The sequence below is a fragment of the Plectropomus leopardus genome, chromosome 18, assembly GCF_026936395.1.
Source record: "Plectropomus leopardus strain MGB_pleo_1.0 chromosome 18, ASM2693639v1, whole genome shotgun sequence".
In the NCBI taxonomy this organism is placed as follows: Eukaryota; Metazoa; Chordata; class Actinopteri; order Perciformes; family Serranidae; genus Plectropomus; species Plectropomus leopardus.
Genome location: NC_142193.1, coordinates 14,170,607 through 14,314,785, shown reverse-complemented (window position 1 = coordinate 14,314,785; position 144,179 = coordinate 14,170,607). Strand labels below are relative to the sequence as shown.

Below are 144,179 nucleotides of genomic sequence, written 5' to 3'. Positions count from 1 at the left end.
AACCAGCATCACATCCACAGACCACATGTAGCCACACCAGCTCAGGACCTGCAAATCCAGTGTCTTCACCTGTAATATAGTCTGAGACTAGAAATCTATTGAGTTCATGTCTTAGATGTTCACTTAAAAATGAGAGCAAAAGCAAAAGTGTTGCATTATGTTACATTTTTGTTCAGTCTACAATCCTTGCTCCTCCTGTTCTTCTTTGCTTTGCAAGTAGCTATTACCTTAAATCTGTGACACCCCTCTGTGACCTCTCTCTCTGTAGCACAAAAAAGTTGTTCATGCTCACAAATATTTTTTAGACTATCCTTGACTGTAGGAAGGCCAAACAGTGTGTGTTTCATATTTGAACAGGCTGGTTTTAGCAAACAAAGCTTGTGATTGGTGTAATAGACCACCACAGAGGCATCAACCTTGGACAATGAGTCATGCCAAAAATCTGTTGAAATAAATCTTTTAAAGCTTTAGAAAAAGTGCCATCATTCATATTTTACCCTATTTAACCATGTACGTAGAGATTTTTTTGAGCATTGTTTCCTGCCCTTTTTCTGCTGAGATTCCTGCATCCGAGGCTATTTTTCAAAATATCACATTGAAAGGAACAAACATTTTCACATTTTGAAATAGGAAAGCAAAATGTTCAAAAAATGTTCCAAGACCACTCAGTTCTTTTGGCTGACAGTACCCTTAAATTAAACCTGTCAGTACACCTTTAACTACCCGCGGTTTTGTAATTCCACATCCAAAGCTAGAGCGGGTGATGTCCAAATAGTTAGACGTCAGTGTTTCAGTGTCCCCAAACCTTTAATTTTACCACACAACACTTCTCTCAGGTAAATGACATGCTGCTTTGTATGGCGGGGTGTAGAGGACGAGAGGAGATGGAGGGCAAAGGAGCAGGAGAAGGAGTTTGGAAGGCAGAGTGCGGGAGCAGAATCATAGACAGCTGAGAGTCAGTGGTGCTAATGTGGGGTCTGAGTGTGTAACCTCACTCTCAGTGCGCTCTGATTAAAGAATGATTTATAGGCCTGCTGGAGAGCCCTCTCAGCAATCCGTCTCCTCAATGAGATTTTTTTTCCCTTTCGAGAGGTTTGGTAAATCAAGCCATCTTGGAGAGGATCTCTGGTGGACAATGTCAGTGTGTTACGGAGAGGGGGCCATTAAACGCTATAATCATGAATGCATGGGGGGGTTCACAGGTGCATGACACTTATTTGCCACATACGGTGTTAGTTCTGACTCCTTCAGTGTAATAAATCAGTGTATGGAGACATTTACACATCTGTCATTCCCACAGACTGATTATCAGACTAATCTTAGTCTCTCAGCTTTAGTGTTCATTTGCATGTGGACATTATGTTTGATAATGAGCATGTTGGAGTATAATAGTTCTCTCTCCCTCCTCTTTATTCATGCTTTAATGTTGAGATTAAACACACTGATTATGCTCACTGATTGTACAGATGTAGGCTGGCAGGTGAACACTCTAAAAAAAAAAAAGAAAATCCATCTCATCAGTCATTTTTGTATATTGTTAAGATCTAACAGTCTTGTCAGACATGCTAGCAGCTAAATGCCAATGTTAGTAAGCTAATGTGCTCATAAAGACATTTTAATTATGAAAATATTAAGTTGTGTACCATGTGCAGCATCTTAGTGCATTGGCATGCTAACATTTGATTAATAGCACTGAATCAAAAGTACAGTTGACAATGATCTTTCATTAATTTTGCAAGTATTTTGTCATAAATCAATGTGACAAATGGAAATTTTGATCTTTGATCATTTAATGATGGTACAAGTTTAAATGTTAAATGATGTCAGACTTTTAAAAAAAAATTTTACAGTGACGTTGACATGCTAAAGTAAAAGCATAGGTGTATTTTTTAATTTTAATGGTGGGTGTTAGGGGAGACGCTGGCTGACATTGTGCATGCTGGCTCACTGAAACACTTCATGAAAATGAGCCACCTCGAAATACTTTTCGTTAGTCAGTAAATGAATCGTTTGTCATGAGGATGTTGTTCTCAAGTTTTGGGGTTTTACATTTTTCCTTGTAGGTCAGGTAATCATGTTTATTGTTTATTGTTTCCTGTTTTATTTTGTTGTACTTCACGTATCATGTTGTTTTACTTCTTTGTCTGCTTCCTGCCTGTCTCCTCACACAGCTGCTTTGCATCAGTTTCATTAGTCTCTCCCTGCTCCAGAGGTTTTCCTGAACACCTGCCTTGTGTTAGTCTTGTTTGCCCCACCCTAGTGTTACCAACCACACCCTCACTGACTCCATTGTTCCTCCTCTTGCCTGTCCCTGCCAACCCCAGCTGTGTCTTGTTCTTCTGATTAGTTCTTGGTGTATTTATACCTGTGTTTCCCTTTCTTCCTTGTTGTTCTGTCTCAGTCAGTCTCTGCATTTTTTTTAAATATCATTATGTCATTAAGTCTCACCTTTTGTTGCTTCAAACCCTACTACTTGGTGTGCTACATTTGAGTCCTCTTTAAACGTGGCACTATCTTGCCATGTTTATCAAAGTGAACGATAAATTGTGTACCTGGTGCATGAGTTGGATTTGCTCCAAAATTTAATACTTTACCACCAAGTTTTGTGAAAATCGAGCAAGTAGTCCTTCAGTCAGACAAAAAACCAAACTAAAAGCTAACTTCTTTGGTCGAGGTAATTATGATTTATCTTGATGGACATATCAGTGCTTTATCCAAATTGTGTTGCAATTTGTCCAATAGATCTTGATATTCAATCAAAACCAAACATGTAAGTCCCATAAAGCTGACAAGAAAACTTAGTGGACCACAAAAATGTGTACCGCTCATCCACTGGGAACCATGAATTTATAAAATAATCAAGTAGATATTTTAAAAGCCGAATAAAACACATTAAGCTCCTTGAAGCACTGTAGAAAAACTAAATCAGAATCTACAGATTCATCCTCTAGGACCATGGATGTCACTACAAAACATCTTGGTAATCCAATAATTGTTGAGACGTTTTAATCTGGACCAATGTGATGGACCAACATACTGACAGAAAGACAACCCTAAAGTCATGCTGCTCAAAGATATTAAAATCTAAAAATAAATTAATAAAACTAAATACAATAAAACTATTTTAAAAATTATATAAAATATATAAAAACACATTTCAAGAAAAATCAACAAAAAAATTTACTTCAAATAATACATTATAAATTGCCTGCAAAACAGCCATCCTGATTGACTCCAACACAACAATTTGGTTGGAACCACATTGAAACTCTCTCATTGCGATGTTTTTTTTTAAATAAGGACTCAATCATTTAAAACATTTTTTTTTTTGACAAGATGGATATTTCACTTCTGGTCTTAGGCTTCTGCACAGCAGCAGAACAATGGCAGTCTTTACGATGGGAAGTCACTGCAGAGCGTTCTGACACACCCATCAATCATTAACAAATCATCCGCAGACTGAATCCTATCTATCAAACGGTGTCATCATGCCATTTGTCCAAAGCGTGCCGCACGACACCGCGGTCTGAATCTCAAGTGCATTAGTTATCTCAACAATAAATAGCTTTTCATTTCCACATTATCTCCAAAGTGTAGTGTATGCTTAAATTTGGGTCACAATATGAAATTTAATGTACCTGGCTTATAATTATGCAGCATTTAGGTTTGCATTCCATGAATGTGACCTTTTTATTAACCAAAGCACACAACCGCTCTGTGTGCTGGTTCCCAATTATCTCCTCCTGTTTACCCAATTACATTAATTAGAATGCACTGTATTTACATAACCCAGAACAAATAAGCCATTGAGCTAAACCTATTATTAAGCTTCTGTGAAAATAATTACTCCACCTACTGTTGCTAGTGTTATAATGTAGCTACATTGAGGAACAAACTGTCACAGAAAAGCCTGCTCAATGACATACTTTTTTTTTTTTTTTTTTTTTTTACAAAAAGTGGTTTTCCTGTTTTTATTATTTGAGAAATACTGTCATAATTAAGGCTCATTGTGGAAAAATCACACACATAAAGTGAAAGAATGGTATTTATCAGTGACGGAGAAGTATTTGGATCTGTTATGAAAATAGAGGCAATATAACTATGTAAAAAATAAAATAAAAATGAAAACCTTTATTAAAAGAAAGTCCCTTATATAATAAGTCTCTTCAAAAATAAGGTATCAGAAAAAATGTTGCATTTTACTTCTGTAGCTGTCTGACATAGGTAGATTTTTTTTTTTCAAATAAAGTTTGGCTGCTTAGTCTGGTTGATTGGATTCTATAGGGTTCAGGCCCCCTCAAAAGATCACAAAACCTTGGAATCATGGTCAAAGTGAAGAAAAAAACTTTTTTTACAGCCTTTCTGTAAGTCACCGGCCAAAAGTTTGCCATTATTTTATGCATGTTTTAAAAATGTAAACTCTTAATCTGTAAAATTGCTTTTTACTACAAATGTCAAAATGTAACATATATGAAAAACAGCCTACAACATTTATCCCGTAATGTAGTGGAGTGGACATGTAAAGTAGTGTAAAACTGAAAAGGCTCTCCTCTACTCTTTCTAATATTTATGTCCCTAAAATGTCTGAACTTCACTAAAGTGATTTTTACCTGTGCAAAGTGTTCTCACAGTCCTCTGTTGAAGGGGCAATGTCTGCACTTCCCTAAAATCTGATATTCAAACATAAGGTGGGCAGTTTAGATTAGGTACATCAGGAATATGAAAGCCAATCGCTGTCTAACACAGGAAACACATATCAAGGGGGGAACAGACTTAGACACAACACTGGCAAAAAAACTCTGAAACCTCTAGCAAAGAGCAAATTTGTCAGAGAGTTAGCATTATATAGTGAAATTTTTGACAACAAAAATGGCAGTGTGCAGTTTTTGGATGTAAACCCTCAAGATCCTTCCACTATCCACCAAAAACCCCATCATAGCAGATATTATTGTGTGTTTCAAAAACACTGACGTGCTGTCAGCCACCCTTAGTTAGACAACAAATAAATAAAAGATGCTCACTACACTTACGATTTTGTGGAAAACGGAGATTGGAAAGTGAAGGCAAAATTTACAGCAAGCCGATTTTCAGTTTTTTTTTTTTTTTTTTTTTCAACTATTATGTGGGAAAGCCACTTTAAACGAAATATATGTATTGTGAAATGTGTCTGGGGAAGGACTGTGGGTACAATACTTGAGTAGATTTAGCCCACTTTTCTAGCTTCCACAGCTAGTAGTTATTCTGAGATAAATTCTACAGCTAAATACAATGTTAAATGATTAGGCTATACAACATAGTATGCCAGATTTTATTTCTAAGGATGGCAAAGGAATGACTTGCATGAGTCTCCCTCTAATTGGCTGGTACTTGATACCTTAGTTGGTTGGACTGGTTACATTTATGAGAAGTAAGGTTTGTTAGGGTAACCAATTCAGAGGCAGAATAAGAGAGTAGCCTTTTCCATCCTAAAAAAAAAAAAAAAATACTTGCCTACAGTGCATGTCCTTCAAGACATTTTACACTCTCTTTTTACTCTGTCACAAGTCTTTCACTCGTCTTGCAAAAATCACAAAACCCTTCCCAGCAGTGTGGCATTAATGCAGAACTTTCTGTCCTTCAGTTAAAAAAAAAACAACTCAGGCGCTCCGATGTGACAGTCTTTGATGCAGTCAATAAAAATGTAAACAAAGTCGGCACACGGCGCACAAAGATGTTTCCGCTATGTGCTTCACTCTATATTTTAGGATGTGGCCTTTAACAATGTAGCCCACGTACAAAGCTAACCTGCCTGAATAACAGTGATTAAATTTGGCAGACAGCTTGCTCATCATTATGGCACAAGGAGAGGGCAGTCAGAGAATACTTGAAGGTGCTTAACAGAGTCACAGAACACAACATTTTTCTCTGCTGATTAGCTCATATGGAGCAGAGGAGCACGGGTGATGATTATTCCTGAGGATGAAAAAGGCTACATGTTGGAGCTGTGCTGGCTCTATAAAATGTGGGACTAGGCATGGTAATTTGATGTTTTTAGCACCATGTCCCCTGTTGCATATTCCAGTTGCAGTGAATTCACATTTCAACCGAAAACATTCTACCCTTGACTATTATACGGAGAAAAAAAAAAAAAAGAAATAGAATTTGCAAAGGCACAAAGGCACCTCTCAGAATGCTAACGGACAAAAACACGTTAAACCGCATCTGCATTGCAATAGCTCATTCTGTTAGTCACATCACTGCGTTGTCTGTGTGATTAACCAGGTAGTCCATCTTGCATGGATATGACAGGCCTGCAAACATTACATCCTGAATATGTAATACATTTTTCTGGAGCAAGTGCGTGTATAGCTCCTTGCAACAGAGCTGTCTCCCTGGAAAAAGTGCCAATTATAATATTAAAGCTGTCTCTACCAGTGACCTTTTTGCATTTGCTCTGTATGCTATTACACTCAATCAAGAAAGGTCAGTGGTGGACGTGGATACCATGCAAAAACTATATTTTTTTTCATCTGCTGTTGGCAATGTACAATTGGATTTTTATCACTGACACAAACAAATGGAATATCATCCATGTGAATTCATATTAGATTTGGTGTTTGCATAAACCGACAGCAAGTGTTAATTGTGCAACTTGTTTTCTGTTTAAAGCTCTCTGAATAGAAGTAAAGTGTAACTTGCAGTTCATCGTATGTGCCATGTTTGGTAACTTGAGAAACAGTTACGTAAAAGATGATTACTTTGGAATAATTTATTTATTTCTTACAGTAGAAAACTTGCATTTTTACTAGTCAGTTTCATGGTATCCAAGAGTAATAAATATGCTTTTAATACATTTTTTTTTAAATTTGTTTTCTTAAGTGCTGTAATTGTTCTTCTAATAGACAGAAAAACACATATTGTTTGAGATATTTAGGACAACATGAAAAGTGTTTATTACTTCAGAAATCTACTTTTAAAAACCACAAACATATACTTAACATAAATAGAATTATTTTTGTTTTGATGTAATAAATCACAATTTTTTTTTTTTTTTTTGTCAGATCTGTATTTGACAAACTAATAATGATGGGCTTTCTATCACATGCAGCACACTCGACAGCTCCAGATCACTGCATCTGCTTTGCATAGTCATATCAGTGTTTGAGAAGGGAGCCCCTTTGTGGGCAAACTCTGAATTTCTCCTTTCAAATGAAATGAACAGCAGTACAAATGAGCAATACTTCTCACGCTCTTTTAGCTTTATAATAACTGTCAGACAGTACAAACATTCAAAGACAACATGTATTGATGCCACAGTATTCTGGGAAGAAAAAAAACAAAACAAAAAAAAGATGTTTTCACTTCACAACGGACACAACTGCAATTATTTCTAGTGTTTTTTGAGGCAATTATAAATGTGAAAAACCTTCAAATGACATGTCCCTACCAGCAAAACCTGACCCAATCAGGCATCCCCGCGGCCCTGCAGGGATCATTCCTGGTTTGGACAAATCTAACAGGCCAATTTTCCCAATTCTTGGTACTGTGGTAAAAATGTAACCTTACAAATGTAGCACTGATTGGCCATTTCCCAAAATGGAGAGAAATAGAACAGACCAATCACATGCTCTATTTTAGTTACACAGTGTGTGCAACTCATAATTCAAAACAACATGGTAATATGATAGAGGAGGACAAGGTACAGTTTTTTACTCAGTATCTTCTTGATTTGACAAATATGATGGTTCATGAAAGCAGGGATTGTTTGGTAGAAAATTCATCGCAGATGTAAGACTCTGACCAGAACACACCAGAAGTTAGTGTTGACTTTTCAAATGAGTCTTCAGTTTTCACTCCAGGGCCTTGCATCACCAAAAGTACAAATTTAAATTATTTAAAGGAAAAGCATGAAATGTTTTGCACAAAAAATAAATAAATAAAACAATCAATAAAGTAGTTGCCAATTATTTTCTAATCTCTCAGGCTAAAAATTTCAGCTGCACCTCTTTATTTTTGTATGTTTTTCACGTGTTTTTATTTTTGTATGCAAAACCCCCCAAAAAACTTTATTTGTAAAGTAATTAAAGTTATCAAAGAATTGTAGTGAATTAAAGGTCCAATATGGCTTCCTAAAGTATCAAGTAGAAGTAGAAAGAAGCAGCATGAGATTAAATTACTCAAGTAAAGTACCTCACATTTGTACTTAAGTGCCATACTTGAGTAAATGTACAGAGTTAATTCCATGACTGTTGTATACTTTGATAAATTCACAAGATAGTATCCCTTAAACCAAGGACAGAAAGTGTTCAAGTATTAGTATCTAAAATCTTAAGTATTAGTTCTGTTTCATGTGTAGAATACAACATAGTATCTATTTTTCATAAGTGTCAGGATATTTTTCCAACATGTATTTGTGTTAATGGCCATGGAGGATGTCTCTTTCCCACTGGAACTAATACATTCACTCTTTTTATTCAAATGGAGTCCTGTGTTTGGCAGTGGACAGTTCTCCGCCCACAGGAAATGATGAATCAAATTTGAACAGTCTCTGTCGACTCAGTAAGAGAGCGCTGTGCTAACAGAGAGCTGCACTCACCAACAAAATGTATTCTCCAAAGAGAGACTTATAACATAGCTGCGGGCGACACATGGAGGGGTTGAGCCCAAATGTTCACAGAAGAAAGTTTTTCAATCGAGGAGGAATATTCATTCAGGCACACTTACAGCAGCCAGCTCTGTGATAACAATAAAGTGAATGAAAAGTACGCACAGCGCCTGGGCCAGGAATCACATTCAGACTCTCATAGTGGGAGGAGGTAATATTACTCAGTGAGCTACAGTATCATGCCGCCCTCTTGACTTATTTTTTAACCGTTTGTGCAAAAAAAGTGTGTGGAACTTGACACGTCCTGCTGCTCAGTTTGGAATTTTTTTAAATGCTTGAAAGGGGTACTGTCATAAACATTTTTACAGTGTATGACGGTTTAAGTGCGCATACTGAAGTTAGTGCAATATCTACAGAAAATTTAACAATAATAATATTGTGTGGTTTGTCTCTTTTTTTTGGTAAATGAATTAATATCATCTACATAATATTGTGGCATGTTTATTATTAACACAACATCAATATAGCCCCTTTATACAAACACTCACCATGGTTTTGTTCATGTCAGCACTTGTCTCCATAAATAATTATTAGTGATACATAAATCAATTACCATTTAAACTGACTTGTTTTCTGCATGAGTACTTTTATTTTTTGTACTTAAATACATGTTTGAAGCTCAAAAATAGTTAATCATAAAATATTGATATACAGTTGTTATTCTTTTAATTACACAGAATTAAAAACCTCGCAAAATATCTGACTCATTTAGCATCGAGGTCTCTCAAGCTTGCAGCATTTTGCCTTTGAGGCAATCTTGACCACATACAAGTAAACACACAAACTTCCCTTTTTGCATGTGTGATTAAGGCATATACAGCTTTTTTTGCATAGATTTTTGAATAGATTTTTATTTCCTCTCAAATTAAGGGAGATCATTTATTTCACACTCACGCACTGACATGTACATTACACTCACATTAACTCACAGCCTACAGTGGGCCATTAAATGAAATAGTCATCCTTGATTAGATGAACTACACACATAAAACATGCCCTTTGAGGCACTTTGTGATAATGAACCATTATCAATGTTTCTACATTCTATTACTGGAGCTTTTTCCTTTTATATACATCAAACTGTTAATTACTTCCAGGCTGCCTATGTTCATTAGCTAACATTTCAAATATGCATATTCAATATACAACTCAATTCTGGCAACAATGCAATCATCATCATCAGATTGTAAAATGTTTGGAAGCAAATGTGCCTCAACATGTAATTTATACATTGCGTCTTGTTTTTAATTACAACCAAACCACATTTTGCATGTTAATGGAGGGAGGTTCCCGTATACTGAGTAAGGTCTATTGTTAGAAATGCGGGTGAGAGTGATGGGCTGGAAGTAGGAGCTCAATTGTCCTCGTGTTGATTTCAGTGACCTCTGCAGGGGTTCATTCACGTCTAATCAATTCGCCGATCAGTGCAAGCTGAGCTCAGAATAACCCCTGCAACCACATCCACACGCTGGTGTAATATATGCCAATAGAAATAAATGTTCACTGAGATCTCTCCACCCATCAGTGTATGAGACTGCTGCTTTCTTTAGTGTGCTGAAACGTTGTAGCTTCTTGAATGAGAAGTGCTCGTGGTACATATATGTGACAGCACATTAACATATAACCCAAAGCACTTCAATAAGGCAGATAAGACATGTCTCTGCTCTCCAAAAAACTTTATATCCTTATCAAAACCTTATAGTAGACTAAACATCAACATCAGGACTTAAAACACACCTCCCTGGTAGCAAATAAAATAATCTACATACACTACGCTCATAAATAATATATATATTCTGTGTGTGTGTGCGTGTGTGTGTACGTGTGTGTGTGTGTGTGTGCTGGTCACCTGTCACCAATGTGTGCAGGAAGGATTTCTCATCAGCTGTTGATGTAGTGCCACCCATTGACAGGTTAACAGATTACATCTTCAGTCTGTGTGTGGAGATGCAATCACATAGATTTCAAAACATACCAAAGTACTTAATTATTTTTGACTACTCTGAGACAATCATACATGAATTATTTGACAATGGGCACCAAGGCACCGCCATGCAAAAGGCCCCACCACTTCTCCTAAATAGGAGCGAGTCACACAGACTGTGGTGGTTTTGCAGCTTTTCATTGTTGTTGCTTTGCGTCTCTTTGTACTTGTCAGCATCTTTTTGTAGTTTCCTCTCTCTTGGTGTTTTTGTGCATCCTTGTGGTTGTGTTATTTTCATCTAATAATTTTGTGTCTCTTTGGTATGTATTTGTTTGTTTGTTTGTTTGTTTTTTTTGGTTGTTTTGTTTCTCTTTGTAGTTCCTTATGTTTTTGTGACGTTTTTGCTCTCTATAAATGTCATTTATCAGTATGTATGCACGTATGTATGCATGTATGTCACTGAGGTTTGTTGTTCATCTCTTTGTAGTTGTTTTGTGTCTCTTTATAGTTGTTTTGCATGTCTTTTTTTTCATTTTGTGTCTCTATAAACATTAGTTTTTGTTTCTTTAGGTATATTTGTGTCTCTGTGTAATTGTTTTGCATCTCTTTGTAGCTCATTTGCATGTTTTCAGTCTTTTGGGGGGGGGGCACATGGTCCTGTGCCCGTTCATTATCTGTCCATGTTAGTGTGCAAAAACACATCTCTCTACAGTTCAGCAGTACAATGGAATAATCTGCCAACAAATCTGTCATGGTTTATTTCACAGAGCACATTTAAAGTGGCCTTAAAGAAATGATTACAAAGTACCAAGTTGCATATCCAATTTCAAATATGAACTCTTTATAGCCATGAAAACAACACTATTCAGCCACCCTGCCATCTACAGCTTATATGTTGATTGTATTGTCTGCACTTGGTTACTTGTTGATGTGTTGCTTTATCTTGTGTTGTGTTCAGTGTTTACTAGAGGACCACAGTGGAAAAAAGCCTCTGTGTTTTATTATGTTTACATTGTGATTTGTAATCCATGCAATGACTTCAGTGCAGTAGGTTGGGAACATCCATGCTGTATAGTATAGCTCTGAAAGAATAACAGCAAATTGAGCTTGTGGATAGACAGTGTTTTATCTATCGGTGACGAAACAAATAAGCGGCTGGAGAATGCCTTTTAAGTTACACAATTTAAGACCCAAATTATGTTATGCAAATGTTTAGATATTAATTAGCCATGCTTGTAGAATACTAGAGAATAAAATGGTGTCAGATTACAGTAAAAGCTTCGGCAGTTTCTTCCTCCTGCCATTTCACAGGAGAGGTATGTTCAAAACACATCATGTTGAGTCAGAGGATAAAACCTGTTTTCCATGTATTGTATTGGACATACATGCCTAAACAAATGTCCACCAGGCAATATAGTTTCCTAAAAACATACATATTTATAGTCAATTTTCTGCACTCCCTGCATAGTGGCTGTGGATTGATCTGTTGCTGCAGTAATGGAGGGAGCATTCACTGTCAGCCTGCAGCCTGTCTGTGGGTTCCACCACATTGGTTTTGCTTGATGGTAGATGTCAGCGAGCCCATAGAACAAAATAGTTTTGAACGAATGCTGGCAAATTGAATTCCGTTCCCATTTGTTGGATGCCACTGTAAATGGATGCTTATTGACAACTGTACTGTGGCAGCCAAGATGACCAACCCTCCACATCACAGATCGATAATATTAACTGAGACGTCCCCGCAACGAGTGGATAAACAATAGGAAATATGAACAACAGATGATGTGTGATATGAGATGTGATTTTGCTGAGGAACAGGGCGATCTCCCAAACGGACTCCATTCACCAGTTGTTGTTCTGTCACCTTGTTTAATAAGTACTCTCACTTCACCTATTTGTCTTTGTCATCTCAGCGACATTGTCCATCGATCAATAACCGCGGAGCAAAGTAGTCAACATGAATAATGTGCTAAATTAGGATCTTTAGCAGTTATTGATTATGAATCTGCCCCTGCCCTTGAACTCCCTCACAGCACTTAACTGGTTTATATGCAAAGAGAGCTTTATGTCCTTTTATCACAACAGGAGAAACGTACAGTATAGGTCAGGCTCTACAGCGCTCCATCTATTTTCAGTATATTGCAGATTGCGTGCATGTCCTCGCAGTGAGGCATCCTTAAGCATTGCCCTTTAAAAACGGGGAGGCGAGTAAAGCATACAAAGCTGCAGTGATTATCTCCATCCTTTACCCTGGTGGTGAATGCGATACAGCGTGCCAAAGAGAAAAGGCCCGATCAGCCCAGAACATTTTGTAGAAAACCAGCTTTGCAGCAATGATGGCATGAAGCTCCGCCGAAATGTGGCCAGAGACATGCAGTCAGAAATTATGTCTCTGTCTCCCAGGGTAAACAAGCCAGCACACATTCATTAAAGAGCTCTCGACTGGACCTCAAATGTGTATTGACCAGCTGGGGACAAATGGGAACCATTTCCCTCTATGAATTGAAGCCATTTGTTACAGTTTAGGATTGATTCTTTGTCATGGCAACCACCAGAGTATGGTCATGAAATAAGGAATTGCATTATCTCAACCAAAATTGATTTAAGGGAAGAAAAAAAAAAAAGGTTGCATTTGACAGAGCAAATGGGCTCATAAAGATGTGACCCAGAATATATGAAGGTATGAGGCTGTAAGTAAATGTTGACATCATCACTCAATGCATTTCAAAGGTTTCATCATCTGTCCTGGACCTGCTATTCTTTCCTTGGTATTTCATTTTTATATCACATTTTGTATTTATCCTACAATTCAGAAATATTTTTGAACATTCCCAAAAATTACATATTTTTCTGAGGGCTTCATAACATCATCACAATTTGCAGCAGTTTGGGCCTCAGACACAATACTGTGATAACTTTACCTAATGGATTGTTGTAATCGCAGCATCGGTGTTGTTTTTTTATAGTACTGTTTGGTTATTTACATAAATGATAATATGGTTATTTTGATGCAATGTTACACAAAAAGTCTTACCTTAAATCTGTCAAGATCTAATGTTGATTACACAAAACTATGTGCATTTCTGATCTAAAACTGCAAAAGATGTCCGTAGAAACAATTCTTAATTGTTTGGTTGTGCTGTTAATGTGCTAAAAGGCTAAATCTGTGTACTGCCGGTTTTTCCTGTTTCCCTTTGTTAATGACTAATACAGACCAACGCTGCCTGCTGGAATGGTGAGATATTTCCTTTTATACATGCACAAATGAACACTCTAGTTGGCTGTCAGCTGAAGTCTTTACGATGTGTTCAAGTGCAGCTTTTTGGCTGAGACATGGGCAATGTAGGGTGACGCAAAAGTCAGCCTTCATTGCCCCCAGTTCTTTGATGTCGGTTTGGTGAGTCTAGGCCTTTAGATGGTTTTAAACTATGTGCACTGAGCAAAGTAAACCCAGTATTTTTCACTGTATTTACCCAAATTGGATCAAATGATTTTTTTTGTGTGTACGTTCTTCTGATAGTGAGGACAGATTCCTGCAAAAAATTCCTCACTGGAATTTTGAGAAATTAAGTCTATAAAAGCTGATTAAACTCAGTAAAATAGTACAAGATGCCATAAAAACTATAAATCAGCTATTAGTTCTCCTCGATATTTGCCAAGTGAGTGATTTAAAAAAAAAAAATAATAATGATTTAAGAATAAAAATTAGTTATTAATACCGGATATTATGTTTTGTTATGTTGTGTCATATCATATTAAATTATGTCATACAACATATCATATCATATCATATCATATCATATCATATCATATCATATCATATCATATCATATCATATCATATCATATCATATTGCAATACACTGGATGTTGTTCATTTTAAGAAGATAACTTACAATCAAGTACATCAGTACATCAAACCCAATTTCTGCTGAAGTGCACATATAAATGTGACAAGACCTCAATGTCAGATTAAAATACTTCCATCATATCACAGTATTTATAAATAAATGCATTAATAGAACCTACTGCAGATGTAAATACATAAATATGCATAAGATGTTCTACGTTTTTTGTGGCAAAAAAGAGATGTTCCCAGCCCAATTGCCATCTCAGTGGAACAGACCAAACACAAGGAGTCTAAATCCATGTTAAATTGCAGTAATAAGGGTGAGTGCTGTTTTTAGAGGGGATGTGTGGGATGTATTGGGTTGTTCCCCAGCATTAAAGACAAAACCTGTGCAACCCATCAGGAGAGGATGCTAGAGAAGACTTCTTACTGTATTTATAACAAGATGCCAAAAACCTAATCCCTGCAAAGCACAGTCTAAATATAAATAACCTTCTTTCAGACTGTTTGTTTTTCTTTTTGCATTTAAATTTATATTTGGATATTAATGTGACTGGAATTGAGCGTAGCTAAATTGTCTGACACATGAAATAATTTTCAGACTACAGACTGTTTCTTTTTTAAAAAAATTGAAGTGTTTATTTAACCTTTTGACAAAACATACCCATAGAATACAAAATGATATGTTGTGTTTTTTTTGTTTTTTAAATTTTATTTATTTATTGTTCTTTCATTAAAATGTATATCACAGCATTTTACTATATTTGGAATTAAATGCTATTATAGTGATCACTATCCTACTTACTTAGAAGTATGGGTAATATATTGATCTTGTTGATGATGCAGAAGTCTCAGAAACTCATGTATCAAACATGATACAAAATATTTAAAATTAATGGGATACTAAATCAATTTTGAACCAGCTTTGTAGCAATGTAGGTTGTATCTGCCCATGAAAAATGGAAAACTTCCCTTCAACTCACCCAGATCACCCTGCTCATCTCAGCTCCAATCCACTGGATGATAGATTTCTGCTGGCTCTAGGGCTGTTGCTCAAACTACAGATAGTACATATGCAGTTTCGTTTGCCCACCACCACAGACACAAAGAGTATAGAGGAGGATTGGGAGAGACAGCTGCCCCTCTCTCTCTCTGAAACTCAGACCAAACTTGCATAAACCTACAGCAGTATTTATCAAACATAAACTAAGATTCTGTAACATATTTATTGCCAAAAAAAGGTATATTAGATATATATTAGTGCACTGTTTGGCTGTTGATAGAAGAATCTGAAAACATGAGGTGGTTGCTATAGTATTTCCCTGTATTGCAAAACAAAGGCTGAAAAAACTGAGATCAAACAGTAAAACTAAGCAGTGCTGATCAATTATGAACCAAGATTATGTTACTGCATTACCTATTTCTTGCCTCAAATATTTTCACAAACATATTTTAGCTTACAGTTTAACTGTAATTCAAGATCATTTGTCACTAGCCTCAACAATAGAATTCAGTAGAAGAGTCAGAGTCAGTAGAAGCCATAGAAATATTTATGCTCTACACCTTTCTGTTGCTGGTGTGGTTCACAACTGAAACTGAAAGATCATTTTGCTGCCCCTGTGAACCCAGAATGGCGGCGATCTCAGCTGGAGCTTTGTGCAACATGTGCAATGGTGTCCTCCTTCGACACCCTGGACAGAGTTATCCAACAAAGCAACACTGACACAGAATCAGTATTACATTTAACTGTGGTTTGAGAAGCCATTACCTTGGCACAGACTAGACAGCTTTATTTAATCTACAAGCTGCCAGTTCTGTCCCCTTCCCAGACTGGCACAGCAGGTGCTTGTTCATTCAATCTGTAGGGGCTGGCATGAGTCGGGGAATTTGATTATATCTGGATGCCTGAAAAAGCTGGCAAGGAGCAAAGTTCAAACTGATGCCTATCTGCACAAGTACTGTGTAATCAGTATTTTGGTTCTCTAATGTGCTGCATAAATTACACTCTATGTGTACAAAATTTGTGGTAAAAGGTGACGCGTTAAAGCCTGGGAATATTCGAGGTTAATCTTTGTTTCAGGCAAGAAGCAAAGAAAAAGACATCCTCACAGTTCTTTTTCTTCTTCCTTTTTCTTTATTTATTCCCTCTGCACCCCCTCTCCCTATCAAGTCGTGCAGATGCCAGAAATATGTAGGTTATTCCGGTGTTGACAGGCCTCCACAGCCAATGAATAACATAGATCTTATCTCAGCAATCCACCAGTCACCATCTGACCGTTCACCTTGTGGATACAAGTGGCATTTTTATTTTAAGATTTAAACAAGTGTAAAATGTGAGAGATGTCAGAAAGCGCATGTACAGCATGTATGGCAGGTCAAAGGTCAGTGAGATGTGTGTGCTGTCTGGGATTTAGAGGATAAGGGAGCACATCCAGGCTTGAGGGTTTAAATCCCAACAGAAAGAGGTGCCAGAAATGCCGCGTTGGAGTCAGACAGCAAGCTGCACTACAGATTAAATGGGATTGTGGCAATGCTGATGCGTACACATACAAAGATTAAATCCTCACAGGCTTACGTACTGTACAGTAGGGGAGTTATCCTCTGATTTAAGTGATACTCAAAGGCACACAACTATTAAATATTTTAATGACCCATAATCCTCCTGAAAAATCTACTGTCCTATTTGTTTTCTAAACTCATTCATATTTTAAGTGCATCAAGGTTAAGGGTTTTGCGATTGTATTAACACCATCAAGCTGAGCGATCAAGGTCACTAAATAGTTGGCGTTCTGAGTGGGAGATTTGGCAATAAGCAGAGAATTTGCTCATTAGCTTGTGAGTTAGCGTTCCATTTAGCAACACACACACACACACACACACACACACACACACACAGACAAATACAAGGAATATTTTTAGACACTTTGGGTTTTATAGAGCCAGATATTCTGATTCATGTGTCCTCACAGCATTGCCACTGTGGGCCCATTTCTGTGATAGACAGAATATAAATTGAAAATTTATATTGTCTTCTCCTTTAGATCCTGATTTGTGAAAAGAGACATATCTTGTGAAAAAAAAGGAAGGAGAGGATGTGCTGGTGTCATTTGCTGTACGAGTTTTTGAATTTTTCCTCCTGAATAAACATCTTTAGTCCCCACTGCTCAGCATTTGCTCAAGGATTTTAGCAGGTGTAAGGCAGCAAAGTCGATGCCCAATGAGTTGCCCTTCTTATACTATTACAGGTCACGTCCCTTCTCATTCTGTTCACACTAACAAATTGCACCGGCCTGACACAGTAAATAGACATAATAAGGGCTGTTTGTTTCTCAGCGACCTCCTCTAGACAAAGTCACGGCTGCTAAATGTTTGTTGTAGCTATAAGGTATTTCTCTGCAGACTACGCCTGAGGTCTGCTTAGTTTGGGCTGTAATTACTCTGTTCTATATTTCATGCTTGTTGGTTCTGCATACAATAAAAGCTGATCACTGAGCCACTGCACATTTCCTGGAGCTGTAATTGAATAGTGAAAGGGAGGAAGTGGAGAGGCGGCTGTGACTGCAGCGTACTGCAGATGGCAGTAGTTGAACAGGCATATGCAGGTGAGCAGAGCTTTTTGTGTCTCCAAATGTTAACTCCTCCACAGGTGACAGATGAGAACATAGAGCTTCCCCAACAGTGTAGCAGTACTTTTAATCTAGTTCAGATTTATGATGTCAACAGAGGGAAAATTCTCCCCTGCTTCTTGTCTGAGATGAAATGGAATGTGTGCACAGACATTAAATAAAGAGGGGGGTGTTTTGGCGGGTGATAGAAAAAAAGAGGGTTTGCCTCATATTCAGCGAAGTGAATGCCCTGTGTGATTCATCCCACAACCTTTTAGAAGTCTGACTGAGGGAAGGCATGAGGTGAACTGATAACCAAGCACTACATCTGACAGGAATGAATTGAAAGACAAAGTGTAAATTGCGGCAACTCCAGGAGAGATGAAAGGCAGAGCTGAAGAAAGTTCAAATTGGAACTTAAAACAGGGCAGGGAGAGAGAAAAAAAAAAAAAAGATGATGAACAGCCAATATAGATTGACTCTATCCAGTGCCTCATTCAACATGTACACCCTGTGGCTGGCTTCCTCATTTCCATAAAAGTCTAGGCCTTCATCTGACAAGAGGGGAAAAAAAACACTTGCTGCTGCTTCAAGAGAACACAAAGCATGAAGAATATTGCATCATGCTCTTATCCTGCAGACACTCCTATGTGGTTACACATGACATATCCATTCACGCATTAATGTGCTGTATAAGGACAGTTCCATAAAACATCTAACCGCATGCAGTAAATCACGGCGCCGCTGCAGTGCAAGGCAAAGCCAATTAAGTGCATATTTCTAAGGAAGAAATGAGGAGCCAATCAGTCGAGTCAACGCTGGCCACAAATGACTGGTCAGCCTAAATAAAAAGACACGTTCTTAAAAGCGTTCGGGAAGACAGAGCATGAAAGATTTATTCGAGGGACTGAGACGAAGATTTACAGTCCCGTCTCGACTCAAAGTTTGTCCATCCTGTCAAATGCAGCACAGCTAAATCTGTCACAATGAAACATAGCCATATCACACTGCCAAGACCAATTGTTTGTTGCGTCTCGAAGATCAGAGCATGACCTTAATGATCTGTGCAACACTGAGTGTTGGATTACCAAGTTACTTGAGCCAGCCACTGAAAGGCATGCTGCATGTTATATTTTGATTGTGTGGGCAGGAGCTGATACCCCCTCTGCCCTCCCTTCGTGGAACCTGACGCCAGCAGCAGGACACTCTGGGGAGGCTTCAGCAGGGACGAGGCATTCAGCCAAATAGCAACGCACACACACACACAGCTCTGCAATTTGTCTTCCTCCTCCTCTGGACACACCTCATGAAAACAAATGAACTCTCACCTTTGTTGCTACAGCCAGGAAGCACGCAACGTTGTTCGAGGCAACAATTCATTGTAGGATGCCGAGGTTGTTATGGGTTCTTGAGCACCACTCCCTTAGGGGGGTGGATCTGGACTTCTGTGCACACGTGATTGGATTCCACGAAAATTGGCAGAGGTGAAGAAAAAAATGTGAATGATATTTAGTGACCTCTGATGTTAGCCCTGCAGGGTTTGTGGACTACATAAAAGACGGTAACAGAAAGCAAGTGTTGGAAATTCACTTGAGGGTCGGAGGCCAGATGCTGCATAAGCACTCCTGCTGCACAAAGACCATAAAGCACTGGGTGGCCTATTGATTTCAGGGCCTTTATCAGTGTTTCCATGTGGCCAGTGGCCGAAACACTGTGGGATGGACATGTCCGTCATCTTTATGTGTGCATTTACAGTGCCCAAGAGAAACAATGTGTGTTAGAGCCCCATCTATCTATTTCTGTTGACTGAGTAAAAATGTGTCATTTTTTTGTTTCTGTTTTCCTCATTTACAACAGTGATTTAGAAGAGCTTTCTCTCCATGTTCACCGGCAGCACAATATAGTGGAATCAATATAGTGCGGTTGAATAGCTGTAAATCAATTTCCAGCATATCGTACATGAGAACAAAGCATGAGTAATGTTACTAAAGCTTTTAACGGATAATCCCAGTTTGTTAACTGGGGTATTATTGCTGTTGCTGTGGTCATTGTTTCCGTCACTTATGATAATGTTGCACTCAACAAAGTGATTGCTGGCCGAATCTATGAAAGGCTGAAGCGGTAATGTACAAGAATTCTGCAACTATATTAATCTTTTTAGCATTTATGTAAAAGGAACAGTTTACCCTTAAAAATAATATATATATATATGAGAGAGAGAGAGAGAGAGAGAGAGAGAGATAGTACTATCTCTAAGTACTAAAAGGAATAATATGCATTTCCTTTTTTTAAATTTTGCACCAAACTGTACCTTTAAGCTAAAACAGATGCAAAATCTCATAATGTGTGACTTTTATCATATGGCTGACAATTTTGAAGTGTATGAAAGGTCAATGTGGGGCTAAGTGTGTCAATATTTCCATCCAGAGTTTAGATTAAATTTCATGACAGATCTCTATCAGCCAGACAGTTCACCGAGAAGCCTGGGCTTGTCTCAGTAATGTCTGAAGCTGAATGAGTTCAATCACCCCGCTTCATACTCAGGTTAATCATGTCTGCGTCTGTAAATAAATGCAGGTAGTGGCCTCTGTAACCTGCAGCTGCTACACCTACTCACCATGATTGACTTCCTCTGTAGGCTTTTGAGATTAGGTTGACCCGGGGGCTGAGTAGATCAGCTGTTTCTGTATACTTCAGTGGTGTAATTACGGGGAGGGAACATTGCAGCTCAATTTATTGAATACCTCAACGCTGTCATAATTTTATGCAGTGATTAAATGGCGTGACTTCTTTTGTCTCCGGCAGCCTTACAATCAAATCCTGTTTTGTGCTGCCAAATTACAATGTCATCGCCATTTTCTGCCCACCAACCACAACCATCGTCATAATTTCTATTCATCACAAGTCATCAGAGGTTGTGTCAATACAATACTATACACATGCCATTACAGTGGTAATGCTGAGACTAGCTGTGTAAACCCACTCGGAACAGAATTTGAATGCTTTAGAGAGAGCTTACTTCTTTTTTATATGAGACATCAAAACATTTCAAGTGATCAGACATCAGACAAGTGAAGTAGATACAGACAGATACAAACTGGCTTCATAATAAATCAGAATTACTTTGTATCTCACAGTGAATACAGTGAAGGTGATTTTCTGAGCAAAAGTGCACCTCGGCAAAATAATTTTGTGGTTTCTGTAGATTCATTACATAGATCTTTCTGATAGTTGTCTCCTTGACCCCTTTCGCAATTCTATATGAGTAATGGATATGCTCTCAATCCCATTAAGACGGTAGATAAGGTACTTAAAGGCCACTGAGTGTCGACTGCTATCAGATTTTAATCCTCTTCTCCGCTTATTGTAAGGTAGCTACACGCCTGGCTTACTAACAGGAGAGAAAGATTAAAAGAGTCAAAACCGACAGCATGTACGCCACACTTTGAATCTCTGATGTGTTTCTCTTCTTTTTTTTTTTTTTTTTTACCACTAAGCTATTTAATTTGAACAAATGTATTCCATTTCTTTGGTAAACTAAACAAATTCATGTATTTTATTGCATTGATTTTATAGATTTGAGGACTTGATGATTCACTAAGTAATTATGTTTTAGCTGATGGTAAGAGTTCAGAAAAACACCTAGCTGATGCTTTGTTTTTGAAAAAAGAGGAAAAAACACTTTGCTTTATCTCTTCTTATTATAGAAATGAAAAAGGCAGTTGGCGGCACTGTTAAAGCCCTTTTTTATGAATCCTAAAAAAGAGCCAGCAGGTGATTGTTTATTTTTCCTCTTTGAAACCTCTAAAATAGACTCACTTAGCAATGAGAAAGACTTTGCTCCACCAGTATCCTCAACAGTGTTGCCAATTTATTCAACTTCTTTTTTCAAATTTTCCAAAGACAGGTAAATTCTCAATATTGTAAAGTTATCTTTAATACATGCTATAGAGTCAGCCTCTGGTGTTATAGTATGGTGATGTATTTGCTGATGGAGGTGTCAACACAACCATAATTTCAGTTTCCTCGACACCAGAAACTTGAGGAAAAAGACATGGAAAAACAAAAGGCTCCCCTGAGCGTATAGTCGGTGTATAGCCTTGATTGTAGGAATATCTTGCGGTGTTCAGATGAATCAAGTATTTAACCCTGCGGTTTAATCAGCATATTGACTGAAAAAAATGTTATTTTAGTTTTGAAATCTACAAGTAAACATCACTCTGTAGTGAAAGTGCATTTTAAACAGCTCCTGACAAAAACAATAGAACAATTTTGTTTGAGAGAAAAATCTGGTTCTGCATGGCGTGAAAACAGCACCTATGGTAAACACATTCAAATATTTAGCTTCGCTCCATCTCGTTCCCCTCGCCTCAGATTTAGAATGAATGCGGAGGAGTGGAAGGTCAGTGGTAGTGAGTGTGCAGGTGTGCATGTGTCAGAAGTTAATAGAGGCAACGGTGGCTCTGTAACAGATTACAGCAGCTCTGTCAAAGGAAGACGGGAGGCAAGGCCTGCAGCCCATTCATCACCAGCCCTGTCTTCTCCTCAGCCTCAGTCTCCTTAAGCCATGTGATAAAGGTGCATGTCAGCTCCTCTCTGCTGCTCAACTGCATCCAGTCCCTGCAGAATCCATACACAGAGGATCAGGTGCCTTCACAGTTTGACACTGTAGCCACAGCAATACCAACATCTTTGCCTGCCTGCTAATATAATGTATATGTGGAATGGGACTGCTTCAAATATAGGATTTTAACTCTAAAGGTACTTATTTAAATACCTTGAAGTTCCTGCAGTAATCTCCAGACTTATTTATACAGTGTGTAACTCAGCAATCTTTATTTTACTATAGGAGATTATATATGCCTGACTATAAAGTATAGAAAATCCCCAATCAGCTTGACTGCTCAGGGGACTGTGGTATTAATCTCGCCTGAAATAGACAGACACTGTCTTACACTGTGGTGCTCTTATGGCATTAAAACCAGAACGATAACTTCATTCAGGCGAACAACCACTTGGAAGTCATTTCTGTTGACCTAGATTACAACATCAGGGGATATTTTTCCCCATTAGTGACACAGGCTTATGTTTGCTCTCGATTTTAATGTGTAGGTGGCTGTTGGTTGAGTCATTTTATGAAGGATAAGCCATTCAATCACACCGTGGTTCAGTATAAGGATTGCTCTTACACATATTAAGTAGAGGAGAAATCACAGAATCTGGATTCGAGAAAGAGTAAGTCATCCCTTTCAGCAACAAATCACATGTGTATACTGTAAATACACACTCTTCAAGAACATTTAAGCCTAATGCCTGAATGATGGTATTATTATTTTTTTTCTTTATAAAACTAGGCTATCTTTGCAGTAGAAAGACACAACTACTTTTGAAAATGGTGCTTGATGACCAAAGAAAACAAAGAAAAGGGGCTGTGCCATTCAACCTACTGCTGCTAGAATGCACTATGCTGCACCAAGAAACACTACCAGTAATGGTTGGTGTTATGCGAGCTTGTCCGTTTTAACACAGGATCCAATATGTCAATGATAGTTACAAAAAACCTTGAAATACAGTAAAATGGTAAGATAAAATATGTTTCTGAAAACATTTAAAGTGAGAAATAGGTAACAGTAACAGAAACTAGGTTTATATATTATCAGCCCTGATTGGTTTTACTGTTTTATCTCTGTTTTTTCAGCCGTTGTTTTTTTAAAATAGGAAATAATATGGTCCCCACTTGCCGTTTACAAACTCTTGTATTACAGCCGAACAATGCACTGAATTATGTCTATGAAGAAATTTTAAGTGAGAAATAGACAATACAGAAACACAGTCTTGGTTTATATTTGATAAGCGCTGCTGAGTTTTGCTCAGTCTCACTGTCTTGATCCACATATGCTCTTTGTATCTGTGGTGGTAGGCATATGAAAATGCTCAAACTACATTCTGTAGCTGGAGCAACAGCCCTACAGCCAGCAAAAACTGAGTTTGAAGATGAGCAGGGAGATGCTGCTTTGATGGTGGGAATTTTACCATAGTTCATTAACACATACTACCTATACTGTTATGATACAGAGCTGGCTACAATTTGACAAAGCATCCCTTTAGATAAATCAGCACTTTAGTACAAACTAGCTTTAGCTGTGTTTGTTCTGCACAAGAAAATTCCCTATGACAGAGCCTAGATTAATAATTTGATTTCACCATGTGCAGCGTGTGTGTCATGACCTCCCTGTGATCACTTGCAACCAAAGAGATGCTTGTTGCATTCAAACAGTGCTCATCCTTAAAAAAAAATCAAGTTAAAACACAAAAGCCTTTTTATGTTTCCTAATAAATAAACTGCCCAGGTGTCCAGTACAGATACAACTAAGAGGACAATTTCTGCAGAAGGTTAGTTACTGAACAAACATTAGATCAGTCTGGAGTTCAGGGTATTCATTGATGTGCAGTACTGATGGCTGATGGATGAAAGCCCTGCACAATAACTGTTCCTACAACTGTTTTATAACTTCACGTTCTCTCATTTGCAAAGGTCTTGGCAATAATCAGAGAGTTCAGGGTGTTTTGAGTGTTTAGCAGTGCATGATAATACTGAGAAAAAAATAAAAAACCTTGCTCAGTACAGTTGTCCTCATATTTTGTATGTGGCTGTTTCTTTGAACATAATTTCTGGGTACTCACAATGTTTTTCTTTCTACTCTATATTTTATTCTGTTTGACATTTTATACACAATATGTTATATTATTCTGTGCATCCAATATTAATTTAGAAACTCATTTTGTATTTCTGGTAAAAAAAAATGTATAGGATATATTTTGATTTTAACCAGTTTAATTAACTTTAACCATAACATAATAATTTGACTGCCATCTTGAATAATGGACTATTTTATTTATCTTAATTTTATACCTAAACTTCCACTCATTGTTAAGAAATAAATTAAAGTCTTAGAGCCCAGAACTAATTCATCACACAATAAATTGAACTATTAATGCATAAATATAAAATACCATCTAAAAATAACAAAAATATCGAGATTATAGGCAAAATGTGATACCTGCTTAATACTCAGCACTAAATTTTGTTTGTGCAGCTCCAATATTTACCCTCAGTGAGGGTAACTCACTGACAGGGACCCTAAAAAAATAGGCCTAGAACATTAAAAAATGATTAAGCCATCATTATAAACATGCGATTGTATTAAGAATTAGCTAACTAATGCTAAAGCTTCGTTTTTACAAAAAAGCTCAAGAGCCTCTGTATTGCCCCCCCATTTCTCATGAAATGGTTCAGTCCGCCCCTTTCCCTGGCGCAACGGCGCTTATTAGTAGAGTTGAACGAGGCGCGTCGGTGGAGGAGCTTGTGTTAGCATTTAAAGAAATGTCTGGCTACAAAAGAACAAGAAGAAAGAGTGGAGAGAGGACAGGGAAAGAGACAATGTGTCTCCCAGCTCCCAGTTCTTCACAAAGAAAGGTGGGTCGCTGTGAGAGGAGGAAATGAACCTGCTAAGTCCATAGTGAAACTTTTGCTCCCTAATGTCTTCACGGAACTCTCTGTATTTACTTTTTTTCTCCTCTTTAAGCTGTCATTAAATCAATACACAAACTTTTAGCAAGGCAGACATACTTAATCAGTTGTTCCTGTCCCTGTCTGGCACCAGGCCCAAGTACAGATATGCAGCTTCATCCTCAGCAGCTCTGTCTCCCTAAATCCTCCACCATTGAACCAACCCAGCTCTTAACTGAAGAAGCAGGTGAGCAGCATTTTGTCTAATGACATATCACATGACATGGTGATAACACCAGTGTTGGAGAAAGCACTCATATTTTTAATTTAGTAAACGTAGAGATACTACAGTCAAAAAAATACTCTATATTGCAAGGAGAAGTCCTGGATTCAAACATTACTTAAGTCTAACCTATGTTAAGAAGTGTTATCTGCAAAATGTACTTAAAGTAGCCTATCAGAAGTACCTTTTATGCAGAATGGCTCCTTTCAAAATATCATAACCTTAGAAATATTTCTAAGCTCATAGCTTCCTGGGTAATCATAGAATGTAAGGCTCTGTTTATATGTAAGCGTATTTTCATGTTGTACCTTTTCAATGTGGAGTCAATTAAAGATACTTTGTATACTACTGGGTAGTTTAGTTGTTGTGAAAAGTGCAATATTGCAAAGATAGTTATTTTAATTTTGAATAGGTCAATTGGGTTGTGAATGTGGTAACAGTAATTTACCAGGATTCGTATGACTTGTGGTGTTGGAGCCCACAATGATATTACCCATATAAATATAAGTTGCTGTGATACAGCTTGAGCGTGCATGCACTTTAGAAAAACACAAAATACTTATCTACTAACTACACTTAAGATTTCTTAGAATTTTATTATGCATACAAATTGAAATGTCATACTCTTTAAGGTGCTGCCTTTACATATGCTTTGAATGTGATTTCATGTATTATAATTCTGCTCTGACTTCATATTTTATCTTAATGGTGCAAACAGCATTTGTAGCAATCAAAAACAAATATTTTGGCACAGTCTGTTGCTCTGTCCCTTCTCTTAAGCCAAATTTCTTATTTACTGGGCCACCTGCTCCACCCATCTTCACACCTGTTTGCACTTCCCTCATTAATTCTCCTCCTCACCTGCATCTCATTCCCCCATCAGCTCATGAGTGACAGCGCCCTTACATCATATTTTATATCCAATGACATTCTGTGACCTTATGGGGAATTTCAACTGTATGTTCACTGCTGAAGTTTTGATAGCTGTTATCTAACAAAATGCCATCAAAGTATTATTTGTGCCACACATTTTAAAAACTGTGATTTGGGTATACTGACATTTGTGATGCGAAAGCATCAACCATACAAAAAAGACAAAAAGTTAACCAAATATTATCAGATGAGGGGTCACAGATATTATGGAACCCAGTGGTTCCCAATGATTTCCTTAAGGGACCCCCTTTCTATCACTGAGTAAACTGACGACCCATGAATTACATATTTTATTGATATTTCATATTATATACAATGCATGACAATAACAGCAAGTAGCAAGTGATAAACTGTACAATAAACTCAAATAGTGAACTAGGGGTGTGCCATATCATGATATTACTGGTATAATTTTGAATATGGTAAGAAAAAAATCATATCATGATAATGGCAATAGTCCGACTTGTTTACATAATGATGTTATATGCACGGCAACAACAACAAGTATGGCCGAAAGCGAAGTTGCTGCTGGCTCTGCACTGAAAATTTGATATAATTAATTAATTAATCAATCAATTAATTCTGACATTTAAATCTATAACAATATTTTTATTGCAATTCTGTTCTTTAAATTAGTAATGAAATATTTTTTAGGGATTTGTCGTATCATCAAGAATATTATTGCGAAAACACTCTGAAATATCGTGACATTATTTTAGAGCCATATTGCTCACCCCTATAGTTTACCTAATAACTGTAGAAAGTTTATTTAAAACAAGGAGGTTGAATGAATTTTGTAAATATCTCCTTTGAAAATTGCATCGGAGATTAGACTTCCACTTATTTGTTTTTATACAATTCCAGTTGTGTGATGTTATTGTTGTAGTTATGAGTTATTGTTGTTTTTAACTTATTTGAATGTTTAATAGGCTTTCTTTTTTATTTCTTTCTCCTTGGCTGTTGTTCTGTTAGCTCTTTGGCTGTTTTAACTGCATACTTTTGTAATGCAGGAGGAGTCTGTTTAACAGAGAGTGAGGGTTCTGTGAATATAGCTTGTGTTAGTCTTGGTCTCTGGAAAAAGTCACGCTGAGTGCCGGAGGACTGTTCATAAAGTCAGAGTGCTGTTGGAATGTGAGTGTTGGCTTATCCTGAACACCACAATCTCGGAGCGGCAGAGCACACTCTGGGAACTCTGTCTGGGGAGACAGAGCAGCAGAGCACCAAGCAGAGTGACTGTGTGATGAACTTCACCATTGTAGAAATAGAATGCTCTGTTGCTTCGAGCAGCTGCACTCTTATTTTAGTGTAGTGTCAGATTGGATTTATGTCCACACCCCTCGTCTTCACCATGCCCTTATCCTGTTTTTTTTTTTCTTGGCAAGTAAAGCTATTCTTACCCGACTGTACTGATTAGGAATCAAATGACTGCAAAAAACTGTTTGGGACTAGTAGTGAGTGTCTGTAAAGGGGAGAATGGTTACCCATAACACCCTTTTTCAAGCAGATATCTTGAGGTCAGAGGTTTTTCCATTGCCAAAATGTATTCTAAACTTGGAGCACTTTTTACCCAGTTGCAGAGAGGCTAGCATGATCTGGTTGATAACGCTGGATTCCTTTTGTCTTCTAGTTTCATGATACCAGGACCTCTGGGCAGGGAACAAACGGTGTTACCAGACCCTTTGTTCCTCTGTCAGTTTGTCAGAGTTGCAGTGTTGCCTGGTTGCATTTGTTCTTGCTTTTAAGCCTGTGATGAACTAAATGTAGCTGCAATAAACCCACGGTCATAAACAAGTAATGCTTTATTGGAATATGTAATATAAACAACTGAATAAAATTTAGCCACAAGAATATTAACAGCCATTGATTAGCACAAAGCTCCCTACTTACTATACCAGACCTCCCTAGCGATGCACATATAGGACATACTGCAATTACACACAGCAGTTTAAATGCCTTTGTGCTTTGATTAAGTGCATAGAACAACAATCAATATCGTCATGCTTTGCTGTTTTAAAAACAGAGATCACCCAATCGGACACATAATTTCCTTTTGTTCATAGATCTCAGGCTGAAATTATTGCCTGGTGACCAATATGCAGCAGATTTTATCCGGACTGATTTATAAATACACCTATTTGTTTTAATCCTCTATCACCACCCGAGCGTAACGCCTGAGAAACATGGACATTAAGCTTGCAAGAACATACGTGTGTCATGCCTTTACATAACTGCCATAAATAAATAGAGCTGGATTGATTACCATAAAATAATGAAGCTATCTGTCCAGCAGGCTAAAGAGATTGATTCACCAATAGAAACACAGAGACAGGAACGGAAGTACGATCCAGTATTCCTAAGCAACAACAGTTTTTGTATAAAGGCGGGTTGCAATTTGATGCTTACAGCTCATAATGAAACTTTACTTTTCATTCTACAGTCCATTTCATCTTCACTCCTCTTCTATGTCCCAGGTCCTTTAGGTGCGCTAGATGAAACATTCCCCCCAGAGTGAATAAATGTCGTGGAGAAACCTGGTTAGCTCTGCGTTCATTTTGCAGTCAGTTCCCTTCTGTGCCTCCAACACAAGAAGGATACTTCTGTTAACAACCCTGCCAGCAAAAATCTAATCCAGCTACTTGAAGTCAGCTCTGAAATGATATTCCCTCCTCCACCTAACAACACATGGTCTCAAAAATGCAGCACATATCAAAGTGGTGAGCGATAGAGACATTAGAGGAAAGGTGTACTGTCCTCCAGAGACAGCAGTTATTTGATTTATAAAATTATTTAATTTTGGGCTGAGGGGGATTAAGCTGGAGGAAACTATTGCTATGATGATGGGGATCAAACAGATCACATGAATTATTAATCATGAGCATTTTGTCCCTGATACCCTGAGGAAAAAGTGGCCACTGCTGGCACAATCCACATCATTTATTTTATGGAAAGTTATTAAAGTATATACTTAAACTCAAACTGTTGGTGTAGGGAGTCAAACATGAAAATAATGAATGTCACAGCCCCAGTATCAGAAAATACGTCATTCAATCAGAAAACAGATTTACTGCTAACCTATGGCTAAAATAAAGAAAAGTATATTTACCTATTTTACTTAGAAGTCTGTACAGAAAACAGTTTCATCCATACAGTGAGTTCATATGAGGACTTTTGGTCCATTCTTGAAATATACCACCGGCAGCACAGGCAACCATAGCACTAAATCCTCTATATTAAAACATGGGAATATGGATCTCCTGTCACAGATGCTCATGAAAACCTAGGGTCTACACCCCAGATAGCAGCTCTGGCTGTCTGTACTAAGGCACAGCAATAATTTAAGCTCAATGCTAAATACAGCATGCTAACGTACTGACGTTAAGCAGGTATAATGCAACCAGCAACATCCCAGGCTGACGAAGCCAATGCGGAGGTTCATCAAATGGCATGTAGAGGCTGGCTCCAAAGCAAAGTAAATCCCCATAGAACCGTATGTTAAAATGCCCAACTTTACAGCAGAAATTTACATGTTATGTGCTAAGTTGTAGGATGTAATACAAACAGTTGTATGAGGTTGTTTTGAGATATTTCAATTAAAAAACAAAAAGGTTGTCATTAAAGGGGAAGTCAGTAGGGTCCATCTTCTGCGGACCATTATTTTTGTATAAAATTTAATGTCAGTCCATCCTGCATGTGTTGAGATATTTCAGTTAAGACTAAAGTGGTGTTCTGACTGACAGACTTGTCTAGAGCCCTAACACCAGCGTACCAAACCACAGATATATTTACCTTTGTATATTTCACATGTTAAATTAGTTCCATATGCAGCAGATATGTTTAGACTTGATTTTTCATGTTTACATTTTCCGGTTGATGTTGTGACATTGCTGCGGTTGATGTGTGGTTAAGTTTAGCCACAAAAACTACTTGGGTAGGTTAAGGAAAAGATCACCTTTTAGTTTGAAATACCTGGTTTGGTCACCATAAACACGGCTGGAAATGAGTTATTTAATAAATAACCAATTTCATTGCAGTAAACACAGCTGAAAATGTCACCATATGTTGTTAAAACATCTGCTTTTGTTGTTGGTCGTTTTGAACGATGATCTGCTGCTTGGCAGCCGTCATTCATCCTCCTCCTAATGAGAAACTCAGCTCATATACATGTAATCTGAACTATGTCACTTTAGAACTGCTGATACGATTCTTGTGAAACATACAAATGTAACGTTGCCATGGTTTGCATAAATATACAATACCAACATTTAATTCTGGCAACCTCGCTGGGATTAACAGTGAGCAAATGAAATTAAACTTGAATAGGAACATGGTGATGAAGCAGATAACCTCAGACTCCTTAACTCAAAGCAGCATCTGATATTACAGGTGCTCAGAAAAACTCTTGAGAAATGCTGCTGTTCTCAATAATTTCACTGTTGCTGTTATTACTGCACTTTATCTAGATACACAACCTAAAGCATGTGAGTAAACCTTCACTGCATCATAGAGTGCAGCAGAACATCTCTGAAAACCATTAAATCAAATTGCTGCTGTCTCGCCGAATTATCATCACCCTGCATTAACTGTGTAGAACTACATATGGCCTGTGTTTTTCTTCCATATTCATTAATATAATAGCCTTGAGAGAAATATTAATGTGAACCAAACATCCAATCATAGCGGCCCAGCTTGCTCATGTTGATAAAAGCCTGTGCCGCATTACAGTGTGATGTAAACTCATTGCAATAAAAATTTGTTTTTCTATATCAACGCCGTAGGCACTTGGGGCCTAAATTTTGCCAAGGAAACATCACTACAATTCAAAGCTTTGCACTCCAGAGTATAGAGCTGTTTTCTGTCAGCCAGAGAGTTCGCTGCTCGCCTCTAGAGTGGATGTGGATGATGCCCTCAGCACTCGTCTGTGATGGGGAGAGCTGATGAAGAAGTACAATGCCATGGCCAGCGGTCAGCAGTGTTTATGAGGAGTGTCATCACGGCTGACAGCGTTCCCGCTTGATGATTTATACACTTCCAATCGCAACAGGCACCTGCCGAGAAGTAACAACTCGCCTGCGGAGGAGTGTGGAATTGTTTCAAGCGAGAGGTGTCCTTGATGCCAGCAGACGTAATGACACTGTTTGATGTCTGAAATTCAACAGCTGGAATACTGTGCAAACATTTGCTGGGGACACGTTTCGCACATGTCTATCATCTGATGGAAAAAAAAAGCTGTAAATCTAGTCAGTTTTTATTACAGCTACAGTGTCATCAGTTTCATGAAAACATTTTCCTTTATGTGACAGCAAAGCAAGCTGAATATTTGTAATAGTTCAGATGAACCTTGATGGTGGGCACAGTCTCGTGTGTTTCTGCTGTGGTTAAACTAAAAGGAAATCAGTCATAAATCCTCCTCTCTAAATTGTTGTGCTTCCCATTAGGGAGGTTGATTCATCTCAGTGTTTCACTCGTATGACTTTCTCTTGCAGTTTGATGCGTCATTAAGGGTTGAATAACACACCTACTGGCTGTGTAACACTGCCTATATAAGACAGACCAGTGTAATTTTCCCTCTTGAAAGCCATCTTTAATTGGAATCTTCGTTTGTCATTTAGGGTACAATCGCCAGTGGCACCCCATAAAACAGGCACTGACACAAGCAGAGCTTTGAAATTATTATATAATTAGGTAATAAATTGGTGATATATTCTGTTCTTGATTCTTTGGACAGTTACATTCACACATTTCTATCACATTTTTCTATTAAATGACACATTTTTGTTCTTGCAAAGCACAGATAAGACTAATTGGACAGTCGAGAGTCTCATGAATTGATGGTATGGCTTGAGTTGCTTTTCATTCAAAGCGTGGCATGAATTAATAAAGGTGCCTCTGCAGTTTGTGCTTGTTCCCTGTGACCTTCACTGAGCTTCAGACTAATGTTTTTGTTTTGCTTCTTTTGGTTCTTTTTTAATTTGTGGGCCATTCAAAAACTTCAGTACACTCCACTTGCACATTCAAGGTGAAAATGTGGAGCTACAGTTAAAATAGATTAAATAGAAATAGATATTTTCTTAGACAATATTATAAATCAATATTGTACATCCTCTCACTACTTTAAGGTCATGATTGTGGCTGTTGGATAAAGAGAAGTTCAGTAGTGATTGATATATGAAAAACTACTACATTGGCTGACAAGGACAAATGCTCTACAGCAGCATTAAATTTTTAAATTTAAATACAACTAAACAACAACAACAACAACCAAAACATGCTACAGAAAGCCAAAACAAATACTGTACATCACCAGCAAAGTCAAAAACATGCAAATCCCAAAAACAGAAAAACACTGCAGTCAACACAACAGAAGTTCTCCAGGCCTCTAGGGGCAGCGCAAGCTTAGCTGAGCTTGATTTATAACCTGAGAGGCCAGATGAGATAGTGTGTTTGTGTTTGAAATGCAAAGTAAAGCATGTTAAGAATTGACATAAAAAAGACATAAAAAGCCAGAGCCACGTTCTGTTTAAAGCCCACATGACACACCCCACACAAACTGTGCTCACCAACAGTACAAAACAAACCCACCAACACCATGGTTATTTGGACTCTTACACAATGCTACTTGAAATAACTAAATTTGACGCCAAATGTAGCAGTAATTCACATTATCCATTTACTGAAATCATTATACATTAATATATATTTTACTTAAGATGTAATCCTTAACCTGAACCTAACCCAAACCACTTCTTTCCTCCCTTCCACGTAACCCCCTATATCTAGCTAATCAATAACATTGCATTTTTTTCAGGGCTCCCACTTCCAGACCAAGGAGAGAAGATGGCTGATCGTGAAGTGATGATGGGGGGGTCATGTTGTTGCTCCAGCTGCAGCTATACCTACTCAATATAAAAAGGTACACTACATTTTCTTTTTTTTTTTTTTTTTTACATATGACTTTCGTCTTTTAAAATATTAGAAAAGAGTAACAGATTTACAAAGCTCCCCCTAGAGGCCTGAAGAGCTTCTGTTGACTCTTTATGCAGCGTTTTTCACATGCATTTGTCTGGGAGGTTTGTGTTTTTTGACTTTGCATAATTTTCATATTTGCTATTATTTGTTTTGGCTCCCTTTCTTTCTGTTGTTGTGTTCATTTGAGACTTTCATATGTGTTTTTGCATTGGCATCGTCTGAAGCTGCAGCATGTTGCCAAACAGAAACGTTTTTGTAGCATGTTTGCCCTTGTCAGCCACTGTAGAATGCAGACACTTTGAACAATTGCAGAGTTTTGAGCATAATTCAGTAAAGGTATAAAAAAGTAGTGTTTTTCTAAATAATATTATCTGTCACAGTTTTAGTGATGATGTAGTTATGTAGTAGTCATATTGCAATAATGTAAAAATACAAAACAAAATAGAAAATCGTCTTCCTATACGTTGTCCAAAATTACCATGAAAAATAATAGTCTTAAGATTTGGGCAACAAATAATAATAAAAATGAATAAATATCATGCATCTTAACTTTTCTATGCTTAAATATAATATCTCATTGTGAATAAAGTCTAATAATAACCAATATACTATGTAATCACAGCTGCTCTGTCCTGAGAGAACTGCTCTGACAACTTAAGGCTTTCTGTTTTTCCACCATGTCACACTTTAGTGATAACAACTCAGTATATCCTGGAAGAAATGGAAAACCCAAACCAGAATCTTTATCTCCTGACATAGTGGATAAACTTAACCTCAGTCTGGGTGTTATCAAACTCCGCTGAGCAGGACCATATTTCTTGTCCATGTGAACATTTACCCTCTGGTCTTCTCTGAATGGAGAGGTACTGTATATCCCGAAACGCACGTCTGGACAAATGTTCCCTTTGCACCCAGCATGTCTTGCCTATGATAAATCCTTTAAATTACTCCATGCTTGTTCACAGGAAGAAACATAGCAGTCTTTCTCACAGTTCTCCCAATACACAGTAGAGAAATATAACTTACATGGAAGAAAATGCGGTGCAAACATTCCACCAAACCAGAAATGTGGATTTTTATCAACATTAAAAATTCTGATGTTCTAATGAGGCATTTGCTTCAAGAAATATCTAGTACCCTCAGTGAAAGAAAGGACATTCAAAGCAGCGTAATGAAGACGTAAGGGTTAAAACCCATGTGGTTAAAAGCTTAAAAAGGTACATCGGGGAAAAACGAACATGTCAGACACAGTGAAAACCTAATTAATTAGAACAGGGTTTAAGAACAGTTTAACCATTGGCTGATCTGATACTTTGGGGATGGTTTTTCTCTTACACAGTCTCAGGGCTGCCACAGTTAAAGCTTCATCACCCATCAGTGTGTTGGAAGAAAACAGAGCACAGAGGTGTGGACTTTCTACCCTAATTAAGATGTAGTCTCCAGATGTGAACATAGAGGAGAGTCTTTCCAGACAAAGTATGTCTTAACTTGTGTATTTCATGCTCAGCAACATTGTATTATGTGGAGGAATGGCTGCGAAAAGGAGGAGGAGGTGTTGAGGAAGAAGGGATTCAGGTAGGGTATGAAGGCAACCAAGGGGAGACTTGAATCTGAATTCTTTCTGATGCCTGCAATAAACACTGACCCTCTTGTTTTTTTTCTGACATCTGATGCAATGTGTGAAACTAAATCCCAGCCCAGCAGAGCAGAACAATTGTGGAAACCCGCTCTGCATGTCAGTTATTGGTAAATCAGGTGGAGAATCTGAGACAGCTGCCTCCACTATTCTTTCTGTGCATGAAAATGTGGAGCGCTCCTCACAGCTGATGTGGGCCTCCGTCTTTTAAAAAGCACTGTCATGCCAACTTTTAGACAGGTTTAGTTAGGAGGTATGTAATTTCTGTGACAGTTGCGCTGGGATTTTTCGATTGAACCATGTAAACAGACATTAAACTGTGGATTATTAGTATGTTATTTATTTATTATACATATTTTTTGTTGACCAATACTTAATCTGAAAAAAAGTAAATTAAATGAAACAACTAATCATAGCAAGACGACATTTAAAAGATACAAAGCTCACCATTCATCATTTTATCTTAGCGTATTTTAGCATACTAATTAGCACAAAACCTAAATAAAGCTGAAGATGTGAATGTCATTAGTTTAGTTAATGGGATGGCCAACACAGTTCATCCTATGTGGAACATAACTGTTAGTCAGATTTTTGTGTTTGCCTATTTGATAGTTGGTTCCGATACTTGGATGGACTGCGAAATATCCACCTCATAGTGGTGCTAGAGAAAAAAAGTAGATCAGCAAAATCATTATGGTCTTTTGTCTGGGAACCATGTGAGGCTGTATTAAATTATGCACCAATTTATCAAGTAGATATTAAGATTTTTACTTGAAAAAGTGAAAACTTAATCTGCTGGTGGTGCTTAGGGAAAAAAAAGACAAAATAAATTATGACATTGTTCATTTTCTGCAAACCATAGACACCAACTACATTTCTTACATTACATTACAACATCAAACTTGATGTTTACATTTTTTTCAAATTTGATATTGTGACAATGCTGTGGTTAACATGTGGCAATGTACATTTCTGCAAACCATGGACATGTTGAATGTGTATGTTTCTATATCCTAGTGGATATGTTTAACCCTGACACTTAATTTTTTTTTCTTTTCAGTTGTGACAACCTAAGGTTAACGTTTGGTTAGGTTTGGACACAAAACATATTTGTTTACGGTAAGGAAAATATTACGTTCCAACTTGAAATACCTGGTATGGTTGCCCAAAACATATCCTTAAAAAATATCTGGTGTTGCTAAATGTGTGGGTGGAAATGTCACTTGCCTTGAGAAACAGTCTCCAGTTTAGCAGTAATCTCGCCAAGGTGTTATGCCATCCACAATCCTCTTCTCCTTCTGATGAGAAATTTAGTTGATAGGCATATAATCTGAACTACTTCACCTTAGAAATGTTGACTTGTGTATACATATCAAATATGCAACTCATCCATGCTTTGCAGAAATGTACAATGCCAATATTTTATTCTGGCGACTGGGCTGAGTCCTGAGGGTTCATCCTCTGGGAACCATGAATATTTCAAGCAAATTTAGCAGAACCCATGTTGGACAGAGCAAACCTGTACACTTTATTTTAAACACCCCCTTATATATATAATGTGTATTCAAACCTAATAGATGACAAACCCTTAGAGTGTTCTAGTAAGAAAATTAATATGCTTAGGTTAAGTCCTAAGCCAAAACCCTTTTAGGAAATGAGTATGTATAAGGTTACCCAGCATGCTATTATGGAAGCACTTGATTGGAAGCAGCTGATTTGACCAGTCACAATGCACCTGTTCCCAGCGTAAAGCGAAAGCGTATCACCATTGTACTTTACAAGCTGACTGTGTGCTGAATACTGGGCTACAGGGTAAATTATATAGAGCAAGCAGAATGCACAGTGGCCATCTATGTTGCTATAAAAAGAATATAAGTCAAGACTGGTTGAGAGATAGGAACAATAGTAAAACTGGGTTTACCCTCATTCAAGTATTGTATAATTATTGAGGACACAGTAATCTAAACAAAGCTGAAAGGATGTTTTATTATAAGTTCAATTATAAGCAATGGTTTAAGCTTCTATGAAACTATAGCCTTCCTGCTCTGTCTGTTCCTGGCAGCAGTAATAGCGACCATTTAAAGAGCCAAACTGATCTCACTATAAAAAGAACTTTGGCTTAACAGCATATTTCAAAAAAACTTATTTGCACGTTAATAATTGCAAGGGTTATTGGCCAAGTTGCCTGGCCCTACCTACAAATCATCAGTATGTGGAAAGGAAAAAAAGGAAATTTACATATGCATGACCAGCAGAATGCAGATGCATTTCTCTGCCAGCACTATTAAGGATGTTCTCCATTCACTGCGCATGGTTCATGAACAGTATGGCATTCTAATTTGGTCATTTCAGAGGTATGGTGCACACCCTATGTATGCAGCTCAAGCGCTTGGGTCAGAGTCTACATGTCTCATCTGCTGAAAGAGCTGGGGCCATGAGAATGATTTGTTTGTGAAACACATCATAAAGCCAACTGGGGTTAATGGCGAGGCAAAATTGGTAACGTCTGACACTGGCTCATCCCTTAGTGGGCCATTTTATCATTCAACTCAAATGATAGGAACATATGGTGCCATTCCCAATAGATGGAATGTCAAACTAAATATGAAGCAAGGGTCAGTTTAGTTACGAATCACCTGCAGTCATCCTGCAGCTAAACAACTCTGTCGCCTGTTGCAAGTGCACAGATGGTGTGCATTAACAAAGGCTATGTTTTACGCCAGAACCAAACCTTTCTACCTAGACCGTTCACATTCGTGTTTGAAGAGGACCACATCTGACATCTCTGTCCATAAGTGCCTCACATGCATCCAATAACGTCATACACATGCACATTGAAACAACTGGCACTTTGGGTCAAATGATGTAGCAGTGCAATTTTTATCTCCCGAATGATCGCAATAGTAGTAAGGTCTGACGACATAATCATGCAAAACGATTATGCCTCTGTTTGTAAGAGCAAATTTTCTGACAAATGGCTCTTAAGCAGTGGGCATTTGTTTTTTTGGAAAACGGGCTGTTGAACAAGTGGGCTGTCACTCCAGCTGCTTTATTAGAAGCTATTGCTGGTAGTTGTGTGGAAAGAGAGTTGTGGGGTGGCCAGGAGTAGGCGGGAGTCATGAGTGAAGGGTTTCACCGACAAACAGTTCCTCTCAACTTTAGGTTGTCTAGGGATAAACAACATTGTCACAGCATTTAGGCAAGCTATTCCTATCTGACCGCATCTGGCAGTCAGGCTGTAGTGGCTGGTGACTGGGGCAGCCTACCACAGCAGCGGGATGCCTGTATGGCAGCCTTGTGTCGTTTTAGCGGCCAGCTTTAACACTGTATGGAGAGTGATCTTCGCCTGAAGATGAAGTATAATGTGGAAAAACCGTGAATGTAAGGATCCATGTATGGATGTTAAAACACATCTCAGTGTGTGCAGGGCCAGTGATCAGACACATATCGGATTTAGGACCACAACACTCCACTTGAGTCCACAAAAGAGTTAGAGACAGTGCTGCGTTGAGGTCCATTGAAAAGGGAGAACCGGACAGGTTTCACGTTTTGATGATGTGTTATGTATGAAAGTTACCACGGTAGATTTAAAAAGCAGCCAGCAGTAGTAAGTGACCAACTCAAAGAAGAAAAACTGCAGCTTCAAATGTCAGCATATTGGGTCAACAATGAGATTTGGTAGCTCAGCCGCAGTATAACAGTGACATTGAATGATTGTTATTGCCATGCTACGCCATTGTTATTGTTTAGAAAGGGCTACTGATGTTTTTTTGTCACACTAGAGATGAATGCTGTTGTGCTAAACATCACGCCCCTCACATCTCATGTGCTTCTGTAATGCCGACATGCTGTCTATAATGCAATGCAAAGGTGGTGTAAAGAAAGGACTTCACAGTGGCGATATAGCACAGTCTCTGTGAAAAAAGGGCTAGTGACACAGGGACACTGTGATTATGTGCAAATGAAGGAAAAGATTTGTCCACCAGATCAGCCTATCTACCCAGCTTTTTAGAGTCATTCTTATTTATTAGCTTTGCAGATCATTGGTTGTATTAATAGCAAAATTGTATATCATTTCTGTGCATTGTTTTATTTTTCCCAGAGTGTGAAGCCGACATTTCCTACCTACCTACCGACCTAACAATGTGGACAGATTCCACATGGCACTCACCCATGCACCCACACAGGCACAGAAAAAAAACAGCAACACACACACACTGAGTACCTTTTCCAAACATTGCTGCCAGATCAGATTCAATGGCTTTGTATCATATAGAGCACATCCTTGTAATTACAAATATCTTAGTCACAAAATATGCAAATGCTTTATATTGGAAGATTTCTTAATACTGAAAGAAGACACGTTGAAACAAAGCCAATAGAGGAAAAAAAACCTGTGGCCTCTTGTTCCCTTTTATAAAGTCTCTAGTCATTTTTACGGATCATTCAGATATTTTAAAAGTACAAGCTGCAAAATGTTACGTTTTATAAGTATTCATGCTGTGCCAAGTTTCTGATGTGCTCTGCTGCGTATTTGTTTATGTCTTGGAGACAGAATATGTGATTTATAGTTAGACTGGTGGGGGTGGCAGCAAGGGAAGCTGTTATGTTCTTCCTTTGCTGCTTGTCGTGCGCCGCTGCTGTTCTCTCCAGCTTGCTGTACGTTCACCCCGATATGCACCCTCAGGCAGTATGCCTTTCATTATTTCTTTTGAAACTTTCATCTGAAGTCTCTGAGGGATTAGCCCTCTTGATTCCTGACACAGTCAATGAAAAACAAGCCTCATATACAGGGAGGCTTACAGCCAGAAAAGCCGTGCTCAGCCCTCCCCTCTAGTCTCAGTGTGAAACTGCATAATGGTTTACACAACAAGTGGAGGCTCCTCTCATTTCCTGCCTATTTTGACATATTAAAATTTGTCTTGGCATTTGTATGCAAGTATTTTGTTGCCTGAAAATAATAATCAATTTATATTTTTGATGACATCCAGTTTGTCTTCCAATGAAGGTTGAAGTGGATAAAATGATCTGCTCAAAACAAGTAATGTAATTTTAACCTTTGAGCAATTCAACCCAACTCTGAAGCGCTATGCATATTTTTGCTGCTTTTATGTTTTGGTTCCCCAAGCTGTACATGATAAGTATGTTTAGTCTTCATGCACTCATTTATCCAAAAATATAAAGCCATGGCTAGTTATTTCCAGCAAGCAAAATCTGAGAAACTTGTGTATCTCAGCATGAAACCACAGCGATATGAAGTAAATAAATGGCTGGTGAAAAAATGTGATATTTTCTTTAGCAGCAGAGAGAGATCAAATCAGAACTAATCGTTAGAGACCAAAAACAGACGCAGAAGGTGAATATTGGACTTTCATTCATCAGGTCGCTACAAACAGTTTACTGTTATCTGTCAGCATTTGATTAGAAAATTTAAATTTAGGTGCTGATGCAGTCTGAATGGTCTGTCATTTAAAATAAAGTGCTTTTCCTTTGCAATCATCTGATAAGTATAGTATTAACATTTTACAAAGAGTGCTCCTTTGTGATAGAATGTAAAACTTTCTTCAAACTGAGTGTGTTATTTGAAGTGGCAGTGCATTATCTTTAGCAGGATTGATGTTGGCCAAACTGTGCTCGGATAGTGAAATGTTGCAATCTGGACTCCTTACGTTGTAAAAAGTGTGAGTTATTAAAGAGTGCATCTGAGTCCCTTTGGGATTTACATGCTGTGTAATGACGCACTCCCCCCTCGTTCTCCTTTGAGCTTACTTTTGTCAGCAGTTTCATTACTTTGCACTTTGCTACTAAGCAGGTGGAGCTAATCTATCTAGTTTGCCCTTCAGTTATGGTTTACTGTCCGGGGGACTGGACACAAGTGTCTCCAATAATCCCTTAATTAGGCAATGATGGACTATTCATTTAGTATGCAAAGCTGCAAATCTCCCCATCCACTGAGCGGAGCCCTCTGCAGTCATACGGAGGCCAACGCTAATGATCTCAGCAAGTGGCAGCAATCCATTGGAGCGCTGCAGCAAGTGCACATTAATCTTGCGGGTGATCCAGTTGATGAATGACCCTGGCCCAGAAGCCCTGGCAGATCCCACCTTAATTATGCTGAGGGAGCCACACCTGGGAGGCGCCGGGGGGACGTCTTGCTAACTCAGGAACAACGACCCAGGAGATGGCCTGCAGTCCACAGGCATCTCGCTCCATGCAGCTCCAGTCCAGGTGTCACTGAACCGCCTTGGGAAAAGCAAGCCTTTACAGCAGCTCTGTGGAGGACATTATAGCCAGGACTGACTTCTAAAGCACAAGTTATGGAAAGGGCAAATGGATGTCATCAATTTTTCAAGACATTTTCCACTGATCATGGTCATTAGAGGTGATTTTATGGCAGTGATTTTATGGCAGCTCCAAAAGAAACTAATTCAAGACGTTGCTTTTTTTTCCTCTGATGATGCTTCCAACAGTACAATTTCACCACAGCTCTAATTGTACCCCATTATTTGGCTGTGCTCTGACATGTTTAAGAAAAAAAGAAAAAAAGCACAGCAGGCTAAGAGTTGCATCAGTCTAACATCAACACCCTAAAGATAGCACACTGGCACAATGGGAGGATGAGTAAAAAAGAAAATGGGATCAAAATGCATAAGTAAACAATATGAGGAAAACAGAGAAAAACAGCAAATCCTCTGCAAACTGTTTGATTAGACACTATAAAGAGAAACACCATGCTGCAAAACAGTGATATTAACATCTACAGAATCCCTTCTGTTTTAGGAAACATTCAAGGTCATATTAAAATCAATGGCGTCTTTATATTTAAGAGGCAAAAACCACTGACAGGGCATATTACATTTTATACCGTACAGTAATGACAAGATGTTCTGGGCTTACCTTTTTGGCTTGAGAACAGTGCGTTTCAGTTGTTGTCACTGAGCAGCTGAGAAAGTGTGGGGAGTAGATGAGAGGACGAGATTGGGAGAGTCTTGAAATGAGTTTTTGCTCTAAAACAGAGTACTGGTCATTTTGTCCAGTTGGTGAAAATCTTGCTTTTCCTCCCCTGAGAGATATTAACTATTTTGCTCTTAACATCCATTTTTAACGACACTTAATATGCTTAAATATTCTAAATCCACCGTACTTTAGTGGTAAAATAGGCAATATTAATAAAATATTCTGCAGTGACTGTGCAAGGGCATTCTGGTGGCCCCTCACTGATCGTGTGGGGAATACACAATCCATGTGAACTCCAAGTTGCCTTGATTTACACCTTCTTTCCTTTACCCTCCAGTAATAGTCAACTGGTCATCACGTCCTAGGATGCAATTGAACATACAGAGGTTCATAGAGGTTATCGGATTCTCTGGGACAGCAATCTCCAGTAGGGATAATTTGTCTCTTTTCTTGCAGTAAAGCCACTGTGACTTATGTGGGAGCAAATTTGTGAAATCTCATTATCTTTTATTTGGAAGTAAGGATCAATAGGTTTATGCTTTGTTTTATTCACATAAGTAGTATGTGGAAATTGACCCATTCTCTTTTTTCCAGTATTCTGTATATCTGTAGATATTGTATCTATATAAATATATATTCTCTCTCTATATATATATGTGTGTGTGTGTGTGTGTGTGCGTGCGTGCGTGCATGCGTGTGAGTGTTTGCGAATCAATGCAACACAAGCCAACTGCTGCATCACAAACATCCAACAAATTGATATAACTGCATCCACCTACAATAAAGTTAGGATCCAAAAGGTCAGCTGGAAATGGGACAAAGCCCAAAGGAGTTCTCTTAAGGGCCAGCTGAATTTAATACACATCCATCACTTTTTATCATCTAATTAGTCTGCTGTGTGGCAGCCTGGTCAACATCGGAGGGGAGCAGAATTATTGATTAAGTAAAGGATAGTATCTATCATTTCACCTCAGCATCGACACTCCAGCCATTTGAAAACAGGGAAGACAATGTAGCCGCAGCAAAGCGCGATGAGAATCATGATTGCCATTCAAAACAGAGGCCATTTGTTTGTTCTCCTCGGTTAGGCCATCGACTAATAGACTTGTTTTTCTGACTTTGCAGTGCGACAACTACTGGGATAATAAACGCCACAACCGGAGGAAAAATATCAATCTGTGATGAGAATCATAATTTGAAAAATAATAATGCAGTTTTTGATAATTACAGGATGTCAAATTGTTGTAATGCACTGTATGTAAGTAATTGCTGAGAAAAATCCATATTTCATATGGATCATAGTTGGATAAAATTAAGTCTTTTTGATACATTTATATTTGTTTTTTTAAAATACAGAAATAGAGATAATAGATAGATTAAAAATAAATAGACAGATTATATTGTAACATCCAGTATGAAAGCCCTTATATTATGCAGTCTGACAGCACAGCAGCAACCCAAAGAGGCGGTAATATGGTGTTTAGTTTTGATTGATGGTTATTGTTCGAGTTTTATGAGTAAACTTTCTGAGTGTAAGTATTATTAAATTTGGAAAAACACCTGGAAACACCTATGTGTGAAGCACTGATGTAGTTTTATTTTACTACTTGTTAGATTTTCATGTTGATGGAAGCAAAAACTGGACTCAAAGTCAGCCATCTAAAATCATTTTTGTGCTCAAACAATGGTATTTAATTTGATGTTGTTCATATTTTTCATTAAAAATCATTGGCATGGATTTTAAGGGGATACAGGGGACACATCGTTCTTAACCACCAACCAATAAAAACAACAAAGTAGTGGGGGACTTTTATTAAGACAAAATTAAAGGCATTTCTGCCCTAAATTGATGCAGAAAGGGTAATAGTTGATGCAGGAAAACTACCAAAACAAAGGAAAGAACGTGTTTTAGATTGTCACATTTCCTACGGAGCACCTTTAACCTTCTGTTTCATATGTGTCTCCTCTAATGTTGAAACAAAACCTACCCTTGTGTACAATTCAACACTGGAAAATGGAAACATTGGAAAATGCATTCATAACTAGGATCAATCAGACGAATTTTGCCACAGCATTGGAAGAATGCTCAAAAAATACAAAAGGTGAGATGAAACAGGAAAAGAATGAATCATAAATATTTTACTAAAGCTAGAGGATGAACCTGCATCTCTTCCACAAGTAAGATGGTTTGGGATCACAGACACCAAAAATAATGGTGTATTTTAGTGGTTCACTTTAATATGACATGTTCATGTGCTATTTCCTGACTTTAAAACTACAATCTCAATGCATCATTAAAACATATTACCTTTTTCACCTTTTTCACAGAAATTATTTTTACACTGTAGGAAAAGCACAGGTGTAAATACTAAATGACTGGTTTTCATTTAGCTGCTTTAGTTTCGGGGTGCTACATTGTGCATGCCGGCTCCTTGTTGCACTGCCGTGGGAAACATGAATAGAACAGAGCCATTGCCAGTGTTATGAGTAACACCTGTTCTTTTCCTACCATGACAGGTCCAAATGTCTGCTGTGAGAAAGACCTATTAGTTCAGTTACAATAGATTACTGGATACTAAGAACCTCAAATGATGTATCCTCCAAACAAGTCTAAGTGGGATAGACCAGCAATAAAAAGCAGCCTAGAAATTTGCAGTCAACCAGAACAAATTTGAGACACCAAATTAGAACTGACACAAAATGTTTATCGATCTACAAATCATTAATATTAAAAAAAATCAATGTTCAAACACAGAACGAAATTAGAATCAGCACACTATCCGACAACAGTTTATTCACACTGAGTCTTTAACAAACCTTTTTCATTGCCAGGCTGGCTTATAATTATTATTAGCCACAGCAGGTGTAGCCAACATAGTGTCTGCGAGCACCTTGTTGCCCACTGGGAGCCAATGAGTTACCCACAGGGCATGTTGTAAAAATAACTGTTGTAAAGCCAGTTGTCACCCGCATGTCTGTGGTCAAATTAGCTGACACTGTAATTGTAGTGCACCTATACACTTAGACTTGTGAGAAACACATTCAAACCACCCAGATCAAGCTAAGTAAGTGACAGCCTCGACAACGTTAGTGGAAGGCTACACATTTTCAAAACAGATGTGTCAATATAGGGTATATAATGCTGGGGTTGGAAGAAAAAAAGACTGGCCCACATGGTAAATTCCCTAACTTCCCAATGGCCAGTCCCCTTTTGTCAAAGACTTTGGTGACCCGTTATGATGTTTGGTTTTGGAAACCCTACACTGGAACACGGCTACAACCATCTCCGCTGAGACTGCAATGTTAGAACAAACAAATCAATACTGTCAATCCCAGCATCAATTAGTCATCCTGACAGTTGACCCCTCTGAGTCCTGGTAGCAAGTTCAGCAAGTCAGAAACAACCTTCTAGTAACAATAATAGGCTAAAGTGACAGATATCTTAACTGGTTTCAAACAGCCCACTCAGGAATTCAGGGGGATTTTGCAATTGTGCAAGAATCACAACAAGAGGAAAGTGGACAGTAACTATCTCAGTGTGAGTGCTGGAGTATGTGCATGTTCTGTAAAGCTGTGCTCCAAAACTGTTTCTATTTATTGCGGGATCAGAGTGTTTGTTGAGGTATGAGTGATTGTGAAGAATGACCAATTTAGACCAGTGCACACATCAGGGCCAAACACCCACACACCCTTTTTTTTCATTTGCAAAATTATCTCATCAGTGCAAATGATCGTAGCTATAAATCACAATCATGTGAAATTGTACATTGCACAGGAACAAGCTTAATAGCTAACTAAATCAATAGCTGTCGGCTCCTATAATTAGCCATAATTTGTTATTACTTTAAATGCCCCACTTTCTCCTTGTTTGGCCTTCACTTTCTCTGTCAACGCATTGCTTTCTGTCAACAAAATGCACATAACTCAGAGCAGCAACACTAAACATTCAAACCTTTGCTGACTGTGAAGTAGATCATAAGTGGGTTGGATTTGAGTTCTCACAAAAGAGAACATCATTTTTTTGGACATATTAATTTGCTGAAATGTGTCTCAAAATTGCCAAACCAAAGTGTATTTGTCAAAGGCTGCAATATTCAATCTGTTAAATCATGACAAAAAACATCAGCATTAAGTCTAAATCCACTTTCCTGCCAAACTCTGTTGTTAGTTAAGAGTGCCAAAGCAGTCATTGCATCCTTTTACTCAAACACATAAAGTGGTGACAGTTAATTCAGCGTAGTAAAAATATTACAACCATAGACTTTCAACCAGTTAGTCAAGACCTACTGCAACTTGTACATATGAAAACATTTTTTTTTTTCAAATCCAGGCACACACAGCGGCAGTCACAGTGTCCAAAGAATCATATATTTATTCAATTTTATTCATTTTTTTTCTACAGCATATACTTAGATTGAATTTAAACTTGTATATCAGCATGTGATCGATGTCAAGACATGTATCAAAAGTTAGTTATTTCCCTTGATTTTTAAGGATTGATTTGGCGATGGAATTTCATAAAATCAGTCAATAAGATTTTCCCTGCTGACTCTCTTAATTGAATTAATGCTCACCCAAATTCCTTATGGGACATGCCACATGGAAAAAAAGACCTCTCCTTGTGTCAGGAACCCTTGTAATGGGTTGTCATTTTGTGTTCCAGTGGCATGGTGATCTAAGCATACTGCTAAACTTAGGGTTATAGCTTAGAGTCATGGGCTCAAAACACCTTGTGTAACTCTACTCTGCCTCCATTTTATTTCCATTCCCTCACTGCCATTGCTCATTACTCACTACATTGTGTACAACAATAACTGCACAATAACTGACTTGACCATCATAGCAAGACTTTAACTTAAAATCTGTTAACCTTCTGAGACCTGAGTTTCTGTTTGTAATGCATTTTTAATTTCTTGCAGCTATTTGGGGTTAGTTGGACCTGATAAGCATTGTCTTTCAATAAGAGCTTGTTTAAAAATAAATAAATACATGTTCTCATAAAGATACAGTTGTTTTTTTTAAGTAATTGGCTGTACAAAAGAAAATTACAAACAAAGCAACATATCGAAAAGCCTTGTGATGTGTTTATTTTGTAACATTACATTATATTTTGCTCCAATTTGTCTATAACAATGTAGACTAAAAGCATAAAAACTACATTTATACATCTCTAGAACACAAAGGGTATTTTATTTGAGACACATTAATTCATTCATTAGCCAAACTTTATTTCATTGCTGTCATCCAGCATATCCAAATGTACAGTACATGACCAGGTTGAACAGCTGCAGAGTGGCACATATGTTTGCACATTTGTGTTTGTGTTTATACATCCCAGGTTTTATTTATATGCACAGCCTTAGGCTTCAGGTCTCTGGATGCATGGAATTCATGTCCTTTCTTGGCCAATTTTGTTGCTCAGCTTACCTTCACATGTGCATTAACCGGATTTCTGATTATATTTGGTATGCAGACAGAAACCAAATGCTTTCCACAGAGGTCTGTGTGATACTGATCCAAATGCATTTGCCAGGCCCAGAAATAAAGCATAGAATTCTCACATCCCCTCATTTAGCAGCTGAATGTAAAGATGGTTTGTTTCAATAGAAATTGCATTCCTGTGTGGTATTCCTAAAGATATTCATTATTTTTTTCAGCTTTTAAAAAATACAATAAACCTATAACATTTTTTTCACAATCTTTCTACTATGGGCCAATACTGTATGCAATATCTTTGTTTTTTCCAGTCTCTCTGCAGAGGAATTCTTCAAAGACATTCATGAGGAAAATGCCTTCAAGTATCACTCGAAGGCATTTTCCTCATGAATGTTGTTATCTTCATTAAATGCAGACAACAAGGCTGTAGATTCTGCTGAACCTGAGCCAGCACTATACAGTCTATAGAGCCTAGTTTCATCCATTTTTTTCTTAATGAAAGTGTAACATGCTATAGTTTATTGTAATCAATGACTCTTTCATAGATAGGAATTTGTGATAAATTACAAGGTTATAAACACATTGATTTTTCATTAGTTAGTGTGTACATTTTACAAGATTTCAAAGGAAATTTGTTTCTTTCATGATATTTAGTTCGGTTTCGTCATTGTTTGGGCTCCCTTTAATAGTAGATTTTAATAGATGAAAGGACGGTCACATCCTCTGTGTAACTGCAGTCTGATAAACCATCTCTGCTGTCAGCCCCAGTGGAACAACAGGGCGTCTTACTGGCCAAAGTGCTCTGACTTAAATTACACTGAGCACTATAACAGTCTGGACGGCTGCACCTGCCAAAAACCTCTTCACAATGGCCCGTTCATCTCATCTCCACCAGACAGGCTCAGACTGTGGCAGAGTTCAGAATCAGGTCATTTCATATTAGACGACCCAAATCTCAAGGTGGTGCAGCAGCTCCTGAGCTGTAACTATATCGAGCAAGTGCCAGGAGCCTGATGTATTTTGCATTGATAGCACAGGAACTTCATGTTCTTCTAAATTTGGAAATTTAATTATTTTTGAAGTCTTTGGGTTTTTTTTTTTTTTTGCTTGTTTGTTTTGGCATGAAACAGACTCTAGTGTGTGTTGCACCTTGTGATGATGAATCACATACTGAAGGTGCTCTGTAGCTGCATTAGCTCACCATACAGGAGATGGCAGGTGTTGTATAAGGGGCAGTCGTTAACCTTGTCTGTGCTAACTGCCTCCACGCTGTGCAGGCTGCATCCTCAGCACAGCCCGCCCTGAAGGAACAAAGCACTGACCACCAATAACTGGTGTGGAGCTGTCTGGTTTAGATTTTATAGGCACCTGGTGATATACAGCCCAAGTTATGTAAGGCAACTATTATACTGATATTAAAGCAGCTACAAGGGTGTTTAACTATGGAGCAGTCTCAGTTTAATTTACATTAGCAAATGAGACCATCCATGAAAAAATTGGCTATTTCTATATAGTTTTCTTAATGCTTGTCTTGAATTGGATTCCCATAAGAAATTCATATGGAACGATTGACAAGGCGGACTGGGGGAGCCTATGTTTACATCTCCCGCAGTCAAAAGTTTTTCAGTAAATTTGCCATTTCAAAGGAAGAAGGAAACTTTTTTTTTCAAATTTGAATTAAATTATCACATTTTTTGGTTATGGTTGATAATGGGGCAATATCAGCAAACAGAAAGAGAAAATAATTGACTGAAGGACAGAAAAAAATGCTAAAAGGGCCAGTGATAGAGCATGGGTGAAAACACAAGTAAAAGTATTCTGTCATTCAACAGATGGAGAGAACTGCAGAAATAGGAAGGATTCAAACCCGATCCTGAGTTATCCCTCCTCTTACAAAGGTATGTAATATGTTTGTTTTATTAATGAAATACACTGGTGTGGTTTTTCCATTAATATATGCCATTATGTTAATGGCTCAAACAAACCTGCATTATGTTTTGCCTAACTTTAGTTTCCCAATCACTACCCATCGGCCATGTTTGTCTTTAAAAACAAACAAATTTAAAATAAGTTGCGTCTTTCTTTCACTTGCTTCCCAAACAAATGCACATGCTAGCCAGATTAAGATCATTACCACATAAGGCAGTAGTGCTAATGGGAAATGCAGTCTTCATTCCAGAAACACTACCGCTTTTATCCACAGGGGGCACTAAAATCAACACAAAATGAAACGTCCCTGTAGTTGCTTTAAAAATGAACAATTTGAATATTGTCTATCCAGTTGTAGTTCCACTGAATACTGTCTGCTAAATGTGTCTTCTTTTTGAAATAAATAGAAATATTCACACAAACAACAATCAAACAACAACACAGAGTGCATTAAAAAAATCTTGTGTCATATACTGTATGTATAAAAACACTCACACATGTACTGCAGTAGAGTGAAGTAGTCTCAGTGCTGCAGCCTCCCCTAAAACCTGCGAGGTGATTTATTACAACCAAAATATATTTATAAATGAACAGATGAATTATTCTGCCTTAACTGTGAGTGGATATTGTCCGGATTGGAAATCATAATTGCAGTGGAACTGCAGACACGTTGTGTAGCTGAGACACATTTTTAATTCCAGGTATAAATGTAATATGGATAATTCATATCTGAATACAATCTAGACACGAGGCGAATGTTAATGCGAGCTGCAAAGAGGGCCACTGTGCTTCGTGTGGCTCACAGCCTCGTTGTGATGAACACTGACTGCCTGCTAGTAGATTGTGACTGCAGTGTTTAGCTTTTGCCACCTTTGCTGAAACAGGGAGATAGGACAGTCATGTCTAACCTCCTGTGATGTTTTAAGACCTTCAGCTTCTCTTAAATCCTGATAAGACCTGTTGCTTGTATGCAAAGTAGAACATGTGCGTTTAATATCAGCCTTTTGACACAGCAAGTAAATTCTCCTCCTCGGAAAAAAAAGCAGCTGCAAGGACTTAAACTAAACTTCAATAAAATCCATTTTTCCTGAGTGACTGCTTGTTTCTAAATGCAAATAGACACAATCTGAACACTCAGCTTCCGCAGGGACAGACAATGTCTGAGCGGTTTATGAATGACTCAGATAACAGACACAACAAAGGGGAGATAAAACGGGTCAATATATTTTCTCTTGTGCTCTGATAATAATTTATCATCAGCATTGAGTAGCGGCAGCCATCTTAATACCACTTCACTTGTGTTGTTAACACTGACACGTCCTGCTGCAACTGCTCCGCAGCCGAAGTGTCTGAGCATGCTCAGAAATCTCTGACAGGGTGACTCCTAGACAGGTAGGAAGTCTGATAACAGTGAGAATTTACAAACGGGGCAGTTCTCTGTTTGAGAGCTCTCTGCTTCTCCGAGTGGCAATTTACGAATACAACGATTTCAACAAACCCATTGAGCTCTCCTACGCTCTCTTGACTGCCAAACACCCAGTAACCATTGTGCTCCAAACACTTGTCCATGCTTTCCTCCCCCTCACCCAATCACCTGCATTGCTAATGTACAGCTCTAGCTTGCCAATACAATGATATTCATTATTGGTTGGGACATAACACTGGAGATGAAATCAGAAATGAGAAATCCTAATAAAGTATGATCACTAAAGTCATGCAAGTAAGTGTTTATGATCAAGATTTAACCAAAGACCATTGCGACTAGTAATATTCTTTATTAGATGTCTGCACCTCATGCAAATATGAGGTAACTCATATTTGGCCATAAAAAATCTAAATTATTGACTTTTGTTTGTTATTTTATTGACTATGAAAGTTGTGCCCTCCATAGGATAACCACAATTGTCTGCAAGCCATGAAAGTATCATACAGTGTTATTAGAGAAAATTCCAATTTCAGTATTTTATTTTAAACTGCACAGGTTGTTCTCATGCATATCTACAAAAGGTAATGCACCAAAAATTATGTTATTATTATTATTATTATATTAATTATATTATTAAATAGATTATATTGTTTTATATTATTACATTTAGTAAGTAAGTAAGTAATCAATGGGACTGTGCCCAGTTTTTATTTGCTGTGAAAGGTAATGTTAAAGTTCAGCTATAACATTACCTTGAAGTGGAATTGTTATTATAGTACTCATTTATAGTGTTGTAAATTTATTATAATGCTACAATAAGTGGATTTGAGAGCAATTTCTGGAGACAAATTTTAGTTTGTTTACTTTGTTATTTTGTTGAAAAAACAACTACACTAAATGAAGTTGTGATAAAAGCCATATAAAACTATTTTAGTTTGTTTACTTTGTTATTTAAAAAAAATAGATTAATAATAATAATAATGATAATAATAATAATAAATAAATAAAAGCCACTGAGAACTGTTGCAGACATTATTTTCTTGCTTTGTAGAGTTATTACACTGTCAAGTGTATACACTGGATTGATCTGAACATTTTGAAGTACTTGAAGTGTGCAGTATCATCCAAATAAATACAGGTATGGGATTGGGACTCTGTATCGGCAGACACTCAATATCAAATGACTCGGTTTGGGATTGGGGGCAAAAAAACTTGATCGGGACATCCCCAGCAAACTCGTTAGTTGTTTAGGAACACATCCAACAGTTACAGAGCACTGTCTTCATTTGGAGCAAATGTAAGTCCAGTTTTTACCCTCTTTTAGCTCTAACTTTGGTCCCTACCAACCACTAAGGGAAATATCGGCTTTTTTGTTTTCTAAATGCTCCAATTTGTCTATCAGCTTGTCACTAACTGTCTGTTTGCCATATGGTGTTGAGCAGGTAGTGTTAGGTAGGTAGAGCAGGTAGTGGTAGTGAAGCTTTGAGAGAAGTTAGAGCGAATGAAAACGCTTAAGATGAAGGCTAAAAACCTAAACAATATGCTGAAACTCACTATAGCTCTGTGGTGTTGAGGAGTTTTAGACATGTCACTAACAACCCCTGTCACCTTGTCAATTTTTTTTTTTTTTACATTGTTATTATAAAAATATTGATAGCCACTTTAAGTTCAGACAGTGAGCTACTGTGTGTTTCCAACTTGGTTCAAAAATCGTAAATGTTAGGAAAGTCAGTGATAAGATGTGTTTTCTCTCTGTACTAGTAGCTCTCATTGGGTAACATAGATTTTCTGATTCAGTGGAATGCACTGGCTGAATGCAAAAGAGTTGTCCTTTAGTAACACTGCAACACTCCATAATGAAATGACTTTGTGTCACCCCTGGTTTGCATGCTGAGCCGACTACAGGCATTTAGAGGAGGCAAATCTGGCCAAGCAACATACACATATAAATATTTTCTTACATTCCAAACACAGAACTTAAAATATAACAGGGGCTTGCTGTTCTGAGAGGCAGGCGTTGCAAATTATTTGAGACTGGCGCTTAGTGTGACGCTGGCTCTCCTGGTGTGTTGGAGGTGTGTGATGAATGAGATTCTCTAATACAGGGAGACATTTCAGTGGCATGCAATTTTAAATTGTCATATTGCGGCAACAAAGTGTACAAGTTAAGGTCTAGTGAATATTCCCATCAGTAATTATAGTCTGCATCCATGTATAATAAATTCAGTGTATAATATGCCTAAGCAGCATCCCCATCCTCAGCATAATGCAGAACACAGGATTGTTGTCTGCATGTGCTCTCTTGCATTTAAAAATATGTAGAGGGGAACTGCACCCCCATGACTCATTGATTTAATTTAAAACACAGTGTTGCTCATGATCCACCTTGATTCCTATAACATTTGTTTATATATATATCAAAATATACTTTTTTTCGTTTTTTTTTCTTTGCAAATTAAAATTAACTTATTCATTGCTCCACAGAAAAACCAGCAGGGTGCAGACATGAGCTTTCTGTAAAATGCAATCTCTATCAAAATAATCTTTCTGAGTTTTATAGTGAACTTTACACGGCATAAAACACTTCACAATGTTATAAGATTTCGCATATTTCCCGCACTGTAATTCTCATCTCTCCAAAGCGCGTCACAAGAATGAGGAATAGCAGCTCTTCCACGCAACTATTTCACATGAGGAAATCTGACGTTTTATAGCCCTACTTGTGCACGGATAGAGGAAAAAGTGGGTGTACACACTAGTTGTGCTGTGTGGCTCTACAGTGCTTCAGTTCAGATGAGCTCACTCAGCCGATGCGCACATCGGAGGATCCTACCAATCTGAGAAGGCGCAAGGACGGCGAGCAGCAGCCTCACTGGGAAGAGTGGATGCTTTTGTGTAAAGGCTGCGGACTTTCAGCTTCACAAAGTAAGAGAATAGAGAAACGGATTTGCCTCTTGTTTGGAAAGATACAATGGATTTTTGGTTGTCTGGATGGATGTGAATCCACTCACACTGGACTGGACTTCGGGCTGAGCGGCTGACGGGAAGAACCCCACTTTAAACACTCTGCTGTTTCCCTTTTCCCTCTCTTTTCCCCTCTTGTTATAAAATGCCAGGATTTCGCCCATCATACTCTGTCCAGTTCAAGCCAGGCTGCTCATTTGGAAGGACGCCAGACCTCCAGCCTCTCAAATCTGCAAGTTCAGTCCAATAAATTGTGACATTGTCTGTCAGCCTTGGAATAAGAAATCGATACTCAAGAAAAGGGACGCGATATTCTTCCGGAATTTTAACGATCCATTTCCGCGGCTATCCTCATAAATATGAGATTTGGTTGGATTAGGTTGGTTTGGTCCAGCTTCACGCTTTTTTAGCTGGAGCGGCGCTGATAGTGACTGATTATTGCTGTTGATTTTGTCCATGCAAGACTCGGGGTGGAAACATGTCTGGCCACTTCTTTGAGAGGATCACTGCTATCAGAGATGGCATTTTGGTCCAGCACTTCGGTTTTCACCTCTAAAGTGCCCCGGAAAATCTTATTCATGTTCACCCTCTCCCTCTCTGTCACCTACTTGTTCTATAGCTTGATGAGCTGCTACAACTCGCTGCAGTTCCCCCTGCAAGAGAACTACGCGTATCAAGGGAGGCTGGTGACGGAGGAGACAACTTTTGTGACATTGAGGGAGAAACTTTACTCCGCTTCCCAGGGCTTTACCGAATTCACCGAGGCCGAGGGAACCACCGCGGTTTCCACCGTAAAGGATCATGCTGAGGCCGAACAAAGGACAGTGGAGTGGATTAGGACTCAGGCGTCTCCAACTAAATCGGCGGCGGCGTATCACACCACCGCGCTGGAGAGGGAGCACCAGGAATTCAGCACCACGGACAGCGAACTCAGGGTGAACTGCACCATGGATTACGGAGAGAAGAAACTTCCCCAAGCCATTATCATCGGGGTGAAGAAAGGGGGGACCAGAGCGCTGCTGGAGGCTCTCAGGGTGCACCCGGACGTCAGAGCCGTTGGGAATGAGCCACATTTCTTTGACAGGAACTACGAGAAGGGGCTGGACTGGTACCGGTGAGTTACCACTTATCCTCTAATTATGCGCCACTCTTTGTTTTAGCCTGGTTTGTCACAAATTATGCATAGGTAAAGCTGCTGTTTACTGTTTACCAAGGTGTGTTATATTTCCAAATACTTTTTTAAAAAATAGCGTAACAGGTAGTCACAGGTCTTTATTCTTTTATTGGAAGTTAGAAAGTCAGTTTGTGAAAGAGTGAGATAGGTAATAAATCAAAGCGAATATAATTCCTGCCTACTTAATCGTTAAAGTCAGTGTTTTGTTGTATGGCAGTGCAAACTTTTCACCCCGTGTACTTTCAGCCACTATACATTATTATGAATGTTTTTTTTTTCTCCCTGAAAACCCTTTTTTTTGTCCACTGTAGATTGGGTTATGCGTGATGCATTGTCTCACTTCAGCAAGTCTCTGCAAGTTCAGTTTTATCCAGCATATAGTGACACTATGGTGGCTGCCTGGAATTGTGGGAAAAGTTATTCAGAAATCTTGAACAGCAGTTTTTCAAAGTGTTCAGTAATCACTTTTGGAAAGGTTACCTCAGGTTAAGGATTACTACTTACTCAATTACAAATGTAATAAGTAACGCAAGTATTTAAAGTACTTGATCAAAGTAATTTAACATATTATATGGTTACTGTTTGATTAATTTTCTAAAAAAAAGATGTTTTAAACTGGGGGGAAAAAAAGGAAGAAAAAAAACAAATACCAAAAGCAAATTAATTCTTGTAGGGCGAAAACATGCCAAGCAACACAATAAATGGTATATTCTGCATTTAAGGTTTTTATGGGAGGAGTATTCAGCAAGAATTTAGTAGAGTAGCAAGAATTTAGTAGTGAGTAGTAACTGTAATTTAATTAACACTTTTTTCTTAGTTATGGTACCTGATTATAAGTGCATTTATGTTATAATTTAATTATATATATCTAGTAAAATCACTCTTTATCATCACACTGTTAGTAATACACATAGGATTTGTAGAAATTGGCGAAACTCTGGAATGGCACTTTAAGATAATGTGACAGTGACTGAATTAAATTAGTTCTTTAATTTTGTGTTGAGAGTCTGAGTTCGAAATTGTATATATTGTTCATTTTTTACCTAGTTTCTGAATCATAAGGTGAATTATTATACACTGAACGGGATATACTAAACTTTAAGAGCTGTGTTCTTAAACAGCAGTTATTTTCAGTGAAGTGAGTTACACTTTAGCACAGGTTTGTCTGTCTGTCATCAAGATAGCTGAGATTTAGACCTTTAACAGGATTACATAATATTTGCACACCTGACAGTAGAGGGACAAACACACAAAGAGGAGTGTCACTGTGTAGTTTTTGGATTTGCTTTTAGCGTTCTCGTCTCTAAACCAAAATCACATTTTGTTGAACGTTTTACATTTTCAACAGAGCCAGTGTGTGCTTTGGGCTGCAAGTTAGATACACAAAACACTGTGAAAGAATAATAATTTGATGTTCGTATTAAATAATTAATATAAATGTTTGTAATTCCTAGATGCAATTTCTTTGAGAAATTGTCTTATAATTCAGTTAATTATTGCTCAGTTTCCCTTACACTTTTATACACACTCACACATGCACAGTCATGCTCATACATTATTGTAGAACAGAGGGAAAGAGTTATTTCATAGGACTACATTTTTATGTGATATGCAGCTGTATTGTAGATTTAAGTAAAGGAGAACTGAAGTCTCTTTCCTGAAATTTGCTCTGTTTTGTTCTTAGAAGTCAGCTCGTATTATCACCATCCTCTCAATACAACATTCAACCCATCAATTACCACACCAAATTGCATATAATTTAGCATGTAATAGTGCTGTAAGTGCTGTAATTTCTGAAGCACCTTTAGTTTTTGCTCTGCAGCTGATTTTCAGAGAAGCATGAATTTGTTTACCCTACCTCTCATGTGTGATAGTTGACATTCACTTTGAGTCCAGGTTTATTAGCCGGAGAGGAACCTGTTTATCATGTTTATGGAAGGAAAAAAATCAATTTGAGGGGTTCATTTATGGTCAGCTGGTCATTGCTCCGTTCAGAGTTGTTCTCTCATAATGATGTTTGACCAAGGGGAATTCAAGATTTTTCTAATGGAGTCAATGAGCTGATGAGAATGACGCTGACTCAAAGTCCCCTCTGTTTCTCTGTGGGTCTGTCGCGCTGGTGTTTGGGTTGCGGAGCATCTGCTTTCATCTTGCTGCATAGACATGGGAGCTCTCGGCTGTTCATTTAGCCTGTGTTAATGCAAGCTGTTTCATTACGCTCATGGTGAAAGGCTCATTAGACAGCAGGATGACATGCTTACATAAATAATAATAAGTGTGCTTGTGTGTTTTAGGGCCTCTGAGCCAAACAAATCCCCGAAAGGAGCCTTTTTTTATCTGCCATTGTCCTGTGTTGGAAACTCACCTTTAGAATGATGCAATTGAGAGGGAAAGAAACATTGATGGTTAGATGGTTAAAAGCAATTAGGAGTTAAGTCAGTTTTTTTAGGCACTAATACAAAAATTCATTCAGACCACGTTTGTTTGTTGGCTTCCAAATGATGCATTATACTGCATCTCTTCTCTCTGTCTGCAATGCTCTGGCTAATGTGGACTTAATGGAAGTGAAATTATGATCAGTTACAGATGTTTGCAGCCATTTGACATTGGTGTAGTTGAATGAGACCAGTAATCTCTTAAAATGTGATTCATAAATTTGGGCCTGTCTTAGCAACACCTGCTCCACATTTTGATGGATATGATAGACTGTGGGGAATGAAACCCAAAGGCATCTTGTAAGCGCTTACATGTACTCAAATGCTCGTTCAGTCTGTTCTCAACATGGCGAATCCAATGTTGCCTCTGTGTTATTGCACTATAAGCTTGTGTTGACTGGTGATATTTCACATATTCAGGTTTAGTGATCTTTTGAAAGACTGTGTGTGTGTGTTTGGGTTGTTGTTCTTTGTGTGCGTTTAGGAGATTACTTTTCCTTTACTTCCTTACTTTGTGTAATGCTCTGGAGGGAAGAAAACAGGATGAAGGGAAGATCCATTGAGTTTTGTACTGTGAGTTGAAGCACCTTGAAGCCATGAGGTGAAAATATACAGTGTGGGTTCATTCAGGCTTGCCTGAAGCCTATGCCACTGACATTACTGTATGGTTTACTAGAGGTCATGGATAAGTGCAGGTTAGTGATTGAGAATTTAAAACAGTAAACAGACTGTAAACATGTGTTTATGCCTCTCTTCAGCTGAATCCTGAAATTAATTTGCCATCTCTTTGTCCAGGAAAATAACCATTAAAGGACTGTGTGATTATACTGGCAAATGCCTGACATGGTCAAATATCAGGGACAGCTGAAGCAAAAAAAAATAAATAAATAAATATGTACTCTTTTATGCAGGTAGCAGTGCACGCCCCCTCAGCCGCTGTGTTAGGAGGTAAAGAAACCACCAGGGTCTCACTGTAGCAGATAAATATACAGCGCAGGCAGCTACTTGCCGGTTTATAATGTATATAAAGGCTTTGAGTATGATATGTATGTATGGGTAGATGGAGTAATCCTTAGAATGGCATCTCATCAAAGTTCAAGTAATTTGAACATAACACATTAAATAAAAACAGGCGATTTTTGTATCTGGCATAATGCAAAAATGTTGATACTGAACCAATGTGAATAACTCAAATTTGTCAACAATTTCAGAGTGCACCTTATAATTCTAAGGTCACAAAAAGTCCTCTGGTACTTTTGCTTTTTTGTTGGTGGGGACAAATGCTCATGTTCTAAATATTGAGGATGAGGTGTCCCTTGCACAGTCCGTGTGATCTAAAGCTATGTAAATATCAGTAAAAAGTTAATTGAAAAAATATTTCAATTGTTTTCGGCCAAAACAGGCAATATTGCAACACAGTGTTCAGTCATAGTCACTATTGCATCATTTTCTTAAGTACCGTTTTTGTTACATTTAACTGAAGTCACGTCCTTTCCTTATTAACCAAAATGCTAGTGTTGCCTAAACCTAAAACGGGAGTCTGTGAATGTGAACTGAAATTAGCAAGTTGCAATAATTCAAAATAATAAGCAATAAAACAGTAGATGAATAATCAGTTTTCATCCATCATATTTATCAGCAAACATTATAAAAATGTCCTATTGCAGAAGAGGACCTTTTGTCTTTTTTGTTATATTTTGTCTCTGTTTTTTAAGGTTGCAGTACGCAACTCTGGAGAAAGATTGATTATCAAATCTCATTCCTCAATCCCCTATTCTTTGGGTTGGTAGTTTGACCAAAACACCAATCCAAAGCATAGTTGACAAGACAATTAACTATCTTTCTTCAGTGTGTACATACTGCACTTTTAAAGTTTAAATTCAGTATCCAGAGTGTTTTACAGTGACCTCTTCTGGATGTGAAGATGTCTTATCCTTTGTATAAACATAGACTTCCACGTTCATAAAAATGTCTGCAGAAATCCAACACACATCAAATATTCAAATCAGGATTCAATGTGTGTCATTGGTCTGGTACGAGCTGCCATTGCCGGGCTCAAATTGGTGATTGGTGCTGCTCTCCTGTTCTTAGCACTCTTGGACAGTTTCTCCAGTGCATTTTGGGCTTACTTGAACAAGCAATTAGCGATGTAGTGCCATCATTACCGTCCACAGAGGACTTTCATCAGCCAATTGGCGCTTCTAATGTTGCCTCTATTTCTGGGTAAAGAGGATGAGACACCACCGCAAGGATTTAACTTATCTGTTCTCTTGAGCTTGCCCCAACCTGGTGCAAACGCCCATCCTGGAACAGGAAGTGTTTGATGCATGATGACCAACACAGCAAATGTTACTCCAGCTCTGTGCCAGCATTCATATATTTTAGTGGAAAGATAATGTGCCTCATAAATTGTGCTAAAGAATGTCATTGATTATCGATTATACACAAAGATTTATGCCTGCTGAGGGTGAGAATTCTCAGCAAGAATTTACACTAGTTGGACATCAGTCTAATGAGGGCTTATTAGTGAGGCTGCCTGCTTGATATTTCGGCGTTTTTGCAAAATGCCAAACAAATAGTGGTTACATTAGCGCTAACAAATCAAGTTTGAGAGGAGTTTCTGCCAGAGCAAAAAGCTAGAAAAATCAAACCAAACAAACAAAAAAATCACAAAAATGTTGACTTGCTGTCTGAAAAAGTTTGCCATGCCTTAATGATAATTTGAGATGGGTAGGAAAAATGGTGTGATTACAGTGGTATCTTGTTGACATAGCAGTTATTTTCTGATTTAAAAATGTTCAAACTATTAAACTGCAAAACTGGAAAAAAAAACACATTTGAAAGCACTTTAACGTTTGAGTTAAAAGGCAGATTAACAGTGTCAGTATCACTCTACCACATTGCTAAAAAAATAACACCAAATGTGTCAGATTGTTCAACTTAGATTAATTCAAGTTGAAAAGTGTGTGTGACCAGATCAAATAATTCAGCAGGAGGAATGAGGTTTCTCATCTATTGAGGCTCATTTGAAAACTGTTCTATATTGATGTGTGAACTGGACAGTCGGCAAAGTGGGAGCACCTATATTAGTCTTTTCACAAGGAGTAAGAATGGCTTTCTTCACACCATAAGGACCTAGTGTGGAGCAATTGTATTGAGAAATATGCAGTGTAGCCTAATAATGGAATTATTAGGCTACACTGATAAGCAATCAATATGTAATTTTCTAATTTTGAATGTTGAAGCATGAATTTGTCTTCAAACATCTCCTGTTATTTTTGAGCAAAAGCCAAGATTCAAGGCTTTCAATGCTGTATGTGTTTGTAGTCTAACTTTAGGCGTTATCAGTATCCATATCTGCCAGAGGTGCAAAAGTTGAACTGATACCTATCAAAAAATCAATACAAGAGTCAGAGACACAGCTACATCGACACAGAACCACAGATCCGAACCAAATTCTGTGTGAACTTTATCAAAAATCAATGTGTCTGTGAAACTCGGATCTTAAAATTTCAAGTAACTCTGTCTCTGTGCCCTTGTGCTTCTGGTATGTGTGTGTCTATGTGAGTGCGTACAGGTCTTATGCTAGGAACCCCTGTAAAAATATGGTGCCTATTTAAAGGCATCCACTTTCTAAAACCAATCCAGCACGGAAGAAAGTCAGACAACGTTATATAAAATAGACAACATCCTGCGAGTTTAGTGAAACAGGTTTACTGCGACAGATTTATTCAATACGCTCAGACTGCACTGTATCAGTGGATGGGAATGATTGATTGAAAATGGTATACAGTAATTTGCAACTTCAAACTTATGTGGGCTTGAAGTGTACTTCCAGCACCCTTGCTTGGACCTCACCCATCTTCAATATCAGTCTTGTTGTAATCCCAACAACACAACTGTTAAAGTTTTGTGACTGTATCTTGCACAGTTGTGATGCAAATGCGTTCATACATTATGTCTTAAGACAGACATAGCAAAGTACTCAAACCCGGCCTCTGTGGCAGTCCTTTTGGAGGGCTCCAGACCTTGACTATTTAGTCACATTTTTGCGACCATGGAACATTGCTATGACTTGCAAATACTATATATACTGTATATGAACTGGAAAGCTGTTAGTTTGTTTCCAACTTACGGAGAATAAATCATCATCTTTGACGGCCCTGCGGTAACAGTCCAACTTAATGGGTGGTAATGTTGGTAGTGTGAGCAGGTGAAGGGTGTGTTTGTATTTTCAGAGCTGCGATCACGACTATTTAGTCACATTTTGTGACCATGGAGCACCTGTGCGACTTGCATATATTAGTAATATTCAAACTAGAGAGCTGTTAAGCTGTGACAACGCAGTCACAGCTTAACTGCCTGCTAACGCTAACATCCAACTTGTGACTGGAAGATTCAAGTTCACAGCAAAAACATCAACACCTCCGACCTGAGACAAGCCAGGTCCTTCAAAAATAAAAAGCAAAGATGGTCAGGCAGCAGTCATTTATATGTGTACTATTGACACTGCAACAGGCTAACTTCTGTATAAACAAACAGACTCACTGAGGTGAGGTTTTGCAGTTACGACTAAATGAGCAGTGAAGCAGTTTGTTTTCAAATGAGAAATCCATTACTTTTAAAACATCACTGTTATTTCCCTGTTTCTTCTGTTGTCATTAAGTGCATTTTTTTTAAACATGATGCAACAGAGGCAGTAGCTGCCTCTGGAGAATGAGGGAGAGCCGCTGCTCAGTGGACAGCAGAGACTCAGCATGTTTCCACATTTAACTCTGTGAATTAAGGGTTTGTTTCAACCAAACCGGAGCTGCTGATTTTTTGGGACAGTGTATTAACTAGATGAATAACAAGACTAATTAAGATGGTTTTGGTTAGATTTATTTTCAGTTTGAATGAATTATGTTACACGATGAGTTAACAAGGCAGTTGTGAGCTAACGTTAGTCTTTCTTCATTAAAAGTGAGAAACTTGGATTGGTGTGCAGTTGTATTTTTCAGTTTAGTGAGGAACATAGGTGTAAGAATAGGTAAAAACAGAGTTCTCAAATTTGTAAGTGTAACACAGTTCACGGCCACACTGACGTGTTGTCCCCATAACAACTAACAACAAACGGCATTTTCTTTGGTTGTTTCATAGCAAATAGTTTAATGTTCTTTCTACTTTCATACAATTTTATTGGTTCTCATGGAAAAATAACTAGATGGAATCTTGTTGAATCAGATTTAAATCACAGTGATCGACTATATAGCTAATTACACATTAAATGATTTTAGGGCCAGATACACACCCTTAATATTTTCTCCATATAAAAACACAATTGGCGCCTTTCAAATGTTAAAATTAGTAAAAATAAATAAATAAATAAATAAATAAATACAATACACTAAAATGAACATTTAAACAAGCCTGTTTATAGTTTTACACTCAGTCCCCCAATAAATGACCAAAAGTTATAAATTATGCTGTTTTCGTGAAATTTTCCAGGATAAAACCTAACAGGATATAAAATTGATTTTTATACTGTACTTCATCAGATGACATGTAGGCCTATGTACTCCAAGGTACAGCAGCCAGGAGAAGAATACACTGTCATGTATGAAGACACATTTTCCTCTCTGTAACAGGCAGTGTAGATCCTGCACATCAAATCACAAAAAGCTATCCCAAATAACTTATCGCTCCGTCGGCCTGCTGTTAACACACTACAGCTGCCACCTTCTGTAACGCCGAGTTCCACCACAGGCTCTGTGGATTTGACCCAGTGAAAAAGGATTTATTGCCAAGCTCACCTGTTTATGAGGTGAATACATCATTTATCAAAATCATAGCCTCACAGTCGGAACTTGGCAGGGCTAAATTAAGAGCATATTTTAAGGAGAAAAGACGAAGCAACAGCAGGTCATAATCCAAACAACTTTATTTTGAAGTAGTTTCATAACTTTCACTGCACTGCACAAAATCCTGAACCTGATTTACAAGCGTGAATGAATAGAAAAAGATTATGATAGTCACTTGAAATAGACATCAACATATGATAAAATCCCAGCAAAGGTCTGCATTACAATTACAGTGTATCCTTTGTCGCACTGTATTTATACATAAGATAAATCAGTTCACGGTGAACCAGAACCAAAGTTTTACTGAGGTTTGCAAGCTCTAATATCTCTGTTTTATTAAAATGACACTTTAACCCCCTATGCAATAAAAGCTGAGGGGATGTGCCCATAAATCTTTAGAGCACTGTTCTTATCCTTTTAGGGCTGCGTCCCTATGCTGAGGAACAAGTCCACAGTAGGTTTTAGCTCTTTGGTGATTAGTCCCAGTAGATATTGTTTTTATTCCAGCACACTCTGAAACTATTTTACTTTTGTTGCTGACTTTTTTCTCTTCAATCAAATTTTCTTTTTGCTTCGTAAGACGTGGCCTTTTAAAGGCATGACACAGAATTAGCCTTGCCATTTCCAAGGACTTTGCTCTTCGTGTTCTTGTAATGTTGTAATGTTGTAATGTGCTCTGATCAATAGATCCTACACAGCAAGGAAACTTTTACCTCAGCCAAGGTCATACAATAAAGTCCTTTCACTCCTCGCCTTATCAAAGAAACATCCTTTCTTTGCACTGTGAAAAACACATATCTCTTTTTCTTTTTAGAAATATTAAAGTCTATTCATGAGGTGGTGTCAGTGTATCGCGTCAGATTAAGCTTGCTGTAGGAACAGTGTGTACTGAGAGCACAGGCTTTAGTGTACCTGCAACCTCCAGTCCTAAGACTGGACCTGGTGACAGGGGGGGTGTAATGGAGACATGGATCCACTGCCGAGCCTAGCAGCCGAAAGTCTAAATCCAGCGTTTATCCCTTGTTTAGCCCTGCTTTCCCTCTCTCAGCTGCTCCATGGGCAGCTTAGCCCCTGACTCTTGCCACCTGACTGGGAGCCCGTGACTCCACTCAGTGGGGAGATGGGAAAGAGCAAGGTGGGCCAGATCCCCGAGTAGGCAGGATGCCATCCCTTCCAGCTGGGGCTGTGTGCTGCTGCAGTGCCTCCCTGTCCCGCGCCTTCCCAACATGGCAGAATCTGCCTACGCCTGATAAGACGGCGCCAAGACTCACAAGGACGCACCTCTGAGTGCTCTGATGCCAGTGCTGCAGTCGTGGAATTAAACTTTTTAATTAGCAGCATACCCCTGCGCTGTCAAGAGAGTGGACCGCTTCAGTCCAGTCTTTTCTCATTGCCCACCCTCTTTCCACTTGATTAAACTCCCGAGCATCGTGGAGCTCTGAGGTTCCAGTTACCACAGGAGCAATCATGTTTATTTCTTGTTTGAGGATCTTCTTAGATGCAGCATCACACAAGAAAATTACTCATTACATCCTACAGCCTTAGAGAGCAGCCTGTTTCTCTTGCTCTACCTCACACACACAGCGCCATATAAATCATTGTATTGAACAGTAAAGCCCACTATACTTCCATGTTATTCCTGTCCACCCTGTTGAATTAATATGATGAAGTCATCTTCTCTGTGAGCAAGTAGTGACTTCTAATTGTATATGGGCACTCCTCTGTGCTTATTAAACATGCAGCTGATTGTGATGGTGGAGTGCCAGTGAGGTAAAATTGCACATCCACATGCAATAATTTACACTTGATATAATTCTAGTTACATCATTAATGATCTTTTGAAAGGAAAAGTGTTTACATGATTGTATGGAGTTATGTGAATCATTAATGCTATGCGCGGCATATATGGTGTGTATGTATTTATGGATTTTTTGACTGGAAATGGCTTCAAAACTGTTTACGTGGAGTGCTGTTTCTGGACATGTTGGTGCCCCAGGCCAGATATCCACTGGAAGCCCGGAGGGGATTAATTATTTCACTAAAATATTTTATGATCATGTTATTTCAAATGGCAGTGTCATGCCATCAGCATGTAGTCTGTCAGTTGGTATATTTTCATACACACTGGTCCCTTGCATGTTTTATGCTGTTTTATTGTGGAATGGTAAAATACCTGGTTATTGAAATCCCCGCATGATTCTAACATTATCCTGGCTTCTGAAGGCCTGTGCTGTGTATGTTTGATGGCTCAACAACCCAGTCTCCATTATTGCTGTATAGACTTTGACTCATGGATGTACACCACATTTAATGATCCAATATTTTATGAATTTAGTTTTTCACAGTTTTGTCCTATACTTTAGGCCTGCATATGTAGGATTAGTTCAACATTTACACTTATTAAGTTTTCTGCTGAGAGTTAAATGATAAGACCAGGTCTTTGAGGTCATTATAAAGCTACTGCCAGCAGCTGGATAGGTTAGCTTAGCACAAAGACTGGAAATGCAGGGGGCCACCTAGCTTGTGTCTGGGCAAGAAAAGCTCAGCTAACTGGCATCCAGCTGCAGTTACAAATCTAAGGTGTATTTGTAAATCTAATCTGACACTACACTAAAATGAGAGTGCTGTTGTTAGAAGAAACAGGTGCTCTATTTCTGCATGAATTAACAGATTAAGTTAATCACACATTCACAATCACAAGAAAATGCAGCTTTATAGAAATAGGCTACCATCCTTTTTTCACCTCTAATTTCTGTTACTGGCCAATACTAACGTTATTTTCATGACTTGCTCTGCTCTCGCTCTCTGTTTAACATGGGGCATAAGCGGCCCTTTGCCTTCTTCCTCTGCTGGATACTAGTGCTGCTGATGTGTGAGCTCTACACTCGGGAAAAAGTCTGTCCACACTCACAATACAGGACTAGCTGTAAGCATCACATGGCTGATGTGGGTTAATGGTTATTAACATTCATGGCAGAGTTGAGCCATTTCACTGTTGGTGTGAGTTGCCTGGGACCTTTTAATCAGCATGGATTGTTAGCCACTGCTGCAATGTTAGCGTGTGCTAACTGTGTACTAACGGTTAACCCCCGCTCTAGATGGCAACTACAAAGACTCTTTATTGCTGATGACACCAAGATAGCAAGTGATATTAGAGGCAGTATGACCAAGTTTATGGCATCTTACATAGAGGTAACAAAACAAAATTAAAAACAAAAACCAAAAAAATCATTTTGGACTTTGGACTAGTATTATTCCCCCCATACATTGTTACTCATTGGTTTGCATTTTTTTTTCATCATGGACCTAAATATGTTAATCAGGTGGGAAAATACAGGGTTGCACAAGAAGCACTTTTCAGTTAAATTCAGTTTTCTGCAAATGGACCATAAATAGAAGGTATCAACATCATCGGGTTTTGCATTATTTAAATCTCAGGTGAAAACTTCCCCTTTTTGTAATGCACTGTAGAACTGAATTTCAACAAGTACAGCCACAAAGCTACAACTATTTCAGCGCAGCTAATTAGTACAGCTATTACAACACTATTCTCCAGGTTTCATATTTTCTGCAGCAAATATTCTAATGTGATGGATCAACACATACTGTAGAGCAGAGCGCCGAATTACCTTTCAGGAGGTTTTTCCTTTCAGTTGTTTTGTTTTGTCTGAATAGACGCTCCCTTTTTCATTCCATTCCAGGATTACAGATTGGTTTGATCTTATTGTAGTGATCTGTATTGTAACATGGGAATTATGGAAGAAGTAATACCGCTCCATCCTTTTTGCATATGGAGAGGAAAAAAAAAACCTCTTGAGCAGTTAATGGGTATAGCCAATTTCATCCTGCCTTTGGTCCTGTTCAGAATTCATGTGCATTCCTCCTCTCTCACACACACATTCATCTCTTTCTCCTGCCCTGCTGTAGCTACACTCCGATGCTTTCAAGTGGAAGTCTATTTTACTTATGGTTAGAATTTAATTCACCGTTTTTTCCCCTTCCATTGCTATGAAGTGGCCGTGGGTTATGGTTCACCATCAAGGCTCATATCCACTTTATTTTTGTGTCCATCAAAAGAACCGGATAAAATTCAGAGCAGCCTTCTCCTCCGTTGTCGCAGAGATAGAAGGGAGGACTTAGGCTTGTGTTTTTGTTCCACGACATGGACAGATTGTCTGAAAATGAAAGACATAGCTTCATCTGTTAAATTATTTATTTTGGACCCAAAATAAAGTATAAGCTCAAGTCATTTATGCTCAAAGGGATTCATCTCTCCTAAAAGATTATTTGCATGCAACAGAATTGCCGCGATGTGCTTCTAGTCTGGAGGAACAATGATTCTGTTCAGCAGAATGCTGCTTTACAGACGTCTTTAAATCTCTGCAAATAAGACTACCTTGGGACAAATACGCATGTCAATCACACTTGTCAAGATTCCAATTTTCCTTCCACATCTCCTGGAGCACTTGTGCTGCTCGTGCTCCTTATTGGCTGCGAGGGATGTGGTCTCATGACACAAGCCGATGCATTTGTTCAGTCAAAGGGAAAACCCTGACAGGAATGGTCATGGAGCCAAGATACAGGGACTGCTGGGAGTGTGTTTCAAATGTGTGTCCATGAGCTGATAGGTGCCTCTGTAGTGTATTATGCTGAGGGATGGGAGGGAATGAAAATGTTGGCTTCTCCCACTAGTATAGGCAGCATTATCATGTGACCATTATGCAGTTGACATATGCAGCATTTGCCCTTTTTTTCCAAATCAAGAAAGCCTAGGCCATTAAAGTTAGCACTTAAAATTAGCATCTAATGCTGGCTGCTAAACATAAATGCCATTTCAGCTGATTTTTCAGGATATTCATTCTGATTACTTTTTTTTTCTGCAAGGATTTGATGAAAATAAAAAGTTAGGAGGATTTAGAGAGGTGATCTTCGTGGCCAAATGCATCCCGTGCTTTTTCGTAAGCATCTACAGTTCAGCAACAACCTGACAGACTTAATTCAATTATGGCTCTGTGATGTGTTGAGACTCCGGAGGTGTGAGCTAATTCCTCTGTTTACACCCCTGAGTCACTGTCACAAACAAAGACAAACACATTCATTGGCTTCCAGGATCTTGTTTGCTGTGATTGTCCCATCGCCTTTGAAGCTTCTCATCGCTTTATGTTGTTTACTTATTCATGCTCTTTCTTTCCCTCAAATCACCATGGGGTATTCCGTTAGAATAATTTTAGCACAGTGTGAAACAATGTATGAGCTGAGTATTAGATGTCTAAACTGCACTCAACACACTTCTTACATACAGTAAGAGGTGCTGGACTGACAGACAGTCTTACCAGTACAATCCTGATTTCAGAACTCTGTGATGAAACATATTGCCGACACCTCTGCCACCAGCACTCTTGGTGTGTTTGGTTGGTTGGAAATCATTAACACAAGCTGTGGCATTTGCCAAACTCCCCTGAGAGTTGGATTAAGACAATGAAATGCAAAAGGACGCTTTTAGGGATTATGCTAATTGCTAATGGTTGAATCAGGAAGTGATTGTTTTTCCTGGATAATTTGGATTATTGGCATTAGAGATTTAGGAGAGCGCTGCCGTGTTCTGCCTTTCTAATAAGGTTGTTGCCCGCTCTCATCCATGACATCCAAGACAACTCTTCCCAAGTGGGGCCTTTGATTTGTGTTGTACATCTTCTAAGCATAATGTACCGCACAACCGCACATGGTAAAATTAGCAATGAATGGTGATTTACGGAAAGACAAAAAAGGCAGCACTTTTAGTTGAAATAGTGCTTGTAATACTGCATTAGCGCTTCGTCAGGGCTAATGGTTTAATTTACAATAAAATCACGCAATTTAAATCACATTACTGAAATTAAATAATTTAATTCAAATCATTGATGGTAAATTTTCATAGATTACATTTCCTAGAAATGTAAATGTGAATAAATGTCTAGAAAGCTGTTTAAATCTGTTCAAATTATGGAATTCTGACCTTTTCTTTGGTATCATAATTTGATAAAGTGTTGACTGTTGTCTGTCCATCCATTGTTTAAGTGACAGAGACTGCAGTCACGAAAATGAAAGCAAGTTTAGAGGACAACAAAACAAGGCTCAGGTGAAGCCTTTAGCTTACTGGCTAACTCTACAGCATTGGCATTTATCCGGAAGATAAAAATTCATGACATGCTACAGTAGCACATGAACCTAAAAGGAAAAGTACATATAGGACTGTCCAGAGAAACATGAGCATAAGCATTTGCTCAAATGCTTAAATGTTTACATTTTGTAAACAAGGGACCAAAGCGAGTGTGCATCATACCTGCAACTCTAACCCCAACCATTGGGGTGATTTTTTTCTGATATTAACCAAGTCCTGTTTTAAACTTAACCATACCTTTGAAAAAAAGAGTACTGCACTTAATCAGCATTCAAATTTATAGTGTTGTTGATGGATAATGTCACATCAAAATTTCAGCAGAGATTTCGTCGATTTTTATACGACACACTCTTCATCCTTTTCTTACAAGACTTGTTAACAAACTGTGATGTATAAAACTTTGCAAAATTGTATTTTAAAGCGCCTACATTTACAATTCATTTCGTGTCTTTTTGGTGCTATAACAAAGGAGCTGCCAATGTCAGAAATGCAATGATGTAAGTAATATACACACGGGGCTTTAACCATAGAGTGAAAACTCTCTTTTGGAATGCCATTGATAAACACTGTGCCATTAAGGCACAAGTATTTATAATGCAACATAGGTCGGCGTCAAGAGACGCGTCACATTATTAGGCAGTGACCTTTATTGGCCATAGTAATTATGATGGGAACAAAGAAGGAAGTCAGGTAACGAAGTATAAAGAGCGACTAAGTCTGCATAGGAGGTGCATATAAAAATTAAGAGCAGGACTTTCACAGAGATCACTGTTTGTGTCCTATTTGAAACCAAAAGTCAACATTGACCTATTTTGACACTGTGACTTTGTGTATACATGCATAATTTATACTTTATGTCCATACTTATTTTAACCTAAACCATGATCTTTTCTTAACCATAACCAAGTACTTTTAGTGCAACTGCGACAATTTCTCAACAGCAACCATGGTCATTTATGACGTATTCTGCTGTTCGGTTATGAGCATGTGTCGATCTCCTGCCACCAGTAGTAGTACTAATTCAAGAAGTGCTCCCATGGGTTGTATTAAGGAAAGAATAAGGGACCTTTTTGTTGTGGGTAGAGGACTTGTTGCATCATGTACACCATGTTTGCTCAAAACAATGAGTAACATCCTTTTGTGACTTCATGGCATTGTGTTGGAAGTTTGTAAGTTAGGATATCTGAGGACATTTACACAAAAAGTTGCCAAAGGCATTTGATGAAATGTGTTTTAATTACTTTATAAGAAACAGGCATTTTAAAAGTTTATGGCAAGACATAAGTCTTATGACATAGTCTTATGAAATAACGTTAACAAAATCAGCAAGATTGCACTTATTTCTGTCTTTAACTGCCTCCCTAGTCACAAGGACATACTTTGGCATCTTTATTACTTTAGGGCATATCACTATGGGCAAAACTTCAGTGTGCATTTTATTTAAGAAGTCTGTCAGGGACAAAACTGTAAAAACATAGCAATCTGCTTTCAGGCTGTTGCAGGATTAGGTATCCTTGACTTCTCTCTTGGTCTTTTTTCATGAGGTATGTGAACTGTGCTTGGTTATTCATTCCATGCATTTTAAGTGTGCCCATGGAGAATCTCCCAATAGTCGCTCTCTACTCCAATCGACCTCTGGTTTGTTTCATGTCTACAAGACAGGAGGAGGCAGAATCCTAAGTATGAATTGATTTTTGAATGAGCATACATTTACTTTTAAACACCTGCAGAACACACTGCGGCTGTGCTGTGCGGCAAATAGGCTGTCTTAATTGATTTGAGTAGTGAACAAGGGCGTGTTTTCTGTCTTTTGACTCAAGGTCACTTTGCCAGCACAGTTTTAAGCTGTGTCCTCTGGTCTTTATAAAGGACCAACTCACCATGAAAGTGTATCTGGGCCGAGGTGAGAAGGTAGCTGCTGTAACTAATGGGTTTATTTAATTCAATTTTTTGCTTCAGCCGCTGCATCATATGAGACATGCTGGTCACTGTAAGATTGAGGTTTCTTCATGAAAGAAAGAGAGATTAACCCCCTTTTCAAAAGGGCAGAATACACTCTCATGTCATGCTGGATTTTCGTGCTTAGATAGCTGGATGTATAAATCTGCAGAACTAAATGAATATAGGTTTGTGGTGAAATGGGGCTCTCAAGCTTATTTCATACAAGCCTCCTAATCAGCGTCATGCTGGGGCCGTGCTCGCCAGGCTGGGAATCTGTAATAAATGAGGGCTTTGTCAACATGTCCAGTGTTGGATGGGGGGAGGGGGGGTCTTTTGATTTCAATGTTTCAGCCGAAAGGCACTCCTGCATATTCGTTCAAGCAAATGTTTAGCACTCACTGCTATCTTTATCATCTATTATGTATTTCTATGGATTAAGGATGGCATTCTTTTTTTCACCCTCAGCATATTGTAATAATTAATTCATCCTTAATACTATTATGTTGGCTACATGTCAGACCATATCTGCCTCTTAACACATTGTCTCCAATTAACATTTTCCAAATTTCTGATGCAATCTGTAGAATACAAATGAAGGCATCCCAGCAGCTGCTGGCTCTGTTGTCTCAGCTCAGAGCGAATTGCTTTCTCTTAAATTTGTTTTGTAATACACCTCATTTTTACAGGAATAAACACGTATGCTCTGCACATTGGGTAAACTCAACAAAGGCTTCGGGGTTTAGAAAATTAATGTGCCATGATAATTAGTTAAGCAACGGAGCAATGCCAGAGGAAGGAATTTCACACCTTGGGTTTAATAATATATAGTGTAATTTGCCTCGGTTGTAATGCGCATATGTTTCTTCATGTTATTTCATGGTCCTGGTGCTGTATTGTCAAATTTTAACAGATGGATCATCAGAAATTGGTACAATGGCAGCTACTTATTTCAAAACATCTTTGTTTGTGGGGATTTTTTAGTTCACCTGTGACATGGATTTCTCATTCATTATATGGCAATGATTGCTACTCTCAATTTAAGTGTTTTCCATGTCTTTGCACTTGATTGTGCTTTCATATGTGTATGTGGTATGAGAAGTGTAGACTATCCTTTTGTTAACTAATGGAGGAGTACCTTGCTTTATACATTTTCAAACAAGCTTCAACATGCCAGAGTTCATTAATGCTTTTACAGATTCCTAAAAAACAACTCAAGACATGGCAGTCTGAACAATCTTAGCAGCAAACACATTGTTATGAAACATACAATATGTTACTATTTTTTATTGTGAAATCATTTGCAACTCTGGTCATGATGATACACAGCACAGCTTCTGTCTATCCTGCCAGGTAGTTGATTGCAGGTAATTGCCTTCACCTGGCATCCCAGGTGTAAACCACTTCCTGATTACATGCTCAGAGTGAAAACCAGCGGAACTTTAGGTCCAGAGGGCTTGGATTGAGAACTACCTCCTTAAACACTCATCTACTTCCAAACCCATCTACTCTAATTGCTCTCCAGCAATTTAGCAAATGTTTTTTTTATAAAAAAAAAAACATCATTTAGTATTACAAATCTTCATAAATGCAGCCCACACAATGTCAACAAAACATACATATATATATTTTTATTTTCTGAGGCTTGTCAGTAGTTCACAGAGGAATGTCTGCAGAGGTGAGTTGGCAAATTATTCTGACTTATAATGAGACAGTGGGTTGCACAGACACTTTGACATCAGAGAGGCTTTGCCCCCTGCCCTGGATAAGTGCTAACCCACAGAGTCAGACATGGCTCTTTTTCTCCATGATTTCATTGCTTTTTGTTTCCAAAGTCATTTTGTTCTGCTCGTGAAAGCTCAAAATTTGAAAAGCACAACAATGTCCACCGCACGTTCTGTCAATTCTTGAAAGTCGCAAGAGAAACCGTGCAGGGAAAATTAATGTAATCATGGAGCTCCCTGTTGTTTTGACGCAATTACAAAAGAGGAATGTCAGGTCTTGGAGCAGTGGGCACGTAAAACAGGGAAAGATCCCTCACCACCAACTACTTTACCTATATGGCAGAATATCTGTGACTGGAGAAAGGTTAAGGAGTAAGAGGCATTGTTTTAACAAAAGTAAAGACTTTGTTGCTTTTGTATCTTTATAAACCTATGGCAAATGTAGGGGAAAAAAAGATAAAAGAGAATTATATCTAGCATGTATAAAAACATAATTTCGTCGCTTTTTCAGCAAAGTTGATTGAATCTCTATGAAATGTTGAACACAGCGGACATCTTTCTACATAGAACATGACAAGTCAGTGTTAAACCATAATGCACCATGGACAATGTGAGCAAAGGCATTCTTAAATCATGAAAGGATTTAATTTCTAACATTCTAAATAGTAGAACAAATACATTTGCATATTTAGCATGGCTGATGAAATATTAAAGGACGTCATGTCTATAGCTCCTTCATTATAAAAGCTCACTGTACAGTATTGTCACTGAAGATTACAAACTATATCTGAATTTTTCTTCACGGTTTCAATTTAAACATGTACATTCTTGGCCATGATGCACAAACAGTTAATGGGCAAACGGGAGGGCAGCTTTACTCCACGGTTCACCTTAAGACAATAAAGAAGCCAATGGGTGTTGCTGTTACAAGGAACTTTGCATATTTAGACAATGACTGCTGGAGCATATAAAATCAGATATACTGAGTATATATGCATGAGCTTCATTGAGCATTGGCAGAGTGTGTGAGTCAATAAGAGTGTAAAGGCTTGTGCAAACATTGTGAGTTGACAGACAGATCAAGTAGATGGGAGTGGGATTCAAGAAGCCATTTGACTATGTGGAGGCTGCATCTCAACAGTGATGTGTGTGTAGCGACAGCTCTGTGGAAGTAGGTGAGGTGACGCACGGTTTTGGCCAGAACGACTCTTTAGTGTGTGAAAGGGAAAGTTGTGAAGCAGATGGTTGCCGGGTGTGTGCACACTAGTGTTGGCATTTGACCAAATTAACACAACGTCACTGTGAAGTCTTGACTACTGAAAAATTAATTTTGAGCCATATTTGTGATCTTTGGGGAAATTTGTCCAGGAATTACAAATATGTGAACTTAATTCAGTTGCCAGGTTTTGGCAAATATGTGGATCTCTGTTAATTGGATATTTAAAAAAAAAAAAGAAAAAAAAAAAAGACAATTTTGAAAAGGCTTTTATGTTATGTTTAACTGTCATCAACGCCTAACTACCATGTGTTTTCACGTTCTCTTTACATTGGCTTTTTAGACTCAGTCCTGTTTGTTCTGTAGCGACCCCTTGGTGGGGATATTGGCATGAAAACACATTATTGTTACAGAGACATTGTTGCTTTCCCTGCCTAGATTGTATCCCCGAAAAGGGGTATTTTAAGCTGATATCTACTTAACCATAACCAAGTGTTTTTTGTGCCTAATCCAAATCATAGGTTAACCACAGCATTCTTCAAACATAAAGTTGCAGTGTTTCCGCAACATAACATGCAAATGTAACTTATTGCAGAATAATTCATTGACAACATTTCTTCTGCCAGTTGGGTTGATATACGCTCACAGTATACATGGAATTATATGGAGAACATCTACTATGATATTTCAAAGTTGAAATTAATCCCCAAGACTCGAGTGATTCTGTAACTTTTCCTCTAGCGCCACCAGTCTGCCATCATTGTTTTAGAGTTTCTTGACAACTGGTCTATTGCCATTACATTTGGTATAGACATTTGTGTTGTCCACAAATTAATTACAATGACCTCAAAAGACCTTTTGCATCTAAATGTTTTTGGATGTCAAAGCAGGAAAGGTACAAGTGTATATAAAGAAATGAATGATGTCTGACTTCTATATAGCTGCACTGATTTCAGGGTCCTGCTTTCTTGCATGGTGGCTCACTGTTTCACTGAAAACACTTGAACAAAACAAAACCATTCTAAGCGCTATTAGTAACAGCTGTGCTTTTTACTTTGACAAGTCAAAATGTCTATTGTTTAGAAGCGAAATACAATTCCACTGCTACAATAAAGGCAGCGAGTTGTCTTATTGAGGCAGTTTTATTTTATCTTAACAACCAGAAGAAGAAGAAAACCAGAATGGTTGTGTGCTAAACGATGCTTAACCTTACAACGTTAGAGAATGAAAGGTTAGCATATGTTACCGTCGTTCTGACACATGATGGTGGACTTCCGTGTTGGCTGCCTCTATGAGAGCAGCCTCTGGGTGTGATTTCAGCCTCCTCCATGTTAGCATTGTGGTTTGTTTGTTTTGGAGCAGGTTCAGTGCCTTAGCTGGCCTCTTTATTACTGCATTCCCTAATGCCTTGATTTAATGCACTCTCAGAGGTCAGATATTGTGCTGGCAGCCACAGACCACTTCCTTCCAACACCGCCCCATTAATAACAGCAAATAAATCAGGGCACACTGAATTTCCTCACTTGCATATTGAAGCTATTTGGGAGCGCTATGGGGACATCTTTATTGCATAGAGGAGGTATATTGCCAAACACTCATCTGTTTACACCTCAATCCTAAGTCCAAAACATGTGGTCCATGTCCAAATTAATTAAAGGTACTACACCCTGTGGGATACTTACATTTGCATTCCATTAGAAAACCTCAGAGGGCCTCAAATTGATTTGTGGAAGATTCATAAGACCATGTAATGTTCACTTACTCTGCAAAGTAGTCAGAAATGATTCTCTCCTGGAAAAAAACAGCTTTTCCTTGTTTTAGCTGATTTTCTGAGACGCACGCACCATATCAAGGCTTTGATGCATATTTTGCAACATAAACTAACATGATAAAAGTAAATTTGCTTGTTTGTATCCCAGTATGTGTAACTAACCTGCTTAAAATGAAACAAAGGGTAAAATGAGTCACTCTCAGCGAGCAGTACGGTGCCAGAGACTTGCCTTTGCAGCAGTCTGTTTTTCTGCACATACATATCAGATTTCGTTTCATCATGTGATAATATGGATGTGGTTGAACAGAAGAACTATTATTGTTGTCAGCATGTGTTTATCTTGATTTGGCCTGGTATAATAAACGTTACCCAGCAAGCACATTTCCTTTTTATTCAGGCGCAAATGTGCCATCAAACCCTTATGTGTCTTTTGAGATTAAACTTTGGAAAGTGCCAAACACCTTTTGTTGGCCAATACAGTCACAGATGCAAACTGTGAAAAGAACTGTGTCCTGCTGTATTTTTAAATGAGTGAAATCACAAAAAATTGGCCACCAGACTGCGAAATGAGAAATGGCTTAATGACGCAAGATGTTCACCGTTTCCCAAACTTCCATTTAAGTGACTCCTGTTTGGAGTTTGGACTAGTCATAAAACCCAACATGTTCTTAGGAAGGGCAGAAATTTATGGCAAGTGTTGAAATACTAAGATTGAGGTTTACATGTGGAAGTGTGAGATAGGTTGTGTGTTTTAGTTCTAGATACATTGGGGATGTTAACCTTTCCACGGGACACTGGGTCTATGCTTACACAGTCATCTTTATTGTTTATGTACCATTAATCTCCCACTGCATTCCCCTCGTAGCTTTGAAAGCATGAAAGCATAAATTGCTCCAGGCTACTCTCATGCAACAACGGCTCATACTGTCCATACTGTAACAGAGCAAAGCAGGCGCCATATTCACACAGCTGCTCCCCAAGAGTAACAGAACCAGAAAAAGAAAAAAAAAAAATACATAGAACACCAGTGTTCATGGTTGGAGAGATTTCATTATACATAATTATGCTGTGGAAATAAATTTTGCCTAGAGTTGAATATTAATTTCAACCTCTTCTGAAGTAATCAAAGACTCTGCATTAATTACAAACATGAAGAAAAGAATCTCGTTAATGGTGATAAACACCAACAAAGTTACTGAAGGAACTTAATGCAAATAGGATCCTTGGACGATTATTGCGCACACATATTTTGTGTGTGTTTGTGTCGGCACAAGGGCATTATCTTATATATGGGAAGTCTGCAATCCTTTAATGATTCACACTTTTTTCAAGGAAAGCCACACATGTTGGTCTGCCCAACTGAATTATCAACATCATTAGCCATGCTAGTTTTTCTTCCCTTGCTATTAAAAATGAACAAACCCACTATAGCATCAAAACTGGGAAGCAGAGACTTCATCTTGATTTGCAAGACAGCGAATGAAATGTGTTGGCAGGGGCGGGCATTCTCTCAGATGTTAAAATGTATAAATTATGCAGAAAGCAGCTATTCCAATATTTATCACTATATGTGATATTTTTATTGCATAGGAGGAAGTAAGGCGTGATTACACATCATATATTTATATTTCCACAATTACTCATAGCTGATGTTGCAAACATTTGGGTGACAAAAGAAAAGTGTCCAATTATCAGTTTTTCAGTTGTTCAATCACAATAATCTCATTACAACCCTGCAGTTGGCTTAAGTGGATGCTAAGAATACGACTGGGAGAGTGAGAGTGAATGGATCTTGTGTTTTCACTTCCACGCTCAACTAAATTATGCACTGGAGCATTGTTTATCCATCAAACCAGGCCCCGTTCCAGCGATCCACTCTCAAAGAAATCTAGAATTAATTGGCAACACCAAAGTGGAGACACAGCAAACAGACAACTATCTTCCTCTGTCCATGATGCAGATAATATCCAGTATAGGGGAAAAGCAGAGCTCGCTCTCTTTTATGTCTCATCCCCCTTGGTTCTTATGCCAAAATTTAGTTGCTCTGTGGAGTCTTTAACCTCTCCACCTCCAGTTCCCAAAGGCTCTGGCAGGAATATCCTGACTAAAATTAATGCAGTAGTGAGTAGCGATTGAGGAGGTACTGTAAATGAAGGATTGTGAATGACAGTCTGATAATTGGGGTCTGCTGCAGCTCTCCGTCCTCTCTCTGATCTGGGGACAGTAAGGGAATGGGAGTCAGGAAGGGGGAGGGAGGGCAGGGCTTACTCAGCAGAAGAACCCATTTGAAGTAGGGACACACATCCCCCTTCTACCTCCTGCTCTTATAATAGCCCTTTAGTACGCTCTTAAGTGACTTGCTTAGATATATTGCGTGTGGCTTACCTGTTTTGAAAGTTACTCTTCAGCTGCGCTATCAGCGGGCCCTCGTGGAGAGTGCTATTCATGCTCGAGCGGAGGGGAGGAGGCTGCTAAGTGGTGCACCTTGGTCAGAGACGTGTTTACCCATGAGCACTCAACACAGTGACACATGCTTTCACTTTGACTGATAAATCATTGAAGGTCTGATGTGCATCGATGGGAATGCGTTGCCAGTTTTGATACTTGATTAGCATTTCTGTCACTTTGCCTTACGTTGAACATAACTCCAGCTGTGCAACTCAATTCACGCTGCCCATGGGCATGACTATGACTAGCCGTTCCTCCAAACTGACAGCCTGACGTTTCCTCATGTCGACAAAAGTGTGATTTCACTGAATATTTGAAACAAACAAGATGCGCTGAAAGGGGTATTTGCACACTGTATACAGCAATTAGAATTAAAGTCTACAATTGTTTTCTCCCCCTCTTTCTTAGTAACACGAATCCTTCTGATTTTAGCTTTTAGAACTTATTTAACATATCACTGAGCCTCATGTAGCAACATTTAATTGCATTTATCTTGATTTTCTGTTAAGAGAAAAAAAAAAATTAAAGGTCAACTTCAGATGCACCAACCGTTCTTAATCATCCAAATCTGCTCTTACCCAGGTGTGCTGAATGATGAATCCCACTTGATCATAAGTGACCGATTAGCATAGGTAACCCCCCTAAAAACCATTTAAGAGTGCAGATACTTTGGCACATGCTCAGTAATTTGGAGAGATGCCACCAAAAGAAGTCTGTAAGAAGAAGTTCAATCAACATACTGTTCAATAAAAAATAAAATAAAGCATAAACATGGTTTTCCAGAGTGTGGAGAAATGCCAAAAAAAAAAAAAACCAGAAAAAAATAGCAATAATAAAATGTTTGCGATGCTGGAAAGGCCCCATCAGCAGCTGTGTTGGAGAAAGTATTGATATTTTAATACTTATAAAATACCTTTCTGTAAAAATACTGTTCCTAGTAAAATTTGTTGTAAAAGTCAATCGGTCAACCAGCTAACTGTTTTAGTTGCACATGTGTATTTTATATGGTTTAAATTATTTGATACATACATTTTATTTTTTTTTTAAATACATTTTAAGGGGAATGTAATGTTGAGCGAATCCCATGTTTAATAATATAATAAGGAAATGTTGGTAAATAGCATATCTAGCAAGTTGTAAAAAAATGTTAATATTGGATGTATCTGCAAAATGTACACTGACAATGCATTTAATCTGCTTCCCACCAAAATAGGCATTCTCTCAATACAGTATCCAAAAAGGAAATGTGTTCCTATAAAGCTCCCTGCATGAGGCCTATTGTCCCATGTTAGCCAGCAAGAAAATTAATTATGTTTTAGCTCACTCTTTTTTTGTTTTTGAAAGATTATTTTTTGGGCTTTCATTGCATTTAATGGACAGGACAGTTTGAGCTTGAAAGGGGGAGAGAGAGATGGGGGGTGACATGCAGCAAAGGGCCGAGGCTGGAATCGAACCAGCGACTGCTGCAGTGAGGATACAACCTCTGTATATGGGGCACCGCTCTATCCACTGAGCCACCAGGCTCCCCAGCTTTGAGATATCCTGTGAAATGGTTACATCTGCACCTTCTTTTAGCATTTCAAACCAGGACACTTTGACAATAAAAAAATATGCACATATAGCAACAACGCTTGGATAAACTGTAGTGTTCAGAAGGTTAATTGATACTTAGGAGCCTAACTTGCGCAAAGAAAATATTCTCTGTACCATTTCATTCATCACGCAGCCCTGACTGCATGTTTATTTTAGTTCATCACGCCATTCTCGGTTAAGTATAGACACTACAGCTTGCCAAAAATCCCTGAGGATCAGCTGTTTCTGAGAGTCTGGTATACCGACAGTCATGACACGTTAAAAGTTGAAATCACACGTCCTGCTTGTTGGAGCGTTTCCATGAACATTAGATGAACCTTTTAACCCTGCCCGAACAGTATGTTTTACTTACATACTTTATTTATGTACTGTGTGACTCACTGATTAAAATAAGCTGTAATGTGGAAATTATGGCGTGTATGATGTTCAGTATCATGCAGTATGTGATACACAACTCCCCATAGAATATTATGTAAACAGTGTGCCTCTGTACTGATATGGGAATTACCATCCTGCCTTAGCGTATGTTAACCTACGCTCGGCTCAGGCCTCCCCATCTGTCCAACTCTACTGTACAAAACAGTGAAGGGGACAAACTTCAATTGACTCAGCTGAATATTTACAATATGGCATCCATTCTCTGCTGACAGTATGTAGCATCACACCATCATTTCGAAGATATTGTGTCATTTTCCTGAAGTTTCAATTTATGATATTCACCATCTAAGCAAAATGATCTCTGCTCTCATCACAAGCATGAGAAAATAATTATAAAATACAACAAACACTCTCGCTCTCGCACAGAAACACTTAGCTGATAAAATAACACCCTCACATCGTTGACCCTCCTTTTTCAGAATGAATATATATCAAAAATATGCTTTCAAAAACTGATTTATTTAGACTTTTTCTGAAGGATCAGAGTTAATGTAGCAGTGACCTTGGAATTCAACTGTAGTTTAATTGAGGTAAGTGCTTGGGCCACATTTTAATGCAAACTGTTAATATGGTAATGAGGTGGATATGTTAATATCCACCTTCACTCTTGTCCTCATTCACTGAGGCTGTAGTGATACCTGTCCGTAGTAATGCCTGCTGCATCCCTCCCGATAGAGGCCCGGTCACTGCTAACAGTGATGCTGTCAGGGCAGAGCCAGAGGCGGGATGCACTTCACCCTTTCACAGACCTGACTGGCTTTGACTTTCCAGTTAAACTTAAGAGTGCAATATCACATATCAGTGTGCAGTTATTCATTTACTCATTTTGGGACTAGCAAATGTCAATAAGTCAGTTACACTCAACCCAGTACTAAGAACCTTTAAATTGTAAAGTATGGCAGTGTATCAGTATTACCAGTGTAAATTAAGTCTTATCTGCACTTACAAATACAAAAGTATGTTAGAGACACATTATGCTTGGCATTTGTTTAAATTTTTTATTGTTTATTTCAAGGTACTTTAATTTAAAGATACAGTGATTAACCTATATGGATTTTTCAGGGAAGATTCAGATTATTAGTGAATAGTAGTGACCAGTAAGAGACTGATAACCAGTATTTGTAACTATTATACATTTGCAGTTAAAAATAACATCTTAGTTTCACAAATTGAAATAACACAAACTCCTCAATGCCAACACAAAATTCTGTTTAAATAATTTTAAGCATCCTATGCTTAACTAAATGGTGCAAAGGATAACTTTTCAACATTATCTCAGAAAAGGGCCATTGCTTTTTTTACTCGATTTGCATATCGTAGTCAGCCTTTCCTGGTGTTGCTATTTTTTATACTCTTTGCAGTTACACCCCCAAAATTCTAGGTGGTATTCCCCTTTCTATGCCTCCGTGGTGCAGATTTTATTTATTTACTTATTTAATTAAAACACACATAAAATGCCTTAATGGCAACAATATTAAAAGTACAAAATTTGGCTACATTATAACTTACAAGATTAACAGACAAAACATTTGTCTTTTGTAGGTGATGTTTTCCTTACATAGACAACATGCTAAAGATTTTAGTTATTAGCCTATGATTTCATACATTACATAAATTAGCCTTGCAGCTAGCGGACCTTAACAGTGACAAATGCTACCTCATATAAACTGGATCCATCATGGGTTGAATGTGCAGCAGCAAGTCTGTGAGCAGTTTTAATTAAAACAATTCCAATAATTGTAAAAATGCTGAAGATCTAAAAATCTGTCCAATAATCAGCTACAGGGTTTGTGGGTTACTGTTATTAAACAGTAGGCAATCGTGAGCAAAAGTAAAAGCCAATCCCAGTTTTCATTTTTTCTGTTGTGTGTCTGTAATTTGGGGAGTCTGCTCTTGGAGCATGCTGCATATGATCTGGCACCTGGTCACTAGTTTTTATAAAATCCCAACGTCACCTGCATGCTGTGCCCAGGAATACCCTGTTCACAGCAAAATAGTGCAGAGTCACCTCCACACACTTTCTATGGATCACAAATTATGATTTAGAGGGATTACTTTTGTGTGAGTCTATTAATAGTTATTTTTTTCAGGAAAATTCTGCATAGAAAACATTTAAAGCCTTTTCTGTGTGACACATGCAATGCAAAAAGTAAACTTTGTGTTCCTGGTAAGAGTTGGCTGTAGATTAAGAATTATTAGTTGTTGAAGAATCAGAAAGAAAAAAAAAACCTGATTGTGGGAAAAGCACCTCGATCACAGCATTTATTCATAAAATGATTGTGGAATATCATGTACTGTTTGTTAAATCTTAATGAATACAGTAACAACACTCATAACAAAAGCTTTAGCACATGTGTTTCTTTTTTTATTTTTACACAGGGCATCTGGTCTATGAATGTTGTGATCAGTGTGATTGCTTTGATTCACAATCGTTAGATGTTTGCTGGAGCAAAATCCTCTTTTGAAATTGTGAGATGATCAATGTGTGGCCATGGAAAACGGTTTTCCATGGCCACAGTATTTCAACTTCTTTGCGCAGCTAGCCAACTAATCAAAATCAGCTCTTGACACTGCACAAGAGATTAGCCAAAGAACTACCCTTGAATCAAGGAAAGCAATGACTCTCGTTTCTTTCGACATTATTCAGCTGAAGAACGTCATGTAATTGGCCACTCTGTAATGGCGGGTAAATGGGCTGCATATGAATGTAAAATCTGCTGAAAAAAAGAAAAGAAAACAAGAATCTCTTTACTTAGCCCAATAATTGATATAAAAATGTGGAACATGACAAGGAAACAGCATGACATGTACTGGACTATGTTTATATATCTAATACCTAAACTGATCCAGTAGATTTAAATTAAAAAAAAAGTATCTCACAATGAACTAGAAACAAGGCATATTATTAGAGGTTTTCAAGACTTTATTTTTTCCCAACTTACATGTGTCGCTACCTCATTTTTTCTGTTTGTTTGTTTTCAGTTGTGGGGGCTGCTTTGTGTTGACACGATGTTAGTTTACATATGTACAGCACTCTGCAGTGACTTTTGCCGAACCAGGTAAATCAGACACAGCAGTTGTATTTAAATGGTTAACAATACAATAATAACAGTAACAATAATTTGCTTTTTTAGTTTTACAGCAACATAAAACTAAATGCTTCTCTTTCTCACCGATATAAGGAATTAGAACAAGGCTTTGAGACTGTTATATTTTTACAATAACTGACTTATACTTGGATTACTCTCCAGGTCATGCTCAATTTAGTTAATGCAGCCCTCACAAATTAACCACTTGCCACTGTCAAATAATATTCCAGATATATGTAAGTGTAAGCAATGGCTGATAAATAAGTCATTAAATACTAATCATTGTAAGATTGACATGGTATCATAGATTATAGGATAAACAGTACTGATAGGACAGTTCAATGTGTCAGCATGTTTGAAAGGTTTAAAGGGACAATGTGTATGATTAAGTTTTTAGGGTATTTTTAGGAGCCAAATAACCTGCAGAGGTCTTTCCTCTTCAAAACAAATGAAAGAGGTGATTTAAACTCGTAGAAACACTGAAAAAAAAATCATTTCACATTGCAGTGTTTCTCCAGTGCTGATCAGTTTGTTGGTGACAGGCCGCTAGCCTAGCACCTGCTGAAGTGTGCTCACCTTTTTTCTCTAATAACTTAAGATCCACACGTTCAGGAGATCTCCTTCTCTCCAAAACAAATGGACCTGGTGATTTAAACCAGCAAAAACACTGAATAAAGCAGTTTCATGCTCAAAAATTTGTGTTTTTCCAAAGCCTTCATTGTGGGGGGCTGTTATGGTGGCCATGAAAATCCAACTGGCCCTATTTAGAGAAAGACACTCTAAGGCTCATTCCGAGATAATGAAAATGCAATAATTCTTATTTTCCAGGTAATTATACACATACAAACATAATCATTATATTCATTCTCTTCCAGTGTATCCCTCCAAATTCTACATACTGGACCTTTTTCAATTATTCTGTGTACTGTTATTTTATTTTTGTCTTTCAAATTTAAACAAACCTTAAAGTTATGACCTTGTTTAATTTGACAATTTCATTTATTTATTTTTAGTTTCTTCTGTCTTTACAATAATTATTTGTATTTTAAAAGCCCTGAAACCCCGTAGAAATTATGTTTGTTCTCATAATCAGCCTCTAATAATGTTTATACAAAATTTAGTGGCGGTTTAGAAACTTGTCTTTATTGTTATTGTTATTATTATTATTACTATTATTATTGATTGATTGATTGATTTATTTATTCTATTTTATTTTGATGGCAAAAAGTAAAATACCACTTAAATAAGTGACAATATTTATGTTTTATTTGGAAAATATATAGTATGTTTAGATCATAGAAGAGAGAGGCGCCAAAAAGGGAATTCATTTCTTATATAACAGCAAAATATAATTATTTCTGTTCGCTCAGGATTTTGTTTGTTTTACTACTGTATGTAATAACTAAGCAGAGAGTGAACAAACCCACCAGACGATTCTGGGTTTTGTGGTTTTCCTCTGATTCCCTTCCAGAGTTGGTCAGAGAATATCCTGTGGGGCTTGACCCTTGCTTTAAGGCTTATGGCCTACATTGTATTGCACAAAGTAAATCTTCTTTGTCCTCCCCTCTGAGGGCCTCTGAATCAGAAACATAATGGATACAAAAAGAAATGGTTTTGGAGGGAAAAAATGCTCTTGGGTATGGTGTCCTCCTGCTGTAGCTTCTGTCTGCATTATAATGATATCTTAGTGTGTCCTTGTTTTGGGTTCGGGGATGGATCCACACACTAAAACACTTCATTTAAATTGTAGCTGTATTCGTGGAGACCGGCCTGTGAAGTCAGTCAGTCTGAGATGAAAGCGTGACATAGCTTTCAAATCGTCTCATCTTTAGAACAAAGACACATCATACCACAACACAGAAGTCTACAGTCTGTGGTGAATCTGACAGTCTTTATATGTAACAGAAGCTTGTCCTGTCCAAACTTTACTTACATGATAATCACACCATCATTTTGAGAATCTACAAGATATAACATTTTTGCAAGGAACCAAAAATTACAATTAAATTTGTGAATTGGCAGAATGTAACGTGTTCTGTTATTTATCATGTCAACTAAATTGTCTGCAATGAAAAATAGTTTAATATTAACTGGATTCTTTTTAAGCACCAGGTTTATGTGTCTGCATCCGTAGCGATCTGTGTATGGCTGTTGACTGTTGCACCAGTAATAGCATTTTAGAGCTTGCAGCTGTACATCTGCTCCGCTGTTACAGGCTCTGACAGGTTTAGTGGCACAACTGCATTAACCCAATACTGAAGGAAAGAGCTGAGTCTGCCAGTCCCCGGCCCCATTTCCGAAGGCTGATCATCCGCTGGACAAAGCCTTCGTACTTTGATCTGTTGAGTCAGTTCTGCCAAAACGTCTTAACTGCCTCTGACTGTTCCTCCTCTCTTGTTTTGAACAGAACAAAAGACGAACTAAAAGATTTAGGTTAAAAACATGTTGGACTGCCACTGTAAGAGAAACAGTGAATGTTCATCACTATAATAATTGATGCAAATTCAATCACGTCATGCCCAGATTACCATGAGCTATCAGACTCATTAGTGGAGGTAAAAAACAAACATTTATTAGCTCAGTCAGATCATGATTGATAGTGTTAAGTCTGCGGCAGTGCGCTCTTCATTCTAGCCGTGTTGTCACTTAAAACTACAATTTTAACACTTGAACTTTTGTACACAATTGTGTGCCTCAATTTACATCTGTTCCCAAAGTGGCACATAATGATGTTAATGCCTTTTTCAGTATGAGACTGTGCCAAGTATTGTGCTTAGTCATCTCCATTTCAGAGAGGCAGGCTCACTCTGTAAAAAAACCCCAAAAACTTCACAAACATTGCATATTTCCATCGCTCTTTTGAATATATGAAATAAATATCTATGGATTGTATTCCATTTCATGGTATGATACAATAAAGAAAACATAAAAGCGTTTTCTGAGTAAAGCAATTCACCAGGGTAGTTTAGGTCATCGGTGTCTGACCAACAAATTGAAGCAAAGTTAAAGAGGTGTAAATTAAAAGGAGGAAAATCCCTTTTCCCTCATCTTCACCCTCTCCTTTATCATTTTAAATAGAGTATAATTTATTAATGAATAATTTATTTCTAAGGACACTGCATCTATAGAGTGGCAATGCCAATTTGGTTACTGTTAACAGCATTGAAGGTCACATATTTGGAGTAATTGTTACTTAAAGTCTGTGTAATTATATCGTTGAATGGCCAATTAAAATCCTCGTTTGAGGTTGAGATATTCCTTTATTTACCTTCTCCCTGTGGACCTTCTTTGCTCTTGTCATTCCTTAAAGCTTTGCAAGAGTACACCCATCTGCACACACACGCACAGACACACACACTAACACTGCTGCCGCTCCCACGTCTGCGCTTGTCATGCTGGTTTAATAAGAGATAGCATAGAATTAGAGAAAAGACAATACTGGGTGTTTGCACTCCCCCATACTGGGGTAATGGTCTGGGGAAGCTGATTAAATACCATGGGAGCTTCTGTCCAACCAGCTTAATCTGGACAATACAGTATGTGGGTGAACACTATTCCATAGTGTTCACACCCGCCTATACTAAAGAATGAAATTATCCACACATCCCACACACTCAAGTCCTTTCTTTCTCTGCAATTCCTTTACGTATTTTCTTTCGCACGCAGCAATTATATCCATTGCAGAACAGCTTTATGTGTTAACATTGCAGTGTTATTTAAGGAAGTGCAGCCAACAGACACCCAAAGCTACAGGAAGGATCCTGTTAATGTGTCAGCACCTGCACCTACAGTAGTATCAGCACTGAAATTCCAGTCTCCAGGTGGAACTGTAAGGAAATGGGAGGGAATGTGTGGATATGAAAATAAACCTGCCAATGCATGAAAAAAAAAAAAAAAAGAACCAAACAAACATGAAGGGCTAACTCAACATATGTGCCATTTAATTGTGACAGTGTGTGACATGATATTTTTGTCTAGCTGTGTGTTTTTGTTGATGTTAGGAAGAATATAAGGCTGCTGTATAACCAATACATTATTCTCATAGCAGTTTAAGAGGTTTTTTTTTGTTTGTTTGTTGGTGTTTTTGTGCAAATATATTTGTGTGTGTGTTTATAAGAAGTACTTAAAAATATTGTACAACTTTAGAACCCTAAACAGCATTTAAAATAAATTTGATACAAATTTTGACACAAATCTTGACATTATGATGTAGGATGTATGTTTGGTAACTTACGTCACATACAACACATTGCATACGTCACTATTATAGCATGTCAGACATGCTAGCATTCTAGGCTACATTGTTATTAGCAGTTGTTATTGGGATGAAACACTGGTCTCCTGGGTGAAAGTCCTGTGCATTCTTGACCCATCCACCACCACTCCCACTTGCCCTATAGGGGCTTCTTAGATATTTGTACCACTGTATGGGGACATTGTTGCTTTTTATGCTACGTCATGTCACTTTGTCCTCTGCTCTTTTATTATTATTATGCCCCCTAGACTGTGCCACCTTACTATAAACCCAAGTATAGGTCAGAATCAAGCAGCGGTGTCCAGGGCTGAAAAACGAGGTAAACATGTAGAAGTGCAAAAAACTGCAGTTCGTTGAATGGCCAGTTGAGGCTGGCTCTAGAAGTGAGTCAGTCGCCATACAAATCTGTGTTGCCTTTAAAAGATTTTGGTTTCCATTGCTATTATTAAGCCTTAATGTCACACATAATTAAGACCAGGCCGCTTTGAGTGATAGGCTTTTAAAGGTACACTGTCCTATTGCCTGTTACTGAATGAAGTAACAACCGCACCCTATATGTGCAGCCACAGTGACCCCAGGGGCTCTCCAAAGATGCCACACTATGCATGGTCAGTGGTGCTATAGAAAGGGCTAAAAAAGCTGCAGCTGATCCTTTCTCATTTTGGTGCACTCAGCACATTGGGCCCATAATGCCTTGAGTGCTTGCCTGAGCTTCATGACATCACTCAGCTCCGCCACTCTCCGATTCTAGTTACTCCTTCGATATCCAGGGTAACAAGAACAGAATAACTGCAAGAGAGAGAGGTGGAATAGGGGTTTCTGGCAGGGAGGGGGGTGGGGGTGGAGGCAAAAGCAGGCAAAAGCTTGCCCGGGGCAGAGCACACCAGAAAGCTCTCTGTGCTACACACTAATCTGGCCGCCCACTAGTTGTGACCCATGTATTCCCTGTGTGAGCAGCGTACTCCAGGACAAGCCCACCCTTCCATCACTGTCACACGCTGCACTAATGAGTGCCAGAGGGCACGAGGTCAATGACTGGGCTGATTTGCCTGCTGATAAGTGAACGCCAGGAGGTTCTGCAGTGTAGATACTGAAAAGGAGTCCCTACATTTGCCAAAGCAGCTCAGTTTCCCTTCCCCTAAAAAATCTGAACCTTCCATATTTTTAACTATGAAACATCCAAGAAACTAACCCAAGCAAATAACCAAATCACTGCTAATATTACTCCTGCATTATTTAGAGAACAGGATGTTACCACGGGTATAATCGCACCCCAGATATGTTTTAATCTTAAGAAGTGTTTGGTGCATTAAAAACCAGACTCTTTAGCATATCTCTGTGCACGACTCTTTGTTATTCCTAATGGCAGAATAAGTGATTTCAGAGTCAAATTGCTCTTCAGTGATTTCAGCATGCCATTCATATAGGTAAGTGATATCAGCCACCAAAACTAATTTACATGTGATTATGCAGCTGTTACTGTAGAAAAGAGAGGATAGCTGTAATTGTCTTACTTTTAGCATGTAATTACATAGCAATTTGCTTTCTGTAATCTGAGATGCTATAGTTAGAGCTGTGTGGCAGAATTAATTAAAGAAAGAGGTGTGTTGTCTTGATACACACCCCTGTTCTTTGCTCACATCACACCGTTGCTCGCAATTTCACATTTTAATGAAGTCACCTTTATATAATACTCAGGAAGTTCTTCAGGGGCACAGGTATGACTTGGAACTTTCCTTTCATGATGTATTGGACTCCATATCCTGTCAGAGGCAACTTCTAACACTGCCGTGGATAAAAGGAGTGAGAAAGAAAACAACTGTGGTGTGATTATCCTATACCTTGTAGAGCTGCAAAGACTTTCTTTCCTTGTTGCGTTCTATGGATAGCTTCTTCTTATCATGTTTCCAGCTTATCTTGCTCGCTTTTAACTTCACCAAAAGCAGCATCAAGCTGTTGATGACTTTAATCATGCTTAAAAATGAGGCCCAAATTCAAGGGAAAGCTGCAGCCTGGAGCATCTGAACTTTCCGGCATCAGATGAGGATGAATCTGCAGTCCACTTTCAGAGTGTCTAAGCTTTGTAATTGTAGACACACACTTGATGCCTTTATTTTGGCAAGACGTTGGATATTGGCAGTTCTCAAGAAGACTGGCAGTAGCTGTAATCAATCAGGTCATCTGGTGCCAGGGGGAGACAGCCGAGCCTGGGGGCTGTCTGTCCATCAGGGAGCGTGGCAGGACTCTACCTGCACTGCCTCCATACATGTGCATAAATGAAAAGGTTGTTTTAATTAGTTGGTGCCTCCTTGAAGTTTATTCAATTTTCACGCCGTTTAGTGTCATTAGAAGATGGTTCAATAATGCATCAGGTACACAGGGAAGAGTAGGTTTTTGTGTTCCCACTCAGAGGATTTGCAAATATCTCTGAAAGATTTAACAGTTTGCTCTGAAGCTTTCCCATCAGAACAGTTCCAGACTGCTTCACAGGAAACTCATGCAGACATCAGTTTTTGCAGTTCACAGTTCATAAATGGAGCTCTGCATGGTGGGGGGCGCTATTAAAGAGGCTCAAAAGGGCACGATCTAGTTGAAAATTTAAAAAAAGAAACTAACAAAAGATGTACAGGGATTAGTGGTCTGAAGTTCCACAAGCTGTAATTACTCATTAACTTTTTTTAACTAACATATTTTGCCAGATACATTTTGACTTATGTTGCCATAGACATTTTACAGTGCAGAGAATGTGCAGTAAAAGTTGTGTGTTCATTTTGGATTTATTTTGAGATCATTGCACTTGATTTATTCTAGCAGGAGGACGGAGGCAACATATGCCATTGCAGGTGGTGTTTGTTATGAACCTACCCAACAGCAAGTCTATAAAACTAAATCCATTAAAATTTCCTCTTGATTTTGTCGGTATTGGATAAACACACATACAAACATCTTGTAGATGCAGCTGTGAAAGTAAACACTGGCAATAAAAAATATTTGTTTTTTTATGCTTTTCAGATTCTGTATCGCTGCCACATTGGAATACATTCAAGATGTATTTTAATTTAAAAACTGAAAGGACACACACAAATTTATATGCTTAGTTGTTCTTGCTAGGTCTCCTTCCTTACATACATCACTCACATCTGGACTTTACAACCCACTCAAAGTTATTTATTTGTTGTTTATTGTTTATTACCCCCCAAAATTAGTCAAATATATTATTAATATGTAGCTGTAAATTAACTACTAAATAATTAATGGTCAATACACTTGTGCTTGTTTTTGTGCATTTAGGCATGTTGTCTTTACTTGAGAAAATCCAAAATCCCTTTAAAACTCATATGAGTTCTGTATGAATTTCTACCACCTGTGTTAACAAAAAGAGGTTTGACTCGCGTGGGTGTTTGTGCATATTTCTTCTGAAACCTGGCACTCGGTTCCCAAAACTTTAGACAGCCAAAGTTTTCTTGGATTTAGGAACTGCGCCTACCTTAAAGGTCCAAAACAGACTGCAACACAAGGCCAACACCAGAATTTCTCATTTCAGAAAGTCTATAGACTTACCTTCAAATCATACAATCATCTTTTCCCAAACTGCTATTATGTTCCTGTTCTCCTGGATTCATATTTGGTGTGTGTGCTGTTGCCAGCCCATGAATGATGCATGCATGTGTAGAGCTGCAGGGGCTTTCTAATAGTGACCCTGCGTCGCCTCGCTTGCGGGACTGCAAAGGGAAGAAAAGTGGCAGTCCGTAACCGTGTTGACATTTTGGAGTGAGTGATCCACAACAAATGTCCATTAATGGTGTGTTGCATTTCATGCGAGTCTGTTCTATTCTTCCAGCCCAACACAGGTCATCCCAGCCATGCCAGCAGAGGTGATGCTTCACCAAGCTGCACAAATCAGCTCTCCATTTCACTCTGCATGAAATATGTTTTAAAAAAAATAAGGTTTCCAGTTGAAAAGTGTCGGCTTTCCATGATGGAAATAGAAGTAATACTTACACCTCTATGAACAGCAGCCACCTGATAATAGTCTCACATTGCCATGATGGTGAATTAATACTCTGCTGGTGCTAAGTCTACACTGTGCCTCCCACTTGCAGAGTGTTTGGTAATCCGTGCTTAAGACTGAAGTAAGGGGAGCCATTAAAGGGAGTTTTATTGATAAGAAACAAAATGTTCTTCTGCTCCCTCTGTCCCTCAAGAAAAGGGCCGTTAATTTGGCTATGACCTTAACAATTAGGGTTATTTTGCAGTGAAACAATTAGGCTGCAAAAGATCAGACCGGTGTCCCCCACATCTGCTACATGCAAGTTGTGATTTATAAAATGAAATGTGACATTCAATAAACTTGCAACACACAGTTTATAGGGGCCTTTAGATGTGTTCTGCTCTACAGCAATGGTCCTCCAGTGGAGGTCCTGCTGCTCGAGGCAAACTCTGATTTCGGCCTTGTCTTTAGTAGCCTTTATGTATTTATGGTTTGGTGAATTTGCACTGTGGAAAGTAATGCTGCATTGACTTTTCACAGATCTTGTTTGAACTGTTACCATAAATGTGCAGACAAGTGAAGCTGTTAGGTTTTTTTTTTTTTTTTTTCTGTGAAAGAAAATTAATTAGGAACAATTTTCATGATCAATTCTAATTTTGGTCTGGGTTAGAGTTAGGGTTAGGGTTAGTCCTGCTAAGCCTTAAACCACTCTCTGATACCAGTTTCTCAGATCTCATTAAGATTTGCTCATTTCCTTTGTCATACACAATAATGAACTGTATATCTTGTATGGGACTGTCAGACAAAACATGATATTTGTAGATGTTATCTTAGGCTCTGAGAAATTCTTTGTACTGATTCAAACTCTTTGAAGCTTTGAAGCAAAAATCCCATAAATTATGTAATAATTATCATCATCATGTATTTATTAATTATCAATCAACATTTTTTTAATTTTGAGTCTTTCTCAAATGAAGACATTTAAACTCTGTGATAGTTTTGTGGCTCCGACTCATTCTTATCTCATGTCCAGCACTACTCAAACTGGGACAGTTTGACCACACAGATTTCAGCACCAGCTATCAACATGTCAAAAAAGTAAAGCGTCTGGAGTAGTTTAAAGATTTGCAAAAATGACTCCCAAAATTTGAGTGCAAGATATACCATAACAAGGTGGTTGGTCAAAAATCTACAATGAGCTTGGCAAATTACTTTAACTTTAAGGAAAAGCTTAGCAAACTTGTAAAGTATCGTTTTTATGTAGCGACTATGGCTCATAACAAAGAGACTCATTAGTTAGGTAGTTTAGGCGCATGGACTGATGTCCTTGTCTCTTAGCCCCCACCCCCCATCGAAGCTTCATTTAACCCCAGATATTTATCACTGAAGCTCCGATGCCCAAACACGGGTGTTTGGAACAGCCCTAGAAATTATAATTGGTATTTTTGCAGCAGCTTCTGGCAGACTAATCAATGATGAAAATGATTAGCAGCACTACAGACTTAAGAAAACATATAATTGTGATGATTGTAAGGCAGGGTCTGAATTTCTTTCTGTTATTTCTCATTGAATGAATGTTCATTCACAATGAAAACCAGAGATATCTCTATCTCTATGGGCTGATGCCAGGGGTTTATGCATCATGTCCGTGTACTCACATTTAACTTAGTTATGACTCTGAAAAGAAGGGGTGCCAAGGAAACGCTAAGCTATTTTTTTCACACTCTACATGTGTCATCCCCACCCCCAATGCATTGTTGCCCTAGGCAATTGCCTGCGTCGCTTATACCATGAACCACATGGTCCTCAAGCTGAGACACCCCATGAATATGAAATCCTACATTCTAGTTTATACTTAATTTGTGCCATTTATCCTCTGGGAGAAGAAAGATTACCATATTGTATTTTCTTCAAGAGCTTGAGATAAATCATGATAATGAGAATAATGTCGGCATATTGGAATAACATGTTATGGTATTCCTTTCAGGCATTCGGGCAAGACCAAAAGGAAGATTTTTTTCAATGCTCCCACTCACATTATCATGGAAAACTGTGATTCATAGCAGATTATTTATCTTATTGTCTTTAATTGAAAACTGTTCATTTCTAATTGTTACCATGTTTAAGAGGGAAGATAAAATGAAGCTTCAGGTAACAGCTCATGAGTCTAGTCTTGGTTATCTTAGCATGTGAGGAGAATTCTTACATCCTCTGCTTTCCTGCATACAAATAAAATCAACACAGGACATTATCCTGCCAAAGGTCCAAAAATACTAATTACCTGCTGTTTACTGGGCTTTGTACACCCCACCTTTCTTGGGACAATCAATAATTACACACAAAGGCCAGGGGAATGAAATCACCCTGATAACCATTAGCATGAAACTGGATGAAGTTCATTAGCAATTCTGGGGGCATAGTGTGTAATATCCAATATCGGAGACAACTAGCTCTGTTATCCCTTTGTCTTTTATTCTCATCCTGTGTAGAAGGCACACAAATTGGTATTCTGTGACAATTCATTACAGCCTTACACAACATGCAGTCTAATATATTGCTGCATAACAGCAAGATGAACTGTTTTTGATTCATTTTATGCTGTTTGCAAATTCTGTCCCTCACATATTTCCTGTTTTGAATGGCTTAACTGAATGACTTGTTTCAGATCATTTAAATGGATTCGGATTTACTAACCACATGCCTTTCACACGTATGGGTGGCATAGGGCTGAATATGGGCTTTTAGGCTAATGTCCCTAATAGTTTAATAGTTGTCGGCATCTGTTGTGTGGTGAAAAAATAAAAGAGAAGATTATCTGTAATTGTTAAATGAGAAATCCTGTGTCTCACCGTGGATATTGTGTAGTGTCCTACTCCTGAACATGCTCTTACAGCATGCTCTAACATTACACTGCATGACTGGCTCCCTATGGCAGTGCCCAAGAAAGCTCCTTTCAAGCTTGCAATGGACGACACAAAGGGACCGTGCATGCAGAAAATAAATAAATGAAGAGATATGTTAAAAATTAACCATCTCTGCTCTTCTTCCCAAATGACCAAACCGCCACTAAAGCTCTCGATCGGCGAAGTAGGCCCAGTGCTCGGGATTGTCATTTACTCGAGCCTCACTTGCTCTCAGTCGACCGTAATGACAGTAAACAGAAGTGAATACTCTGATACTTTCTGGTCAAAAGTAAACTTTTTTAAAGTGGACCCAAAACAAAAATTCTCTGTTCAGCACTTTTGTTCATCATCTATGTGTGCTGGATTTTTGAAGTGAGAACCCCAATTTGTGCCCCATATAACCCACTGCAGTGATTTAATTAGTTTGTGGAGGCACATTTACATTGACTGAATATTTATATTGAATTGCATCCTATTAAATCTTGTCAAAATACCTTATCAATTAGACTAATTTTATGCACATGCTGCTCATTAAATCAAACACACTGCAAGGCATACACAACAGAAAACACTAGAAAAAGATGAAGATGGAAGAAGCGCTTTGATCTATACCGATGCATCAATGTGCAAGGAGCACTTTAAAGCTGCATCTGGTTGTGGAGGAGCTACTTTAGGTTTTACTATTTTGCAAACAATTTGGCTGTTTCTTTCCAGTGGTTTCCAACCTAGGGAGTCTAATGGGTCACAAGTTGAGGAGTCATGAGATGATTCATGGGTTGTCTAATCTTTTTTTTTAGTAAATTATTAAAAAAAAAAAAATAAATTGTATAAGTTGAAATGTGACCAAATCGCATTTTAAATAATGATGTACACCTATTTAAAAGTCCTTGTTAGCAAAAACCTCAGGCTTCAGTATGCTATTACTCATTTTCAATGATTTTGTATACTTTCAAGACAAGCTGACGGCTGTGTTCAGCCCTGACAAAATGTAGTTTTTAAATGGAAACCGTGTTACGTTGAACACCCTGTTTTGTTATGTAAGTGCACTACCTTTTAATGCAGCACAAGGTTTAATTTCGTTCAGTTCAAAAGGGCTTTTATTGGCATTGGAGTTATACATTTAAACTGCCAAAGCAAGAGTGAAGTAATTACAAAAAAGTATGTAAAACAGTATGGGTGTGTATATTGTGTAGACTACACTGCCACATGTAGCTACCTGCTAACATTGGGGAAACATATAATTTGAGTTGCTAATGTTTCTCCCGAATTCAGATCATATTTCTGCTGGAACATGTTTGATTGTAAAGATGTTGGCTCTGAAGCTTTTATTTTTGTCTATAGAAAGCCCTCCCCAGCTCTGGTGATGGTTAAAGAGACCAGGCCAGACCATACCAGGTGTTCCTGCAGAAACAATATAAATGGGATTTTTGTTTTAACATTTTAGCATGCAAATATGTTCTAATAGAAAGTCATAAAAGTATGAACCTGAAAATACGTATAGCAGGTCCCCTTTAAATAGGTGACTTCTACATAGATTCAGATTCAGATTGGACAAAACAGGAGCATTCACATCCTTATCCTGCTTCTTTCTGTATACATACATTAACTGCTGTCGTAAAGGATAAAGACACTTGCTCTACCAAGTAAATGCTTGGCTGGTTTTCCTTTTTTTAAATGCCTCTTACTCCAAGTGAAACTATTGGAAACCACAGTCCGTGTGAAGTGTTAAATGTGGAGCGTTTGCCACATCACCACATGTCAGGAGCAAAGAGAGGAATCTTAATTTATCACAGGGAAGGCCTTTTCACCTCTTTATCAGCTTCTAAAGAATATTACAGAACTGGTACTTGATAACAAGACATTTAGGTAGAATATAAATCTTTTCTTTCAAGGTAAATGTAACTAATGTTCAGATAATTCTTGTACAAGATAAAGTCTTCAACGCCGCTCACAGTCCCCTACGTTTTTGGTCTTCAGGCCTAATTAGTAACCAGGCCGTTTAGATCCTCAACAAGAAAACTGTAAGTACTAGCAATTGCACACAAATGGAGAGCACACTTTAGTCGCAGAATTCTTAGTCAAGGGTTTCTCACTGCATCTAATGATAGACCTGTGGGAGATAGCAATGAGCTTTTAAACTCTCTAAATATCAAAACAGATAAAGCAACAGTCCTTGTAACTTGTAGTTAAAAATATTGACAAGATATTTGAGTTGCAGCACAAGATACAGTGTTGTACTGATAAAAGGTAACTGGATAAATAAAAAACAAGGTCAACAACAAGAACTGTGAGACAAGCGTGATCGTGGTGATGCGCTGAAGAATTTCACACGAAAACATATACAATATTTCTTTACCAGAGATATATCCCTCTCAACAGATGTCCATCTCTTCCCCCCAAAGGCTGTTTTCCTAGTTCTAGTTCTGCGTCTAACTTTCAAAGTGAAAAAGATAATTTACTGTGTGCCGGGGGAAGCCTTGCTTCACTCTAGTAAACCTGTGTCTTTCAAGTTTTCTTCTTTGCAGTCTCTGCAGTAAATCAAATGAGCACACTTCTCTTTTTCTCCTCTCCTGAGACATATTTTGTTTCAGTTTTCTGAAAATCACACAGTTTAGTCAGGGTTTGAGGGTGTTGTTTACCGCAGTGGAAACACTGCTGGGGAGGAAACCTGTTATGAAACAAATATACACTTTTCAAACTGAATTTTTAAACTAAATGGGCTTATATTTTCCCTTTGTATTTTGTGAAAATGCCACTGTGTCACTCAGCTACCAATGTTTGAATAGTGCAGTGTGCTCAGGGTGTGATCGTTAACGGTAGTACGTGATGACCACTGATAACCTTTCAGCGTGATTCTCTGTGTCTGGTTGGATAGTTGATGAGAGACAAAGAGTGTCTCAAGAACAGAGGGGATGTTAAAGAGCTCAGCATACCCTTCAGCGGACACTATCTCAAGTGAGACTTACTGCAAGTGGACAAGAACGGAGAGCAGAAAACATTGTGGAAAAAGGAGAGATAACATTGATCAAGGAGAAAAATAGGATCCTCATTCAGAGTCGTTCATCATCACCTCGCTGTGCTACTTAAACTCCAGACTGCTCTAAAGGATACGTAACACTGATTACTGTTTAGAATAACAGCGTTTGAAATCTGCTTTCTCGATGAAACCAGAATAATGAAATGATTGTATCTATTTATCTCAAAATCTCTTTCATTTCTCCATTACTGCCACTGAAGTAACCAGAATAATGGAACCACACTTAGTGCACATTGTGCCATGGTCTGGTACTCCACAGTGAATGTAGTATCACAAGCTGGAAGTCTGGTGGTTAATATGCATTTATTACCGCAGTGTGACAAGTTCAATTATGGACTTTGGACCTTTGCTGCCCTCCCATGTTTTCTGTCTGTACTGTGTCTATCAAAAGAAGGATTCATTAGAGGAAACATAAGCTTGAATGTTGTCAAGACAATGGTAATCCGTTAAGTGCTGATCTTTGTATTGAATCTTTTTATTCATTGAGACAGTAAATTATAAAAATACCAAGGAATGAAGGTGATATGTTTGCATAAATTTTGCTTTATTGGATTCCATTGTAGACAGTTACTTAAATGGAACTTGTGAGCTTGTAGGTACATAATGTGTTTGGCATTAAGGTGGTTAAGTTGTTGCTAGGCAGTGGTCACCGTCACCATGTAGAAGCCACCTAAGCTAACAATTTAGCAAGCTAGCAAGCAAATAACATAATATAGTGAGGTTCACAAGAGGAGAAGTCATGACATCATATTGTGTCATGAATAAGATGTTTTTTGATCTATTTGAGCATATCCAAAAAGTTGTACCCAAAGGAGGCCAAAAGAAGCACACCCAAAGAGCAACTTAGTGGAAACCATATGTTTACTTTGGCCCACCCTTCAACATAGCAGCTCCATTTACATTGCACATGTGTCATTCATACCTCATAGCTCTAATGGGCTCACTGACTGTGTCCCAGATTTCATTTAATAGTCTCAATGTAATGCAGGAAATGCAAAGGTATGTCAGAGGAAGATGATGTGGCCCTTGAGAATATTTTCTTTTCCTCAGACAAAGCATATATATAGTAAGTTAATTAGTTAGTTAGTTAGTTAGTTAGTTAGTTAGGCTCACTGCTTGATGTCTGAGTGCATCTGAATGCTAACCTGAGTATGAGGCAGTACTGTGTATTGTAGTGTTGGCCATCTGTGTGAATATATAGGTGAATATGACAAGTAGTGAAATAGTACCTTGAGTGGTCAGAAGACTAGAAAGGTGCTTTACAAGAGCAAGTCCCTTTTTCCATTTACCAGTTTATTAGTTTGCAATGCATTTAATTGTGAATTGTAGTTTGTGATGTTTTTGTGCAGTCATGTTCTGATAACTGTTAAGAAATATGCACATGAAAGGTATTTTTTGCAAACTTTTGTACCTGTAAACCATTTGAAAACAGACAGTACGATGTTTCATTTTTATATTAATTACTCAAGCACATTTCAGTAAAGATACTCCACCATAACTCAAACACAAAAACATAAAAAAAACACCAGTCCTGACCTTAAGTGTTTCCATGCCATTAAGCATACTGTGGATCAGACTGGAGCTTTGAGTAGACCTTAGCTTTTAGCGCCTTTTCACCCCGGGCTTATTGCTTACAATGGCAGAACCCAGTATTTCTATATTTTTTTTCAGAGTCCCCGTCTCATTCAAGGGGTATTTTTGTCCACTCTGAGAAGAAGAGTCCTCTGTAAAAATGTCCTATAACAACTAAAACAGCACAATAAATAAATAAAAGCACATACTGCTTTACCCCCTGGTCTGAAGTAAAACCACTGTAGTACATCCTCTGTTTCGAGGTATGACAATTTAAGACCATTTCTTTGACGGGGTTGTTTACTTTAAGACATGCTTTGAACAGCAGCTAAAATTGTTTGCTTGCTCAGTTCTATTCAGTGTTTATTCATTCTGTCTGCCTCTCCCACCCGGATTAGCTTGAAATCTATGTGCCAGTTTGGAGAGGGGTTAGCCCTACTTGACAGTTTTTCCTATCTCTCTGAAATGACAAATGCCATCAAAGAATCTGGAGGCTATAGTAATACTGTTTGGCTTGCAGTTTCCCTGGTAATTAAAATGGGAGGGCAGCTACCTCCCTAATGTCAGAAGGATTTTGTTATCAGCTTTGCAAGGTGCTATGAAATGAGTCTCTGTGCACCATAGTCTTAACCGTTCATATCTGCCTCCTCAGACTCGGGCTTGAGTTGCAGTTTTAGACAAGGTTGCCATCCTGGGCCCGTGACTCGATCATTAGAAGGTCAGAAGCACACAAAAAGAGACAGATTGTGCAGCCACCTCTCAACAGGACTCATCTCATCTCGTTTACAGCACAGTGGGTCGCTTTCACAGTGCTATGCTCAGGAATGTGACATGGCTAACACTGACAACTTGAAATGTACATAAAACGCAGCGAGAGCCGCCGTTACGTCCGGCCCTGTAGAAAAAGATTCGTCGTGAGATGCAAATTTTTTATTATTTTTTTTCCCATAAGCGCAGTCACACTTTCTGACAGTGTTGTCACATGGCTGAGTACTGCTCCCAAAGCTTTCAGCCTAATGATGCTGCCGTTAATGAGGCCGAGTTTGATGACATGCTATTTAACGTCCACTGAATACAAGCACTTTGCATGCAGTTTATACAATATATGAAGAGGGAGCTGGTGTAGAAATAGGTCATGAAAAGTTTGTATATATCAATACTATCAATACAAAGTTTATCAACGATGTAAAGGGTTCTTTCTTTCCAATATAAATAAAAACCAACATATTTCCTAAGACCAACTTACCTCTCATGGTACTGGGAATAGAATCTCATTGATGGTTATTAATGTACTTTAAAAAAAAGTAAATTTCTTTCCAGATACAATGTCAATGTTACTATAATCTACAGTCCTCAAATGTTTTTTTTAATGTTTCCTACCCTAGGAAAACTGTTCACATTTAGGTAGTGAATTAGCCCTTTACAAGGAAATTTCTCCACTTTCTAATTAAATGTCTAGTCAATGTTGATGAATATAGTCAATTGACCAAAAAAGCAGAGTTCTCTTGCATGCAGAGCTGTGCTGGCACTGCCTACATGTACCAGGATGCATTGCAACACCCAACCAAAATGCAGTGTAGCCTGCTTATACAGGTAATGAAATAAAAACAGAGAGGCTTCTGATATTGCAAGAACCAAGATAGCTACAACTTTTCATTATTTTCCACATTACCAGTGGCAGCACATTACAGCTTCACCACCTCTGTTTAAATCTTCCACAGTGGGAGCGCCACTTAAATTCATTTATCATTTTGCTCAGCAAATTGCTAAAAATAGTGACAAAATAGTCCCTCATTGCTCATCTGCCCTCTTGGAACTGCTGGTCTTGGTTGTCTTTTCCGTCTTTTTTTGTGATTTTTTTAATTTATTTTATTTTTTCGTGGTCTCCAGTAGTTTTTCAGCCGGCCATTGTTAGCTGAATCACCAGTGTTTGTAGATATATTTGCTATATTTGCATATATGTACTTCATTCAAATGAAACAGAAACAAAAATAAGACGCAACAAAACTGTCGTGGTTAGTCTTTCCAATACTCCAAAAACACCAACTCAGTTTTAGTCAAAATAAAACTCTAAAATCACCAAGTAAATGTGAAAATATGCTGGTTCTAACTGCTATATTTCCCCGCTGTCCCTTAACTGACGCCGAAGGAGTGGCTCTCACTCATTCTTTAGGGACAGAATTAAAGAAAATAAAATGACCGAAAAACAGTCCAACCATAGTAACAAATCTGTCCGAGTGAGGAGTAAAACTTACTTTGAAGCATAAAGCGTACATGGGCTTTTGCGCTCAGTGGATCACGTTATCACAGTGGCTCTCTCGGTTGTTATTGGTAAAAGCATCCAACAAAAACTGCCCATGCTGAAATTTGTTGCAGCAAAAGGATTCAGTTTCTGTTGGCATTTGAGGGCAATATGAGTAAAGCCACCACCGGTCGCTGTCTGCTCTTGGCAGCTCAGGTTCTGGAGGGTCCCATGGTCGTATTGTCTTATGCAGCTGTAGCTTTGGCCTCTCTTGGCTGCATTTCTTCAGCTGGCTTGAATAAATGCAGCTTTATATATACGAGTCAGTCAAAACACTGTAAAATGTGTCCTTGCTCATAACGTCCGCTGCACTCCTGATTTGTATTTTGGGATGCAACTTTAGCTGTTGGAAATGGAGCTATTGCATTACAAGAGAACAAGGAAGTTCTGCTTTTTTTAGCAGAGTCCAGAGCTTGCCCCCTGGCTAACGTTCCTGATTTAAAATGAAAAGGCTTGTATTCTTCTTTGCCCCCAGCCACACCACTTTCACGTCACTGGATGCAGATACAACAGATTTTGTAGCTGCAAACTTGGCTTTCTCGGTCAACATAATGTTCACTGAGGAATTTATTGCCTCAGTCGTCTACATTTACCATCAACACTGACTGGAAATCAGTGTGTTAAAAAGTGGCAAATTTTCCCTTTAAAGCAAACAGAGCTTTGAGGAGGGCATGACATCCTTGAAGAATTTCAAATGCACACTTGACACAGTGTTCAGTGATCTGGATGCACACTGCGACGTCACATGGCAGGACGAAAGTTCATCAGCTGCAAATCTCAGCAACTGTTTGATATTCCAACTTCATGCTGGATCAAAATATTGTCAAGTATTTCCCTGACACTTTCATCTGAAGGATGGACAGCGGAGGTAAAAGGTCGTCCCGGCGCATCAAACTCTATTTGTCGAGGCAAAGCTGTGATTCAGACTCCGTCAAAGACCACATATCACAGCGAGCTGCAGCCCTTCTCATTGCATGTCTCTGTATTGCTTTCTCAAATCTGAAGCACTTATTTACGCACATGCTGCAGAAAAATATCCTCGCACTTAGTCATGACTTGTAACATCTCTGGTAATGGCTTTCTCACTCGACCAAGTTCTAGCTGATGGCTGCGGTTGTTGTAATTTACACCGCAGGTTTCTGGATCTCAGTTATGTTATATAAAACTGACGCTCTGTATGAAGCACAAACATAACACTGTACTGTGCTACATGGTGACTGGGCCCAATACCAAAACTGAGCATCATCCTCTAAAGTGCTAAATCACCAAAAAAAAAAAAAAAAGAAGCGATGTTCCCTTCATGTACAGCTTTGGGGAGTAATTAAACCAGCTGCATATGTAGCAACGGAGTATTTAATTATATCAATTGTACACTGTGAGGCACTGCTCCTTCTGGCTGTGTTGATGTTTAAATAAAATTAGCCCTTATTGTCCGGTGTTTAGCAGACACATAGTTATTTTTCTTTCTTTTGTTTGCCATCAATATTCCATGCTCATTTTATACTGCTTTTAACTAGGGAGGGTAATTAGCCTATTTATTAGATCAGCATCTTACAAACTGCCCACATTAAATGGCCACTTAATGACATTTTAGAGATATACAAAAGGTGGGAATATGATCAAAAATGACTACCTCTACTCTCTCCAGTTTCTATTCCCCAAACCCTGCTTTTCCTTATCCTGATCCTCTCCCTAATAGTTTTTTTTTTCTCTTGCTTTTAGTTTTATATGACAAACCCCATTCTCTGCCTCTCAGCCTCTCCCCGCTTCTAAAGCTTTTAAACATTGATAGCGCCTGCAGAGGGCATGGAGGCCCACGCGGGAGGAGAGTTGGTGACCTCAGGTGATTTTGAGCACCTGGCTCTCAGAGGAGACGTGCGCAGAGAGAGACTCACGTATAGTTTCTACTTTTGCTTTTATAGAGACGTGAGCAGCAGACCCACTTTTCTGCGACTGCTGATGAATTCTTTTTCTTCTCACCAGTCCCAGATGTGCCTTTGATCACTGTGTCTATTTTTACAGTCTTTCATTGTCACCAAGAAGTAAAACTAATAGAGCACATATAAAGACCAGTATTTTGTGGTATGGAAATGTGGAGGAAAGAGTGTATCTCAGACTCAGATGTTTGACATCAGTGCTGTAAATTAGTGATAGTATTTTCATCTGCATTCCCTGTGTGTGACTGCCATCAGCGCTTCTTGGAATCTCAACAGACAGCACATCACAGTGTAATGAAAAAGACAGGCAAACACAGCACACAGCTTATTTAGGATTCCCATCATAGTCACAGCACATTTAGAAATCATGGGGTTGTTGTTTGGCACGCAGTTTTCTGCTGATTGCTGATTTTACGTATCTGGCACAAAAACATATGCCTCTGCGCGCTGCACGTTTGGTAAAGAGTGCAATGACTCTTTGTTTTCCAAAACCTAATGCAGCTTCATATTTCCAAGGATGCATTTAGTCATACCTCATTTGGTTTGAGGACACTTAACATGCTCAATTAGTTGGTTTTTGCTGTCATTCATTTTAATAACGATCATTGTCTGCTCCGTTCTCAAATAAAATAATCATGGCTTGCACAGTGCAAACTGATGATCCCATGTGATATTTCCGATACACCTCGTCTGGTGACAAATTAAACTTCCACAACAGGTACTGTCCAGACTCCCTGGCTACGTATCATACCACCGTGAAAGGTACTGTCTGGCACATTATAAACTGATGCCACCCGGCGGCGTATCATACCACCTCAATAGGTGTTTTTTTTGTCAGTGTCTGATGCCTAAATCACTCACCAAGTGGCAGTATTTGACGAATTTGGAATGAAAATGGGCTAACAAATCCTATTGCAGGGGTGGATAAAAGCATTGTGTACCTTAAAGAGATGAGAGAAGTTCAGAGAGCTTTCAACCAAATTATTCATAATTTACTTATGGCACTGATTGCTTAGAAATAATTTTTAAAAATGCAAACAAAATCTCACTTTTCATCCCAGGCTTTTTGAGGGTCCCCTCACATTGGGGCCCAAAGTAATCAGTCCCACTTTTCCCCCTACTCCAACGCCCCTGACGACACACTACAACTGACGGTCTTCCCCACACACGTGCTGACAAACAGCAATTTAGATGTCAAAACCAGCTCTGTTCACTACGCTGCTGTGCTAAAGCAGCATAGGCATATCGGAGTGGTCAAGCATGGCATTAGTTTCCCAAATTCCCCTGAATTTGTTGGGTTTTAAAGGATTACCAGGGAGCACACAGCTCAGTGCTGCTCTACAATTTCCAGATTTTACATTTGTAATGGTTGATATATACAGCCCTTTTTAAATCTGTGGCTGTCTCTCTTAATCTATTCAGGTTATGTATTAGTGGCAAACTCTTCACTCCAAAACATGTTTAGCAATGCCCTGCAAATAAAACATGTGATTGTCAAACAAACCTTGTTGTAAAAGGGAAAGAAACATCCATCTTTGTAATATTTCCTCTGCTATCTGTCTAGACAAAAACAATATGTAAGATTAATAAAACACTCACAGTAACCATAGGTGATTTTGTCTGAAAAGGGTAAGCCATCATTTTATGACTCAGCTGCATGTCACACTCATTTCTTATATCATGAGACAAGATTATTTCCATAATAATTCAACTTTGGAAGAAATTATAGTATTTTCCCTTTGAAATAAAACCATTCCCTGGAAAAAAATGCAAATATATTTCATAAACTACTTTATGCACATTATCCTTCACAGCCACACTCATAAATAAACTCATGAAGGTTTATAATTCAACAACAATCCATTAAATGCCTTCTCTAAGCTATCGCTCATTAGCGCTTGCTGAAAAATTCATAGTGTTAGTATTTAAGCAGCAGTTAGTCCAATTTAGGGACAGGTACTACAAATTAGCTTGAGGCTGTGAACGCTATGATATGGGGCTTTAGTCTAATCAATGCATATTCTCTTTGTGTTCCTTTAAAAATATATAAATAATTCTCATATTGACCAGGGCAAATGACGGCACGGTTTATTGTGTTTTTAAAAAATGGCATGCCAAACTGTTTTAAAAAGTCTGTAGACTTTAACCAACATGCTCAAAGGAATACATCTCCTAAATAACCCTTTTCATGCATCCCTCAACAGTTTATAAAGAATTAAAAAACTGAGATAATTCTGAATGTATTGATATCATAGTGGGCTGCATTTAACCACAGCAAAACTGTGTCAAAACTTCTCTTTGCAAACTCTCACACAGCTCATACAGAATAATCGGTCTCATGTATCTAGCTGTATATTCAGTACTTCCCAAACACGCTAAAACATACTATTTAAAGCTAAAAGAGAAAGTTTAACTTATCTATGCTCTCTTCAAAGCCAGCCTCCACTGAACAAATAATAATCTTGTAATTTTAAACAAACAATTCTGAACAAGGGAGGTTATGTTTATGCTAAGTTTCACGATTAGGTCAGTTCTCTGTTGAAGGGTTGTCTGTTTGGGAAATACTGAGGATATGATGGGAAGAATTAGCCTTGGATTGTACTGTAGGAGTTATGTTAAACATGAACCCTTATGAATTCAATTCATCAAGAATTTTCTCAATTTTTGATATATAAATGGTCGTTTCAGTAGGTCAGTATTTTAAATAAATATATACAGGAAGAGGCTTGTTTCTTACTGAATTTTATAGTTTGAGAGTGTCTGCTGTGTCTCAGGTCCAGTGGGTCATATTATCTTTATTAAGACATATGTAAAAGCAGTTATCTTCCCAAAACAGCTGTAATATGCTTTCATTTCACCATGGTGCTAATTTATCTATGTGTGTCAAAGTAATTAGATCATTGTTTTCTCTCTGATTTGCATTTATGTTTTGAGTATAAGCAGCAAGACACTAAATAGAAAATGTAACATCTTCAAACTGACACATGCCTCAGTAAAGCCTGTACTGCAGTTTAAATTCATGACAGGAAGTTTAAGTGATAGCTTGTGGAAATTAATGTTTTTGTTTGTTTTGCTTTTCATCTCAGTAGGTCATTTTCCTATACTGTATCTCCAAAATGATCATCAGCCGAAAGTCTCATGAGCTTAAATTAGTAGAGAATAATCCTTGACGAAAAGGGTTTTTATTTTGTTTACTTTGTAAATATGTGCACTTAATTTGTAATGAGTGTATTTTTCATATCTAGTCATAAGATTTACATAAAATGCAAGGTATGTGTTAACTCATTGTATAATGAGTTGCCACTACTTTTGAAGAATTAGCTAACTGCAGAACATTATAAATGTACATTTTTTTAACAATGGTTAACACTTAAATTATGAATTATCTTTTAACATCTACATCATCTTCATTTTTAGTTCAATTTTTAAAAAAAAAATGTCGGCCCACATTTGAACCCTACATCTGCTGAAATGTTCATGGGCATAGAAACGTGTATTTGAATGTGTTTTTGTTTTATTCTTTTTTTTTTCTTCCAATAAACAGATGGCTCTGGTATGGTCCCGTTCTATTGTTACCATGGTAACCTAACCTCACGGTGCAAACTTATCCCTCACCTAGGTCTTGGTGGATATGAGGTTTGAGCAAGTTTTATATGAACAGGATGTGTACATGTACTGCTCTTTTTTAAACATTAGCCACACTAGACATGTCGGCGCTGGGCCTTTTATCCTGGCTGCCATGGCTGTCATTATCAGGCACATTTCATTTTTCCAATCAGTTTGCCATGCCATTTCATTTCTCCTTCCCCAGATGAAGTGATAAGAGTTTAAAAGTGTTTTTGACATGTAGATGATGGACGAGAGGAGTGAATAAGCCCCGCGGCTGCACACTTCAGACAGGGTCTCAAAGTAAAACCGAACGGACGTTATGTCTTCTACTGGAGATGAAACAGATTATATTCTTAAATATTGCATAGGACTCTATTGTTGATCATAAAAGTAAAAAAAAAAAAAAAACACACAAAGGATTTTCAACCTTGTTGCTAAGAAATTAAATGAAAAGAGGGATATTTATAGATAATCTGGATGGGCGAGTTGTTATTGTATATTAAATTGCAACATGGAAGACAAATATCACGCCTCATAAACAAGAAAGATGGTTGCAATTACTGATAGCAGATAAATCCATATTGATGTCAGTGACATTTGACCCCTGTGGTCACCCGGTTCGACTTGCTTTCCGTAAGTGACCTGCAGAAAGGCTTGGTTATGAAACTGATACTCAATTAGTTAGAGGCACATATTCAATATGTTTAGTTTCATTTTACTGCTGAGATACGTCGTATTTTCGATATTGAAATACCTTTTACTGTCGTCACAGTAAGTGGAAAATCAATACATTCACATCTATTAGTGTCATTGGTGCTGTGGATTATTCATTTATGTCCATTAGTGGGCCAAGAGGAAAATGGAGAAGGCCCTTCAGACAAAAGCACATGTCAAACATTGTTCTGAAGATTATCTAGCAAGGCAGTTCGTTTTTTGGGCCCTAGTAGCAAACTTGGCAGAGTAGAGTCTACTAGTTTTTACGGGAAAAAAGTGGGTATTGCATGAAATAGTTTTTAATTTTTCAAGTTGAACCGCTCTTTGCATTCCTGTGTTAGCGCCCATAATAATGTGATTTAACTTGTGACATTTGTAGCCAAGCAAGCCATTGGAAATCTGCAGCTATTGAATAGTAGCGTATTTATTATGAGTGAGCTGTTGTTAATGGCTACATTGCATTGTTCACCTTAAAGAAAAACGCACACTCACTCACACAAATTGCGTTGACGTGCAGTAAATTGATCGACCGTCTCAGGCTTCATTATTCACATCAAGTGTGGTGGAACATAGGGAGTGCATTCTTACAGATGAAAACACTGTGATTGTAACTGAAAGCAGCCAGACTGTAATTATTGACCCTCCACAACATACAGAGTACAGCTCAAGGACTGCGTAAGATGATTTTAGACAGTGGTGGAATGTTAGTATGTTAACTTTCCATTTTAAGCAGCATTATGTTGTTACTCCATAACATTTCAGAGACAAATATTATACTGTTTACTACATATGTCTGACAGCTTTGCTTACTTTTCAGATTACAGTTATTCATATCATTCCTGTCCAGTGAAGACCACATATGGCAATGTGGTGATTTTTAAAAGTTTGGTTGTTAAACTATCTAATAGTATACAAAAAGTTAAAATTAGCACAGCCATAAACCTACAGCAGTAAAATGCAACATCGACATTAATGCAGCTTGATATTAACCGAAAAACATTCCATAAAATGGTGAGACACTGACAGGGAACATTTGACTGCAAAGAATAGTTTTACTTTTCGTACTTTAAGTATGTATTGCCCATTACACGTACATACAGTGTTTGGTTTGTACATTCTGGGCACATGAGGGACTATGCGGAAGAGGATCAACTTAATGTGTGTGTAGAAACAGCTCATTCTACACACAGCACTTCTTATTTTCAGGTAATTATACACTAATGAAAACATAGTTATGACAATCATATACCATTTCTGCCAACCGATTCCCCTAAATCCTAAACCCTGGACCTGTAAGGTTTCATTGCAGAAATGTTACTTGAAGTGGAATATTTCTACAATTTTTATCAGTTTTCCTGAAGTGAATGATCTGAATACTTTCGGACATCAGAATATAATCACAAGTTAAAGTGTAACATCTGTAGACAAACCTTGTCAAAACCTTGTGAGAAGGTGTTTAACACTTCCTCTCCAGCATCTCCCCGCTGCTGAGTAGTAACCGTAATGTTAAAGATATGCACTATTTTTCAGTGCGATCATATCCTCTCTAAGGGCCGTGTTGTTTTGCTTGAATAGCCTTTGTGTCTCAATCGCTATGTGAACAATCCATTACTTGGTCAAATACGCTGTTTTAGAAGAGAAGACAAACATCCATATTTAATGGTATTGTTTGTCTCCGACTCTCTTTTTCTCCAGAGGGCCATCCCATCTAGTGCACTGTATGTATAGCATCCGATCATCCAAATTTAAGTGCATGTTTTTATTGCATCAACCTGTAGAAATCTGGGTTTAATGTAGCTAAGTGATTAACCTGTTAAACTCTGGGCAGAGTGGGATGACTGCCTCACAAAACTGGCAAAAGTCATCAATAATTCAGTATCTGGTGAGTGGAATGCTAGAGGCTGGAGATTTATGTTGCAATATTTGTTTAGTTGTAGCTACCACAGTACATAAACTCTGATTTTGTACTAGGGAAACCAGTTTTTATGACAAAATAGCCTCTAGAGCATCAAGGTCCCCAAAAGTATGATATTTTTGCAGGAGCTGATGCAGAGATAATTGTGAATAAAATATTCAGGCTGCTATAATTCTCAACAATAAAGGCTAGGTTTTAGTACTCACGGGGAGTAGATGCTAAGAAAATAAAGCAATCAGGGCACAGTAAGAGTGTCCGATGTGTGTAGGTCAGTGCAATTCAGCAGAACTGTCAAATTAATCCTAACACCGGTTCAATCAATAAGAACACTTCATTTAAATACCCGTCACTTCCTACCTAATCAATCAAGGTTTACCTCTTTTATTCACCATGCATTTAGTACTTATTATCTTATCAGTTTAAATCTCCAAAAGGCAGCTTCCTCTCAGTTTAAACCATCCAGTCAGTTCATCTCCTCTCATAACTCCTGGGGAATAAATGGCTAACTGTTTTTTTTTTTTTCCCAGCTGTTTGTCACCGTCACTCCCCTGCTTGTTGCTTTCTTCCCAAAAGCAATCACTTCAAGTGCAGCCTGTGCCAAAGTTTTAAATAGTTTAATTCAATAAAGCTTCTTTTCAATTAGTCTCTCCTGATGAAATTAGCAACGACTCTTAGCCACTAATGTAATAATGTCACAGGAGCGTAAATATGTGATCACTTCTGGGCCATGCATTATTTCAGAACTGTGTAGAAAAGGAACAGAGGGTTCACATGACATTGGCCTTTCCACTCTTTACAAATTGCAGAAATTTCATTCACAGTTGCTATGTCTATATAAGTGATGTTAGCTTTATATTTTAAACCTGAGCAAAGGTTAATCGAGGTTAAACAAGCACGAGCTGAAACTCAACGTGTTGCCTGGCTCGTGTCGATCTCTGATCATCATATATCTGCTATAGCCAACAATATAAAAGGTATATTGAGAAAGATATGAGGTCATTTTTATATCAACTACTGCACTAATGCAGCTGTTGTTGTTGTGCATTAATTGACACAGTACCCCACTGGTGTGTTTTATGCCCTTTATTCTTCCCACACAGGGGAGGCAAATAATTGGAACCACAGGTCAGTTTTAATGGCAATGGTGGAACATTCAAAAGGTCAGGGAAGGTATTTCTTCAGTTTTCAACCTTATGAAGGCCCTGTGTTGTAAACATGAAGGGTATCAACAAGCGAGGGGGAAAAAGTGGCCTTGGGGTTAAGGGATCTGCCCTCAATGTGATATTACACGCTACAATCATAAGAAACACGGCACAAAAAAACTCGACAATCTTTGAAGCAGCAAAGGTCAGAGGCTTTGATGTGAGCTAACTGATGTCATGTGCCAGGTCTGCAGAGCTCCTCACACTTTGCTGAGCGGCTCAGCCTTCACAAAAACTTTGACTCTACTGCCGACTAATTGCTATGAAATGGAAGTGACCTGATAACCTAACGTCTCTCATATCAGTCCGTGGCATATTTATCTTTAATTGGCTGCAATGAAGATTTAGGCCCTCCAATCTGTCCTGTATTTTAGATGACATTTAACTGCTTTGACTGACATTTTTCTTCACATTTTTCTTCGCAAGATTTCACATGACCACCCTATCAAGACAGCTATCAAAACACCCCTGCCTATGTGGGTAATAGCCTCACCATCCCTTTGTACCAACCTTTGAAATAGCTCTACTCTGGAGAAATGACAGCCGTTTAGACAAGATTTATTCTAATGTTAAAGTACAACAAGTAGTTCATGCCAGAACAAAGAAGAACAGAAATGTAGGATAACCATCGTCAAAATAAAGACTGTAAAAGTTGCTCATATTTCCTCCGTAGCCCTCAGATATACAAGAGGCTGAATGACAATACGTTTAAAACATGGTTAGACAAAAGTGTAAGCATTTGTCTTTTTTATTTTATTATTTATTTTTTGTAACCGTGTCTTGACAGATTTAAAAATACTCCTGCAATTGTTATTCAGAACAAGAAGGCTATTTCAGAAAATCTCTTTATGTGAAGGAGCACTATTCCCTATAGAAATCCTGAGTTTGTTGATCACTCTCTACTGACTCGTTCTAATGACTGTGAGTCTCTGTGAAAAGTGCAGTCAAACCACTGAAATAACTAGGTGTAAGAAGGAAAGTAATGTGCACAGCTCTTAGCTTTGGCACGGTGAGCTTCACCAATGCTGTTAACGAGAGAAAGTGCAAATCAGTGTGAGATGTTTGATTAACACAACAGCAATGGCCTTTGTCTGGAAAGAGGTTGGAAAATGGACAAAACACCTACATTTGACAAGGTTTCATCATTTTGATGTGTTGGCCATCATGTCCTTCAATTGAAAAGCCGACAAGAATGAATGTATAGTTCAAAGAGTCACATTTTGGGAAATATATTGACACCACTTTCATGCTTGCACAAAAAAATTTATTTTAGCTTAGCTTAGCATAAGGGTGCAGCTTCCCTGGCCCTGTGCAAAGGTAACAAAATCCACAAGCACACTTAGAGCTCACTAATAAATATGGTTATATTTGTTTGTTTAATCCATTCATAAACTGAAGTGTTTGGTCAGTTACAGTAATTTCCTGGAGACTCTCTGGTTGCCTAGCAACCTCACTGTTGACAGGAATCCAGGGGATGGCAACTCATGGCCAAAAAATACTCTGGCACATAAACCCTGTAAAACCACAACTTGTTATTTTTGCACTGTTAGTGTTTTAGTAGACATTCAACAAACAACGTATAATGTCTTGGAAAGCTTAAGAGGTGCTGGTAGATTTTGTTGCCTTTGAGGCAGAGCCAGGCTAGCAGTTTTCCTTTAAGATAAGCTAATTTACTGCTACCATATTGACATGAGAGTGTATCAATCTCTCCATCTAACGCTCAACTAGAAATCAAATGAGTGTATTTCTTAAAACAAATCATTCTTTTTACCATCTTGTCACTTATGTATTATTTAAAATGGATGTGACAGATAAACAGCATCACATATAGACGGGTGGGATTTATGGGCATCTATTGGGGGAAATGTTTGTGATATTTTTACCTATATTTTATTTATTCAATAATCACCTGAAATAGGAATCATGTTTTTGTTACCTTAGAATGAGTCGTTTATATCAACTTACGGCACAGATCCTCTCCCACAGATTGCGGCATGTTGTTCCACAGTCACCCAGAACGGATAAACCAAATACTGGCTCTCGACAGGGTCATTAATCTTTTTGCATCGGCTACTATGAAGTTGAATTCGCGTGGGATCAGGCAGACGGTAGATGGCAGGCATACAACATCTTTTGGTCAGAATGGAAAAAAAAAAAGACAACAGTCCCAACAGAAAGGCAGGACAACAAAACATAACACACATGAGGATATGTTGCAGTGGTGATGTTGTATTGTACAAAGAAATGAAAAATATCTATGAAATAAAATTATTTTGTATCTATTATTTTAGGGAATTTTGCTAGTGATGTTTTCAGTAACTGTCCAGATTGGCCATGTTTTCTCCGTTTATGACGGAGCTAACATCCAGTTGTAAATTCTGTCCCAGAGGACAGCAAAAAGTCAAAATATTTTAACTTTTGATGGCTGTGCTGTCTACCGTTTCTGTTGCCAGTATTCTCTGTCAGCCTCACCTAATTTTACCATCCTGATCTAACTAAAATGACGCCCAGGTACCCATATTCCCTCTGCCTGATTCTAACGCAGGACAATTCTCCTACATCCTTGGCATGCAGAAACATTTTCATTTGTGCAATCTCATGTCTAAGTGCCACTAAATCCTACCCACTATAGCCCTTTAAGTCAGTTTATGTGTCTCCATCATCAAGTTATTTTTTTTTCTTTTTAATCAAAGACAAAACCCATGTCCAGCTATACATTAATGCAGTAATGCCATTGTCCAATCAAATAATTGATCTTTAAATCACATATGCCTATTTAAAATGGTTAAATGTTTACAATTTCCCGTTTGATCTTGGTAGAGATGACACAGCTAAATGATTCTGACACAGATAATGAAAACAGTAAAATGCCACAGATTTAAGTGTCAGCACAGCTGTTAATTATTTTGTTCTCTTAGGCTTTGCCCCTGGGGTGGTATTGAAGAAGACTAGTGTTCAGCATATTTAGGACAGCCTATGTTAATTGAAACAAAAACAGTGACAACTAGCGTAGTGCTACCTAGTGCCAGCAACTGTGAGTGTCCTGGCAAGTGATTTATTGAATTGAAATCAAATTTAGAGGTCACTAGAACAGCTTCATTAATGGTAACATACACTTGGCAAAGTCTGGTTTGGCTAGACTAAAGCAAATTGTTTGCTTAAAAATGTAAAATTAAAAAAAGGTTTAATGTTGTAAGACGACACATTCATTTATTAGAAAAGGTAGAATCAAATATTATGTTTTGAAATTTTTCCAGATAACTATATTTGAGGATGCCTGGGATGACACTTTTCTTCTTTGGATATGTCTGCATGAGGGGATTGCTGTTCCTTTGTGACAACAGACTACCAGCAGTCTGTCAGCTGCAGGGCAGGAGGGTCTTTCTGGGCTATATGAGCTTCCATTGTGTTTCTTATGCTGCTGCTTTAGTTAAAATTGCCAAAAGGAACAACAGTGATGTGTCTTGACAGGTATTCAGAGCAACCTCAAAACTACTTCTGTTACAGACAGAAGCATTGGCTTTCAGGGTCTGAACACAGCTCATTCGAGGCGAGATAGTGTGTCAATGTCATAGCATAGGCAGATTCAAAGCCAAGGAATGTGTATAAAGCCTGCAGCCATATGTTTCTCTGTCATGGTCAGGCCAAATGACAGCCAGACGGGACTCTCTGTCACTCAACTTGCAGCGCGAGGTGGAGGATTGTCTGGGGCCAAGAAGCAAGGGTGTCATATCATCAAAATATCACAAAACATCTCTTGCTGCAAGTAAAAGAAGCCTGTGGAGAACTTCAAACATCTAATTATAGCAGAGGAAAGAGGGCTTTGTGTTAAATAATGGATAAAAGATATTGGGATAAGACAGTAACTCATCTAATTTATCATCCGCTACACCCCACCCTGAAATTTGTAGTTAGACAACCATAAGTATGTATGGCAGGGAAGTAAGGTTTTGGAATTTTGAGATTTACATTTGTGTGCCTTTCCGAAAATATATTTTAAAAAGACACAAGTATGAAGTGCAAGGGATGGATTAATTGATGTGTGTCTGTGCCAGATTAATCAAAAATATGTAACTTCCCTCTTTCCTTCAGTCCTATTTAGAGTGACTAGTTGAGTTTTGGAGATATCGGCTGTAGGGATGCCATTCCTAATATATTGGAACTAGATGGCTTGTGGTGCTCAAAAGCAAAACAAAAAAAAAAAGAGAAAGAAAATTTGGAAAAACTCAGCAGCAATGTCTGTTTCCAGAATGCATAACTTGGTTACTCAAGAAAATCTGCAGACCTTGTTTTGAGAGGCTCATGTTTGTGACAGAGCGAGATGTTAACATCAGTGGCGCTCCCTGTGGCAGCTCACACCAAAGCAATCTAGAGTGATAAATATAAGGTGTTAGAAAGTTTTTTTTTTTCTAATTTATTGGGGGGTGACCTGTCCCTCTGAGCTTACTCCTCACACTGGTAAGCTAGCATTATGTCCACAGACAATGAGCATGTTATTAGTTGATTAAATTATTTGGGGATTACCAAGATGCCACAGTATCACAGTTTAGAGTAACAAGAGCTCTGTTTATTTGGCACATTAAAGTTTACACACACAAATTTGCATCCAAACCATCAAAGAATTATTGTTAGAGCAACACATTATCATATTCAGACTATACAACTACAATACTACCTTTACTTCCAAGACTTCTACATGGACTATCAGCTGATGTCCTCATGCCTGAGACATGTAGCCTTAGCCTCAGGCTTTTAGCATGATATCATGTATTTAGCAATCAAGTGTGTATGAAGTGCTTTTATTTTCAGGGATATACTATGTATTATGCTTGCTCCCACTTTATTTTTTTGGGAAGCTGCAGTTTATCTGCATTTAGAAAATGGCTTTTATGACAATTCCTCTTTAACTAATTCATTTTAATTATCCCCATGTATCTGAGAATTAAGTCTGTAAATATGCAGTGTGTATAGAATACCTCATTCATATTTGTTTTAACAGCTTTTTTTTACTTGCCCGTGGTGCTTCATCAGATTGTACTGAACATCTGCTCTGAGAATAACAGGGAAATATCATGGGTGCACTATGATGCTAAATACTAATCGAATCAACATAATAAGCATCTGATTTGATTACTAGCGTGTCAGGGACATCAAAAAACAGGATCTAGGATAACAAAATTAACCTTTAAGGTATACAAACACACTACTTAGCCATTTTAATTGCCTGCAAGCAATTAGTGTGTCATAAACCAAGCAGTCTTTTTCCCCCGTCAACACCTTATTCCTTCAAAGACCTCTTAGGCATGCCAGGGCCTTTAGTTTGGAGGTTTTTTTTAAGGATTTCAACTGTATTGAGAAGACAACAAGCACATTTTTTTTCTCTTTGTAAATAAGTCAAACTGGATACTTTCTCTGCTTTGGAGCACTTAAGCAACATGAATAATTGCAGGCTTTATTGGGAATGTGACAACATGGTCATGAGATTGGTTGTGCTTGTCACAAGCTACACATTAAGTCATCATGAATACGGAGCTGTCCAAATGGGACTTGTACCATATCTTTATCAATAATATACGTCTTTCTCTCAGACTTTATCATCCTGTCCCAGAAATGTCGAAAACAGCTGCATTGTTTCCTCTTCTTTGCTACCAGGTTAGACAAAGATCAGTTTAAGAGATGAATTGTGTAAAAGAATTATATGAAAAGGCACATTTTCATGATGGTTCCTCTGCATTTTTGGTCATTTAAGCAAAATATAAACTGGGGGGAAATGAATGCATATGAGGCTTATCTTAACTCTCCCTGACAAGCCTGAGGCTGGTCACTCCTGGGTTTTTGTTTGAGATGTCAGCATCCTTAGCTGCGAGAAATAACGAACATCCAGAAGGAGAATAAAGCATCTTTTAATAGCCTTCTGTCTCACTGAGGTAAAAGTCAATGTGGAGACCATTTATAATGAGGCAATCATCAGGTGGACCTCATGATAATATTGTTTCTCATAATATGCCCTGAAATACTCCTGGCTCGCAAACATTCGCCCCCTCAAGACAGACAGAACTCTTCCTGAGCTTGTTACAACTGGAAAAAACCAACAACACATTGCATGCTTCCACAGTGTGTGTGACTACCAACATTAATCGTGACGAAAGGTTTCTAACACAACGTTCTGTCAGGCTTGTAAAGATTAGTATTGCCCATCGACTCAAAAATGTACGTTTAAAATGTGATCATGTGAACAACCAAGCAGTGGATTAATTGAGGAGAAAATTATATCTGTCAGGCTTTTAACGGCAATGCTCAGATATGAGTGCTGTCCATTAAAAACATTACTAACTCTATACCCATTTCAGCTCATCTGAGATTATCCCTGTTGAAACCACTCTTAGTTTGTAATTTCTTCAGGATACAAGGATGGGAGAGACCAACAGTTTGTTATTTCTGGTTCAGCCATGAAACATAAATCCTTGTTGTGTGAAAAAGGACTCTGGTGTGTGATATTAATTACAACAAACATCTGCTCTGAGAAACTGCAGTGATGATTGAACTGTGAATCCAGTTTTACTAAAACGGAACAGAAAAATAATCAAAACATGTTTTGCATAATGACAGTGTGAAAAAGATAGTTGAAGGTATTTCATAACATCACATGTTTCTTTTATTTTTAGAGGTACAAGGTCAAAGTATGCAAACAATTAAACATTACAACCATATGCAATTATTTTACATGTTACAGCCTCACCCAGGAGCCAAAATAAATGTTGGTATTGTTTCATCAAGCGATTGATCTGTAACGTTGTATGCTATTTGGATATGTTGAAACCTCATGTTTAACCAAATGTTTTCGTTTGTTTTAATTGGGCACAAAAAACACTTTGTTATGGTTAGGAAAAGATCATGTTTTACCTTAAAAAATGGCAAAATGTGACTTAAAAAATCCCAGATATGGTGGTACAAAGACTGCTGGAAATGCTTTGATGAACAGCTGGCTGGGTTGTTTACTGGTTCAGAGCAGCCATCTTGCCTAGATGTTAGTCATCCACCATTCCTTCCCACTTCCTGATCATATACATGGGGGGTTAGGGTTAGGGTTAGAGGGTAGGTGTAAACGTGGTTTGAAGAAATCTTCCAAACTCAACATTTACTTCTGGTGAACGGGCTGCATTCCTAAACTATGGGTGTTCGTCTGCTGCCAAAACAACCTCTGCCCTTCTGAGAAGGCTTTTCATAAGGTTTTGGAACCTGACTGCAGCGATTTGCTTTCAGTAAGCCACAAGAGCATTACTGAGGTCCACCAATTAGACCAAGCATTCTTTTCAATGCTGTTTTGTAAAGCACTTTGGGCTATCATTATTAACAAAATATAATTGTATGCTTTAGCATTAAAATTTCTCTTAATTGGAACTAAGTAGCCTAGCCCAAATCATAAAAAACACCCCAGGCCAAAAGTACAAAAAGGTTGATGCAGGGTTAAGTTCAACATTTGAATATAGCTATTTACTTAGTGTAAAGAATTGGCCAACTTTCTCATCTGAAGGTATTTTACTGTGCAGGCACTGAGAATAGGTCGGTCTGTGCTGATACTTACTGTAGCTGTTTTTGTATGCAGAAAATCTAACACATGATTTCTTTCAAAAGGTGTTATTGTCAAAGTCTGCCTATTCACAAACAACTGCCTTACTGGTATTTTCAAAAATAATAATAAATAAATACACACCTGCACACCAGAGCCCCATTTACAGTAAAATTCTGACTGGTGGAGATACTCATACATCACTTTAAGAAACCGTTTCCCTTTAACAAATCTCTAGCATTTGAATGAGCTGAAAGAGTCACCAGAGAGGGCCTTTGGCAAAGTTGTTTATTTTTTGCTTTCCTTGCACATTTATTGCCTAAACAAATCCGTCTTGAAGAAAATATAAAGTCATATTGTGTTGTGAATGATATCTGAACTTTCACTGCTAGATTACAAGACATGTCTGCTAACAGGGAGCTACAAAGGGCTGTTGTACACTGCTTTTGTAAGCTTTCAACTAAAGCATAAGCCTTTCACAAGCCCTCTATTCTACCATTGCTATCATGAGAATATATTGCTTGTATGTGCAAGAGTCATTAGGCAATTAATTTATTGGATAACTTTACACACCCAGGCGTCCAATTCGATTTATGAGAGCGGATTGATAGTGAAATTATATTCTGCAAATGACCACAGCATTGCTTCCATATAAGGGGAGGGTCGGCATCCACTGCGGAGTAACACGGAGAGTTCAAGGATTGGTCAGCTTCACTGGAGTTTAAACCAAAGACTTGTTTTTCTTGGATGATAAATCAGTAAAGAGCTCACAGTGGTTAATGATGTATAGTAGCACTGAACTCGCTGCCTCACTGAAGGAAACCTGTGCACTGACAGAGAAACAACAACAGATTTGAGTCCAGTTCTCCTTTGTTTGAAAGATAGAAAGTCACAACATCACTAAATATTCTATATTACTGAAAATGGCATGTTTATATACAAGTTCAAGTCTCCAATCATTAGAAAAAATACCTGACTTAGTATAATACCTTTAGTGTAAGATTCTCTTGCGTTACGCTGGGAGAAGCACTTAAAAAGCCGCAATGCAGTTTGCTCTCCCAAATCATCCGATCACTGTGCTTAATTGAATACTGATGTGAAATGCAGACAGCTAGAGATAGCAGAGCAGGTTCCGTGAGTAATTAAAACATGCTACTCAGCCCATATGGATAATTTACTTTAACTCATTTATCCTCTGTGGTGGAAGAGTACCTGCCTTAAGTGTTGGTTATTGATAAGAGATTTTCATGGTCAGCAATATGTATGCAGAACATGAATGCACAGCTGTTAACAAATAAAACTATGCTGTAATGAAGTTCATCCAGTCTCATAATTTAACATGTTTTAACCAGGTATATGTCTGAGATGTAAAATGAATTCAGACCATTCCTCTGGCTACGGGACATAATCAGATAAAATTTATGTAAGGGAATTAGTTTGGTAGCGGAATAAACTTGTTTACATCCTAACACAGTAAATACTGACAAATATGGTACAGGGACAACAGGAACTTGCGCTCAACGGACCATAGAATCTACACATTGCTTTGCAAACATGCATTTATCAGTTGATAAGTATGTGCATTGGGACAGTGTGGGACACAGTATGTTTCTCAGTGCATTATCCACTCAGCAAGTTTTCTTTGGCAGAGATGTGGGCCAAATAAACAGCCAAGCTGTAGCACAGATTTGGTAGGGAATGATGTCAAACACAGACATACCATTCCCGCAATTTGGGAATCAGTCCCGTCACCAGAAGAAAATGTTGGCATTGTACATTTCTGAAAACCAGGAATAGGTTATATTTGTACATTTCATATGTATCTATCAATGCTTTTGAGGTAATAATGTATGCAAGCTGACTTTGTCACTGATGGTAAGGATGACTGGCATGGTGGATGCTGTTCAAGATCAGCAAACAAAGACAAATAGTTGTTCTTTTAGCAAGAAATCGGCAGCATTTCCAGCTGTGATAGTGCCGCCAATAGGATAATTTAAGCCAAAACATAATCTTTTCACAACAATAACAAAGTGGTTTCTTTGCCTAAACATAACCAAACAGCCTTTTTTTTTCTCTAGAATTAACCTCTTTACACAACTAATTTGAATTTGGGCTTGGATTTGATGATGATTACCATGGCAACAATCAAAGCAATCGGCTCAACCCCAAACATAACCAAGCACTCATGATATACAGTATATATACTATGCAAAAACTGAAAGCTACCACTGTCTACTGTCTAAAATAATTCATGCAGCACAATACCAGTTATTGGCCCTTGTCTTCATGTGGGCTGTTTGACAAATATGACGTATTAAAGACATTTTTAACATATTTGAATATTGGCGGGGGCTGTCTCTTAGAAATTGCGTTTATATACAGCTATTTTGATGAAGCAAGTACATTTTAAGGGAAATGTTATGTTGTGCAAATGATGTTTTTTTTTTACATAATGAGGAAATGTCGCCAACTTATCTGAAATGTTTCAAACATGTTGATACTGATTGTTCCAGCAAAATGTTCACTGATAAAATATTTAAGTTGTATTTCTCAAAAAGAAAACCTCTTGCAATACAGTGTTAACTTGTAATAACTACATTTAACAAAATCACGATCCTTCCCTAATCTTAACCAAAGTGCATTTGTTGCCTAAACCCAAGACAAGAGTCTTTGTCTTTCTCTCAATTAAAGTGTAACTGAAGTAATTATTTTTCCTAACCTAAACCACAGTGCTTTTGTTGCCTAAACCTAAAGACAAGAGTTTTAAAGTGAACCCCAAGTTACTGGGTCAAGGTCTTTGCACTTTGTATGATTGCCTTCCTCCTTGACAACCTCCTGTAGGAGCCTAAAGTATTACATGAATGTAGTGTTTTGTTACTTGAAGGAAAAGCGATTACACTGGCACAACAACATAATTAAAAAGTTTAGCAGTTTAGTAACATACAAATGCAACTTCTGGGAGACAAGGTTGAATTACTCATTAACCAGAGCGTTGTTGAAATATTATGTTTTAATATACCTGCTACATAATACAAATGCCATATTTGTGTAATTTGCAGGAATTAACAATGCCAACATTTATTTTGGCGATTGGTTTGTTGCAGGAACTGATGTGGCTTGTATCTGGGCTTTTTCAAAGGATTAAATCTCATCGTCTAAACAGAGGATACTAATAGGGGATACTGTTTAGGTGTATGTGCTTAGAGGCAACCGGTGGCATTGCTGAGCAGGCTGAGATGCAGTATGGTTTGCCACAAGTGGTGCAGCTGCAGTGTGGTTTCCCTAAGCATCAGCCATATGTTACTTGAGAGCAAATGGTTTTCATGGTGCTATAGACACACCGTATTCTGTACGGCCCTGAGCTGTTAGTGCTTATCTGGGCCATTAAATGCCTCTGACTTTGAATGGTGAAACATACATAGTGATGGCCTGTGCCACATCTAAGCCAGGAAATTGTTGCAGGTGGCACAACATGCTATCACTTAAACCAGAATTGTGTCTGGTCTCATCTATCAGTACAGCTTTCAGAAGAAACACAGCGGTTGTTTTAGTTTTATTTCTCTGACTTGCTGTCAGAGAAAATGTGACCTCATGATGCTCAAAGCAGTTTGTGGGAGCGATCAAGTGTGACTGCTCCAGCTAAGGAGTTAATCACTGGCTGTATTTTGAAATTCATTCTTTTCTCCCTCTGTGCCCTCTCCCAAATGGTCTGTGCAGAATACCAAAACATAACCCGTCATACTCATAAAACCGTGTTATTATGTAAATCCCACTAACGCTCATTAAACATTTAAATAATGGACATTGTTTTCCATTTTAAAAAGTGAGCAGAAAACGAAACCAGCATCATGGGATATTTAAAATGACTGGTCACAAACAGGTCACAATTTATTAAGGTTGCTCTGTGCTCTGACTACATGATGATTAAAACTGCAATTTTCATCACTTTGCACTTGTCCAGTTGACACAGCAGTGAAGTGGCCGCACAGCTCCCAAAAGAATAACTTCTGTTTATGTGCTAAGGGCGGCAGACATCTTTTTGTGTTCAAAACCCTTGTCATTTAAATTAATTGCAAATTGCTGTGTGACACCGAAGCACTCAGTCATTCCATGAAAAATTTCAAGAAATAATTGAACCCATTTCACTGAATTTTGTTTTACCCTTTAGTACCTTTTCTTTTGTCATTGACATTTATTCAAAGTATTTTGTCTTTTGTACTGATTTAAACTGAAATATAAACCATTTGAGTGACAATTTGAATTTAGAAACATGTTCTGCGGTTTAAAGATGAATGAAAATCCCATTATTTTCAAAAATGCATTTTATTTAGGTTACTTACGTCATTGCTCTTTATTTGAATCATAATTGATCTTCCCCTATATGCCCAGAATAAAGCAGAACATGTGAGGACAACAATAGATAAAAGCCTTTAGAGATTAAGGTTTAATATTTGGTTTTATTCTATCTATAAACATTTGACACATTTCTCTTTAAGCTCTCCCTTTGGCAGCCTGGATTACACAAGTTAATCTGTGTATCTCTAAAACATTATCCTGCATTTGTGATATGTGTTTATGGCAGATTCACTTCACGTGTCAAACTACCTCTGCTGGGGAGATTAAGGGTGTGCACGGGGGTTTACTGGAAGTGCTCAAAGAAGCTGCTCAAAAGGCTGAGGGCTACACCGAGATCCATTCAAGGATTACATCCGCATATCTCCTCCCATCATGAGTATTGAAAACCATGCGAGATGTTCAATGACTTGCAACAGCCATTTCACAGCCGAGGTGTTTGTCTGTCCATTTTCTCAACGATAAAAAATATCTCTCTGTTGGTTTGGGGCTGTAACCAGCGGAAATAATGCGGAACAGACGTAATAAACAGGTTAGAGGTCCTGCAGAGGCTTTCTGCGCAGTCATTTGAGAAGTTTGGTTAGTGTTTGCTGAGTTTTATGACTGCAAGTCTGTGAGTTAGTGGAAGTGGGAAAGCACTCGCCATGCTTTGATCCTGGGAGCTATTAAATATACATGACAGGAAAAGAGACATTTAATTGAGTGGTTGTTTAGTTGCCATTTTCATGTTTTCTTCCTCGGGCCCTTTTCATAGTGTCTCTAATCCCCTCAGTCTTTTGCAGGTATGAATCTCCAGGAGGAGAAGCAATCCGTTGAGATTAAGGTGTTAGATTAAATCTTACAGTGATTAAATAACCAACCATTATGTGACTGTAGAAAATTAATTTCCCCTGTGTCATGTCAGCCTGGCTAACACAGTGTATCTATGGAGCCAAGCGTGCGCTGCTGACTATGAGCTGTACTCACACCAGCTTCTGAATTAAACAGTTAACTTATAGTGCAAGCCCCAGCTAGAGAGTCAACATTGGGGGAGACCAAAAAAAAAAACCAAAAAAACATTATATTATTTATCATAATTAGGGCTGTCCCACTTACCAGTATTAAGGCATCAAAACCAGTCAATGCATTTGAAATAATGTGACCATCATGTTAGCAAACAGTTTAGCCCTAATAGCTACAAAAAGGAATGCATTGCAAGATGGCTAAGCTGTTACTTACAGTTTCCATTTTCCTCGTTGTCGATTTGACTCACCACTTTCCCTTGGTGTATCTGGCATGCGACTTTTGTCGGTCAACCTTTACAAATTTTAAAATGCCTTAAGCCTGTGATATGTGGTCAATTTGTTTCAGTTTGCCTGGGCTGCTGGTTACTGACATTAGTTAAGAGGGATTGAAAGTCACAGAGCTATTAGTTTAAACAATTTCTTAATGAATGAGATTTTGGGGGTTAGGGTTGGGATTTTGACGTGGATTACCATGGCAACATTTGAAGCTTTTAGGAGAAGGTCTGTCTCCTAATGACGTTTATATGCAACTAATTTGAAACAGCAAATACATTTTAATGGAAATGTTGGTAATGTTAAGTTGAGTAAATGATGTTTCTGGCAAGTCGCTGAAATATTGATATGTATCAGCAAAATGTGCGCTGAAACTGTACATCAGTTGTTTTCTGGCAAATTGGGGCAAAACCTAAGACAGGAGTCTGAAAGCAAACCTGAAGTCCTGGTGTCACAGACCTACACTTTGTACCTTCCTTCTAACACCTTGTTCTGAAACACACAGTAGATGAATGTAGTGTTTCATTACCTGAAAGAAAACATTGCCTCTGAACATAATCCAGGCAGCGATTACGGTGCTGGTACAACGTAATTAAGGAAGATGTTTTGCTGTGTTCATTTAATTGGATTAATTTTAAGATAGTCTGCATATAAAGGAGACAGGTTATGGCAGTCTGTGAGTCCTCCAGTATATGTAATAATTAATGCCTTAACTTAGTGGCTGGTCCCTGCACAAAGTCTTCGCACAAAATACAAAACAGAAGAATTTGAAGATGCCAAACTTGCCCAAAAATGAGAAAAAAAAGAAGCTCACTAAAAAGCTTTTTGTCAGACACTCACAAGTAAACACAGTAAGTCTTACATAAAAGATTTTTTTTCTTTGCAAGGGCCTGTCTGCAGTTGTAAATATAACTGTCACTCAGCACATTGGAGTATGATGTAAGTACGGCAGCTGGGGCTGTTAAGCTTGTGTCAAATGAAAGCACGCTTAAGGCGCTCTGGACTGGTCATAGCTGGCATTTATATGGTAAGCAAATAGAAAATCCACCATGAAAATGAGCTTTTCTGAATTTAAAAAAAGTAACTCTGCGTTTGTGCACATATGATACTGGGAGATACATATCTCATAAATGATAGCAGCTCACATGGCAGGTGAACTATTTTAGCTTCTTTTTTTTCTCTCCCAGCAGACCATTTGAATTGAGCAATCTCTGCCAGCTAAAGCACAATTTGGATTAGCAAAAGCCCCACTGATAGGTCAGCTTAGCCCGTAATGGAGCAGCTTAGGCCTTGTCTGCATGATTATAACATTCTTAGCAGCCTATTTCCATGAATCCAGATGTTACAGTACAAACATCTCTGCCACCCTTTAAGCCAGACACAAATTTAGATCACAGGGACATAAAATGATGCTTTTAAAATGCCTCTGCATATATTATGTATTTTGACAAGAGACCTAATTGTAACTGTTCTGCTGCTTCTAAAGAATCTCTCTTGTAGCTTTAAAAGATTTCAAGCGTTTATTTGCTACATTTAATTTGCTGTATATGATAGTATCTTTGACATAATTCAAAGCATCATAATGTCAACTTTAGCAACATTTTTCACCACTTTAGACACACCAGGCAGCTGTGACACTTCATTGAGAAATGCTGGCATATGAAGAATGTCTTTTAGTTAATTGACATTTAGCAGCTCAGTCATTTTGTTCGCACTTTGCTTTTAAATTGCCATAAATCCTTGTTCGGAAACTATATTTCTCCAACCTTTCACTTGTAATTCATTTTAAACAGCTCAGTTTGTGGCTGTGCTTTAAATAAGAGCTCCCACTAGACTGTTCCAGCTGTTCTGATGAAACACTCTGATGATAAAGTGAATTATCCCCCATGTCACAGATACGTGTGTGTGCGCGCGCACATAAACCTCAGTGCACTCACCTAAACCAAGGATTCAAGGATGTATTGTTAATAATAATAAATATGCTCAGCAGCATTCGCGGCACTATCGATAAACAGGCACAACAGACCAAGACAAGGTTAAAGGTTTTAGAGGTTCATAAGTGGTAGTGTCAGTGATGGAAATTAGTTGAACAGGAGACTACCAGAAAAATCAATTATTTTTTTCTTGCAAATGACAGTCCAAATGGGTGTCTGAATTACTGTGTGGTTTATTCATTTACAATGTGGAGATTGGTTTTAAAGGTTTCACAGGCTTTTCTGGTCACCCAACTTTTACCTTATAATAACCCCCCCCCCATATTAGTCGACAAGGCAACAATTTTTTTTGTCAATGGGTTAATATCTCACTTAAAAAGTGATTTTGCAACGAGTTTCATTTCACAATCTGTAAACACTAAAGGAGCTGTATGAACATTCAGAGCAAATCAGAATCTGATTCAAGTTGTCGGTTGTTGTCAAGTTGTTGTTGGAGGTTAGGTCTAAGAAAAGAAACATGGTGAGGACGTACCTTAGAATTAATCAAAGTTCACACAGTTCCGAATACACATCTACAGCGGTAAGTCAGGATTTATGCTCAGGACTGCTTCCTTGTTTACTCCCATCAGCGCATTGGTCACAGAATCGCTGTCTTTCAAAATTTGTGATAGGGGATATGCTCTAATATGCACCCATGGCCGGACTGTCTAGCGCAACAAAGAACAGAGAAGCTCAGATTACAGCACACGTACAGAGTTAGCATGACTTCATTCTTCTGCTTTGCATGCCATCCCACCACCATATCTTTACATAGCAAATAGTTGTTTGCCTCTATAATATTGCTCTGAATGTGGCATATAAATCCTTTAAAGTGAGAGCTTCTGAGCAGCACATACAGGCAGTAACACTTTTCCAGCAAATTGCTGCAGGGCAGCCCACAGCTTTATGAAAGCAGAACATCTAGGAGACAATGAGATAAATATTGTGAATATCCTTTGGATGAACAACATAATTGCTTGACCTCAGTACACTGGGGTTATCCTGCACAAATTAATCTGGATAATCTGTGCTTATTTCTTTGTAGCTTTTGAAACAAAAAACAATTTATTTTGCATAGAAAAGGTGGTAGCTACCTGCCCGTCATCTGAACATACATATTTCTGTGGTGTCTTATTGAGAGATTCATTTATCAATTGACTATTGGATTTATTGGGGGTGTTTTCAGCCATACTAGTGTTATTACTGTTAGACCTTAAAAGGAACACAGTTAAATGCCCAATTAAGGTTAGAATTCCTATTACTAAGGGTGTGATGCTTCCTTTTTTAGGGTTAGGTTGAAGGGTTAACCCTTTTGGAATCAAAACGAGTATTGGCTTAAAGAATCAGAATTAAAACAGTTAATATTTTATCTTATTTTATCTTATTTTAATAATTTTTAGAGATTTATGGTATCTATACTGTCTTAGATGGTCCAGACAGACCTCAGCTAATCAGTGTTGTTGTTATCTGGAGAGGACAAATGTTAAGTATGGTGTCAGATGAGTTTCCTTTGAAGATCATTTGAATAAGTTAACAAAAGAAGACAAAAATAAATGTACTGAACAATCAGTTGTTGTTGACCTGTCCCAGTGTTTAGAAACAATAACAAATTCTAAATTCAAGACGCTCCTGGGGATTCTAAAATTGGCTCTGCTAACTTCCAATGTCAGCTTTACCACATTTTAGCCTTCCCCCATACCTACTGAGGACCCATTTCCATCCATTTTCTCTCCTCTATTGCTACAGCCAACATCAATATTTTACAGCGAGTACCGGGGTGGGCCAACCTGCCCAGATGACCTGCCACAGCAGCTGAAAAGAGTTTAACTTGCGCCACAGTGTTTGATTGGTATTTAAGGTGCCTTTGCGGTGCACTACACACCATTGTGCATTTTGTGTGTATTAAACATATGTGAGAGATATTTGGGCAAAGAAATAGAGACAGGGAGCTGGTAAATCTCTCGTACAAAAGTAATAGATTTACTTGCGTTCTTCTCTCTGCTGGTCTGTTGGAAGCAAACAAGTTTGAAGACTTTCCAAATGCAAAGACCAAAGAATGACACATTTAGTAGTATATATATATATATATATATATATATATATATATATATATATATATATATATATATATATATATATATATACATCACATACGTATTTAGAGCCTAGATAATATTTGAAATGCTTAACACATACCTCCAATGCTAAGGAATGCTTATAACAGTAACAATTTATTGACAGTAATCAAAATGCTATACAGTAACTTATCACACATGATTCATACTGTGTTTCAAATGATATACACTTTGTACAAAGAGCAGGATCATATAAATCAGGTTGATTTATAATCAGACACACTAGCAGACTCCCACACTCATCTGCTAGAACAGTCTCGCATAGCCGTCCTCAAGAGTGGAAATCATTTCCGTTTGTCACATGTAGTTGCTGACCAGTTGCAGCTGGAAATTGCTGAGCAAACACTTCACATATACATTTTGATTTTTTTTCTCATCATAAAGCACTATTTAAATAGCAAGATCAATACAGATTCCAGTGCTATTCTATGACAGTGTGCTGCTGCAGATGTGGCCATTATAACAGGGTCAAACAGGAGTCACACAGCATTGCTTCTGTAGCAGAAATACAGTGGAATTACAATTTAATGACATCTTTTTTTTGTCAATTACAACTCCACAACTGTTCATCATTATATCACCTCAGTGATTTGGTCTAGAATGAAAGGAATCCTAAAAGGAAATGTGAACATTTTTGAAAGGGTAAAGATCTGAAAGAGACATTGTAGATATAGGCTGCCCAAAGTGTTAACAACAAGGTGGTACACATCATTACAGTATTTTCCAAGGCTTTTTCACTTTCACTTTTTTAAAATTTTTATTAGATGAGCTTTTCACACAATCTGATCAAAATCTGAGCTCATCTTCACTGAATCAGGAATAAAGAGAGTTACATGCTAGAGGCACTTCTCATCACTGGTAAGGTTGGACGTTCACTGTGCCAACACGTCCACAGAGGAATTCAAATGCAACTGAAGGCTAACGACTGTATACAGACAGAGACTCTTCAGTCATAATGTCTTCCACCTTAGTTAGGGTTCAAATAGATTGGAAAGTTAGCGAAACTAGCTAACCCTCATCTCATGATCATTATATAATTTTTTCAGGGCTGTGGAAGAAATTCATCTTTGTCATCATCATTTCCTTATTCATATAATTCATGACAAAGTACAAGACTCCCACACCATTTATCCCTGTGAGATTCCTGCTGGGCTTAAAGAATGGTGAGAGGGAAAGCTCTTGTCTGCTATAAAAGAAGAAAACTTTTTACTTCAATTCTAGCTATTGACTTCAACTTTTTAACTTGTAAAAATTTTTAAATCCTCTTAGACAATCTTCTCATTTTGATTTAAAAACAAAGCAAAAGTCTAACAACAAAATTGCTATAATGTGTTCTCAGACAACATTTTTTGGCTTTAAAATACAAATACAGCTTATTAATGGAGTAGTACTGATTTGTAGGTGTGGTTTTGAGTTTACACACAGATGATGGGCGTTCATACTTTTCCTCACTTTTCTTAAACTCTTGGTCCAAAACAAATCCATCCTACGTAGTATAGCTTCTAGAGTGGGAGCTGTACCTGAGAACCATCATGCAGGCGTGTTTGTGTGGCTCATAGCAACTAAGAAATGGATGCTGACATGCACTGAACAGCACTACTTAGATTTGGACTGCAGTGAGCAAAACTTAAGTAGACAGAGTGAACTGAGGTTGAAATGCTGCCATGAGTAGACTTGAAATCACTGCTACCATTTTGCGAATAAACTCACAAAAGCATCTTGTATTATTCAGAACTGGCCCTGGAATATTTATAGGCCATTTGGTATAGTTATCAGCCGTGATAACGTCGCAAGGGCTGGTATTACTTTTACCTTGTGATCCTCTGTGTGTGCGTGCACGTTCGTGCATGCATGTGTGGGTTTCTTCTAGAAAACTGTGGTCTTTGAAACACCTAACACAGAAGCAGTTTTGGGGTTTATACGTCTGTCAGATTTTGTCAACGTGACAACATTGCAACCTTGCAAAATGTTGTGAAGAGACTTTACAGATGTGACGTTGAGATCATAATGAAGGCTTAAATTGAACATGGGTGTGGTCCGAGCAAGGGCACTCGAAGTAGGGGTTGGGGGCAGGGGGTTAAGAAGCAGGGTTTGGTGCAATTTCCAGCAATTTGAATTTTGCCCCTTGGCCACATCTGTTTTAAGTCACGGATTGCTGTATTGTGGATGGAATGATCCAACTGCAAGATGATTTCTACTTTTGTATTTGTGTTACATTGTTGAATTTTGTGTTCAATGAATATTTTGAATATGCTGGTAGGCTAAAAAAAAAAAAAAAACATTTAAATTGCCCATACTTAACCAGCTTTGTATGTGTTTGTATGGGTATTATGTGTAAATTTACTTCCCGTCCCTGCTCATCTACTGTAGGACTGTTGCTCAAAGTACAGATTGTATTTATACAGTTTCTTTTGGCTGCCATTATAGACACAAAGAGTATAGAAGCGGATCAAGAAAGAGACAGGCCCCCTTTTTCTTTCTCAGACTCTGATTAAATGTAAAAACTAGGCTGCACTGGTCAAAAGCAAACTAAAATTTTGTCACTGTATTGCCTATTTCCTGCCTAAAATGTCTTCAGAAACAGATTTTAGTGCACTGTTTAGCTGTAATATGAGACTTTGTGAATGGGAAGAGGATGCCATAATATATCCTGTATTTTAAAATTATTAGGTATTTTGTGACTGCGCTGCCTATTTCTCACCTTAAATGTTTTCAACTGTTCTTTGAGATTGTTACTAGTCAGCTGCCATACTGTTTCCTTCGGAAAAATGAGCAAGCTCACATTACGCCAATCAGTGGGAGCATTTGTTGGTCCAGTGCAGTGCAGTGTTCTGGTAGTTTTAGGTTTTCTACTTCTTAAGCAATCGCTAATGCCATAGTCCTTTTCCTCTATTTTTTCTGACCATGTAGCACCAATGTCAAAAGTGTTTGCCCCAAGAGACCATCTTTCCCGCAGTGAAATATTTCTTTAAGGAACAAATAGTGCCAGTGACCAGTAAATAGCCAACTCCAAGTCTAGCCTCCGTCTGTGGAAAATTTAAATTCCCAAAGGTCAATAAAATATGTAGACTCAGTTGTAATATTGCTGTTCTCTTGGTAGACAGACACTGACGCTGACATTTCCCAACAGTTTTATGGCAGACCAATTTTTTCCAAATGAGAAATGGCAAAAGTTACAAGTTTGCCTGCCATATTTTTTCTCTGATATTCATCCTGACATTTTGTGAGTTACCTTAAAATTCTATAAAGGAGAATACTGAAAAGTTCTCTGAATCAAGTTCTGTCTGTATTACTGGATATATGTTCAAATGTCTTGCGCAGAGAATGGAAAGAGTTTGTGCAGCCTCCTCCTCCATAGTGTCACACTGACCTACAGCTCCATAATGAATTGGAAAAATTGAGAAAAAAGTGACTCTGATAGGTAATTTCCTGGAAACCTTCATTTTCAGGTCTTTACCTGATAGTACTGCCAAAAAAAAACCCTCATGGATATGAAGGAGGGGAAAAAAGACACACAACCTCCCTTTCCTGTAAGCTCTCTTTACACCAAGTTTGACATACCCCAGGAAGAATCAGGTATCCGACAGACGATCATAATCTATATATATATTCAAAATTAAACAAAATTTGTTTTTCGCTCTCTGTTGCACAGAATGAAACCAGACACAGATGCTGTTTAATGTGTCTTTAATGACCGGTTTTATTCCATTTGTTTCAGATGACGGCTTCAGCCATATGGCTTTGCTCTGATGGAAAGCAGTTTTTTATCTTCTGTAGCCACTTGTTTACCCACACAGTAATTGATGCCCTTCAATCTTGTCATCTTGTCAGATGCTGCATCACTGTAGGCTTGGTGCACAGCGTGTGATCGGATTGCCAGAAATGTTCTCACTTTAAAAATGACATATTGTTGTACAATCACCTCAGATGAACCCGCCAAAAAAAATATAAAATCCTATGAACATGTCATGTACTGAATGAGCGACATAGGAGAATTCATGTAAAATGTCGTTTTATATGTCAGATGGTGCAGAGTTTCCTCCGCGGTCAACTTCAGTAAAATGATTAGATCCTGAAGTGCTGGCCATTTTTCTCAGACAAGGAAATCTATCATGTTCAAACTGTCATATTAATTGGTTCTGCTTAACTGAGCCGGATCTGCAACATTTCCAGAATGTAAATTTTAGCCTTTGACTCTGACGTATTCAGGTGTGACTTCCAATTACAGTTGGCCATTCTGTGCTTTTCTTTGAGCTAAAACACACTTAAAAGTGCTGGAAATCATAGAAATGACTGCAAAATAGTTTGTTGATTTGTAAAGCCAAATCTTCAACTTCACGAACATGATATTTATTGAAGAGCATTTTTTTTTTTTTAAATGTGAAGAAAAGTCACACTTTCTGTCAGGTGTGCTAATATTGCTATTCTGTGCATAATTTAGCATGCTAGATAGTATGTTCTGTTTCAGGTAATATTTTTTTCTCTGTGTTCCAGCTACATCAATAAATGACACTGACATTTCTTTTAGGGGTGTGTTCGCAGCCCTCGCAGAGCCGGGGCTTGTTTTTATAGTGGCAACATCAATAACATTGAATTTTGAGGGCAATTGTGATCAAATTGAATGAGCTCTCATCAGCTCATTCAAAGGACAATAAACAAACACGCAAAGAACAATAAAAGAAGAAAATCATCTCTCAGACAAGTGGCAGACTGCTGTTGTTTTATTACAGGGCAGATGAGCCATTATGTAAGAATTTTATTTTTGGGTTTGGGGTTTGTACTGTACTGTATATTTATTTCTAGGCTTGTGAGGAAATCAGTGCCTTTTTATAGCCAGTAATGTTAAAACTAGACACTGAAGTTGAAAAAAAGCAATATCCTCTGAGTTTCTGATGTGAGATAAGATTGCTTCCATGTCCCTGCTGGACTTTAATACAGTTAAAAATAGACTAATTTTCCAGCTCATATACACTGTTATGGACTAATGATGCTGGGTGCTACAGCATCCCAAACATCCCTGTAGTTTCCCTTGTCGCCACGCTTTATTTCATGATGTTTTATGTCCAAAGGGCATCTGAGCACAGCTTTAGATCTCGGCGCCGCAGCCTGGTGATGTGGGGAGAAAAGTACCTGGCTCGCCCACTGTTGGAAGTGGGACAGTCTTTAGGGGATCTCAGGAAGAGAGCTGGGAATAAGGTTTTGATCAGGACCAGCTGTCACTTCCATCCTCAACTATTCAGTTGATGCCCACAGTCCTCCAGAAATTCAAGTATAATGGGCTTATTTAGAGTAGGGAGGCTGTGTTGTGTTTTAATTAGTCTCACCATTTTTTGTTTTTTTTATCTTTGCCATACAACAAACATGGTTTACTTGTCACTAAAACAAACTTACTCTGGGGAGATCAACAGTAACAATAATTGAATGATTTATTCAAAAACAGGTTTAGCTTAAATCCCACCAGCAGCCTCAAAATGTTCTATGTAATTGCTGAGTGAGTGAGTTTGTATAGGCGAAATAATGGACAACGTATAGTCTGTATCCATTAAGGTCCTAGACAAAAGAAAGTAAAAATAAAAATAGAGAAACCGGCTAACGATCCGAGGCTCAAAAATTAAGCACGTGGTCACTTTGAGTCACAGGCCATCACCTTGGGCTCTCAATCAGATACAGATCGCTCCTCCACACCTTCACCCTTTCATACAAATATGGTCACCTCTGGTCACTTCAGACTCCAAAAGTGTGAGATAATGACAGCAAAACTGCCAAACTCAAGTGGGAAAAATATGGGTGTCCAAAATGGCTGACGCCACAGTGGCTATGTTCATTATTTTTATACACTCTGTGTGTAAAACATATGTGTTGGACAGTAAACGAAGATTTATTAAATTATTTGAAGAGCCTGTTTTCAGGTAAGAAACAACTGTTAATTTTCCAAGACAGTTATTTGTTTTCAAGTTTCAAAACTGAAGTATTTTTATAATATTTTTTTAATATTCAGGACTAAATGAGCAAAAGCATCATTTATTAGGAGTTCAGCGCTCACAAACTCAACTGATCTGATTTATCACAACTCTGTCGACAAAACAATGCAACAAATCAGATTCTGTTTAATATATTGCTAAATCCTGATTAATGCACCAATCAGGATTAAGCAATATATTGAACATATATATATATGCTCTGATCACTCATAGTGGAAGGATGATTGATAAAACAGGGTCTTTGAGACTACCTAAGTTTACATTAGACTGCCGTAGTAAAAATAAATAATAAGAAATTGTCACCAAGTTTGGATGACATGTTGGATTTGGAAGTGACCAAAGAAAGAGATACTTGGAAAATGATTCAGGAACCCTAATAAGCAAAGAAATGCACTAAAGATTATGAAGTACACTAATTAAGACAGATATGGAGAAGTAATAGGTGTGAGTGAGGAGTGTCGGGCCGAGGAGACCTTTGTAGTTTCCAGCAGAGCTTCTTTACGTGTCCATGTATAACTTAAACTGGAAAAAAAAAATGCCCAAAGAGCAGATGTATGCCAGGTGTGTCTGGGGGCATCATGTGGGTGAGGAACAGGGAGTGCGAGTCTTTGAGTCCAGTGTGCATGCATTACAGTTTTGAAATTAAAGAGTTACATTATCAAGGTGTAACCAGTATAGACAGGCTATATGGAGACAAACCTCAGACACAATGTCTAATAAAATCCCTCCCCATCACCCTCTTCCCTCTCAAACAAAGAAAAGGTGATGGAGTGACTGTGATCAGCTACCGTGGAAACATGGTGCAGCTGTGCCTGGCATTATAGTGGAGGCTCACCAAATACAGCAAACAAACGGAAAGATGTGCCTGAATCCCAAACAGTCTGGCTTGCTCCAGCAGGTTGGTGCTGCGTTGTTTTGGCGTTTTTCAAAAAGGCAGCCCGGTCACAAACTCAGTTTACATCTAGACAGTACACTAAAAATGTTTCTGAAAAGCTTTGGGTCAGAAATAGGCAATGCTGGAACTGTTTCCATTCTGATTCCTGCACATAATTTTTAACCATTCAAAGCATCGCCACCAAAACTAATTAGGTTCAAAACCCAAAAAGTAGTCTCTCTGTTTGAACCCAAAGATAGCAAGTTTCCCTTGACTAAAAGTGCAGACCTTGACAACATTAGTGAGTGCATCATATTCTAAAGGTTAAAAAGAAAGATTTCATGGTTTTGAATTACTCTTTTTTTATTTATCATTCATCTATTAACTTGATTTGTGGATTGTTTTCTGCTGTCATTTCAGACCCTGCTTCTCCCCACTACCTGCCCTGATCACTAGATTCACTCCACCTGCTAATCATCACTCACCTGTTTCTCATTCCCCCATTAGCTCCCTAGTATATACACCAGTGCACTTTCACCAGCTTTAGCAGATTGTCTTTGTGCTCTGTGCCTCACCTTTCCAGCATCTATTTGCATTGTGACTTTTTGATCTAGATTTTGACCCTGCCTGCATGTTGGATTCTTCCTCAACCCAACCCCTTGTTAAATTGTGATTACCCAGATCCTTTTGCATCCCTTTTTTTTTCTTGCTCAGTAAAGACCCTCTGCTTTGTTCACCTGCCGCCTGAGTCATGCTCTTGGGATTATCATCTGTGAACTGTGACAGAAAGGATGGAGAAGACGAGTGAGAAATCATCAGGGAAAAAAGAGCATACAGTGGTCTCATTATTAGTTTGCCCATGCTTTTGTTGGGGTAAAAACAAATATGTATCATAACAGTACAAAAGTTTGCAGGTAGTCAGTGTGATCTGCAATTTTGTGCAACGCCTTGCATTGATGACACATCCTTGGTTAAGATGGTTCAATGCAAAACTGGTGAAAATGCGGGCTGGTTCGCTAGATAGCACGACAATTTCTATAATCCTGAACAGAACCAGTTCAAGAGCTAGAAGTTATTTGTTGGGAACAGGGTAACAGATATACAAATGCACAGATGCACACACAGACATGACTGCACACATGATCCCCTCCTAGCTCCACCTAAGCAGATAATCATGTGAGGACAGAAAACGTTTGATCAAACACATTGCTTCATAATTCTACTTTAACAGTCAGCTCTAAATATTATAGACATAGTCACATGCTCTTTGCAAATGCATGAAGTTCACATGTCTCTGCATACAGAAAAATATTTTTAAAAAGTCACAATTTAATCCTCAGTAGGTCTTTGTATGTTACATAACTAGATCCAATAGATAGCTTCAGGGCAAGCAACGGATCCTTCCACTACACTCAGGTGGAAAGGTCAGATTCAGGTTGAGAAAAACAAAAACAAACCAAACTCTCCACCATTACTTGAGCCTGATCTGATCACTGAGAATGGCAGCACACTCTGTATTTCTTTTCCTCCTTAAAGCTGCACCTTAACCGTGACAAAACAATGCCTCCCACTCCATAACAGACCCACTAAGACCCTTTGCTCTGGCCTGTAGGATTGTTTTTTTATGTGTGCCAAACATGTACGCATCCACTTGTTGAGAGCCGGGTGAAGAATGACTCATTTGACCGACCGCTTTTTCTCTCTTCCTCTCTCTCTCCACCTCTCAGTAAACCAATGTCTTTGTTCATTGTGCTGCTGTAATCACAAACATGTCACTCAGGGTGTAATAATGGGATTATTCATTGCAAACTGACCACAGAATCTCTCACTTCAAATGTCCTGACTGACTGTTGTTGATGAATAGCCACTTACACCCTCGATTGATATTTGAAATCGGACTCAGAGTAACACCTAAATACAAATGCTTTTTATTATCCTCTCTGTGGTCTGCCTTCACTGACAGTTAAGGCATCGGTTTACTGAAAAAATGCCAGATTATTATTATTTTATTTTTTTAAACACTTGTATGTAAAATTAAATGTAGCTGCCACCTTTCATCACCTCTCTTTTATGTAATTGAAATATGTTTCTTCTGCAAAGGCCAGATTCCTGCATGTTCCCAATAGAGAAATTACTCTGTGTCTCTACTGTACAATTCACACTTCAATTTCATCATATTTTTTTGTTGAAATTATTTAGTGGATCACAGTAGTCTGCCCACATCACAGGCACCGTCTCCAAAATGCGCTCTCCGAGGACTCAGGAGCTTATTATGAGTGGACTCCTTTAGAATAATTGATTGTATTTGACATGACATGGAGGAAGCTCGGTGGATTGATACTCTGCAGCAGAGCCCTGATCAATCCAAATGAGAGACTGGGGGAGCTTTTTATTTCTCTGCCAGAGTTTATTAGGAACAACTCGGCTTCTCTGGAGAAACTCTCTTCCTCCAGAAACAGCTTGGACCTATTAGTATCTGGGAATGTAAATTAGCGTGATCCCTCACCTCATCATGCATCGAAATATTCCCGGTACACTAGTTTGACAGAACATAATGAAACATTGAGTTAAATGCTGGGCCATGTTCCAGAGCACTTTTGCGGTGGGCGTTAAGGCATGAATAGTTGTGATTATCTGTGAAGATTAGTTTCTGTCCAAACAAAAGCAAAGATTCACTGTGATTTGGTATACTGCACGTTCTGAATGATGAATCAACCTTTAGTGATGGCTGCGCATCCTCTGGATCTGAATATCACGTGGAATGGGTGTGAAATGAATTTCCCTCCTGAGTTAAAGTACACAACCTCAATACAAACTGGAGAATCGAGCTTTTAAAGGTTGATTTTCAGCTTTATTATTTATTAGTCTGACTCAGATAATGTTTTAGCTACATTAAATTGATCTGGTTTCATGGGATTTTTTTTGTTTTGTTTTGTTTTATTCTAAATTACGGAGCTGTAATGAGACTGCATTCAGCTGTTTTCCAAGGAACTGTAATGACGCTCAACCATGTTCTGTTCAGTGAAGTATTGGTCATATAAGGCTGCATTATTTACTTGCAGCTACCATATCTCTCACAGCAACAAAGGTAATTCTGTTGCAGGCACATAGTGGAGCATGCCTCTCACAGCATAGATCATTAAAAGTTCCTCCTAGTATGTGGCGCCTTCATCTTCACACTTATGTAAATAAAGCCTTGGACATGTTGGTATGTCCTCGGTCTGAGGCAGTAAACAGCAGATGGTTCGCGGGGCCTCTTTAGCGCTTTGGATTGTATTTACCTACCCACCTGAATGACCTGTGGTAAGCTGTGCAGCTGATGCGGAGAAAAAAGAAGCGAGAGTTAACGGTTTTGCTCTTGTTTACTCCAGTTCCACGAGACTGCAAGGCCAGAGGAGTCATTTGCTATGCACGGAGAAATTAGCTTGTTTATCAGCATTTTGATTTCCGTCCCGCCTCGTCGTCCTGCTGACATTTTGTATAGACGTACATGATCCATGACTGATTTCCAATCAAAATGGAGCCTCTGCAACATAACAAAGTATTTTGCCGTTTCCATTGTTTTATAATTAATGCATGATGATTAGCGTTGAGCCCATGAGGACAATAGCTTGTTATGTGAACACCTTCAAAAAGGTAACCTTGAACATTGTACATCTGTCCTGTCAATTGGATATGCTCCAAAGATGCACAGCACATTACCAGTGAGATGCTGCGGCTCAGGTCCATACAGTAGGATATCGGTTGTTTCAAGGTGATTTGCTGTGGTGGTACATATGAGCTTTTTTTTTTTTTTTTTGGTCTCAGTGATGTTGCACCCTTGAACCACCAACTGTAGTCTGGAGTTAAATGGTACCCAGCGCAAGTCCTTGGAAGGTTACAAAAATCTTTAGCCATTCATTACTGTAAGGCAGGAAGTGTGGAAAGTGATGGAATATAATGAAAACGAATACTCTTTCTAGTCACTATGCTATCAGTAGATATGTTTAATATCCCATTACAGGCCCAGAAGTAACCACAGTTCTATGCTGTCAAGAGACAAACATAATCCAGAGGGAAATTACCCATCAGGAAGGCAATACTGTTACTGAGATGCAATTACCAGGCCACTTGTGAGACTTTCAGCCCAGTATCCATGGGTGCATGTGTGTGTGTGTGAGGGTGGTCGATATGTGCATAACAGCTCTTATGTTTTGCAGAGTAAATTGGATTCTTTGCTGGAGAACAGTTAATTTAGAATATGTCCAAGATGCAAATGATTGATGTGACTATATCGTTACAACTGTAGGTTTGTGGTGCAGGGAAGCCTAATGGAAAAAATATTGCAGGAAGAAGGAAATAGCTTTTATCCCAGAATTATGGAGAATTTCTCTGCTCTAACTCTGTGAGTCTCCAGATGGAATAATTTGGATTTTTCGGGGTTGACTGTTTATACATTAATTTCCGAGCAAACATTACTTAATTTGGGTTGCAGGAAAAAAAAACTGTGTGCATGCTTGGATTTTGTCGCACTTTATATTATATTGTGGAGCTCCTGTGCTTGTATTTGTTAGTAGTGAAATAAACGGCGTGTCTCACAGCGGATTTAATGTACCAATTTAGCACTGAATCACATAGCCTACAAACAAAGAAAACAGCTCGGATTGGAATGAACATCAGTGTAAACATTTGATAAGGATTTGCCTGAGGCAAATGCTATGCCTTATTATTGATACAAAAATAGAAAGTGTAGAAACAAGACTTGCTTCTGTGCGTTTGATATACTCTGCACTGTCGTATCCTCGCAAAGAACAAGTTGAGCGTAATATTTGTGGATGTGGCAAATGGCCTCCCGTTGTTCCTGAGATAAATCTCCCAAGTCGGGGGACATTTCTATTGTACTACAAATTATCACCTTGAATCTCATAATTAATCACTGCTGCCTTCAATGAACAGCCCCTAACCTTAAAACGTAGCACGAAGAGGAGAAGAAAAGCCTGCACCCATTGCAGGGAAAGTACATGTGCATAAGAAATAAAACTGCCTGCACAGAGTGTGAGCCTTGCATGCATAATAAATGTATGACAAAACAATACCCCAGGCACCCCGGTATTAATGATATGCAGCGAACTCATTATTAAAGTTCCAAAACAGCTCCTGGAGTAACACAGATGGAGTCAATTAAGCAATGAGCATACTTGCTTGCCTGCCGTTTCATCTTCTTTCTTTTATCTCTTGCATATTACTCCATGGATGTAATTAGCTGTATGTTTCTCCTCACAACATAATGTCCAGTGATAATAACAGTTATTTTCACTTGTAATTTCAAGTAATGTACTGCTTAATAAATGTACCAAATTTGCTTGCACTGTGTCCTTGGGTATTTCATTTGCAGCGTAAGAGGTGTTGAGGATAATACTGTGCTAAGCTGCTTTCTCTCTCTCTCTCTCTCTCTCTCTCTCTCTCTTCCCCCTGTTTGTGTTTCCAGAGACCTGATGCCTTCGACGCTGGAAGGGCAGATCACCATGGAAAAGACACCCAGCTACTTTGTGACTAACCATGCCCCAAAGCGCATCCACTCCATGGCCAGAGACATCAAGCTTATTATAGTGGTGCGTAATCCTGTCACTAGAGCAATTTCAGACTACACACAGACTTTGTCCAAGAAACCTGAGATCCCTACCTTTGAGGTTCTGGCTTTTAAGAACCGGACGCTGGGTCTTATAGATGCCTCTTGGAGTGCGTTGCGTATAGGAATATATGCGCTCCACTTGGAGAGCTGGATGCAGTATTTCCCTCTCTCCCAAATGCATTTTGTCAGCGGCGAGAGGCTCATTGTGGATCCCGCAGGTGAGATGGCCAAAGTGCAGGACTTCTTGGGACTCAAACGGATCGTCACAGACAAACACTTTTACTTCAATAAAACTAAAGGATTTCCTTGTCTGAAGAAGCCGGAGGACAGCAGCACTCCCAGATGCCTCGGCAAGTCAAAAGGGAGAACTCATCCTAAAATTGACCCGGACGTGATTCGGCGGCTGCACAAGTTCTACAAACCCTTTAACATGATGTTCTACCAAATGACTGGGCAGAACTTTGAATGGGAGCTGGAGGAGGACAGTGAATCTCGTAGCTCTCAGGACTAGTAGACTGCGGCATGGCACGGCGCAGCCACACAACCAGCCTTCTTCAATAAAACTATTATTGTCTCGCTTCGTCTTCAGAGAGAGTGCTTGAGCACGCCAATCAATCATGGCTGTCTTTGCAGTGTCTGTATCCATTAGCAAGAGTTTACTGACATGCTTTTTCTCTCCCTTCAATACTAATGTTGTTGATGATGGCAAGTCATTATTGTATATACTAAACATAAAATATATTTATATTTGTGAAAAGGAGATGATTTATTCCTTTTGTTTCTAAAGCATAGAGCTGATATAAAAAAATCATGTTGACTATGGCAATGCATGCGATAAGTTAAGTGTCCTTACCTCATGAGCCCTAAGGGTAAACTCTGCCTGTTTCTTCTCCCTTTACTTTCCTGCAGTTTGTTGCCCTCACGCCCACTCACCAGCATTCAGTACAAAAAGATATTCTATTTCAATGGCTAAGGCCATGAAGTGCTCTGTATTATGTCTTTCCCACACTGTCCTGCTGCTTTAGAAGAGAGATAAAAGAGAAAAATGATAGACATATAATACAGTAATCCTCTGACATTTCCTCATCTTTCCATATTCTGAGTGGAGACAATCCTGTTTTTGTCCGTCTAAGTTTACCAAAGTGTTAATTTACTCAGTGTCAGTGTTCTGGTTGCTCTGCACTCATTAATTGCACACATATTCAATAAGAGAGCTGATGTACAGTGGCCATCATTCAATAATTGGATTGTTTCACTGCATAGTCGAGCATTAGCATACTGATGACCACGCATTTAGATGTGGTGCAGTATCAGTGATTTTGGCATAATTTAACAAATGAATCCATGTACTACAAATATCAAGGGTTAGCTGTGGATCAAACAACTCTGCATCTTGACAAAAACAATTTCCTGGCACCCCAAAAAAAAGCACACCCAAAACATCACTTAACTCTTACAGTCCTCGACTGTTTGCCTCGCGACCCTCTTCTTGTCGCAGTAATACATGTCAATGAGGGTGAAGAACAACAGTGGAGGACCGAGCAGAAGTTTGTTAACAAACATCTGCTGTGGCGCGGTCTTCTGTCGTTAGAGATTAATGGCGTGTTAAATAAACCGCTGCCGCTGGAACAATGTCAATGTCAGAGAGAATTTGCTGTCAAGGAAAAAGCTACATACATGCCTAGGTGAATTACCAAGCCATTATTGTATGTATTTAACCTGAGTGAGATGATGTGTGGAAAGGAAATGTGCTGTAATCAGAGGTTTACTTGTGATCAGAAAGAGTGACTGGGCTTTTGTCAAGAATTACAGGGTTTTGCTGTGAAATGCTCCTTTACTCATGCAATGAAATAACAACCTGACCCATCATCTTTATTCTTTTATTTTTATTTTTTGCATAACTCACTGTGCGTCTGTCTGTTGTCTCTGGACTTTTCATCAATTGAGACAATCAATACAGCCAATGAGTCAATAAATACAGTCTGCTACACATCACTGGTTGCTACAGCTATGATGCATTGCTCTGTTAATCCTCCCTGTTCTCTGGCCATGGATGGCTGGATTGGTTCACTCTCCGCAGACCTTTCTGTCACCCTGGGGAGGCCGGCACCAGCAGCTACTTACACAGAGCAATTGATTCAATCAAAGTAAGCACTATACTGCCCTTTGTAGCGCCAAGCCTGAACACTTACCTCTGAGTCTCACCATCCCAGAGTCACAACTTCCACTTTGAGGCTTTTCTGTGCAGCCATCCCTTGGTGTTTTCTTGACAATCTCTCTGCACTTTTTCCTCCTCTTTTTCTCACTTGCACGCACATCATCCTCTGAGCCGACACAGCGCAATGGGAAGCTGTTTCACAAAAGGCGCAACGCTCTGTATAAAGATAACTGCAGACAAGCTAATCATACATTTAAGAAAAGCCTTTATCATTATTTATTTATTCACGTTTTCTTCCCCCCCAAGCTTTAGAACATGTATAATCCACCTTCCAAACCAGACAGTCCCTCCTACTCAGTGTTGAGACGCTCAAAGAAATCCACAGAAGGCACCCTACAGTGTTATTAGGACAGATGAGGACTCCATTTTCCCATCTATGAATATGCACTCCTGCTGTCATTTGCATTTCCAGGATCACACGCATGAGGGAATTCCTCTCCGAAGTTAAAACTTGGATCCAACCTCTCATTAACCAAAACACACACACACACACACACACACACACACACACACACACACACACACTCACTCACTCACTCCTCTTTCTTTTGTACCTCTTGCTTGTTTTAGGTACAGGCGGAGTACTGTGATACATCCTGCGAGAGTTGCGACGCATGAAAGGCATGCTAAGCTGTCCTTCATGTGTTCCTCCCGGTGGGGGTCATGCTGTGCTATTGGTTCATCAGCATCAAGTAAAGAAGGCTGTGATGATAGACGAGCATCACCTGCTCATCAAACTGTCACTGCTCGAGTGCCATCATTTCAAATTGAAGTACAAATTCATATTTGTCAGTTATTACTGACAATTTGGCAAAGAGCTGAAACCGTGATTCATGGCGTGAAAAAAGCTACCTGGATGTAC

The 144,179-nt window shown here is 38.3% G+C and overlaps 1 protein-coding gene and 1 long non-coding RNA gene across 2 annotated transcripts; both read left to right on the top strand.

Moving 5' to 3' along the window:
* Window positions 1-25,336: 25,336 nt before the first annotated feature.
* On the top strand, window positions 25,337-43,935 carry LOC121956147 (uncharacterized). Its single transcript, XR_006106676.2, has 4 exons — window positions 25,337-25,499; window positions 25,687-25,779; window positions 33,554-33,658; window positions 43,433-43,935. It is a non-coding gene; the product is annotated as an uncharacterized LOC121956147 (long non-coding RNA).
* A 9,933-nt stretch (window positions 43,936-53,868) lies between these two features.
* Window positions 53,869-143,084, top strand: hs3st4 (heparan sulfate (glucosamine) 3-O-sulfotransferase 4). The gene is made up of 2 exons (XM_042505554.2): window positions 53,869-55,176; window positions 140,956-143,084. Exons 1-2 carry the CDS (start codon window positions 54,581-54,583, stop codon window positions 141,608-141,610), a joined length of 1,251 nt encoding a protein of 416 aa, XP_042361488.2. The 5' UTR covers window positions 53,869-54,580; the 3' UTR covers window positions 141,611-143,084.
* Window positions 143,085-144,179: the final 1,095 nt, after the last annotated feature.

What these genes read in the sequence shown, in the direction of transcription:
- hs3st4 (XM_042505554.2), top strand. Translation starts at nt 54,581, where the DNA reads ATGGCATTTTGGTCCAGCACTTCGGTTTTCACCTCTAAAGTGCCCCGG. An exon ending in AAGGGGCTGGACTGGTACCG is followed by an intron (nt 55,177 to 140,955) that starts GTGAGTTACCAC and finishes TTGTGTTTCCAG; the next exon opens with AGACCTGATGCCTTCGACGC.